This window comes from Larimichthys crocea, chromosome X, assembly GCF_000972845.2.
Source record: "Larimichthys crocea isolate SSNF chromosome X, L_crocea_2.0, whole genome shotgun sequence".
NCBI classification, from domain to species: domain Eukaryota; kingdom Metazoa; phylum Chordata; class Actinopteri; family Sciaenidae; genus Larimichthys; species Larimichthys crocea.
In genome coordinates this window covers 3,680,490-3,824,668 of record NC_040020.1, presented here as the reverse complement: position 1 = coordinate 3,824,668, position 144,179 = coordinate 3,680,490, and the positions used below count along the sequence as shown (strand labels likewise).

General features: G+C 39.5%; 5 protein-coding genes across 6 annotated transcripts; 4 read left to right on the top strand and 1 right to left on the bottom strand.

Moving 5' to 3' along the window:
• The first annotated feature begins 14,878 nt into the window (after nucleotides 1–14,878).
• On the top strand, nucleotides 14,879–27,858 carry dkk2 (dickkopf WNT signaling pathway inhibitor 2). Of its 2 annotated transcripts, none has more exons than XM_010741305.3 (4): nucleotides 14,879–15,477; nucleotides 23,781–23,931; nucleotides 24,476–24,607; nucleotides 25,848–27,858. In XM_010741305.3, the coding sequence occupies exons 1-4, from the start codon at nucleotides 15,274–15,276 to the stop codon at nucleotides 26,096–26,098; spliced, it is 738 nt and encodes a 245-aa protein (XP_010739607.1). In that variant the 5' UTR covers nucleotides 14,879–15,273; the 3' UTR covers nucleotides 26,099–27,858. The 2 variants fall into 2 exon arrangements, with proteins under 2 accessions (XP_010739607.1, XP_019110845.1); XM_019255300.2 differs by having other exon boundaries at nucleotides 23,778–23,931.
• Nucleotides 27,859–53,692: 25,834 nt separating this feature from the next.
• aimp1a (aminoacyl tRNA synthetase complex interacting multifunctional protein 1a) lies at nucleotides 53,693–68,911 on the bottom strand. Its single transcript, XM_010741307.3, has 7 exons — nucleotides 68,739–68,911; nucleotides 63,766–63,896; nucleotides 62,888–63,001; nucleotides 60,562–60,723; nucleotides 58,710–58,918; nucleotides 57,078–57,246; nucleotides 53,693–53,998 (listed from the first exon to the last, which is right to left on the bottom strand). Coding segments are annotated over exons 1-7 (954 nt in total). The 5' UTR covers nucleotides 68,741–68,911; the 3' UTR covers nucleotides 53,693–53,831.
• A 179-nt stretch (nucleotides 68,912–69,090) lies between these two features.
• tbck (TBC1 domain containing kinase) lies at nucleotides 69,091–110,349 on the top strand. The gene is made up of 26 exons (XM_010741308.3): nucleotides 69,091–69,248; nucleotides 69,999–70,211; nucleotides 71,277–71,349; nucleotides 71,659–71,773; nucleotides 71,884–71,957; nucleotides 72,712–72,853; nucleotides 72,963–73,023; nucleotides 73,116–73,177; nucleotides 73,994–74,055; nucleotides 74,363–74,511; nucleotides 75,670–75,808; nucleotides 75,899–75,998; nucleotides 76,189–76,238; nucleotides 76,366–76,495; nucleotides 76,696–76,794; nucleotides 76,883–76,945; nucleotides 77,066–77,192; nucleotides 77,414–77,464; nucleotides 77,562–77,645; nucleotides 78,521–78,606; nucleotides 80,654–80,690; nucleotides 84,320–84,481; nucleotides 91,872–92,044; nucleotides 103,385–103,548; nucleotides 106,059–106,218; nucleotides 109,232–110,349. Exons 2-26 carry the CDS (start codon nucleotides 70,019–70,021, stop codon nucleotides 109,340–109,342), a joined length of 2,667 nt encoding a protein of 888 aa, XP_010739610.3. The 5' UTR covers nucleotides 69,091–69,248; nucleotides 69,999–70,018; the 3' UTR covers nucleotides 109,343–110,349.
• Nucleotides 110,350–110,817: 468 nt separating this feature from the next.
• On the top strand, nucleotides 110,818–117,519 carry LOC109136813 (arachidonate 12-lipoxygenase, 12R-type-like). Its single transcript, XM_027283134.1, has 15 exons — nucleotides 110,818–110,913; nucleotides 111,057–111,222; nucleotides 111,384–111,588; nucleotides 111,737–111,818; nucleotides 112,074–112,196; nucleotides 112,291–112,394; nucleotides 112,861–113,015; nucleotides 113,149–113,292; nucleotides 113,429–113,629; nucleotides 113,767–113,853; nucleotides 113,956–114,125; nucleotides 114,611–114,732; nucleotides 114,881–114,981; nucleotides 115,352–115,510; nucleotides 115,649–117,519. The coding sequence occupies exons 2-15, from the start codon at nucleotides 111,082–111,084 to the stop codon at nucleotides 115,826–115,828; spliced, it is 1,974 nt and encodes a 657-aa protein (XP_027138935.1). The 5' UTR covers nucleotides 110,818–110,913; nucleotides 111,057–111,081; the 3' UTR covers nucleotides 115,829–117,519.
• Nucleotides 117,520–125,464: 7,945 nt separating this feature from the next.
• LOC109137374 (hydroperoxide isomerase ALOXE3) lies at nucleotides 125,465–134,256 on the top strand. The gene is made up of 15 exons (XM_027283135.1): nucleotides 125,465–125,553; nucleotides 126,341–126,518; nucleotides 126,699–126,903; nucleotides 127,055–127,136; nucleotides 127,392–127,514; nucleotides 127,619–127,722; nucleotides 128,228–128,394; nucleotides 129,143–129,286; nucleotides 129,423–129,626; nucleotides 129,763–129,849; nucleotides 129,952–130,121; nucleotides 130,693–130,814; nucleotides 130,963–131,063; nucleotides 132,132–132,290; nucleotides 132,428–134,256. Exons 2-15 carry the CDS (start codon nucleotides 126,366–126,368, stop codon nucleotides 132,605–132,607), a joined length of 2,001 nt encoding a protein of 666 aa, XP_027138936.1. The 5' UTR covers nucleotides 125,465–125,553; nucleotides 126,341–126,365; the 3' UTR covers nucleotides 132,608–134,256.
• The last annotated feature ends 9,923 nt before the right edge of the window (nucleotides 134,257–144,179 follow it).

The following is a 144,179-nucleotide window of genomic DNA, read 5'->3' as shown; positions in this document are numbered from 1 at the left end:
GTGCTTTGGCTTTGACTTTCACAAGTGAAAACAGAACCTCACTGCACACAGACTACACACTGACTCTGTAAGAAACTTAAAGAAATATTCCTGTATTTTTCAACCTAGGTATTAAGTATTCTTCTGCCCCCCATACATCTGTTATATATGTCATATAATAAAAAATAAAAAACCATGAAATATCTTTCCAACTGAAGGAGTCTGTCAAAACAGTGTATATCATGAGAGCAAGCAGCATAAGCCTCCTAAAGCTTTCAAAATAAACTTCCATTTTACATACATAATTCAAAACACTTGAATCCAAGTATGACCTTAAACAGAGGCAGAAATTGGCCCAGTGGATTAGTTATTATAGCAAAATGCATAGGGATTTAACTCTGGGGAACTAATCACAACAATGGCCTATATACTGTATCTGCATGCAGTATTTTATTTCTTTACATGTGTTGGTTACTGTGGATTGGATATATTGGATGTATTATCACTGTAGAAGTAGCAAACACAAATGGAATAACTGGTTATCCAGTTATAAGTATGATTGTTTGTTATTTCCCTTTTTATAAAACCACATTTTTTACTACAATAAATCACTTATTTATGGAGATTATTGTACCAGAGTGATAAAAAGAGGTCAGCACTGAGGTCCAAAAAGCACTTTGGTTAAGGTTATTGACAGATTTATGTTAAGTAAAGATGTTATGTCTCATGCTTCAAGTTACTGCAGAATTTTTATGTATTATACCAACCTGCAACCAGCTGTGAGTGCCTAAACTTGACATAAAAAAATGTAATATTGCTGCAGCCGCTATCAGCGTATATTGTATTGCAAGACTGCATAGATTTGGCATAGAAAACAAAGGAAATCTGTTGTCAGTAAGCGTTCTACTGAAAAGTTCACACTAATCCAAATGTAATTCAGTGGCTTTGGGTTTCCTTCAAAACATATTTACTGCTGCAAATTAAAAGTATTTTCTGTAATTTTTGGAAGAAAAGGTTGATTTTTTTTCCCAAAGCAGTGTAAACACACGAGGAGCTAAATCAAATAGAAGAGGAGAGACAAAGATTGGAGGCAGAAAAGCCCGCAAGACAAAGTAACTAAATAAACTTCCTGTGGTCTCTGCTCTCCACAGCAAACTGAGGAGGTAACTTTGGTGGAAAGACTTTAATATTTTCTAGAAACAGTGGAGCTGTAAATATTGCACAACTGGAAACAAAAAAAAAGAAAAACTTTAAAGTAAACTCTCAACAACAAGCAAACATTATCATTTAAATCAGATTCAATCATTCATAAAAGCTCGTAATTTTCATTCATACCAGCAGTTGACCATCTGAGCCCATTCAAATGTCTGTGAATGTTGTTTGTTGATGCAAAGCTTGTAGTTATTATTGCAAAATTAAGAAAATATTCCACCAGTTGTCGAAGATGACTACTCCTGTTTCCAGGCTATTGTTGCCTCTTAGGTAATAGACGAGCGCTGATTGTTGGATGATGAACAGAAGAAAAGGTTGCAACATATTTAAGACTGTAAACAGCAGCAGTGGTCAGTCCGGCACAAAGGAGCCAGTGATTATTTATTGTAAGCAGAGATGGCGCACCTCGTCACGTGGTCATAAAGCATCATTTCTAAATGATGAGCTCATGTGCTCCCAAGATAAGCCCACAGTCAATTGAATGGGTGGCTCAGAAACAAGACTGCTGTCCCTTATTTTCTTGTTGTCCCGGAAATGTCTTGGAGTGCTTAGTGTACAGTAATTGGCCGAGGACACATGAAAGAAAGCTTTCCTTGAAAGATGCTCTTTCAAAAGTTGCCAGGTTTGACTTATCACCGTTAGCGCATACAAATTGTTTCAGTTTAACACTGCTGTAGAGAAATTGGAAACATACCACAGGAATGTGCTTCATCTTTGCTTAACCTTTAAAGGGTTTTTTATGTGGGACAAAAACAAAACACGTTTTACCAGGTCAAAACTAATACCTAGAGACATCTGGTCCCATCACATCAAACCAATAAAAACACCAAGGACCAGGACAGATGACAGTAATAAAAAACACCCAGACGCTTTCTTTCTCGGTTGTTCCAGGGTTAAGCCCTGCGCCTCCAGGATATTGCTGATGCTCGAAGGGTGAAAGGTTGTGACAATTTGAGAGGCCTGCTGCTGGAGAAAAAAAAAGATTCCAGTAGGATTATTTAATGAAAAGAAATGGGTGTGCAGAGAGATAATAGTCCTTCAGGGGGCCCATTACACATAGCTACGCCACTGCACATACAGTAGCCTATGTGGCTCGATTCGTCAAGCTCAGAAACCCAGAGGCCAAAGTTTTGTCTGCCCCCGTCTCACCTGCACTATCCAGTCACATTCAAAATGAAAACAGAAAAAAGGAGCAGACTTTTCACTTGACATAAGGAGAGAAGAAACCTTTGATTGCAACACCATTCATACACCCAACATTTCACTTTTAAATCAGATTTCTTGCAACTTCTTATGCTCATAGTTTTGTTCATCACTTCTACTGCTAATGATAACACTGTGTATATCTAGTATATCTTAGAACACAGTGATATTAACAGAAAGAAGTGAGGACAAGAAACACAAGCAGTCAGACTATCATAAAGAATTTAAACAAATCCCCAGTTTAGCCACAATTACTTGGAATAAATGTTAATTTTTGGGTTTCCCTCAAAATAAAGTAGTTAAGGCGCCTTGTACATTGTGCTCTAATAATATCTATACATTGCACGTCTTACTATACAAGATAAAGGCATGTCAGATTGTGTGTTAAATGTCATGTACATCGACTGTGGCAATACCACTGGTGCTTTTTATACTTTATTGACATTTTCCATTAATGTGAAATTTCTTTTGTAAATACATTTAAGAATGCTTACAGTGCTGCAGTCTATCTGTGCTATAATTCCACTTGGTCTGTCTATCGACGAGGATCATAGGTGAACATACGTTGTGAGAATTTGGTGGATGTGTCTGATGTCCACTTTTTTTTTTACCTGAACAGCCCAAACTTGCATTAGAAGACCTCAGTGAGTCTTTTAATAATTTATTGTCTTGCTACAAGCTTTATGATCATCTGGCTTCTTCTTTGAAATCCTCATCGGATTTCATTATAAGTGTCGCTTTTGTTCCCAAGCAAAGTTCCCACCATCTGAACTGCCGCCCCAAAACTACATTGTCAGAGTTCCCAAGTTCTAATAAACTGGAATTATCCTTAACCAATGTTTTGGAACAATTACATCTTCCGGCTGCTCGGAGTGGGAATAACAAGATTTTTAAGGTCTGTGTCAGGACTTTGGTGATTGCAACTAAAACATGCATATGCGTGTGTCACGGAGGAAGCAGGACACGGCAGCCAGAATAAATGTGTGTTTAACTATTTTCATCTGCAGATTAATGGTCGTTGGCCTTGAGTGAATGCTGGCAGATAGTTTGTCCATCGCTGACCGAGAATCCTGGATGTCCAGGGAAGAGTGATCTCTTTACGATGGGAAGGTCCAAAAGTTTTTTTTTTTCTGACTGAAGAAGATCCTCACACTTATCCAAACCAAAAATATTCCAACACTGACCAACACATCTGAGTGACCCGTGACTGAATCGGAAACCATTTGAAATGAAAAGGAGAAGTCACAGATGTTTGTGGTAATGTGGTGCACGGTGGTATTGAGAATGTTGATTTGAAATGTGTCTATAGTTGTTTTCTCCTGACACCCTGAGATTCTTTTGGAATGAGTTTTCTACTCTTCACACTGTTCACACTCAAGGAAAGAACTGTGACACAACCCACGCAGGAACTGCTCTGTAAAGAAACATACTGATGGTTTTGCATGTTTTAGCATGTTTAATGCAAATCACAAATACACAACAGCTGAGAAGTGGGCTTATGACTAAAACATTGCAATTTCCCCAAACCCGGCAGCGTAAAATCTGGCACGGTGAAAATTGAAAGAACATTTCATGCCCCTCCCTTATTACCATTGCTGTGGGGCCATTGAGCAATGCTGTGGACCTCCAACAGCATCACGGGAGCTGCTCAGTGGCCAACAGATAGGACTGTTTTTGTACTGGGAAGCCTTCTGGTAGATGAGCATGGATCTCTTTTCCATTGCGAAATAGACCGTGGTAAAGCTCCTCAAAATCCAACTTCATAGTTTAATTCTCATAAAAATATACCTAATCCAGAAGGTATACAAGGACACTCAGACTTGATCTGAATAGACTTGGGAAGCATTAAGGTTGGGGGAAGCTTGAAAAGAAGGAGTTTATATGATGAACAAAGAATATGAGGATAATACTCTGTTCATGTAATGGGGAGGATGGGAAAGATTTCAATGTTAACTTGAGATTGTTCATTGTTTGGTCACAGACTTCACTAGGAATTGACACTAATACTATAACCATTAAATGTTGGTTTAATTACTTTAAACGAGAGACTTTGGCTAATGTAAGGCGTCCATGTACATGTTATTTCCATATTTGTGAGTGCCAAGTCAGATATATAACCGAGCTCTCAGTGAGGTCTGAGTTGCCCAGTCATAATTATGACTTGGAAGTTGACGTGAGTGCTATTTACAAGTCAAAAACTCTTAATCATGACAGGAACATTATGACACGAACACGGCATAACTCTTAAACAGTCTTTCCTGGAAGGCTCTGAGAATGATGCACTCACAGTTGAGCACAAGTGTAAAGAATGGGGGAAAAAAAAGAAAGGTTAAGAGAGAAAACTCTGCTACTCTGCTAATCCTACTTTGATTTGTTGATAGATTTTCTTACTGTGTGGAAGTTGATGGAAAAAAACTGGTCTGGTGGAGCAAAACGCAAATTACATCCAAAAATCTAAAATATGCATGCATTGAAAATGGTCAGAAAAAAATGTAAAGTACATATGATTTGTGGTTAAGGAGCTAATTGCAAACATACTCGTATGGTCCATTAACGTTAAACACCTCTGCCATGAACAGCTATTATCTCCACTAAACAGTGAGTGCATTGAGAGAAAGATTTGGCTTGGAAGAAGTACTCCTTAAGAACTAATATAACACCTCTGTAAGAATAGTTTGCTTTATCTACAAATCTATAATCTATTATAAACAAACCAGGCAGAAAATGCCCTGGATTTCCATGGGTATACAGTGTTGGATGGACTGAGGGCTCACAAATGTGCAGGGATAAAAAGATCTGAGAGGGAATTACGCTGATAGAAGTCTGCGCTTGAAATGTACAAAGAGGTCCACCTCCGTGACTTTCCTGTGCACCGACATCACAGGTTTGGGGACAATGGAGCATTGTGTGGCAGTCATTCAATCCAGTACTACGCAGTAACACTGATAGCGAGTGATCACAGAAAAATGATGTCACCACAGCTGCTTGTAGGAACAACAAAGAAGTACCTTTTAGGATGGGCAGATCTGAAGTCAGATTAAAGCCAGAAGGGAACTCAGAGTCTGAGGAGCCCCAAATAACACACACACAGTGACATTGATTACATAGCACTGTTGGGTGAATTCTCAGAAGATGTGAACTATAACCTGGGTCAATGTTCAAAAGCATTTCTGAGCATTAAACTACTTATTAAATATGAAACCTTCTCATTGAATTGTTTATTCAAGTCATCAGGTTTCACTTCTAAACGTGTTAAGTTAAAGAATACGGTCAAAGAAAAAGACTGGCAGTCAAATAAACAAACTTCAAACCTGCATTAATGAATGTTTTAACCACTTGGGGGCAGTAGAAACAGGCTACAGACACAAAATGTTAATGTCTGAGATAGGAACTTTTTGCCATCTGATGACTAGTTCTTTTAGCTCTGCTTTGGTCTCCACTAACGCCTGAGGAAGAAATCTGTACCTCAAAACTATGAAATGGTCTATAACTATCACCAGCTAGCCACTAACTTTGTCTGGCTGTGGTTTGGTTCTGGGCAGGTAGCGTTCAGTGGATTTATCGGAGATAAATTCTGCGTGCTTAACAAAAATAATTACACAATTGAGAGCACTAGCCATTTTTTTTTTTTACCATTTTGGTTTCAACCAAAATGGTACAAGTAAGAAAACCAAAACAACAATTGGAAAGATGCTAAGAAGCACTGTATAGCTAAGGGGGGCTGCTGAGTTCTCTGGGTTCATCACTACACTATTACTACGTTTAATGTAGTCATTTAAAGCAACATTACACAGTGATTTCCTTTCAGAGTGCTGTCATACATATGGACAGCTGCACAATCAATCACAAACTGGTGAGTTTACAACTTTGCTAACAACTGAAAGCCAGTCCAAGAGTTACCCTTGACTGGTGGACTCTTGCTCGGTCACTCTCTTCTTCTCTTCCTTACTTCCTCTGTTGTCCTCGTTGGTCTCTTCGCCTCATCCTGCTCGGTCATATTTCCTGCTCGCCTGCCATTGGTTTTTGTGCCGATACTGGTGTTGCTCTCCATTTGCCCCTCACTAGGGGAAAATAACCCCTCACTAGGCCAGAAACTCTCATCTTTCGAGCAGTCTCAACCACTTCTGGTACAAACACTAATGCTCACCTAGTGCTCTGAGCTCATAGTACAGGTAGCCCAGCTACCAACAGTTGCATTAGTTTGCAGCAGTTGACTTTACACATTTTCTTTATAAAATATGATTCAGTTTCACCAAAACCAGTGATCATACCTGGAGCACAGAGTTACAGCAGGTGTACAGAGTGCAGAGTGGGAATGACGGAAAGTCAGTGTGGCATCTAAATTATTTAAAATTATTTTATGGTAGAAACGTTGCTTCAGTAGAATATTTAATATTTAATACTTTATGTTTTGTAGTTTACTGGTTGTGTTCCTGTATGGCGCTGAATGACATAACTTAGGTAAAAGAACGTCAAATTATACAGTTTTTTGACTAAATTTGCTCATATTCTAGATTTAGATACCTGGCTATGTCTGTCTACAACTTTCCACTTCATTATCCACCTCCTTATAAAACATGTAAACTTGCTGATACAGCAACAACACTTGAAAACACTGTTACTGGACATTCACAGACATGTCTGCGAGGTACAGGCCAACGTTTGTGTGCTGTTGTAATTACTGCAGACATTCTAAAGCAGCACTTGAGGGTAAACTTGCCGAGTCCATGCGTGAGACAGACATAGAATATATACCACCGGACTCACATGCGTTTGGCCAAGGCTGGCTTCAATTAAAACACTATTACTGTCAAAACTAATCAACACTCCTCGTGGGGATCTCAGCTGGAATAATTAAGCTTACATTTATCTGTGCTGTCCATGCAGTGCTGGGCTCTAAGTATGCTATTAAAATCCCACAGATGGTATTATCTAATTTTCTGGTTTACCATATTGATTCAGTGGAATATTTGGAAAATCACAGTTTATCGTGAGAACATGGTATTTATAGCCTATTATATTGGTCAGGCACATCATAAATCTAATTTGGAGAGTCGGCCACAAGCTGCCAGACTCTGGCCCCAGTGCCTATTGCTCTGCTGAATATATACCTGGTGCCTGTTATTCATGCTTCATGCTAGTCCGAACCACAGGCTCAAATTTTCTTCTCAAATATGTCAACCTCAGCATAGACAACTATATTTAATCCCTCCTCCTCCCATGTAATATTGCAGTGGCCTTGGTGTTAAAGAATGAACAAAAGCCCTGAATGTATGCACACTATTGTTCTGTGTGATACCTGTGCTCTAATGTCTTTTGGGATACGTCTTTGTAACACTTTGCATTTGCCCATGAGACATGATCGTGGAATGTCAACGCTGCTTTTTTTCCCCCCTCATATCAATTGTCTATAGTGAAACTTCAGGAGGACAGGCAGAAGCATCTTTAAAGAAGATTCAAATAACAGGGGAAGCAGTGACAGTGCGCCTCTGTGTGTCGCCATGTCCCACAGCCCAAAGGCAAAGAGGGCATCGTTTGATTTAGAGACAGGAATGGCCTTCTGGGCCCTTGATTACCAGAACCCTGCGTGCTTTCATGTGGTCAGCACTCTGCAAGAGAAGGGTCACTGTTATCGATTAAATAATCTGAGTCAGTTAAAGGCAGAAACAGGGCGCATTCATGCTCACAACCGATGGCCCGGCTCTTCGGAAATGGCCTAATCCATCTTCCTGGGAAATGAGAGGATAGGAACAATTATCTGCCAAGCAACATGTCCTCTTTTAAACAGAGCCATGCTGATGGCTCACTGCAGCCTCCAGTTCATCTTCCTGGAATGTGCGGTCGAAAAAAAAAAAAAAAGTTATGAAAGCAGTGTTGGACTTTCTGATTAAAGTGATGTTGTTAACGATCCAGATCAGAGCTCTAGGACGTGTACTGTATGTAGACCGGGCAATGCTGGAACAATGAACCATTTGATTTCAGAGGAAGTTATTCAGTGGCTTTAGTTCCACTATAGTCACAGGAGTGAACATGTAGAGCTATACTACGCTCCTGTACGCTGGTTTAAGTCTTACAAATGACTTTCATTCATTCTAATGAACATACACATATGGCAGAGATTACCTAATCAGAATTTATACAACACTAATGACAAAATAATTACCTTTGCCCAAGTACCATTGATGTAATTAAGCACTTTGTCATTAAAATTACAACTGTAAGGAAAACATCCATACATTACATGTGCTGTATCGAATGTATATATGTATTCATTCTGCTAATAATCTTTAAAGCACTTAATCGTTTCTCAGTACAGTTCTGCTCCAGTCAGGTTATCATCTACTGTAGATCTGGTGACGATATTTTTCTGCTCTTTTACTTAAAAAAAAAAAAGCTTAATTCCACATATTGTTCTACTTTCTTGGACTCAATATTAGTTATTGTGTGTGTGTTCATGGGCTGCCTTTCGTTCTTCATTTACTTGCATTTTATTTATTATATTCCTCTGCACATGCTACTTGTTGCTGCGCGTGTTTTAATGGTGACTTCATGTGGTATATAAATAAATGTGACTTGACTAATGGCACATGTTTGACTGTACAGTGAAACAGTTATTGGTTGTTCTAATTGTTAGGGCCATTTTACTGCTCTGCTGCAGCTCAGAAATGCAGTCAAAGAAAGACAAATTTCAAACTAAAGTGAGAATAATTTAGGAAGATACATGCCTGATTTGGTAAGCCAGACTTTTAAATGGTCATAATAATAGTTTAGGCTGAGTTTTAAGAAATATACACAGAACTAGGACTGTGTTTTGTCCTCTATTTAATTAAGTAATTGCATTATAAGATCTCTTAAAGGCCAGTATGTTTAATGTTCATATGGCCCTGTGAGTGTTGTTTTATAACCCTTTAAGATACAATAGAGTGTAAAAAAAAGACACAAAGAGACCATTATAAGTGTTTGAACAGTGATGGATTAGTCTCTATGGAGACCATGAGATGTGACAAACTCCAGTAAGAATTTATCTCTGCAAAACACAAGTGTTTGTTTCCTAGAAAAGTTTGAAGTCCCTTTGATCCAAATTTCTTAATTTTTTGGCTAGTTCTTGTATCTGTCAGAAAACTCACCCTTTATTATGAACATATGTATAGGATGCTTTTTTAAAAGTTTATCTGGAAAGTGCTGAAAAGATTTTTGCTGAAGTGTTGAAGGAAAACTGTCCAGATATGTACTCATCTCCACTATTGATTGTTCTTATCTAGCTTTTTGCTGGGAAAAGAAAAAGTGAACCAGTGAACGAAGCAAACCCAAATCCTGTTCGGAAACATTGCTTAATGAGAAGAGATCGCCAGATAATCCATCTCCAATGTCATCCTGAAAATTTCCGGTAATGAAAATAAGGCCGCATTTAAAATCAAAACAACTCCCAGTGAATGTTTTTTTCTTGTGACGTCCAAGTGCTTCATTTTCTGGAACTAGACCTGCTTCCTCTTAGCCCGTCCCACTGATGGTTAGCCACCTGCCATATGACCCGTTTCATCAGGCCACCAGCTCACATCTGCAGGCCACGGAGGTAGAGCAGGGCGAGACAGTCTCTTGGATCATTTGTTTATCATCTAGTATGGGTGTAGCCCATATGCATGTTCTGTGTGAGTCACATCAAAGTCAGCAAGACAGCCTTTCACTGAGCTCCACCGCACTAACAAAGCATGATTTACAGACATGTTGCTGGGTCTCAACTGTGGGGAACCCCATATTCTGCACAGAACATAAACACCCACATTTCTGAACAACCCCCCGAATCAAAGGCACACTCGGGGTGGGCTGACTGATGTGTTGTACTGATGCGTGGCTGCGGGTGGTCAACCAGGAGGGTGAACCAATCCTGGACTGTGTGATCCATTAATAAGAACCAGTCTCGCTGTGCCACAGTGAAACTGGTCTGCACGGTCTTCAGTTACATGAAAGGATCAAGCCACAATCACTTCAACCACAATCCAATAATTTTCATCTGAAAGTGGGACTTCACACAGGATTATTAGGATGTTGTGTCTATAGACTACTGCTTTCATGACTATACATAGTGTCATAGCCATTTAACACACGCTTTATTGCATGTGACATGATCTGACCTCAATGAGCAGCAAACTATGAGCAAGGTGCTTAGAGACAAAGAATTAGAGTTGCTGGTTTAACAGACAATTTGTTTTTAAGTATTGTAATGAATTTCTTATGTAAAGTACTTTGAATTACATTCGTTTGAAAAACACTTTACAAATAAAACTTTCGTCTGTCTCCTTGTGGCTACGCTGACTTGACTGACTTGGCTAGTGTGCAATGCATATTAAGTAAAATCAGACTCAATTAGGGTAAAACAAAAACCAAGAGATTCATCTTTGTGAAACTTCACTTTTTCACACAGAATTTGAGGGTCACTGTGTCAGATTAGGTGATTATAGAGTCATAAATCCTTGCCATGACTTGGCTGAGAGACGTGAAAGACTGAACGTTGGATCCCGATCAATTATAGCTTACTGTATTTTTACAACTTGCCTGACGTCACATGGAAGGAGGTGCTAGGGACTGACGTGGACTGACTGGCAAACTTGGAGGAGGACCACATATCTATACAGGTATATAGATAGTTTTGGTACGGAGGCAGATTGCAAGTTAACTTCTGTTAGTACACTTCTATGTAGTACATTGTGTATACTGTGTACTTCCTGGCCTAGCCGTCCCTTTCTGCTACATAGCCAAAATGAAGACCACTGAAGGGGATACGTGTCCACTCAAATGTTTGACTGTTATGAATAACAATATGCTGCATTTTGTCATAACTGACAATGTGAACAGAAGTATGGAAGTACGTAAACTGAGCTTGTGTTGCATTATATAATTTAAATATTGCTGTGTCTTTACTTTTAAACTCTTTGTGGTTTACAGTAGGTAGAATATATTTTTTTAAAGGATTTGGCTGTCATCTTCTCCAGAAAACCACAGCTTCGTCTCATGATTGCTTAATTCACTTCTTGGGAGAGCGTGTGAAGGAAGACGGGGATGAGTGACAACTGTTGACAATAACAAACATTTCTAATGAGAAATGACTCAAGGTACTGATTGCACTTGAAGCAAGTTTTTTTTTTTTTACATCCAATCAGAGTAATGATGTTAACAGATAAACGAGCAAAAAACGATTCCAAGATGAGACTGCAACCTCCTAAAAGTGGTCTTGAGACCAGTCTCATAACCAAAACTTTTCTTGAGTACTACAACACTGGGATCCCTGGGAACACTGGGTTCCCACACACATTCATTTAGAGATGTGTTTGTGTCTACCTAATTAAGTCCAATCTCAACTCACCTTTTAGCTCTGTTTAGTCTTCACAGGCTCTCTCACTATACTCACAAGCTGGTTGCTTACATCGTCTCTCGGTCATTAGGTGTTGGGCAGGTAACGCACAATGGGACATTGAGATGACAATGATGAAAGCGGTGAGACTAAATCAGAACAAAACCAAAACAATGAGCTGAAAGATGCTAAAGTGCTTTGTGGAGCTCAGGGAAACTGTAGAAAAACATTGTTTAGAGAAGCTTTAACTAAGGCAAAGCAAGAGGGAAGTAAAAGTAAATCAGTTTTGATGTTTATGCAATAAACTCTTGTACTCACTCCAGTCCAACTCTACAATCTAAGACTTTGACCAGTCTTACCCTCTATTTATCCTAAGCGTCGAGCCAACATTCAACCATGTCAGCCAAAGACTGAGGCGCCTGGCAGATGACCAGCATTAACATTACTATTAAAGAAGACCTTTTCCAGTTGTGATTTACCTGCAAGTGATGCCAGAATTATCCAGTCTGGCGTCAAGGGAGTCTACCTGCCATGATATGACTTTAACATCGCCTCAAAACAGACTGCACATCAGCAGTGCGTTGCTTTCTACGTTGTCAGGTGAACTGATATTGATACACTCTCAGATATTATTTCACAGATGGTTTGGATTTTTCGACATCTGAGTCTCGGCAACGGTTGTGTCGTCAGAGCATTAACGCTGCAAAATAGTGGTCAAAATGTGATTACTGTGTGGAGGCCGGGGTGATGATAGCATGTCAGAACACAAGATAATCTCACGGTAAACTCTTTCCAACCGTGTGAGCCAAGAAAACAATCACAGATCTTGGCCCAGGTGCTCCTCTCTGTATTTCTGTGAAAATAAGCTGTGAAAGAAACTCAGCCTGTTTCCTCTTAATTTTTTTGAAGCTCACATTTTTTTACACTAATTGGTGACATCCTCAAAGCTGTTTGTTAATCCGCAGAGTTGGAAAAAAAAAGTGAGAAAGCATCAGGGGCGTATTCACACTGTCGTCCCTAAAGACATCTGCGTACAGTCACCACATGTAGAACCTTTATCTAAGACACCAGAAGCTTTGCTGTCCAAAACATTCACATCACCTTCCCTCTATCGGAATACTTTATCATCTGTTACTCAGGCCTGTCACATCTCATCCGCTGTAGTTCCTCTGAACATCTCCACACTTATCAGCACCAGAGCATCAACATGCTGCTTTTTTGTCCTCTAGAGTTTCAGCAATATGTCAATTTAAGTATCTGCTTTTTTCTGCTTGCATTTATTAAAGTGATGAATGTGTTTGAAATGTACTCCAAAACATCCCCATCCCTCTTTGCTCTGGTCGTCTGGTTCAATTTGAGCCACTTTCACCCTCTCTTCAGGGACTTTTTCTGCTGTTTAATCAGCAGCATTGAAAGCAGACAAAATCCAGCTGGGCATGAACCTGCGTTTATGGAAGAAATCAAAGTGTTTGCTGTGGGGCATTGTTTTTGTTTTGCTTGGTTATTCGAACATAACCTTTCATTTATCCCAAAGAACACATTAATGACATATTCACATTGACAGTGGAAGTTTATCTTCTCGAATCTCTCATTCTTCTCTGATGTACTACGGACACCAAGTGCCAACTTTTCCACTGAAAATGGACGATTCCTTTAAAAAAATGTATTTCTGTGAAAAAGCAACTGTCTGGTGGCAGTCTTTCAAGGTAAATCACTGTGGACTCAGGTGACAAAGGTGGCTAAAATAGTATCACCTCTAAGCATCTACAGTTACATCAAACAAGTCCAATACTTCCTCCCACTCCCCAGTTCAGTTGGTTGTCCATTGTCTTCAACAAAAGAACTTGACACTTTGAATTGGAGCCTGTGATGGATCGCTTTTGAGGTCAGAAGCCTTTACCGGTATACTGGTTTCATCCCAGCCCAGCCGAGCTTCCAGGCTTGAATAGATAGTTCCAACTTGTGTGAAGACTAAAGCATTATTAGGCGTAGAGTCATAGAGCAATTGTGGGAAAGATGGTTTTGATGACTGGCTGCTTGTGTGTGTGTGTTTTTTTTTTTTTTTACACTGATAAGATGTCTTTTTTTGTGTGTGCTTGATTTACATGCACTGTGGTTTGTATTTGTGCATCATATTTTCCATTTCATGGGATTAATTCACTGAGAAGATGATTCGATTTGGATGTTTCTGTTTGACGATTGCAGCAAAACTCAAAAAGAGCACGTAGCACAAAATATACATACACAGGCAAGGCAATAAAAGGCATATGTTTACAAGACGTTTAAAAACTGATAATATCACAAAAATGAGTTATCTCCAGGCAGAACTCATGTCCCTGTACTAAATGCATTATTCTTCCAGAATCATAGGCTTTATCTACCTGGAACTGAAAGAGTTCATTGTACCTCCACATGTATTATCTAACCAACATGAATATAACTTATCCTGATACAAGGCTCTAAGAATCAAACAAAGGAGTCTCTATAATATATCACTAACTTTATCACCATTGGCATTCCTTGCATCATGAGGGATGCCTTTCCCACAGAGGGAAAACAATGGTTATCAGATATTCTAAGTTATTCGGGAATGCTGGTTAAATTGACCCTGAACCGCCTCCTGCTTATTTACATTTCACATTAGTCAGGACATCATTTCAATGACAAACTCAATACCACTTACAAGTGGACATAATGAGGCGTTTTGCTTTTAAGACGGGCTCAGTGTGGATATTAAAGGGTTTACATTTTTACGCACGCAGGTAACAATTTCCTCCAAACTTCACTTCAAATTCATTTTTTGTGATTAATGAAAATGTTTCACGTTACCTACAAACTCTCTTTAGAGCAGCCTAACCCTGACTTTTTTTTTCTTCTTTCCATTTCCTATACGAACCCAACCGCCTCGCAGTAAAAAGGGTCAAGCGACCAGTTAAAATACACAGTGTATAATTTTATAGCTCTCTCCCAACGGGGCTCCTGGTGCCGGTGTCGAGACGACAATGCGCAAGCAGCAGTGCCGCACACAGATCAGTTTCATTCTTTGTCAGTGGTGAATAGGGGCGGAGGAAGCAAACTCATTAGAATCCTATAAAAAGAAAGTATCCGAGATCATAAAACACCCGGCTGCAGGACTAAGTGCTCACTCACAGCCAGACAGAGACAGAGTGGAAACCTCTTGTCAAGTTTCTTTCTGACCCTCAGAGCATCAGCATTTTAACAGATTCACTTCTTCATTGTTTCCCTCCTACACTGGGCTCTCTGTGCTTTTCAGATAACTGTGTCGATGGCAGTCATTCTTCTGAATATCTGATTTTCAGGAACAAAAACTTCACCTCATCACTAGTCTCTGTATTGCAGTCGGGCAAGCGTGACGCATGGACAGTGTCAGGGCGCACACTTCTTATTGAGAAACTTCACTTTTGCGGCACAGAGTTAGGTTTAAACAAGTGATTGAGATTTTTTTTCTTCTTTTTTTCTTTTTTGGGGGCATTTCAGTATTTTTATTTATTTAATTTTTTTAATCAAGGATGCTCGTCCTAACTTGGAATAGATGCTGTGTTGTGATGTTTCTCGTCGCTACACTGAAGACGGGGACATCCCAGGTATCAGAGACGCGCCCAAAGGCGAACTCCATCAAGCCAGCTCTGTTGGGAGAGACACCTACACCCGCTACAAATCGCTCCACCACAGTCCACAGCGGGATCACCAAGAAATATAACGTCCTTGTGCAGGTAATTTTTAAATTATTCAATTATGTAAGGATTCATAAATGGATATAGCAGCCTCGCATTTACGCATAGCCTAAAAATGGGTATGCGGTGGAATAATTTATTATTATAATACTGATTCCAAATGTAATGTTAACTTATTCTAATAATGACAGGAAAGAAGAAGCTCATTTAAATGAAATGAGTGAGCCGTCAATGCAGATAAGTGTGCGTAATTGTGCGGTACGTCTCCAAAACTGTGCCTACGGAGTATCTTGAGGTGTACAAGTAAAATAGCCCTATGCCTTAAAAAGAGTTCACTCACGTGTGAATCGTTATTGGAAATTGCAGGGATTGGACCCCTCATAAACCCTAATTGCCTTTCAGACCTGACGCCACAGTCAGGGTGCTGCGCGCACTTCCACAGTAAATCATTAATGCCAGAAATGTGAGAAAAAGTTAACACTTGAGGTAATTTTCTGTCTGGGTCTTAGTGTCATTAAAGTGGTCCAGACGCTTGCTGGGATTATGAGATTCTAACTGTGGGGCCTCTGAAGGATACTCTTACCAACCACTTAATACCCACTCAAAGAGTTATCAATTCCTGCTGTTTCAACAAAGTGCCATATTACTGTAGTTTGACAGCAAACGTGGGATCAAAAAAAAAAAAAAAAAGATAAAAAAAAATTGGCAGGTTTCATTCTGGCGAACATAAAAAGTTGTGAACATTATGAGTGATTTTTTATCAAGTGAGGAATTAGAGCTGTACATTTATGGCTTGGCCTGGAAAGTTCTCAGTATATTCTACCAAATAATTTCTTATAGGAGGATATTTTAGGTCATGTTTTGTTCATGTTATAAGGACGGTTTGGATATCATTGTGGAAAAGAAACATGAAAAACATCAAACTGACAAAAGCCAACAGGCTGAAAATGTTGCTCTGCTGTAAAAGGTCACCACTACAGTTTCATTAAACATCTAATTATGACTCTGATTACGTTGAACTCTGCTGCTGCTGACGCCTCACAGTATCTTTTTGAGCAGCAGATGGCACTGCCACATCTCCATCACTTCCCCCCACAACATCCAGAGTCTGTACATCAGCTGAGCAGCTGAACATTCTTGTCCTCAAGCAGTTTTTTTTTGGCCTGATGGTCTCACCCTCTCGATTTAACACTATCTTATATTTACATTTGGTTTGTTCAACCGCTGTAATATCACTTACAGTAGTGATAGTGTTGGATATCAGCGGAGAAGCGTAGTGCTGAGAGCAGCTCTCTGACATCCAGCTCAGACAGAAGAAATTATGGAAAAGCCACTTTCTCTCCTCTGTGGAGTGTGGAGATCCAACCTCAAGCAACCCTGCCAGACCTCAATTTGAACGCCTGCTTACATCTTTGCCATTGCAATAATCTGGAGCGGTTTGGAAGAGTGGACTGAGGGGAAACAATATGTGTGCGCAGAGACCACCATACTGTTACCAAAGTAAAATGTGATGGTGCAGGGTGTCGTGTGTCCAAATGAAGATTGCTAATATCATTTATGGCAGGACGGGGGTATATAAATACACATAAATGTAAATGTGTGTGTGTGTGTGTGTGTGTTCTGGCTGCCAGGAGGTTTTCCAGAGTTGTAAAGTAACAGCCACAGCTCAGCCTTGGCCAGATATGCAGCTGAATGCTGGCAAGAAAACTGCACTGACCTTCTGCATCTCATCATACAGTGGTCATTTATGAGCAAAATAAATCAAAGATAACAAGTCTGCTCTCTTCATGAGGCTGTAATGGCAAAGCGTAGTATATATTTTATTTAAGGAGTGATCACAGGGAGGATACAGCTGCAATTACTCTACCTTAGATTTTTTAATTATGATAAATGCCTTGAAATAAGCTCCACAAACCAGCACATTACTGAGTAATTTTCTTTCTAAAGTGGTTCACAGTAGGCACCCCAAAATATTTTCATCTGCGTCTGCATTTGTGAAGTGAATTACTGCTGATTAAGGCTTGGGTGTGAGTTTGGAAAATGGGAATGCATCAACTCTTCTCTTCTCCTCTGGCATATGCATAATGGGAAACCTGCAGTGCCGATATCATACGAGCAGATTTACGGTCAAGCGCTGCTGAGTTTGTTACAAATGTTTAAGGAATAGCTGGCAGGGCTTCACACCTCTGGAGAATTCACAGTGGTGTTTCATGGTGAGAACGATTGTGAGCTCGCCAGTTATGTGAGTGAGACTCTCAATATAATTCACCACCATTGGCTATTTTCTTTGAAAACTCCATAATAGACACATTTTACATGGTGTGAGGCAGCTCTTTGGGGGCCTGAACTTCCACAGTTAAAGCAAATTCAGAAAATTACAAGAAATTTCCCCAGTAATTGCCCTCATTGGCTTCATTTCAAATGTAGCAAATTATCGAGGGGGAGAGAGTCCAGCCACCCTGTGGAGACGAGCCTCTTCAACAGGAAACTAGAGTGTAATTTGGTGTTTTATCCATCAGATTAGAAACGCTGCTCAAAGCTTTTGGTTATAGGAAACATTTGACAGCTTAATGTGCTTTTATTTCCTGAAGCTGCTGACAACAGTTGGCGATAAGAGTTACATTAATCACACACAAAACCAGGGTCAGGTTTTGGCTGTCCTTTGGCCTTGTGTCGAGGCAAACTTGCTGAGTGTTTTCCCGTTGTCTCACCCTTTTCACATCAGCCTGACTCGAGTAAAACCGACAAAACCAAAATGTACGCCTCTCAGACCTTGACAGCCGGTGCTCGTGGGTGGCACTGTTGGCTCCTTGGACGGGAACCAACAGAAATGGATAGCACGGGCAGGCAGTGCTCACCACTGTAACCTCTGATCCCACAAGGGAACCGACAGCGTGGCGGCATTCATGCAGTACGTGTCTGTAAAACATCAGCCGCCGGTCGGTCAGCCTTAACTAGTTGCTTTATTTAATTCAAGACAGAGATTACTTTAACAAGCGATCTCCGAGGGCTCGGCCTATAAAAGTAGAGCCACGTCCCTTTCTCTCTCTCAGCCCTGCCCCACCCCCACTTTAACCTAAAATGACTGTTTAGGGATCCTAATGAGCTGAGAAAAAGAGAGAAAAGTCAGGGAGAGGTGTGAGCGCTTGTTAGTGCTCGGCTCAGTTTGTGCGTCTCTCTCCCGTCCTGTGGCCTTTCCAGCATGTGGGTCCCTTGGGCGCTGTGAGGGCCCTGCACTGGAGTCATTAGGGGCCTCCAGTGGAAACCTCCTTTACTGTAATTGGACCTGTTAATGAGAGAGAGGAGACCCGCGCACCTCTCATTCCACAGGATTACACCTTTTAGAGCAGCACACCTCCTAGATTACCATCAAGAGCTTTCCCCCCTTTCCTTTGATAGTCTTTGAAGAGAGCAGTCATGTATGCTGACAGTGTGCCTCTCTTCGTGTCCGATGAATAAGATCAACTCAGAATGTATACTTAACTTAAGGAGGGTCTAGTTTTTGGAGACATTGGATTCTAGCACTCAAAGGGACATGCCCATAAACACATGTGTTTTGAGTGATGAAAGACGCCAGGCTGTGTTTGAAGAAATGGTTGTACGAGTGACTTGTGCGCAGCCATCCCTATGTTATCTGATACCGGCTGTCTGTGCTTTCAGGGCATATGAAGTTTGTTTATTCAGTGACATCGTTTATTTGACTCTGTAAGGCCCCTGCCACTCATTAACACCATTCACAGTTTCACGTTACGAGGCTTGATCTCTGAAGGTCAAGTGCAATCACGACACGGAGCTCAGCAAGTGTGGATGAGTACTACGAGTGTGTGAAGAAGTCCTTTCTGATGGATCTTTGTGCTTTCGTCTCAGATTAAAACAATGGAAGTACAGCTTGTGCTCAGGCAGTCAGTGAATTGGAGGGTCAAGTCAATGGAAGGGTTCAAAAAGAACGTTAATAACACTCATCCCCCATCTCCATCCCAGTATTTTTCATACCGTCCCTACATTTTATACCCTCACACTCAAACTAAGCAAATAGTACATATGTTATTTTTATGCATTGCACTTCCATCGAATTATATCAGCACTTTGGAATGACTCTACAGAGGTAAATAAGGGATCCAAAGACCAGGGGGGAGGGTTCAAAGACCTGTATATCCTGCAGTAAATCCCTTGTAGATTGTTGCTCCCGCACATTTAAGGTTCCTCTTCAAAGCCACAGTGCTTTAACCAGCACGAGAGCAGCACGAGACAGGGCCGGGGGCTTCCCTTATGGCTCTGTCTGTCTCTTGTTTATCGTCTTACCAGCATACCAAGAGAGGCTGCGGAGTACACAATTTTCAACCCACTTCCTGCGTAGGATCCAAGTCTGTGCTTTTATGTGTGAAGACTATCTAGGGAAAAATAAGGGAGCAGCAAGAAAAAAAGATGTGAGATGAATGAGATGCATCCAAATGAAGCACCGTGTCTCAGAAGTTGCGAATGAGGCGTTTTAAAACATGACAAGATAAGGCAAGATTATCAGCCGTGATTTGGGGGTCAGACTTGTATCATTGGGTTTCAAAGGGCTGTCTTGCGGTCTGAGCTGTGATGGAAGAGGTGAGCCCCGTTCTTCTTTTTCTTCCACCCTCCCTCCCACCAACCCCAGCACCATATGCACTATGCACTGTAATCGATCCAAGCCTGCTGGCCAGAAAGACAGATAGGAATCAGAGCAGGTAGTATGAAGCACTACCGCACGTGGCCGGGCCCATTTGTCTTCATATTTAGATAACAGCACATTTTTCAAGTCAGGGAAAAAACTCCCAGTGCACTTTCTTGAACTTCTCCTCAGACCATATTTCCAGCATATTTCCCTCCTCAGCTGTGATTATATCAATTGTCTATGACGATGTACACAAAACGATGTTGACACAAAAACAGAAAACCGAGGCTGAGAGATGAGGTTGAAAGTTCATTCTTATCCTTGGAACTAGTAGTTTTGAAATAGTAGTTTGCCAAATAAAAGCTTCACATAAATCTTAATGGTCTTTCTCTGTGGAGCAAACTCAGCTGAGGAAGACCATCAGACAAGCTCCGGAAAGCCTATTACATGGACTGTGGGTTTGATTTTCTTGTCTAAACTTAGATGAGTTCGATACTGCTCAAATGTCTTTATGTTAAAAAAACAAAGTCCAAAACTACACCAACCACAGCTCCTCCAAAAAGTTACATTTGTATACAAGAAGAACAGAAATTTAACAATGGACATACGTGGGTTTTAGAGGGAGGGAGCTACATGTTGTAATAATTTCTTGGACTCTTGTAGCATTGAAGTGAAAAGGCTGTGGGCTAGGTTGTGGTAGCTTCACACTCAAAGGAGCTTTTATGTTTAACTGTCAAGACACGCCAAGACACACAAGTTACACTAACTCTCTCTGAAACTTCAGTCTTGTTATGGATTAAACCATTTCTTTATGCTAAGATAGGCTAATTGACTAGGCGTGCTCCATATTCTCAAACATGAGAGTGGTTTCTCGTCTAACACTTTATAAGAAAGACAAAACCTGAAAGTATTCCTGTACATTTTTTGTTGTTTTTTTGTGTGTGAATAAAATAGGACGTCAGATTTTAGGGGCTTTTAAGTTAGAGGGAAAGCTTAAATAAGGAACAGTCATATTTCTGGCTCCTACTCTTCACATAACACAACGCATCATCAGGGTTATTTTCTCAAATTTTTTAGTGAGTCCCTTCAGAACGATATTTTACATCTGTTGAGTAAACTGGCAAGTAAACTGCTCTTACTGGTGGAGTGTCCTTTTATGACGAGGACAGCTCATAACACAGTAGTAATTAAGAAATATTTAGCTACAATCCATTAAACCTCAGGCCTTTGTTACTTTCATCAACACATTAAGCATCTGTATTATGGGAATCTGTCATAATGATTAATGAGCATCCAGTTTAATATTCCTGCTCATTTTTCTATGTCTGTATCATTGCCTCCATGTGTTTCAAGCCTGAGAAAGTCAGCATGGCATCCATCCAACAAGTCCAATCTTGTTCACTTTCTGAAGCACAGGCACATCAAGTAACAGCTTCTAATGTGCTGAAATACTGATATTGTTGAGAGTTGATTTCAACATGTGGTGTACAGTCATGTTTGCCTGATCTTATGGGCATGGCAGCCCCTCTTAGCTGACCTTTATACCCCAAATGGAGTTTGCTATTTATTGTGGCTATAATGATTTTACTCTGATTTAAAACTCGTCCTTGTTCATTCTCATGTTTATTGTTCCATGTTTGTCAGTGGTAAGCCACACTAAATCAGATCTGTCAGTGCTGTGCCAGCTAAATGTGGTTGTGGTGCCGGTGGTGGTGTGCCAGCCAAACATGTTGTTCTAATGTCAGCGTACACTGGACAGGATTTACAAAGTCAGATCACATATCCTGTTAAATTTTACTGATCTGCATAGTTGAATAGGTGTTGGGTTGTGCAAACACACTCAGTCCATCCACTGTAATGGAAATCAAGCCTGGAATCAAACTGAATGCCTCAGAATAAAATAAAGATGTGTTGCAATTGTGGAAACAGTGGCCTGACCTTCTTTGTGTCATGAGCCAGAGAATTGATGTTTCTCCGCAGCTGTTCAAAATGTCCTCCTCGCTTGATGAGTTCAGTTTGAATGTGTGACATTATTCCATTTGTCTGAGGAGGTCATTTGATTTGTGGTACATTTCATGTCAAACTCCTTTGCTCGTGCTCCAAGTCTAACAGAGACAGGATTTGCATGTGTAAGGAATTATATCAAGACAGTGGTTCCAGTAAAACTTCCCATTGGTGCGCTGGAAAAAGAGAGCTTAGCTTTAATTGTACTTGCTGCTGTGGACAGTGGATGATATGTTTGTTAAGGTGGAAGTTTTTCTAGCGTGGTGCACTTATTGAAAAGGCAAAAGGCAAAAGCAAAAACAATGCCAAATTGACTATAAAGGAGTATGATTAGCTTCAGTAATTACCCCTTCAATTATGTCTGTACACTCGTTAAGCCTCTGAACACTCTGAGAGAAACTGAAGTGGTTTTTCTTGGTTTGGAAATTCTAATAGCTCTATTGTCTGGGACCTGAAAAAATGACCACACCAGTGAGAGACATGTTAATCCCTACAACATGTTGTCCACTGAAATTGGGTGCAGAGGGACCACAGTCTGTAGTCAGTTCCCCCAAAACAAACAACCAACATATTTTACCACTTACCCCCAATAGTATCTAGCCATGCAGAGAGTTTTGGATTTATTTGCAGAGGCTTTAGATCTCTGCATGTTGCCGAGACTTCTGCCACCACCTCAATACAGTGAGGGCAAATGGCATTTGGTTTTGATGTCCCAAACATCAAAAAATACATTTGTAAAACTTTCTTTACAGTTGTAGTTCTGTTAGCAATGAGTAACCAGCCAGGAAATCTTTGCTTAAATACAAAGTGACTCTTACAATAACCAGAACATAGGGTTCCCTCGGCACAGGATCTAACAATTCCCTTCTCAAATAGTGACATTTATTTATATAAATCTCTGTAGCACTGATGCACATTAAGAACACACAAATACAAGATAAACAGTTTATGACTAGACATGCCTGGATTGACTGCTTCCTTGGCAATTCTGTTATTTGTAAAACGTGAAATTTTCTAACATGACAAATTGCATTTAAGTTGGGCTTTAGTTGAGTTTTCCTCAGGTCCTGGTTTTGGTCCACCTCAAAATCTTGTGCAGCAGTTCAACACAGCAATGCTTTCTGATTTTCCGGTCTCCGAAGACCCCTAACCTGAACAAAAAAAGGGTTTTATATTGCTACAGTTAAAAAGCATTTTACAGTGCATAGAATGGAATTAGAAGGAATGCAGTTATTGTTTTAAGTCTGAGTAAGTCTGAGGGGTTTACTCAGCTGTGACCAACAAAATCCAGTATGTTCCCTTCCCTCCCCTTTATGGACATAGCTGGAGACCTTGTTCAGGAGATACAGAGTAACCACCAACAAATTTATGTCCCAAGGTGATGACACACATGGTTAATCACCCCAAGAAGATCCAGTGTGTGAATAAAAGGGGACTGTTTCATAACATTAGATGTTGAACACTATATGTCAGGATCAATGTGACTATTGGAGGGATGTGTCCTCAAGCCAACCCATGACATGAAGAAACGCCAACCTTGCACCTACTACATGATCCACATAGTCAAATGTATGGAAAGACTTGATTTAGTCAATATCACTGAAATGATGCACTTTAACCACCATAGATATATTAAGATAAACCCAGTTAATACTGTTTTTTACAGACTGAGTAAATGCATCTTTTTCCTCAGCAGGTGTATCCATGCAGCAATGATAAGGAGTGCAGCGTGGGAAGCTACTGCCACAGCCCTCAACAGGCGCCTTCACGCTGCCTCACCTGCCGCAGGAGGAAGAAGCGCTGCCATCGAGATGCCATGTGCTGTCCTGGGAATCGCTGCAGTAACTGTGAGTACCTGACACGCAAGCACAATTTCAGTGCATGTCAGCTTCACTTATTCTATGACTGCAGGGTACGAGTCATAAATTTAATTTCTTGTCTTATGCAGATATCCTGGAAAAAAACAACTTGTTCCAAGTCACTGAACAAACAGTACCACAGTATCTAGCCCAAAGACTTAGTGAAGGAGCCAGTACATTTAAATAATGTTGAACACATGCTTTCAGACTATAGCTGGACTGTATTTAATTGATGCCCAGAGGTTAGGAATCAGTGGTCATGATTTAGGTGTTGTTTCATCAATAAATAGTGTGAACAGCATGAATGTGTGTTAATGCAAAAGCTGAATTTATTGTTTGTTTTTAATTAACATTCACAGCTGCAGTTAGTACTCCAGAAAAGTTGCAAACACTAACATGTGCTATTAACATATTGATCTGATATTGTAACTAGCCAAGTTTACCATTAGTTTAAATGATCTGTTATGTTCTTTTTTGGCAAAGTAAGCAGAGTTGGTTTTGTGTTTAAACCCTTCTATATTTCTCTCTGCAGATATTTGTGTCCCTATCTCTGAGAGCGTGCTCTCACCTCACCTCTCAGCTTTAGATGAGCCTAACAAACTCTCCACCAAAGACCACAACTGGAGGAAGAGTGGGAAGGCACATGCTAAGCATTCCCTTAAAGGTAAGATTGGATCTCTGATGTTATGTTTAAAACATGTTCGCTGGAAACGATGCCATCTCTGGCATCTCGTCACTGTTGTTGTTGCCTTTTCTGCTGCTGCGCTCGCTCAATCTGGTCTGGGTGGCTTAATCTTTCTGTTGTTCACTGTCTACATGTCCTACAGAGTTCATGGGCGACGCCAGTCCGCAAACTATGTTGATAATTACCCCTCTGCTCATATGTCACTGTCTGTAAGCCCAAAGCACAGCATGGGGAGCCTAGAGGAAACCACAATGCCCCTGCTGTTTCTGCACCTACATAAAGCCATACAAACACTTTCATTGACAGCACACATTGTATGATATACAAGTGAAAACCGCAGAATGCAGGTTTGGCATGATTATATATATAATAGCTCTCTGAGCCCCCTGCTTAGTGTTCCTGTCACCGTATTTAAGTTAACGTAAAGGCCTATCCATAAAGCAATACATTTAATGAGACTAAAATTACTCAACTCTAAATGCACCCTAAAGACAGCAGGCTGCAAGGCTAAAAATCAATGTGAAAATAGCAGAACCACTCAAAGTTGCCATAAATAAATAAGTCCATTTACCCTTTATTTGTGCTTGACTCCCTCTCTCTCCTTAAACATTATTACATCATAATGGCCTTATGCAAGTCGCTGCTTGAGAAAAATCCACCGAGAAAATCAGGCAGTCCATCACGCTGATGGGTGAAACTTCATATTGAAATAACTAATCAGCAAGGTGTGACTCTGTTTTAAATGGTGGAGCAGCTTTTGGCAAGAGGTGATACACATTTAAAAGAAATTATTATATGTACTAATTATGAATTTATAATGCTAACCTCCTGCCAACTATCAGACCTAGACCAGATGGGACAATATGGTTAATATACAGAATAAGCAACTTGTTGATTTATGTTGAGGGCTCCATACATTTCTTTGGTCTTTGACACGGCCACACATAATGCAGTCTGAACTGAAACATGAAGAAAGGGTTGCATGAACTTATCCGTATGGAAAACATAACAGCTTAATGAACAATAATGATACATTTCCTTTGCTTTACTTAAGTGGAGCACTATAACTCCAAGATGCTGGTTGGTTTATAATTTCATGCAGGTCTTTTATGTCTCTGATGAAGCATTTGTTTCTGTTTTTCTAGGCAGACATATGCCAACTTGATGCATTGTTAAGAGATGTATTGTCTGCTCCACTGATCTTGTCTACCTCTGTTAGGGCACGAGGGCGACCCTTGCCTGCGTTCGTCTGATTGCTCGGAGGGCTACTGCTGTGCCCGCCATTTCTGGACCAAAATCTGCAAGCCGGTGCTGAGGCAGGGAGAGGTGTGCACCAAGCAGAGGAAGAAAGGCTCTCACGGCTTGGAAATCTTCCAGCGCTGTGACTGTGCCAAGGGCCTTTCCTGCAAGGTGTGGAAAGACGCCACCTCCTCATCCAAGTCCAGGCTTCACATGTGCCAGAAGATCTGAAGTGGAGGCAGCTGCTGTCGGCGTAGAGGCCTCTGTCTCCATCTGCCAGGGAAAGTTTTTTAAAGGATGGGTTGTGGCTGTATTGAAAGGAGTAAAAGACAGAGACTAACAAGAGACAGAACAGACTGTGTGGGTTCAAGCTCGCTATTCGGCAAGCGGAGAGCGACCGGGATTGCTTTAATGTTTGCTGTGAGTGGTCCATCCCTGCACCCACACACAAGCACGCACCCTCACATACACAAGCACACACACACACCTCATGGGTTTGTGAGATTAATGAGCTCATGGTGTGCTTGCTCACAAATACAACAAACTCTTTTACACATTCTCACGACATTCAGGGAGCCACAAAGTTAGCCAGTAGATGCTGTGATAGGTGTGGACCTTTTCTAGATGGAGGCAACAGACGTAGCATGTCTTTCATCAGGCTTCAACTTATAATAATAAGACAGATAGACTATATAGAGACAAGCCATATTTTTATTGTACAGTACAGTCTTTACCAAACTCCAAAGTCAAATATCAGATTTGTGATATCATGTGTTTCATTACAGCATCTGAATGTTGCCATGATGTGTTGTCTGTGTTGTCAAATTCCAGTATCTCCCTCTTCATGTAACTACAATCAGTAACAATGTCCAGACTCACCAAATACCAGTCATATCATATGAGGAACTAATTGTATACACTGTTTACTCCAGAGCTTGACTTGTGTACTGTAACAGCATCCTGAGACTTCAACGTGACGCATAATACTCTTAAACCAAAGAATGCAAGAACATTTACATCAGAGTGATGAGTTTCATCTGGGACATTAGCTCCTCGCCCGGGTTTTTAGCCACAAGAAGAGAGATAAAGTAGTGTGTCCGTTGTGGAAACCTCGTTTGATCTGTCAGATACAGCTGCAGTCTATTGTGATACAAATGTGTGGGTTAAAACAGTTTGCACTGAGGTAGTGCTCTGCTGCAGACTTAGTGGTTCCGATACCAGACCGAGAATGGTTCTGCTTTTCCAATCACATGAACAGGATTCAAGGATACGATGGAAGTGCAATTTTTTCCGTTTACAAAGCCAGTAGGAACTGAGACGTGAGAAGATTGATTAAAGTTCCAAAAATGCTCCATTACCTGATGTTTTCAAAGAGGATCACAGTTTGAATCAATGTTTGCCCTGTTTAGTTTCCTGTTTTTATACAACTGCATACTTTCTTCTCGTGGAATACTGTGCAGTTACGTTGTGCCGGAGGAGAAGCAATGCTTTTTATTTTTTCAGTTTCAGTTCACAGCTTCTTTAAACAACCACTTGTTACTTACATAGTCAATATAATATCACATTTGACTCTTTTTGCTTTAATGTTTTTAGAGCATCAACTACACATATTTTGTAACCATTTAAAATATCAATAAGCTCTTATATTGTAAATAGATTGGAAACAATGAAAATGTATTTAAGAATCAATGTATATCATGTACATATAATAAAAATATGAATCTTAAACGTTACAGCAAAATGATCTAGGTGAGAAGAGTACTGAGGGATGAAATAGGACGAGCACAGTTGGACAGATTCGAATTAGGCAAAAGGGGGGAAAGGCATAGATAGCTTTGGCTGATGTTGCAGACTGGATTCCAAAAGGAGAGACGAGTACATTCATTTCCAAAATAGTCTGTGTAAATGGTGTGTAAATGGTGTCAAGATTTATATCCCACTAAATATTGTTTGTGTTAATACTTTGCATTGATTTGTTTTGTGTATTTACAATGTTGAATGAATAAAAAAATGTATTTTGTATCACTGGTTACACAAGACTGGTTATTACTTCCTGCATGCTATGTTATGTTGTGTTTACAATAATGTACAATGGGAAGTAAAACCAAGGTACATTCTTGCATTATGTTATCATTTAGGATAATAAAATAAATTTGCTCAACAAGCTGCAAGATTAAAACGAATCAAACTTGGTTTCAGATCTTTGAGGTGCCCTGTGAGATCTTTCTCGTGAACAAACAAAGTTATGTTTGTGGTCAGTGTTAACAGAGATCTCAAAAGTGAAAATACAAATGAGATCATGAGCTACCATGTCAGCTGACCATGTAAAATAAGCTAAAATGATCATAACTTAACAAAGTGTTTTGGAGACGCCCTGATGCATTAAATCCTGAAACAGTTTGAGGGTCACTAAAACCACCGACCAGCACGGTCTGCATTTAGGACTTTTTCATGAGTACAAATAAGACTCCATCTAAGAGCCATTATAGGCTGATGCTTTGCAGATGTGATCTATAGACAATATGCTTTCCTATGCTCCTCTTATGGTAGAAATATTCAGGATATGTTTAGATAGGCTAGGTTAGGTAGAGACAACCTATTGCATGTAAGAACACGATTAAATTTTGGAATTCATAATGACATCTTTGAGCGTGATCACTCTACTCACCACTTCAGACAATGTGCTGAAAGCTTCTACAAGAGACCACTTTGTAGACAAAGCTCACAATTTTCAGAACATTATTGTACAACCTCACTGGGTCCTGTTTTGACTGTTCCCAAGAGGGTGACATATTTTTTCAATAATCTCTAACAGGAGACGTACAATACGCAAAAACATCAAATGCAGCAGCGTTGTCGTGGGGCTGCTATTGTTCTTCTCTGCACGCCTCATTATGTTCCGAAATACGTTTTTATTTTTTGCCCAGAAGTTCTTTCATATTTCATATTTCATCTTCGCTTTTCATGCTGCATATGACAAAAATGTTACATAAAATAAAAGCTGTTGAAAACTGTCTTTGCGGTGATGCCATGCCGCTACTTTGAGGCTTTCGTTCAGGTTGTTGTAAATGGACTTTAAACCAGATGTTAGGTTTACGTGGCTCTGGAAACTACTACAGCACTGCAAAATATCTACTACAATATCATTTTTGATTTACAAGCATTGTGTGGTAAATCTTCCATCCTTACTGTCAGTATGCATTTACATTACAGTATAACCAGTAGGCCAGGATGAGCTCTACAGTAAAGATTGTTTAGCTTAAACATCTGATACTTCTAAAATAAGCACAAATATTATATAATATTGTACACGCGTTTCCTTGTGAAATAGCTGCAGGGTTTGATTTGTTGTCTCTCTGTAAGTCCTCTGTAAATTATTTAATAATACATATTCAATTTTTCCTCAGCAGTCATTAGCTTATTTTACAGACTGTGTGGAAAAGTCCGGGAGTGACCTCTTATGTAAATGTGTTCACCAGATGTTCAATATTTGTATTTCAGAAAAGGTACAGACTCCTAAAGGTATACCCATTTACACCATTATCTCGCTCTTCTGTTTATCTCTTTGTCTTCTACTTAGAATAACAACATAGGCAATGTCATCGAAAAGAAATTTGCCAACGTGCGCGCTCAGCTTTGATGGATATTTTATTACCTTTCTTCAATTTAGGGTGGTGAGAAAGACAATAAATCACTTTCTCACATTCCTTGACAGTAAAAAACCTGCAATAATTATTCAGCACCAAACTCTGCGCTCTGCACTTTACAAGGTTGTGTTTTCAATCCAGCAAGTGTCCAGTCAGTTTTTTTTCACATGTGCTTTTGATTGAAAGTAATGACTCTACCCTACCTTTGTTTGGATAAGGTTTCTATTTGCTGAAATATTGGATGCCTTTTTATCTCCACAGACACTGGAAAGGGTACATTCAGGGTGAATGGAGCCTGCAGGTCTCCATGGAAAGAAGAGGTAGATACAGACAGAAAGTGCATTTCTCCAGCTCCAGGCCACCCACAGGCATTGGAGTCTCCACCAGAAACCTGCTAATGAGAGAGTGACTGTCACTGGTTCTGCACTTTCCAGCGTATGTCAGCAGAAAATACAAATGAAGGAGTTCACACAGACAGGTTTGACTGCCCATGAAGTTGCCAACTAAATAAATATGCTAAATGATTCAGTGGAAGGCTTTGATTTCGTGCCCGTGTTGGCACTGCGCAAATCATAAATGTAATTTGGGTTTGTATGGCTCATATCATTCACTGTGGCAGAGAAGGAAAGTCTTCTCAAGCAAGCAGGCCTCATGACTTTATCACATGGACTTTTGCATCTGTGTGTGATGCAGCCTGTCAAGCTTACGCATATTGTAAGCTGGTGAAAATGATGACAGGCATTACTTTTATGATGTTCATGGCACAAAGATGACTTCTATTTATCTTGTGCTTTTATCAGTCTGCATGCCTTTATTTAGCAGGCAAACAAATTCTCTTCCTGAGCAAAGCCAGACTTATAGAACGTCCTGAGGAAAAATTCTTAAACATATGAGAAAAGTTGGGTTGACCACAGGAAACATGTGGTTGGATGCCTGGCGACATTTTACCCTTCTGTCACAGGGTCTGTTTGGTTTACGCTCAATTTTTTTTATCCTGAATGGGACCCAAAGGTCAGGAATGCACTTCTGCCCTGCGATTATAAGGGAATTACGGCAGTAATAATGTTCAGAAGGAAGTGGTTTAAGATATAATTATTTATACACTGTCATACTGCATCAAAATGTGTCCTACTGTGCAGATTGTGTTGATGAGCTCACATTTTAATGAATCACATCCATTTTATTTTCCAGTGGTGGAAGAACTTAACTTAACTAGGGCAACAGTACTTCATTCAAGTCCAGAAGTATCATGCCCAAAATCTACTGAAGTTAAAGTCTTCAATAGAAGAATGGACCCCATCTATGTCATCTTTTTCGTAAATTACAATATTGTTGTTAATGATGATGCATCCAGTGTAAAAATTTTATAGTAGCTGGTTGCGGTGCATCTAAATTTAACTACTTTATTATTATAGGTATTTTATTTTTAATGCTTTAGTGCAGTGCTTCAGTCAGGCCTCCGTATAAGTCCTAAGGGTAATGAGATGATTAATGGGGTTGGAAAGAAGAAAAAACAAAGTTCTGCTACATAAATTTGTAATTGTAGTTTGAACGTCATGTGAAATAATGGATGTTTTTTTTTTCTCTTGGGCCTCAAAATGTTCTTTAAATGAAAGCATCTGAGAGCTCTAGAGGGGAGGAGATGAAAATGCAAAGAGCACATTGACATCTGAAATGTGACAAGGGCACCCAGGGGTGGACAAAATAATTGGGAACCAGTGATTTAATCTTTAGCATTTTATTGTATTTTCTAAGTCCATCATATGTTTTGATGTAAAATCTTCATCTGAAAAGTAACTTGTAACTATACCTGTCAAACAAAAGTAGTGGAGGTTAAGCATAAAGTAGCAATCAAAGGATAAAAGTGTTAGAATAAGGATAAATGAAATGTGAGGGAGAAAAGGCTCCATTAAAATGGAAATATTTTAGTACAAGTCAATTCTTGAGAGAGAAAAAAGACATCCACTTATGTTTCTTTCCTAGAAGCCTTTTAGGATCATGACCCATTATCTTCAAGAGAGAGCATACGTTCAACAAGGGGTATTATAAATACATAGAATCTGCCAAAGCTACATCAGATATAGAATAACATCTCAGCCTAGAGGCTTTTCTTGTTGTACGCTTATCTCCTCTATCTAAATCTGCAGTCTGTTCTGATTGAAGCAATCATCAAACTGGCAAAGTTTTGGTTTTATCATAGCAGAAAGGTTCACGGTTATTATTTTCCATGACCTCTCTTTGCAGGAGCATGTGGTCCAAGAAAGGAACCATTTTTACATCAGAGGTTATCCAAATAGAAGACATCTCTCTGCCAGTTCTCAATCCCTGGACCCCTGCCTGGTCAACCACTGCTTTTTGTCAGTTCTCAGTATCTCTGCTCCACTGTTATTAAACAGTTGCATTAGTCCTTAATGGAAATACCACAGTGTGTGTAACAGCAGTCCAGTAACCATAAGAGACACTGTACTAAGTGTCTCACAGAGATACTGTGGTGTGTCATGACAGATTAAATATGATTGAAAAGCGAATCATGTCTTATCTTCTGTGATGCTCCTTCCATGTATTTGTGCTTGAATCCTCCCTATTCCCCTCTGTGACGTTCTTTCTCTCTCTTTTAACCCACATCCTAACTCAGTCAGTCTGTTCATCCTCATCCCCATCACAGGTTGCAACATGAACACGATCATGTTCGATCTATGAGTCACTCGCAAACGTAGATGATCATGCCGGGATGCTTTTCACTGTTGCCTCGGTTACAGCAATCATTTATAGGACTGTTTCTTTCTTTCTTTCCTGGTGGTTCAACATGATGGACTGTGGTGACTAAAGACCAATCCTCTGTTGGCTCATTTTAAGGTAACAAAAACATAACAAGTCTAATTTTCAGGTGATTATACGTTAATGAAAACATATTTATGCATGTTATATTCCACTTTGGCCATAGTCTGTAGACAGAGGGCACTAAATCTAACACACTGGACACACTGGAGAAAAGCAGTTTTTCAGTCTCAATAAGGGCAACTTAATCACATTTAAGCATGAACCACATCTGAATCCTGTAGTATCTTACAGCATCGGTTCTCTGTATTGGATTTAAGGGAATTTAGTTTGGAATTATACCAACAAACACTGAAGTAATAAAACTGAAACTTTCTAATCACTGATCATTCTAATCCTGTCATCTGCAAAATGATTTCTCATTGTACTGCTTTACATGTCCTGATGAATGATTACAGAAGGGGGACAGTGACAGAAATGTTATTTTTTCTGGGGCACAGCTTCCACATGGGCCGCTTTCATCTTATTGTCTTATATTTAGAATAATCACATTGTCTAAAGTAGACAGAATGATGGAAACATTAGATGACATTACAAGGACTTTAAAGATCCCATCCTGACATGTTTTAAGACAATAAAAGAATTCTGCTTCGAATCTGTGTATGATTAATCGAAAAACAAACACACACATTCTTGAAAGCACATCTAGTCCATCTCCCAAAAGTCAAAAATCTCTATGCAAATGTATTTTGCTTTTAAAAGTTCAACCGCCAGATGTACAATGTCTCCTCCTTCACTGTAAAGTCAATGCTCGGCTTATGTGCATGAAAGGTTTCAAGTTTCCACATCATACTTATATAAGATGTACTGGACAATAAGAGCTTCCCAACTACACAAACCATGCCTGTATGTGCACTTATTAAACTCAGATTTTAAGTGAAAAACTTTCCTCCTCCTGCAGATTCATGTGAAAACAGCCTTCTAGTGTCAAACTCTGCACATGCACCATTCAAACTCAAACATCCTTGACAAGTAACACACATTTTGGATTTGTAGCTGCATTTTAAATTCTGAGCAAATAAACTGGCATTGCCAATAATTCCATAAAGGTGAGTCATGTTAGGTTAGATGCCAGTTTAATTTAATATTTTAACCTCAACCCTCAAGTCAGTATGTCTATCTGGGTTGTCTACTGCTGTTCTTCTGATGCAGTTTGGCTGCGTCTGTGTGTTTGACACATGTTCTCGTAATTCTCCAGACTGTTCCCCATGACTGACCAAATAATTTTGGAATTTGGTCACACACAATTTCACATCTTTGAAGCTGTATTATTTGTCTCATGTTGTTTTAAAAATGTTCATATTAAAGTGCTAATTTCCGGATGTCTTTTACGGCTAAAAAAAAAATCTGTCAAGTGGCATTCAATTTTATATGACCCAACTTTGTTGTAGTGTTTGTCAATTCTATTAAGGAACTTCAAAGTTGGAGCCATTTTGAAAGTAGTTTTTTTTATTTAACATGATTTTATCCGCCACCTGTGTTTATCTGGGAGGACATGCTGAGTACCAGTCAACATCAAGGGAGAGGAAGAGAATTTTCCGTCATTGGCAGGTTGAGATGTAGCGAGAAAAGGAATGCTCGCTGTCATGCCAAACCTCAAGCATTTCCTTTCATATTGTCTGTATTTCTATTTATTGATTTCTGTTTTTATACTTGTGAAGTTTAGATTTTAAACAACAGGGCAGGAAAACATTAGAAGACAATCCAAAACAAGTGAACAATTCCACGTGGCGGGCTGCCAAAGAGTTTTGTCCGTATACTTCTCCTGAGAAGTTTCAGATGGACGGTTCATCTGGACATTAAGCAGGACATCTAAATAATAGATCCAATTACTTCATGCAAAAGTTATGAATCAGACAACATGTGCTCAAACTATTTCTGTTTTTTCCAAGGCCACACATCTGCATAACAGCCTACATACTGTATTTGACCTCTGGTGGGTGATGTCTGTATTTGTATAAACTCAAATATGTACATAACCTCAAATATGTGTATAACCCTTAATGGTCTATAATAAGCTGATATAAATGACTGATTGTAAATAGGCTGTTAATCCAGCAGCACAGAAGAGTTCTTGAGTTGATACTGCACCTCATGACAACATTTTCATCATTATAATACACCCATTTACACCTGCCCGAGGCTGCTCTCCAACACTCTTTGGGGGTCATGACTCTTTTCTAGCTTTTTCAATCTTGGAACATCTGTTTTGGCTTCTTTGAGCTTCGCCTCTGCCAGACTATGGAGTGTTAAAATTTATGGGAACTCCAGAGGGAACTCGCTGTTTGTTGGTATACACATTGAATTTCTTTTCAGGAAACAGCGTCGGGACTAAAGCCAAACGAAAAGAGTGAGTAATTACGAGAGAAAGGCCACCCTGCAAACTGCAGACCTGAACACTGGAAATTAAGTAAGACAAAAGTAAAAAGCATGTCAGGTCAGTTTGATTTAGGTACAACAAAACTAACATTAGAACGCTCTCCCTAGCATGATGTCTGTTGTTAGTTAGTAATCATGGCTAAATTTGATGCCAAAGATATGTTTATGCGTGACCAATTGGGTTTCTGTTACATTTCGCAATAAGGCACAACAAGCTTTTATGAGCTAACAACAGAATGCTATTACTGCTATTACTCTCTCAGCTTCATTACGTCGTTACTGAAAACCAAATAAACCTGACGCATAAATTTAGATTTTGTAATCTGGTGTCGTGCTGCCTGAAAGGTAAATTGACTGGAGCCACGCTATACCAAAAGTGGGCTTGACTCTGTTCCTCAATTAAATCTCTCTTTATGAATAAAAATGAGGCATTTTCCTCAAGTTTACTTTCCATACTCTCAGACAAATCTGTAGCCACTGCAGAGCACTGGATTATAACAATGATTGCTTTGCGAGCACAGAAAGGACAAAGAAAAAAGCGCAGCAGTTTGCGTCTCATAAAACTCATAAAGGCTCTCTTCTAAAGTCATTAATTCAATCTTCTAGCTCTAATTGTTGCTGCTTAAAAGCTTTTGTTAGTCTCTGTGCTGCTGTTATTACAGACGTGTCTCTCAGCTAGCTGTGACTCACTCATTGACTTCTGTAGAGTCATGACGATTAGCCCACTCTGACTTATGGGAAATGCTGTTACATGAAGGTTGCTTATAACCTAGAAATTGACAATATTAACGGTATTACTGGATATTTTTAAAATCATATAAAGCAAACCAGAAATATCAGTGGGATTTCGAATAAGCTGGTCTTACTGGGCTCTGGTTTTGCCTCTGCGGTCCACAGTATACTTATACTTGTGGAGGAATGAATGTGTGCTATGCCTAATTATGGTTGCTATGCTATGAGTACGTTAATTTAGTTATTTGTAACTGTGTTTGGTAATACCTGAAACGATAAAGGCCATAAGGTGAGTCCTGCTTACCTGATGGGTAGACTTGATGACCGCGGGCTTCAAATTCAGAGTTGGTAATAGAAGAAGTCTCCAGGAGTGGTCTTTTATTTGCTCATATGAATGACCCCAGTGCCACAAATGTTTGAATTTAGCTGCTGTTGGTCAGCTTCGTCTAAACTGTTGTCCCAGCAAGCGACGGTAAAAAAACAAAATCTGCTAACAAACACGCACAGTATCAAAAATTCTGACATAGTGTGACCGGTCGGTCTTCCTGTTTGTGCTGAGAACAAGCTTCACGCTGTTTTCAGATCCTACTCGAGGGAACGGTCAGATGAATTCGGCTTCAAATAAAATGAACGTTCACTGCTGGAAATGGATATGGGGTCAACAAACAAGTGCTATGCTTTTGAGTGCAGCATGTGAATGTGTTTAGCGTGGAATGCAGGATATGCCATGTAAGATTCACAGCCCCGCTTTGATCAGCGCTCACCCTGATTTACAGGGCCTGGATCGAAGATTTGTGTGTGGGTTTTATTGGCAAGAGTAAGTCGAGGACAGCAGCCTCTCAGTTCAAAGGCTGCTTTTCCGTACATAGGTGAGTGCTAGACTGACTTCATGGCCAGATATGTCAAAACAGGTTAGGTATTAGGTATGAAAATATGTGCCTGTGTGTGGCGAGGGCCTGTCTTGTAGTCATGCTCAGAAACAGTTTGTTGATGTTGACCTCCTTAAATCACTCTTTAGTGCCTGCGTGTGTTTCTTATCACTTGCACACAGAATAGAAACTGAAGCAAACACAATGTGAGGTCTAATGTGAGCGAGTGTGCGACCCGTCACAGCAGGCATTGGTGGGTCGCAGGTGAAGACGTCAAAGAGATCATTTTGTTTAAGAATACATCTAGATTACCCATTTAAAAAGCATTTAAATGACTTTATCTCAGCATATAGCAGGTTTATTTTGGACCTTTTTCATCACCACTGTTATAGGACATGTTAGACCTGCTAAAAAGTGAGATTTTTCTGATACCCATTCAAAACCAGAGCTTACTGGGCATTTGCATAATGGAGCAATTAATTTGGGCGATTGCTTGTGTTCCCATCTTGGCTGCCGTCACCACTTTTTTTCGTCACATTGTGTGTGACTAACAAACACAGCCTGTGTTTACTTTGCCACGGCCGCTTGGAAGTCAAGAGTAATGAGGATTTGGTTTTTTTGAGGGTTAGTTGTTTTGTTACTAGATCAACATTGCCATAGAGGGGTGGATGGTTTATGTGGTAGCACCTCTGTGCAGCTAACTTCTTCAGGCCCTATGAAATTGGATGACTCTGCACATAATATGTCAAAGTATAATGAGGGACAACTGTTGCGTTTTGCGATGAAGGTTTCATTAAAAGATTTTTACAACTTGACTGGCAGCGTTATTCGAACTCCAACATAAGCTCTTTTTCCGTTTCCAACTTCATATGCTGTAAGATTGTGTTTATACGTTTGCTTGTAAACATTTAATAGGATGCTCTATGTGCATCTCCATCCTCTGTTGTTGTTAACAGATAGGGGCTCTTGCACTCGCCACGATCACAGCAGGAGATCCATTTGTCAAACAGGCAAACCCGATACCGGGCGTCATTGTGCTCCTTTCAACAGCTCCAAACGGTGACACTGCCCCTCCTACTCCCGGGGGACAAGCTTTAACCCCCACCCCGTCCCCATCTCACTGTCATCCCTCATCTCTAAAAGGAGGCTTTGTCACAACGTCTCACTTTGGCAGTTTAACTTGATAGTTACCATTGAGTGCTTGTGGGTGGCAAAGGGTACAATTTCCTCTGGCTAGATAATAAACTCCAACAATTACTTGGAACCTTCCCATGGTGGATCCGCAGATCCTTTCTCTATTTGCCTGTCCTTCTGTCCTTGATCTCTTGGTTCTCTGTCCATCTATCTTTCTATTATTCAAAACCTATAGCAATCAATCTTTGGTTCCCTCCCACAGCTCAGTGGTGCAGATAGTGGAATATTCCAAGCAGGCCTACCAGCAATGAATTAGCTCTACAGCTCTGCAGCAAGCGGGAGCCAACTGACTCTGTAAGCAATCAAGACAATGAGACAAACACATGCAGAGTCCCAGAGTCATGCAAGCTCATTCTTGCTATTTATTTACACCATGAGATGCCATGGCCTTTGCTAAATGTCTTCTTCACGCCATGTACCCCTAATTGAGCAGACTGTTGATATTACTTTCCAGTCCCTGCTGTAAGGCAGTAATGGACGCTTCCCTAAGGTCATTTCTGTTGCACAAATTGGATAGAGCAGATGAGAATGTTGCTGAATGTAACAGAAATTGTTTCGGATTCCTCCTGGAGAACTTGTCCTGTAGCGGCCAAGGCTGCGCTGCATTTACTGAAGGTTGCTTGATGGGTGGTTTGGATCCCAATAAGTTATTTTGCTCACTCTGTTCCTGGCTGGTCTAAATTCATTTAAAAAAGCATGACTTCATATACCACGGGGAGATTCAAATCCACACTTGCGTCTGATCATGTTTTACAGCTAAATGAGTGTATTAATAGAGCTGAACTTTCGCTTTAAGCGGCGTTTCACTCAGGTGTTTCTGCACACGTAGTCGATGTGTTTGGATTCAATTTAAATTGTTGCTGCACCATTAATCAAGCTTGGAAGTTTCTTGTAAAATAACAGCAAGCTGTGGGTGTTTATAAGCGAGGAAATGGCAGAGCATGAACGGTAAGCACCAGCAGGGTAAGACCACACAACTATATAATAAAATCCATTAATTATGTCCTTGTAAAATGTCATAATGTTCAGTGCTGGTTAAGAAAGTCAAAAAGCTAATGGTTCCATAAATATGATGTGTGAAAAAATGGTCTCACACCTTGTGTGTAAAATTAAACTTTGGATGTGATGGAGTGCTTAAATTATAGTGATTTAACCAATTTAAGTAATGACTCATCAATCTTAAATTAGTGAGTTTGAAAAAAAGAATGACCACTTAACTCCGTCAAATGTTTTTTTGGAGTTGAGAAATTACGTTCAGGTATTTCTTTTTATGTATGAATGAAAGCCACAGCAAGTCTGCAAGTTGGTTAAGACAGTTTCTGGACTTTCTGGTTATAAATGATAAGAAAATAGAAACCAGAGATACTGGACATAACAGTTCTTATGATGGACTGAGCAAGGTAACCAAATGTACATTACTGCTTTGTAACCTTCCTCACACCACATGTGTGATTCGAATTCAAGCTGTGTCTTCATGGGAAAAGACCAAAGGCCAGACAAGACCATGAACCTGACGTGCTTAAAGTGAGTGTGCCATTTATATCATAGTTTTCTTTCAACAATCGTACGCCTCCTCTCTCTCCCCTCCACACCACCTGCGATTTTCCCGCCTCCCTCCCCCCCAAAAGCACACACACAAACACACACCCAAACTCACACACTCTCCCTCGAGGGCGATCCCTTACCAGGCTTCCCTCACTCTCTCTGAGCAGCGCGCTCAGTAGGGACCGGGGCATGAATGAACGACCTGGAAATCTCACTGTTTCAAATGACAGGTGTGCGGAAGTGGAGCCGCGAGCCTGGGCCATTATGCTTCTCAAGAGTCATTCACTAAAAATAAAGAAAAAAGAGAGAGAGAGACACACACATGGAGAGAGGGAGGATAGAGGTATGGCCACACCCAGCCTGCTCGTCCTCCCACCCCCACACCAGGGACTCCACTAACGTGACATCATGTCTCTGTCACAGAGCAGACTGCATTGTTGTCAGTGACTGGCTCTAACTTTCTGCTTTCCCTCTCCCGCCCTCTGTCCCTCCCTCCTCTCTTCCGCTCCCTCATGCTCCTTTTTTTTCTCTCTCTCTCTCCCTCTCTCCCCTTGTCCTCCCATCTTTTTGTTTTGTTTTCACGAACAACAAAGGGACGCCAGAGTCAAGGCTGGAGACATCCTTCCTCTCTCTGGCCATTTAAAAAGACAGCTCCCCCTCTCACCCATCCCCTCCGCTTGAATAGCCAACACACACACACACACACACATATATACACACACTCAAACCTGTACACACACACACACACACAGGACCTTTGGCTGCGCCCACAGCTTTACATTGGCCTCTAATTTCCTTTTACAGCGGTGCCCATGTGCACACCGTGAACCAACCCGCCATTATTCCCCTTCTCTCTCTCTCTCTCTCACACACACACACAAACACACACACACACACACACACACACACACACATGCACTATAACACACACACACACACATACAGACACCCTCACAACCACAAAACTGGCTGCCAACCCATCATTTATCAACGGCTTGCTGGGAGGTTTTTTTTTTTTTTTTTCACAGACACTCGAGGTGACGTCCCACTCGCTTCTTGATTAACTGCTACCACCCAGATTCATTTACCATAACTGATAGGGAGCGAGGTCCTGTGTGGGCTAGTTGACTTGTGGAAAACTTCACCTAAAATGTTCAGATTACAATTTTTATGTTACATTACATAGCATTTGGTTTTTATTTATCATTGCCGCAGTGGTTTCAACAGCCAATAACCTCCAGAAAAGAAGAAAAAATTAACCATCAAAGGTAATATGTAGCTAAGATTAATAGCAGGACATGTATGTATAACTGTACCAAAGGCCCCATGCTGTATTTATGATTTGGAGCATTATGCATATTTCATTACATTACATTTCATCACTCTCCTTGGTGCTTTTCATGTGCTGTATGTTCTTCTTTTGTTCTTTATCTGTCTGGAGTCACAGTAAGTGTGGTCATGTATCATGAGAGGTCATGACTCTTGTCATGAGGGAGTGATTTATAAAAATCTGAAATGCTTTTCCCAGTAGGGACTCGTCTGTGTTTGAACTCAGTACAAATGCATAGTTAGTCGCCCCGATATTCCTGTGTGATTGCATAAAAGGAAGTCTGAAGAATGTAGGCTTCATTTCCAGTTTGACATATTGCTTCAATCAGCGGCAGTGCGTGATCACTACGCGCCTCTTAATCGAGTAGCCGAAATTAGTGATTCTCTACTTTCACACGGTTTTTCTCACTCAAGAATGCTTTCGCCTCTGTTTTCGGTTTTGGAAATACTGTTGAGAGATGTTAAGTGGGCTGATTATGACTCTTGAGTTCGTACGGGTCATTTACTCTCTTATTGAAATCCACCTTTTTCAGTTTCACAATAAATAAAGGTCCATTTAGAGGTATTACTTGACACCTCGTGGTACAGGCCCAGAAATAATAAATAAATAATCTGTTTATCCAGCAAAGCCAAGCAAGAGATCTGTGTTCTGCTGCAGGAATGTAGTCCTTGGCAGGTAAACTGATCTTTTATCAGAAACTATATCCTACACTGTCATAACAAATTAACAACTTTCCCCCTCAAGACATGTTATGGGATATGGTAGAAAAAACGTGTTATCCATAAATGTTAATGATACTCCATGTTGAGTATCTATGGTGACTGAAGTGAGATTTTCTGAAACAAATGGAAGCATAAGCAGAGCTGTGTATCTTCTGGGTCATTAGGAATACTCCTCATACGTGACATTAAAGAGATTCACAGGCATAACACTTTGCCATGCGCTGGACTTGAATGAGTAATGAGACCTGAATCATTCGTATGATGGACTCCTTAAATGTTATGTTTGGAAAAAAGGTGCAATGAAGTGTTTTTCATACGCACGGATCTCTGCATATTATTAATGAGCTTTGGTGTTTTCCTCTAGTAACTCTACCCATGCATAACCATGCAGAATGATTGCTTTCCTTTCCTTTGGCACAGTATACCTGACAGACTTGATTACTCTTGAGTCAGATGTTGCAAGATTATACTGTACATGTGTTCAGATATCTGTTTCACAGCGCCCTGATAAAGGCCCGATGGGGATTAAAAGTCAGCCTTCATGTTAAATGAATTCATGTTTGGTACAGTTAAAAGAACTCCAGTGTACAACAAATGTCTTGGCTTTCGAGTGGTTTTGGTACACTAAAGAGAAAATGAGCACTGACAAATCACACTGTGTCAGAATGTGTGCATATTCAGGCTTTTTTTCATTGTCATCATCGGCACTCATCAATAATCAATCCATGTTTGAGTTCCAGGGTTTTTCATTTGTTTTGTTTGGGGTTTTTTAAAAACTGGATCACACTAAATTCCACGTATAATAAATTGTTAAACACCATATGATTAATACATATGATCTTCAGCAACTACTTACTTATAATGTAAATCAATTTAAGTACCTCATATAGTATATCCGTGATGGATCTTGGAGTTGTGAAAAAATGTGGTATCGAGTCAAAAATCGGTCTGTTCCAAACAGCCTGATGTAATACCATACTTTGCTTGTTGTTTTTTCCACCATGCTCATCACACAAGGGTGAATATCAAAAGAATCATTTCTATCAAAGTGTTGACCTTTAGTGCGTACATTGTTTCAGTGTCACATATTACTTGATTGGGAACCAAAACATCTGCATGAAAAAAAAAACCCTGTAATCACACTTGTATATTTGCGTTATGAGTTACTGCTTTGATTATATTTGTGCTCTCGATTTTTGCTTCCCCAATGATATCACAAACATCTCTGGTAGAGAATAAAAAGGAAATAAATCTTTAATGACAGCCAGAATAGTTTTGAGGTTCAAAAGGATAAAACGTACATGTCCACCCCACCAAAACCCTTTGACGAAGTTATTGGTAGCTTAGCTCTGGTTTCAAAATACCAGCGGGTGATTCATAAGGGGAATTTTACTTCAGGCCTGGGTGTTTTCAAAAAGGCTTTAATACATAAGGTGGAGCAAAATCAAAACCATTTTACATCTTCCCACTTCTGTCTTGTTTAACAACTCAAAAAAACAATAGATAATTTGTGGGTAAATCAAAGTCTGCGTGGCAGTTACTTGGCAGTCAGCTAAAAAAACACAGCCCAGATGTAAAATTTTGCAAAGCGAAGCTGCTCAGTGATTCAAACAGTGATTCAACCATCAGTCAGTGGTAGTCTCACCATCCACTCAGTCCTCAGGTGAAATGGGTAATGCTGAGTGATGACAGTTGTTGTAAGTGACCCCTAACTTTTCATAGTTTCTTTTTCATGTCACGACCCCAGTGACCACCAACTGATACACTTGGCCAAAGGCCACATCCAAAAGCTTCCTCCGTCCATCTGTCTCCTCAGGCCATGACTGACTCCTGAGACAAACCCACTATACTCACCCAACTCCAATTATTATATCAGGTCTCCAGGCTTTTGTTTTGAGGCTTTGAAGGATGTTTTTTTGTGTTTGTTTGAGAAATTATGGGTGTCCGGTCTGCAAAGGGGAAAAAAAAAAATTACCTGGGATAGAAAATAGAGCGACCACAATGCTTTCACAATGCTTTTTGCTGCTCCTTTCTCTTACCAATACCTCATGGTGCAACCTGACTCCCCTTCTATTTTAGCTGTGTGTTTATCTAAGCGTCTCCATGGGACAGGCTGATGTGATTCTTTAGTGGACATCCTTTCAGTGTTCCACTATGAGAAAAAAGCAGGATTCCCATGCAATCTATTCTTCTCACACGGCCAACAACTGGCCTATACACACATAGTACACTTACTCACACACACAAAAATGTATACAGACAACACCTACGTCCTAGAATAAACAGACCTTTTAAACGAAAGAGCAATGTAGCAATTGAATAGGTGAAAATGTGATTATACAAACAGACACACAACTAAAGGAATCAAATACATAAATACTTGACAAAACAGCCTGCTCAGGAGAGTTGGACATAAATGCAACCTATAATTATTTTTCTTTATTTTCATAAAAGTTATGTGATGGCATTTTTCGTCCCCTGAATCATCTTTCTCTTGGGATTCAGCACATTGGACAGCTCAGTTTTTAAGTGCCTGGCTTTGCCTCAGTGATATAATCCTAAACATTTGTTCACACGTGCACACGCCTTACATCATATGCAAATAATTTCCCTTCAAAGTGCCATGAATTCTTGTCTTTAAATGTCCTTTAAAAAGCACTGAAGGATAACAACCATGAACGGTTTCCGATTCTCTCTGCAGGCAAATAAGTTACAACTCTAGTGTAACTGGCTCAGAATTGATTTTATAGGCATATTTATTCCACGGCTGATGAAAGGAGCCTGTAATAGTCTGTTTAAACGGGGGAAATGATTTGCATGTCTTTGTCATTATGTGGAGGAATGAGCTCCATTTATCCCTGTGACTTTTTTTGTTTTGTTGTTTACTCCTGTAACATAATCTGAGGCCTCCTGTGAGATAAGATCAGTGAAGGGATGGCTTTATACTCCTACGTGACACCGAGCATATCTCTCAATCTGCTAAATGATAAGGCGGACCTGACTGACAGGGTTTAAACCGAGGGTCACTATACTGGATTCAGGGCCTTGAGATTTATCATGGTGAACCTTAAATTACACGGTTGCACTTTAGACTGTGAGGTTGCGACACTGTGGTAGTTTGGCATGCCACTTATGGGCTTCGTAGTGGAGAGACAAGACTTAAAATCTGCAGCTATGCTCTGTGAGGCTGAGCTACATGCTAACATGCAGATGTTTTAGCATGCTATCATTTGTTAATTAACACCAGCACAGCAGAGGATCATGGGAACATGTGTTTGGCAGACTGGACAGATAAAAAGTTCATCAAAATTATTTCACTTCATCCTGAGGGGCGCACCAAATTGCCTGAAAATCAATCTAAAAGTTGCAGAAAGAAAAACCATAAATGTCAACCTCACGGTGACCGTAGAGGAAATGTCAGGGGATAACCAAAGTCATTACAATTCATCCTCTGGGGAAGATGGATGCCTGTGCAAAATTTCATGGCAATCCATTACACAGCTGCTGAGATATTTCAATTTGAAAGTGGTGGACTGACTGACAGACGGTCGACATTACTGTCCCGTAGTGTGGCTCAAAACAAACAAATAAGACACTCATGGCACTGAACATCCAACAGATGTAACTGTAACTTTATATGAGTGATAAAAGGACAAGGCAGCAAGTAATGAGATTATCCCTAAAAAGTGTTGCTTCACCAGAGATCTGTCAGACGTAGTCATAGCTTATGTGTTTTTCCACTCAGGGGTGTCATCAGAGCGCACCATGCCCCTCTTGGCTGCAACCGGGACACGCACGCAGAGCGGTGAGTCAGCGGCATGTATCAGGTGTGTTTTTTTGGGGGTCTGGAGTTCAGCCCTTTGGTCTGACTATTAGGAGACACTGAGGTCATTACACTCAGTACACACAGTATTTCCATTGTCTGATGTTGTGTTATTGGAGTGATACAGAGTTTATGTGAGTGGTCCCCCAAATACTTTGGCAAGAGCCCGTTTGCATTAGTCACAGCTGCTGAGCTGTACGGCGTTGAAAAACAACAATATTTAAAATGGAATCACCTGCTCCACATCTGAACAGATTAATGGTGTAATAATATTAATAATGAAACACCATATGGGCCGTTCAATCTGTAATTTTCACATGACAATTTGAACCCATGTCCTCTTCTCAATGTCAGAAGTACTCAGTTTGTTGAACATGCCAGCATAGTTTTAGGACATAAAAGGTTAGCCCGGTCTTAGTCTAGTTTACGGTTTGATTGTGTGCATATGTGGTTATTTAGTGAATCAGTGCCAGGATGTCAAAACCCTGCATCAGCACTTCCCCCTCCTGTCCATGAACGAGGGGTTTTTCCCCCCAAAAGCTATGGGCAAATAAACCAAATCAACAAGCATTAAAACAGGAACATTATATCCAATGTGGCAACTACAGTAAGGACTGTGGGCACCAATAATGCCTGTCTTGGTTGTTTATACCTAAAACAGCTGCTCCGCTGAGTGCACCGCATGTTATTCAAGACAAAGCTGGATTACATGGCGCTTTTCACTAATATCACAATATCGCTTGTCCGCATATGGTAATTGACTGCATCTACACTCCATCTGCTTTCATGTGAGTTGGACTTTGTCCTCAAACAAAATCCCTGACAGAGCTTAGCAAGGTAAACTGATCTCATTCTCTGAATAATAATACATTATAAGACAACAACCACAGCGAAACAAGAGCTCCTTGTCCAACTCTCACTCTGTAAATCAAATAATTGTGTTCGCCAGTTCACTAGGTATAAAATTACCCTTACCCTACACTTCTGACTGTCATCCTCCATCATACCCAAGAACCCATCACCCAAACTGGTGGCATACAAATCAAACATGATGTTATAAATAGGCCCTTTAACGGGCAAGAAGGCATAAACCAAAACAGTAAATGGTCTCAACTTCAAGCCTTCATTTGTCCAAAAAAGCTCCCATTCACATCTCCCTTCCTTGTTATCTTGGGTTTCACCTGTGGATGCAAGGGACAGTGGTGTCCTTGTTTGATTCTAATCATGGTCCTCACCTCAAAAGTTTCCCCCTGGGAACTTCCCTCCTCCCCCCTCCAAGGGGCCTAAAGACACACTCAGACTGACTCATTAAGTGTCAAGGAAAATTAAGACAAGCCAGAGCTGTCTGAGAGGGCAAAGCTCCACTGGAGTCTCACTGGAGACTCTCTCTGTCAATTGTCTTATCTTCTTTGGCATGTGGAAGTGTCTCCGCAGGCATGTTGACTGCTGAAAGATGAATGAGCTCATCAAGAGGATAGGACCTGAGCAGAGTTTTAATGTTTGCTGCCCCAGACATTAGTCTAGGGTCATTTTTAGTGTGAAGTGTTTTATTTTGAGCCTAGAATCCATTACTAAGCTAATCTATGATCTGTGCTGACAAATATAGCCCATACAAAATGTTTTGAGTTATACTGTTTCTCAGCCATCTCCTAAGACAAATGAGGTTATAAGAGTGAAGGTTGCAACTCAAAACACATGTCTCAGCAGCCTTTTCCTTTTCATTCTTTGGCATCAGGTCCAGTAATTAGAGGGGCTAACCACATCCTTATTTACTCTGTTCTGATAGAAATTTTTAAAACTCAGATTTCTGTTTCCAATATAGCCTTTCATCACTTTGCTCATTGATAAGAAATGGATGGCTGTACCAGCCCGCTATGGATCAGTATCACAAATGGATCAGATAAGCACAAACAAAGCATTTTGCTCAGAAGGATAATTATACAGTCATATAATACTTCCTCCTCCTCTGCATCCTCTTACACATTGCTGCAGCAATGAATGATTCTGCATGAGTAGGACTTTCCTTCTGCCACTTCAAATTGGCTTAAATGTCAACAGAGGGAAAAAAAGGCAATTCACTATACTAAAGGTCAGCTCAATCAAGCACGTTTAACTCTTCAATAAAATGCACAAAGCCTATTCTTTGTGTACTGATGATGGTAATTTAGTGGTGGGGTTCTGCCCTCCTGTGGTCAGCACAGTAACTCTCAAGGTGTCTCAGAGGTACAATGAATTTTCCTGTTCAGCGGTTTCTGTTCTTGTACACTGTGACAATTATCTCCGGAGACAAAGACCCTTTTAGTTGGATTTGGTTTAAAAGTGTCCCTTTGTTTTGAGTTACTCAGCTTGTCAGCACAAAAAATATATATAGGCCTTTTTCACAGAAGACATTTTGTCAGAGTAGGGAAAACACAGGTGCAAATAATGCAATTAATGATGGCTGGATTATATTTGGCTGCTTCGGTTTTATTGTCCCGGTGTTGTTGCTGCTGGCTCAATGTCACTCTGTCATGGGTTACAGAGATAGAGCCATTGTTAATGTTAACACCTGTGTTTAGTTAGAGACACTGTTTGTTAAAATGTCTGCTGTGTTGCAGTGGAATAAACACACGGACAGTATGTTTGACATTGAACAGCTGAGAAGGACAGAAAATATACATGACATATTTACAATGTTATTTTTTTGTATTTATATTGTTTTGGACCCACAGATGCCAATCAGTGCGCCAACAAATGTAAAAATGTTGCATGGTCTTTTACAATAAAGCTGAAGAGCTATTTATCTGTAGCAAATTAGATATTACAACATATCAAATGCAGCATTACTTGATTTGTATATATGGCTCTGTAGTTTATCTGAGTGTGGAAGTTTATTCTTGAACACTGGGAGAAGTACAGTATATATATAACAAAACAACCCAATCTCAAACATTCCCTTACTGCCTTTCTGAGCTTTCACCTACATCTCATGGTCTTCATTTAGAAAATGGACTAAGAGTAAGTGCCATAACTTGAGCTGAATGTGGAACTTTTGATTACCATTCTTTTATCGCGACATTCACAACATCGATATCATATTAACATCTTAATTTTCATGACAAATAAGCAACTCAGTGAGGATTTGCTGAGGAAGACCACGTGATGTGATTAAAAGCAGCTACCGAGTGAAATTATTTCATTACAAATGGTGTTGACAAGATCAAAGATTGACTTTAAATCTCAACATTGCTTCTGGTTTTGTGATGTGAAAAACCTTTAATCATTATCAACACATCAAACTATTACAACACAAACGGTAAAACTCGTACACATGGACACGTGCATACAGCACATTCGCTTAGATATATAGGCTACAGTATGTCCAGCGCCATACAGAATCATGGCACCAGACAGGCAGCAGACAATGTGTGTGTGTGTTACTCAGGAACATGAACAAGGTCGACATCTTATCTTTACCTCAGGGCACCAAAGTCTCTTAACATAAAGTATGCCAAGTGAAAAGGCCAAGGAGGCCTTATAGGTTAACTGCCATGTCAGTGCATACATTAAACATTCCTTTGTATCCATAAATTTCTACCACACATCTCTTTTTTTAACGTACTGTATCACATTATTTAGAGGACTGCTGTATTTTTATACCAAGTGACTTTGATACATTATTTTCTTTTACGGTAATCTGTTTGACCATTCATTTTCCTCTCTTGCTTTTTATCGGTTTGCTGTGTTTACAGAATAACTGGTATAGATTTCCTGCCTCGAGTTGGAGCTGTCAGACAACATGACACAGGCTGAGGATAGCCTACAGCTGTTTCCTTTGGAATAAAGTATTATATTAGCGTGTGCTGCTCCCCAGGAATTCATATATTCTGCGATTCCTGTGGTTGTCTCATTGTTGCCTGATAAATTAAGGCGCAATGACAGAAAAGTCACAGCAATTAGGTAACAAGTGAAGACAATCTGCAGGAGTTCGTCCACTAATACAACCAGCTGAAATTGAATTGGCTCTTCAGATTTCTATCAAAATACTCACTTCACTCAGACGAGATACAGAAATGTTGGCTTCTAAGTAAACAGTGCTTTTAAATGCCCATCGCGGCCTGTAATATGGATAATAGATTTCCTCCAGCTGAAAGAGAAGCTTGGATAATTTTGTTCATTGTGAACGTTGGCGAAGCATGAAACCACACACAGAGGAGCATGCAAGAGTTGCTCTTTCAACTACAGCCAAAATATGTCCATGGAGGTTTGTCTTTCCCTCAGTACTCTGTACAGTCCCCCCCTCCCCTCCATCCAAAACATGTTTCTGCACATCTAGTGCTATTATTGAAACAAAGCTGTTGATTATTTTAATTTGTAGGTTGGTGATTTGATCCAAATTCTGTTTGGTCACATTTAGCACATTTTCCATTATGCAATAACTATCTAGAGCATGATGTGGAGTGTGGAAAGATTTCTATCTATCACAGAAAAGTTTATTTGCCATTACTTTACTTTATAAACGCCATCTTTATGAATAATAAAACTATAAGCTTTGTATTAATAAAACTATGTTGCATCACAATCGATAAAATATTAATTAATTCTGTGGTTAATGATTGTTCACTGAGTCCTGGATCTCAAAGAGGCTTTTACCCAGATGTATAAGTAAGTGGCTTTTAGGATGGAGATGTAATATATATATGTATCGACTGATGCAGAATGCTGAACAACAAATCACAATGGACACATAAGGTCACAGACTGGTCAAGTAGCACAGAATGCTCCATCTCAGCCACTAAGAGTTTTTTTTAATAAACAAAAAATGACGAAACCACAGCAACATGCACTCTGCAGATCTACTTAGATTTTCAGTCTATCTTAGCTCGTTGTTTTGGTTCTACTTAAGCGGCAACATCCGTGGCTGCAGTACCTCGAATGGCCACAGGAGACTGGCCAGGCTTTCCACATAACTCAACTATTCAAATTATATTAAAACCTAAATGTATGCATAATTAACAGTGTGGCCGCTTTGATTGGCAGGTGGGTGCCACCTCAGGCCCGCTGATGATCCATGTCTTTGCCGAGACAGGACTGCCAAGATGGCGCTGGATGGAGCCACCACACTCTGAGCTTCACAACGGCTCTTCAGGAACATATGGGTGACGTCACAGATAGGGTGTTCATATTCTATACTGTCTATGATTTTACTATCTAAATTTACTGTTAGTCTCACCTGCCTTCATGTTTACAAAAAAAGTCTGTTGGTATAATTGGGAGGGTGAGTAATTAAGACAAACTCTTGTTAGTTTGCACTCACTTTATGTAGTCATATTATTCTATGTTTTATGTCGCTCCATCTACCAATTATCAATACACAGATACTTTTCCACTATATGTGTAGAGCAACTGTTTTCTAACAATTTAACTGTAACAACATATAATGCCATAATATATCAGAGCTTTGTGTCTGTCAGTATCAGTATTAAAATGTACTTTGAAAACCGAGAGACGGAATCATCATTCATGCATATAAAAATTGATTTTAGCCATGACCTTGGCTTGGAAGATATTTATAAGGATTTGGAAATATCACATCATCACTAAACATGATGTGACATGATACTTGATACTAACACGATCAATCAGCCAGAAAGACTTCTACAGTAAAGGACTAAAGAAGAAGAAAAATACTCTCTTAGTTCCCTTAACAGTGATGAATTATACAATATAATATCAAGTTTTTATTTTTATTATTATAGTCTGAAATCTATCTAAACAGCTACTGTACAACATTAAATAAACGTAAACTAAAACAGTGTCTTTGTTATTGTGTTGCATATACTTGACATGAGGCCAGTGTCGATCCAACAGTTCAAGTAAACTCGCATGGGGGATTTTATTGCTACAGAACAAACACAATGAAATGAATCAGCAGCTAATACATCATTCTTGAAAAAAAAGGTTGGGGAAAACGTAAAAAAAACAATAACACATTCATCAATCTGACAGGACTCTACACACATCCAAAGAGTCTTGAAGCAATCAAGAAACACACAATGTCTTGATTCACACCAAATCAGATCTCGCAATATTGAAATGCAGATCTTACTGGTCACTATGAATCATGACTTTCATCCCAGAGGTTTGCATTCCTTCATAAAGACCTGTCATAGATTGACTTTCACGCCTTGCAGCAAACTGACATACTTGGCTTCAGAAATGAGAAATATATTCCTCGTGGCCCCCGCTGTTTCATGATGTTTTGGCTGTTTGGTCGAAACCCAACATTTAGAGAAAAATATTACATTTGCCTGTTTCTGTTAGTCATACTTACCAATACACCAAATCTTGTTTTCAGATGGGTGAGTTAAGCTCCATCACATTAAAAGATGGCTGTTTGGGTTTTTCCAAATTTCTTTTTTCCCTTTTTGTCATATTCAGTCATGTCTGAAGGTGTTGCATTTCTTTATATCCACCTCTAAAAAGGCTCTGCTGGAAGACTTATTTTTCTTAGCTGGGTTCATGTTTAGGACATAATAATGTGGGGGATAAAGAATGAGGTGGCAACAATGAAGCAGCAACATCTACAGGTCTTCTTATTTTAGTTTTTGGCACTCTGCAATGTCTGGAGCGTAGAGGAGTTGTCATGAAAAGTCCAAAGGCAATGTTTTGATGTATGACCTATCATGGACGATATGTACGTGAACCAACCATTTGTCAGTGATTACAGCACCAACCACAGTACTGCCTCACTTTACTGACCTCAAGACCTGACTTGGTCCAAGCCCTACACTTGTGATACTGGGTCCTACTACACAAACACAGATGTATTGATCAGGATTAAAACTCTACAGTCAGATATAGGACAACATATGGGCAGATATTGTATTCAGATGAGTAGGTAACTGCTTCACATAGTGCTCACCAGTTGCAGCTGAAAATTCAATTAGGAAACGTGTGGTCTGCAAACATCTGACTCAAAATATCCTGGAGTGACTTCTCTCTCAGGTTGCAACACTCCTTGTGGTCACAGAAAACCCAGAAAGAACACTGTGGTTTAGGTGAGAATACGCTTCAGAGGAGGTCACTCATTTAAAAGCATAGTACGACCACAGGACACTGTTCTATGGACTATCAGGCAGGTGCTCAAGCACCAGGTTCATGTCCTCGAGAGAGTCATGACACAGCATCACTGATGTGAAGCACAAACCAGACAATATTTATACATATTCTTTTTGCAGATTGGTGATACTGGCAGGTTCTGAACCTCAAACTGATAATTTTCCATTCAATTGCAATTCTGAAACTTGTGCCACCTACAGACAATGAGCGTTACAACTGTTTCTAAATGTAAGATTATTTATTATAACTGTAGCCTCTTTTTTTTCTTGTCAAAATACTCAGAGTTCTGCTATTGTATAAGGGTAGGTAGCAGAGACCAAAAGAAAATAAGCAATAGTGGTCTAAAGAATAGTTATGCATCTCTCCAGAGAAATGCACCCCTTGTTTTCCTATGTAAGCCCACACACTTGCTGACCTGACATGCATCATCATGGGTTCATGGTGCCCATATTGACGAGTGGCAGAGGTGTGATGACAAACTCTGGAATAACTTTTGAGGGTCAGCAGTGGCGTGTATTCGTAATAGCCTCTCATGCTGCCGTTGGACAGATCACAGCTGCCTCCGAAGCCACTCTGGAGGGGCGTCTTTGCGAAGACGAGTCATGGTGAGAAGGACCAAAGTCCTCCTTGGAAGCGAGCCCTACTGGGGACGAGGTTTTGCAGGGCCACTGACTCCTCCTGCTTCAGCTACAGAGCCACTTATTGACTACTTGTTTCAATTTGAATTTTCTATTTTGAGGATTTAAATTGCACTTTACAATGTTCCAGAGTTCTTATATGTTTTGTTACCAAATGTTATAGGTGTTAAACATTTGATGCCGTTTCTTTACTGTCCTGTACAGTAGGTGTCACAGTTTGGAACATTTAAAACTGGTTTGATAATGAACGTACAGGTCCCTCCTGTCCCATGAAGCAAACACATTAACACGAGTCAATCCTCCATCATATTTGGTAACCTCAGCAAAACCGATCTACGAAAAATGCACAGTTAAATATAAGCACTAGAGAATGCACTAAAATGTCTGTCTTCTTAAGAGTAAGACTTGAACAGTAAGCACAAGTTGTGCCAGTGGTCGGATTTGACCCATGACAGATGTTTTTGTAGTGGATTTTGAGTGGATGGCCTTAATTACTGTTTCAGTAACATTAGAGGCTCTGGTGCACAGCTCTCTGTCTGTTTCGCCTGTGTAGTCTGATACTTCCGGAGGTGGGTAGAACTTTTTCTTTCAAGGGAACAATAAAATAAAGCACATGGCACTGGCATCACAGGGCCAAGACCGAGAGACTGACAGTGGGCCAGGAGATTGGTGAGCTGTGCCTGAGCACCATCCAAATAGCTCCTGCAAAGAGCCCGAGAACCCGATCTGTTTTTGTTAGGCTTTGTAGTATAACATCCGTTTCATCTCCTGCTCATTAAAATGCCCAAGACTAGATGAAGTGGAAACCAATGGTGCCCGCTCAAGTCCAGTAAGTCCTTTAGACTTCAAAATCAAAGCACAATCAAGCTAATGTGCCTCAGGAGAAGACAAAGTTGGTGCATTAAAACAGAAACACAGTTGTATTGATTAAATTCACTTTATAGAGCATGACTGTATATTTTAGACGTTAAAAAAAGAACAAATTGGAAGGATTCTTAGGACACGTATTATTTTCAAATCCCTTTATTGAACATCTTCAAAGCATTTTCTTTCATTCATCACCTTCCTGTTTCTCAACACTATCATTGCCATCAATATAGATGATTGCCAAGTAAACACTGAGCTATTTCAAGCAGCTCTGTTATTTTATTTGATTCCACTGTTGCTCATGGTTTGGGCTTTGCACACTCCCTTGCCGGCGACTTCAAAGGCAGCTCCCTTGTAGGTTGCAATACACTGGCCGTCTGTGCGAAGGTCTGGCTGAACCTGCTCCCACACCTTCTTTTTGGGGTTCAGCTCTTTGTCTGGTTCACCTGCAATCAAAAAGTCAGTTTGATATATAAGAAAATCCCCTCATGCTCATCCATCACACACACACACAGGATTTATGGATCCAGGACTGATACATGATGAACTTCTTGTGATGTCATGTCCTTGCATAACCCGTTGAAACACTTAATATATTCATGCACATTGACAGATGACTTTTAGCTTTCTTTCTTTCTTTCTTACTTTTCATATTCAGCTTACACGGATGCCATGTGTATATATCGAACTGTAGCCAAAGCAAATTGTGAGCAAATGACCCGAGCATTATATTCATGATTATTGAGCCATATCTAATTTCATTTGTCCCACTTGAATTGTGAATCGTCTGACTGGTCTATCATGTTCTATTAGAGCATCGGCTTTTTAAAAACTGCCAGTTGTCTTTCACCATAATTCAAAACATCTAAACTGGATTTTCTCAGAAGCAAAATATGCACCCAGGGAAGACAATTAAAGGAAGTTCTCATTTCACAATGCTTTTGTTGTTGATGTTGCTTGGCGTTTCTGAAGAAATCATAGCTGGCTGGCTTCTGTCTGGTGTCAACGTTTCCCTTTTCCACACAACCATCTCAGGGTAAAGGGACACAAATGTGTTTCATTTCCCAAAGCTGCCATTTCTTCCAATTTACAACCCGAGAGTGGCAACAATCAGTTTTGATCAGAAGCGTGAAAGACGTTTTGATGAACAACTTGCGCACAGTGTTAACTTTAACTTCAAGCAGAAGTACTGGGCCCCATTAGCTGGGGAAATGTGGGCAATTACAGCCATGTACTCACACCAGCAGTGGATTGGTGGTGACTGAATCTTTACTACGGCACATTTTGGTGGGAGGGACGAGGGAAACTTCTATCACCTCTTATTTTTCCATTGCTTGCACAGCCTCAGTTTTTACTGTATTGTTTTAAACAAACAAACAAACTCGACGCTACAACAAACCATCTACCAATCCCGCCTTTGCTGCATGCTCCTCTCCTTCTGTTCTCTGGTGAACCATGTTTTCAGAGGATGGGTTGAATAGGACTCTTTTTTTTTTTTAAATGTCGTATCCATAAAAATGATTCTGGCCAAAGGGATCCCTCATAAATCAAACAGCTTTTAGGAGTGGCTGGGACATGTGTATTGCAGGGATGAAAGCCTCGGCTGACGCAGCTGGGCTGCGGATACATGGACCACAGATCCACCTACATCACATCCTCTTCTTCATTTTTCTTTTTTTCACAGGGAACTCCCCTTTTAGTTATTGTTCTCAAAAGAATAGATGAATAAAGAAGACCAATGCTCTTCTCACCACCGATATTCAGCTTTGCAAACAGTGACGTTGCTAGGTGTGTGCCCTGTGACAGTAAATCTGAAAGGACTGATTGTCCCCTTTCTTTCTCCTGATGATGCTTCATCGTCAACAACAAATCTGTGTTGACATATAATGTGTGTTTATGTGCACTCTTTTCTTTTCAGCTCAGAGTCTCCATTTTGCTGTTGCCTTTGCCACACTTTGGTGATTGTTAAGAGTGGTACCCATTAGACGCAGGCTCGGTAGTGAACGACACACCACCATGTGCTGACGCCGCATGTGTTTTTAAAGCGGAGTTTGACCTGAGAATATTCAGTTAAAATAGATCTGTGTTGGTGTTTTGCCCTCATTGTTCTCCGTGAAGTTTTCCTAAAGTGATGTAAAGTGGTCCTGGCGTGTTATGTGGTGTGAGAATTTTACAAATAACCTTTTGAATGCTACATTGTTTGTCAGCAACCGGGCATATGGTAATTTAGGAGGCAATCTGGCCTTGCGTGCTCTGATTAATTTGGCACGCGGTTAATGCATCAGTCATATTTAATTTTACAAGATTTTAATGAAAACTCAACTCCTTCCTTCTGGTGTTCTTCACTATTTTGGAAGAAGTAAATAATGTGACTAACAGATGACCCAGCTTTAAAAGTGCATGTGGTGGATCTAATTTATAGGAATAATGATTCAGCTGGATTTCAAAAAGCAACTGATAAATATTCTTTCAGGTGAGTGCATGTTATTGGCACAGATACTTTTAAGTATTAAATTTGAAAAAGGAATTTGGCGTGTCGGTAGAACGGGAACGTTTTAACAGTGCAAGATCTGGATCTCTTCACTCAGACTTTCATTCATGTAAAAATGGAAAATTACTCAAAAACAGCCTGTCCTGAGTCCAAGAGGAGAAAGACAGCTGTAGAATAATGAATGTAGATAACTTTATTTAGACGATTGTTTTGAATGGATCACTGGGGAATAAAATAAAATATACTTTTAAATGACTTATTTAACTGTTCAGGTCCAAACGTGCTGCAATATTTCAATCAATTATCAACATACATAATTATAGCCATATATCGTAAAAAAACCAAGTTACTACAGTTTGTTGAAATACTCAAATTCCACTTAAATGACCACCTGTGAGCACCGGACACTCACTATATCAACATCACTGTGCAAAGTTGAGTTTTAGAACTGGGGAGACTTAAATTGCAACAGACCTGGCCTGTTGGTGGCTTTCTCTGATTTTAGGCTACGTTCATTAGGAGACTGTGTTTGGAATACTTCACAGGAGAGACCTCGACTCTGATACAGTCTAGCTGATGTGTTAATTAATAGAAAATAGAGTTCATATGTTCCTCATTTACATTAGTTGAACTTAACAGGACAGTTAAGGCACTTATCTTTCCGACTGACAAAAGTTACATTCCTAGCAATGAGCGTTGATTAGTCTGTCAAATCAGCAGTCACAGGCCATTTAGCAACCACCAAACAGAACCGAGGAGTCCTCTAATGAGAGAGCTTTGAGTGGGGTCCGAGAACGCATCGTGACGGGTGTCTTCAGAGGAATGAATGTGGAAACTGCCGTGTTGTTTCTGGCAATGAGAGGGTTCAACGACACCCTTCATTTCCTCAAGTCAGGCGTTTTTGTAGAAACTAGGCTGGGAAATTCTTTCTGTAGGCTTCACTCAATTAAGTGATGAAGAGGCATCCCTAGTGTCTGGTTGGATGTGACTGGTGCAGTTAAGCTTTATGTTAACGATTAATCAGTTTTGAGTACCTGGGAATCCCTGGAAAGTGACTCTGTCTCCTGGTACTGCTCCGTTCGGAGGGTCAAGGATTTCGACCTTGTCTGGTGAGCTGGCGCACATGACCATAGCCTGGGACACCACTCCTCTCATCTTGGCTGGCTTCAGGTTACACATCAGGACTGCCATGCGGTTTTGCATCTGCACAGTTGGGGGGAGCACGGAAGAGTAAATACATTTTCACAGCCCATATGCTCTGCACAATAGAGAAGAAAAACTAATTGTCCCCAATTTCCTTCAGTAAAAAAACAAAACAAACAAACAAAAAAAACACCTTCACATGGTGCGGACTGTTTGGGTACAGGACAGATTGCTTCAGACTTCAGTACAAACACTATTGCCCTTTCCAATCAATTCATTTAAAATGACTGTGTCCAAGGTTTATGGTTTGTTTGCCTCATTTTATAAACCAAAGAGACCAAACAGGAAAACTTTAAAGTGAAGCGTAGAGACCTCGGCGGCTTACCAACATTTTAAAGACGACTACAAGTTTCTGCCAAAAGCTGAGAAAAAGAGAAATCCTGCACCCCATAAGATGATGTATACCAGATCTCAGAAAACAACCATACCTTTTATTTAGGGCCATCCTTTAAGCAACTGTGGTATAAATCTAACATCACTCACGGTGCTTTGACAGAATGTTGGTGGTAGTTTTCAGTTTTGGGGGATAGTATGTGAACGTTCTGTCACAGTATTTACAAAACAAAACGGTTTGACTCGAGCAATATTTTATGTGCAATACAGTTAATTTATGATTAGCCTGTCTCAAGCTCATATATCTGAACGGCGCCCATTATTTATCCTAACAGACGCTGCAGAGTATTGCCATAAAACCCATAATGCATTTCCTCAGACATGTCATCCCTGCTACTTAACAGAAACAGATAATGGCTCATATAAATAAGACGGTTAACAAGAAGGTAAAGTAAAAAAAACTGATTTCAGATTTACAGCCTTTGTGAGTAATGGGCTGATACAGACACAGAGAGCAGCGGTAGTTTGTCCGTTCCAGCTGCAGTCAGACAGCACCGAAGGCCGTGCCACATAATTCTGTCCTAAGCTAAAGTCTAATATGTCTGTGAGCATGGAAAAACTGTTGTCATATCCAAGTATTCTGTCTTTATATAATAGCTTCTTTTTGGACAGTGTTTGTTAAATATTTCTTTAGCAAGCATATGGTTTAAATATATATACATTGTACACATACAGTAGAATGCAGAAGTGTAATGCACAAAGGCTCTCTGGTCTAACGACGGCTGTAAAATTCACTTTCACTTAGATTAAAGTTGACTGGTGTTGGTTCTGACATTTGCAGGCCTGTAATTAGTAGGCCGATGAGACATTCAGTGACCGTTTTTATTTTCCACCTAATAATCACAAGCCTAAATCAGTAAATGTGTGTAAATCCATACATATAGTCTGTGGGACGATTGTGAGGTGGCAAGCTCCCTGACCCAACCTCTGTTAATTACACCATTACCACTTGAGCACATAGCTCTCAGTATAAGCCGACTGAAACTTTATGAAGGTAGGATTTATATTTGTATTAGACTGTTTTTTTGCTAATAAACTAGCAACTGAAGTGTATATAAGTTGTACTGTACCTGGTCCAGAGGTATGTGCTTGACCAGCCCGCTGACCACTGTCCTTGGTGAGGCCTCTCCCACATCGACCTGCTCCACATAAAGACTGTCGGCATCTGGGTGCTTCTCAGCTGTGATTATACGTCCGATACGCAGGTCCAGACGAGACACATCCACCTTGACATCTTCTTGGCTGGGGGCTGCCTGCTTCTTCTCCACTTTCTCCGATCCTGGCATTCAAGACAAATACTGTTCTTCTTAATTTGTGCTACTTCAATGATAGTTTGCGTCAGACAGTAGCTATCGATCATGTGTGAATGTATGTATTTGCTCAAGAAAGGCATTTTTGACATCTTTAAGAGTGTTCATACTATTATACCAAATGTGCATGATATTATAGAAAATGTTTGCCTAAAAGAACCGGGAATATTTCATCCAGCTGGTATCTTGCCAAAGGAAATTATAAAAAACAAATCATAGTTGAAACAATACTGGGCATCTGTCTGGAATCTGATTTAATTTCCTCCCATAAATGAAAACAAAGGCCACCAATGACAGGCCTCGGGGGTTGCATGCGGGGGCATGCGTTCCAAGTGATCCATAAGCAAATGAAAAATTAAGGGGAAAAAATTACTTCTTTTACCTCTTCCCAGAAATGTGGGGTAGATACTTTGATGAAATGACAATACCAATACTTGGCTGAAGGTGAGTTCTACATGATTCAGTAACGAAGCAGAATAGCAGATGCTTCCTCCCGAGAGACAAAGTACCTTTCACTCGCCTGGTTTTCCTACACACATTCATTTCAGCGGATTGCACTGATCAAATGATCACACAGTCTTTAATCATCCCTCTGAGGCCACACCAGCTCTGAAAAATATGAATTCCAACCGCTGCCTTTGATATTCAACATTTCTCCCCCGCGTAATCAATGCTCTGCAGTGATGACAGCACAGCGACGGAACATTACCAGGGCTACGCTAAGGTTACACATGGGTCTGAGAGCTAACAAGTGATGACTGTTTGGATGAGGTGAGAATGCAGCTACATTAAAGCTTGAAGTAACAAAGAATTTAACATGCACAACAGCTCATCAAGACGAAGAAGCATGTATCATTAAGAGCTCCCTAACATCTGGATGTCTCCCTTGTTCTAAGTTATAACCCCAACACGGCCACTAATAATCATTCCTCGTCAACGCCTGACAGTTCTTTTGATTCGCCCAGATAGCCTATTGCTATAAAAAACTAGAATATGAGTGATTTACTGCAAATTAATTCAAGTTCTGTGGCAGGGATTTTCCTGTTTTGTATTCTAAACTGTTTAACGCCATTATATTTAATATAGGAGATTTGTAACGGGTTCCTAAAATCTAAAAAACAGCTAAAAAACATTAAATCATTCTCAAATTGGATTTAAATTACTGGTGACATTAGAAAAAGGATCCCTTGTCCCAAATGTAGCTTATAAATCACACACAAGTCCACAAAAAAAAAACTAACTTCAAACTGAGGCCCAGATATCTTGGATCCATTAAGGGGCCAATACTGCTGCCTGACATCCATTATCACCTGATATTAAAAATTCAAATGGAAAAAACATGTTTGGAGCAGGTCAAGTGACTTTTGAAATACAGAATGATGCATCTATCCAACTGTTATTGGAAAATGGGATCTAAAGCAATAATGTAATGATAAAATAATGTTGATGAAGATCAAAGTGAGTGGTGAAATGAAATGACACACATATTGCTATATGACACCTCTAAACAGGCTTAATTTCAACTTCAAACTGTTTTATGGGATGTGAAAACTTCAAAGAATTCCTAATAAAATCCTGTAACACGCCATACTTTTCTATCTTCAGCTGTTACCTTTCTTCTCTGGCTTCTTCTTTTTGTTCTCTTCTTTAGGAGGGGGGCTCTGGACAGCAGCAGCAGGGGCGTCAGATGGTGCCGGAGCAGAGGGTTTGGTAGGTGTGGGTTTCGAAACGCACTCAGCACTGGCGTCACATGATGGCATGGCTACATCGCGCACTAAAGGAGGGACACAGAACGAGAGAAATAAATGATCATAGAGTGGATCAGAGTTACTATCTGAAAGGTAATATCTGCACACTGTTTTCCCGAATGTTGTGGGAGTATGAGAAGAGTGTGGCTGAACTGCTGTGAAAGAGCAAATTTACATTACACATACACAGAGCCACACTACTTCTCACAACAGTGGTCCCCTTTTCACACACAGAGCAGGTTGCATCAACATAACACAGTCAAATGATACAGAGCGAGCTTTATTTACACACCCAGTGGGAGGACGGCTCTCCTGATGCAAACAGTTTTGATGGGAAAATGACACAGTGTCCAAGTGAATGGAAACATGGAAATTGAGCCATAAAGCAGGGAACAATGTCCTACAAAAACTCTCCAGAAAAAAAATAACCCCTCATTTAAGGCGCCTGATGTTTGAATTCCTACAAAAGTGCCTGTGTCTGACAAACATCGGTCTGCAGGCACACCACTGTCGCCATAATGCTTTTAATTACCTTAATTCTATGTTATGTTAGGACCTGAGCTCAGGACCTTTCCGGTTTACCTTGGAATTACGGGCAATAACCTCTTAAACTCTCATCTACGTCCCCTTAAGTTTACTTTTAAGGTTTTCGACAATGAGAACCAGCTTTCTACACACGATATGACACTATCACATTCTGCATGAGGTTTTCTAGTCGCACCTATATTTCAAATTACATTTTTGGAGACGGTTTATGCACACGTTATGCATGCCTCTCTGGAAACATCGGGGTCTCGATTAGAATTTGAAATGAAATCTGCATGAATTAATATTGTTATATTAAAGCCGCTGGAAATGTGGCTTGAAATAGTAAAAATGCAAATATGATGTCAACGTTGAACGTCTCATTAGTCATCCACCATAATAACCGTATATATATATATATACGGTTATTATGGTTTAAATAGTAGAAACACAAACCAAGATTTGGTGAGTTTTATTTTGTTTCTCTTGCATTTGAATGTAAGTGTGTTCTTCTAGAGACTCATTTTATTTTGAATGGTTCACAACCAAACCCAGTTCAAACCCAATTTCAGGAAAGTTTACGACAATATTTTGAATCTTGATTGAAATAAATTCCTAATAGTTTTTAGATGCTTACTAATTTGTATAGAAATGAAATCCTTAAATCCTTTTGTGGATTTGGTGTCCCACAAACCCACACAGAGTTATCACCTGTTGAATACAGTGCATTTAGCAGCTAAGATATTTTAATCAGAGGTCGGTACAGACTGAAATAGAGCTTAAAGAAGAGTGAATATTGAACGATGGGGACAGAAACATAATACCAAATACCAACTATTTGCAATCATGTTTGCCATGATATCTTGATGAATGGACCTAACAAATAAATGCAGCGCTAAGTGAGTTTACACAATACGATTCTACTTTAAATGGCATTGAAGTAGACTTTTTCTTGTGGCAGTATTAAAGTCGTGTCTGATAGTTTGTTTTTCTCAACTCGACAACAAATCAGCAAAGACGATTGAAACTCCGTTCAAAAAGCTTCATATTTATCTGTGTTTTGATTAAGCCATTTCATGCCACCTTAAAGCCATTGAAAAGAAACCCCAAAAATAAACACCACAATTAGATACAATGTGTGGAAAAACATAGTCTCGGGTGTGTTGGAACGCATTCCTTCAACGTTCCAACACTAACACATTGAGTTATTTTGAATAAGGTTAAATTGCTTATTTCTTCCAGTCCCCCTTTATTCCTGCAGCTTCTTTCTGGAAAACATTAAATGTGTGTTAATGATCTGAGCAGTTTGCTCTTTATTGTCGACGTATATGAGACGCACAATAGCTGAAAGACATGTTGTCCCCATCACTCTAATGGGAATTCTTGAAGCACTATGGTTGCTTATATTAAAAAAAAACCCCAAAAGACAAAAAAATCTGGTTATAATGGGCTGAGGCGAGAATGCACAAGATGTTATCATTGATAGTAGAAACCAAACAATGCTCTAATGAGCAACAACTGACATCAAATGTTCAAAAGTCAGGCAAACACAACCGCTCCTATAAGTAAATCTAAAGGATAACAACATCAAGGTCTTTTGGAAAAGACAAACAAACATCTGATCTGCGATGTGGAAGTCTTTGCTGGGAACCAAACTCAACATACCTCCCCTCTTCTTCTCTTTTTCCAGCAGCTGTTTTTTTAGTTCCTCGATGTCATTCTTCAACTTGGCGTTCTCCACCATCAGTTTCTTCTCTTCTCTGACACTGGCCTGGACGACTGCAGCAAAGCAAATTCTTGTTATGTTTCAACACTGGAATGAAATTTCACTATCCCAAAGGAGATTTTAAGAAATGCTTCTGAACTACTGCAAATATACTATCGTCTAATATACGGCGATTATTTAAAATCTAGCCATGAAACTGTCCACTAATCTAGTTCAAGCTGTCTTAAATTAGAGTAAAACACATTTTGGAATAATTCAGATTTCTTTTTGTATTGTGCAGGTGACGCATGTGGAGTATATTATCCTACACATTAATGGAGATCATTCAGAGTGGAGCTCTATTATTCACGCAATCACTCGTTACATTTTACAGCACTAATGTGAGACAGAACTCTACCCAGAGATCTCTATTAAGATTCTTAACAATAACTGAGAAAAAATAAAAAAACTTTTATAGAGCATTTATAGTGTATTCATTCTCAAGTCAGTCACAATATTTGACACATCTGGTCAAACTTGAAAGATACCGTGGGAAACATACACTTCCCCACAACGGAGGGCTGAGGTTTCCTATCAGTGCTGCAAGGATTTAACTCTTTACATTGCGGGACTGTGAATCACGTATGTATGCAGCTTTCCAGGGAAAAGTCATGCCATATATTATACCTGAACATAGAATAAGAACCATTTGATTTGAGATATAGTCTATCAAACGAATTTGGAATTCATAAAAGTGTACAAACCTAACCTATAAAACCCAAGTGTACTTTTTGTGAGGTTGTGTGTAATTGTTTTAATGTCTGGGTGTGTATCTTACTGGCTTTCTCCTTTAGCAGCTGGACTTGTTGCTTCAGGTACTCGATTATCTGGTCAGCTTCGGCCGCCCGCTGCTCCAGCCTCAACAAAGGATTGTGATTTGACATCTTGAACACGGAGCGAACTAAAAACCTGACAGACAAAAATGACATACAGCAATCAATATACAAGACTGATTATATTCCAACATCATAAATTAAAATCTGCACTGGGCTGGACTTCAAGTTCTGCAATATCTCCCTTTAAATGCAGACAAAGGCTCATGGATCCAAGTTGCGTGCACAGTTACTTATAAAGTAACCCTATTCCATGTTATTTCAAGTTTACTCAATTGACACTGACAATATAAAAAGAGATGGTATTCTAAAGTACAATGCTGGACATCTACAAAGATAGATGTTTGGAGTTACAAGGTTTGCATTCCAGTATAAAGTCACCACAAACTGCAGCCTCCAAAATGACCGCACAGTTAAGTCAACTCCTCTCTGGCTCGCATAAAAAAACTTTACATTTCCACAAAAAGGTGGGAATGTGTTGCAGAGCTGCTCTGTGCGACTGCATTGTACATATCATCACATAGTGTAGCTGCAGTGTAAGCACATCAGTATGTGATGACAGGACAATCGTAACCTGACAGGTTTTCCATCATGCGCGCCCCAGTATGTAATGAATTTTCAAGGCAGATGTATTTTGTCTGGTTGCCCAAAGTGACAAAAATCTGACCACCGTCCATAAAGCATGTTGAGAGATAATCAGAAGAACGTGTGTTGATTTTCATAAAAATGGAACAATAAATCAGTAAATCTTGAAACATTTCAGAGTAAAAACCATAAATGGCCTTGACAACTTCCAAGCAGGCTTTGGCAAGCCAAATTCTTGGATGAATTCGTATCTGTCTTTCATAGTAACAAGTGGTAAGAAGTGACATGTAGATAGTTTTAAACCATACTACAACATTATGTACATTCCTTTTGGGAGAACAAAAGGATCAGCCACTCTTAGGGAGCTCAACCAAAATACAACCGGACACCAGTTTGGGTTTGGGGTATTGTTTCTTTATCATGTTGAGCTTGGCAAATTACTTTTTGAAGAAAGAGGAAAAGAAGGATTTTTACAAGGCTGAGGCATGGGGAAGAAAACTTCTTACACATATTACAGGGAGGCGCTGGAAAACAACAGCTGGCCCGAGATGAAAACAAAATGTTGGGGGATGAGGAAATTAGAAACACAAAAGAGCTGGAGTTGATAAAATCAAGGATCAAAGCATTGTTTTTAGAGAAACTGAATTGATTTAAACAGGACCAGTGGTGGAGTAATAGCAAGAGCCACAAAAAGGCTGATCTCATTTGGATAACCTCTTAAAATGGTTCCTGGGGCCGAGGTATGGTCCGCAGCATAATGACATGAAGGGGTCATTTCAGCTTTCAATTTCAGAGGGAAATGTGTTAACAATGTTAATGTGAGGTGGACTTTCACCGGCCACTAGGATGTCTAATTTAACAGTCTTCACTGTATGGAAATCAAAATATCTGCGATTCATCTCCTAATATTCTGCGAACTGTGCCATGCTGGGGACAGCTGGAGGAGGCATCTGACAACACCCAGTGTTATCAATCTCCTAAAAATAGACATGCCTGGGTTGCTCAGTCATAGTTATCAATAGTCCTCACAAACATTTTATATCTACATTAAATTTCAAATTAAAATATCAAAGATAAGACTGCCAGGCTACGCAGGTGGTTTGAATCAAATCTTTAAATCTGTTGCATTTAACCACCAGTGCTCTGGTGGTGGTGTGTGAGCAGACCCACCAGGATACAAGTGCTTCCTCTTTTCATGCTTCATTCCCACAGTAAAATACACTGTAGGAGGCTAGATCCCCACCTGACTGCCAACCAGCCCATTATAATTAAAAAGGGAGTGCAGTATGTCAGCACCACCCGAAGGCATTAAAGGGACCTACACACTTTAGGTTAAAAAGGAGGAGGAGACATGTAGCCATGTAGCCTTTTAGACTGCACATGCAAAAGAAATATACATGTAACAGAGAGATAAAAACGACAATAACAAAAAAAACACAACAACAAATGAGTGTTAAACAATGGGGTGGAAAATTTGATTAGAAATCTAACATGCAGGCAACTTTTACTAAACGGCACTAATGTGATAATTCATGAAATTAGTTTACATGTGATACATTGTCATGAATAAATGAGGTTCAGAAGCAACAACAATATAAACCTCAAAACACCAATTACTCTCTGTGTCTGCATGGAAAACAGCTGGGAGCATGACAAAGCTGTAAAATAGCGAGACTCTCTCATGATCAGGGCTGCATCGATCATTTGTTTTCATCATCTGTTCAATCAATTATTAAATGTTTAGAAGCTAAAATGTCGTAATGTCAAATGCTCGTCTCATGTAGATGAAGGGACATTGTGCTGACATGATTAGATTGGATCACAGGCAGCAAATTAATTATGTTAATTTTAAAAAATTGAAAGATTAGTTGAAAAATTAGTAATTAGGCATGGGTTCCCAGACTTTTTAATGCCAAGTATCCCCCCCCAGTAGATGAATTAGACTACAGACAGAGGATTTTTCTTCAGGGAATCTCTAAAGTGATTTTTATTTTAAGGTTTTAAGAGAAAAAAAAGTCAATCAATGATCAAACTGTCTCAATCCAAATGACCAACTGTATTTCTTTCCCTGTTGTTCCAAGTTCCAAAAATGTTTTATAAAAATTTAAAATATTCCTCCTGTTATTTATTTATTGTTATACATTTCCTCTTTTAGCTGGGGACACCCCAGAACCCAGAGCAGAACCCCAGTTTGAAAACTACTGCGTTAAGGTACCATACAGGTGTATATGGTACCACATATACACATCCCAAACAGGTAGATTACAGTACTGTTTGGTGTATTTATGTATCATGACTTGCCCCTCAAATGTGAGGATGTTAACTGATTTGCCACATTATACCACAAATTATTTGTTTGGCGGGATGCCGGCAACACAAAATACATATTCATCAATAACTATTGTGACATGCTCGGCAAATGAATCAATAATTAACTAATCAATAAGGAAACTGATTGTTGGCTGCAGCTCACACTGAAGCTAGACAATAAAAACAAATCGAGGAATCACCTGTAGCTCACAGTAATCAAACAAATGCTTCATATTGGGACAGTAAACATCTCTCTCTCTCTCTCTGTAAACATACGTCTCATTAATGCATGTTACTGACTAAACTTCTTCCCTGGAGTTTCTGTGCTCTCTCATCCAGCAGGTTCTCGTGGATCATGGATGATGCTGTGGTCCTGCATGACGTCCACTACACATATTACTACTGTCATTACTGCTACCATATCTCCATTACAGTTTAAAGTTAGTTGATGATTTGCTGCCGCTGTGCATTTGTGTCTCTTTATCTCTATCACAGGTTCCACTGCTACTGTAATCATATTTATCAGTCATTGTAATTGTACAGTATGTTTGTGTTGATTTGTTCTGTACACGTGACATCTATTGCACGTCTGTCCGTCCTGGGAGAGGGATCCCTCCTCTGTGGCTCTTCCTGAGGTTTCTTCCACCTTTTTTCCCTGTTAAAAGTTTTTCCTCACTCGAACCAAGGGTCTAAGGACAGAGGGTGTCACTCCCTGTACAGATTGTAAAGCCCTCCGAGGCAAAATGTACTTTGTGACTTTGGGCTATACAAATAAAATCTGATTTGATTTGATTTGATTTGATTGCAGTTCGTAAAAATAATAATAATTTTTAAAAAAGGCTGCACTATCGCGATAATACCCGGAACCGCGATACTTTGTCTGGTATAGTATCGTGGTTATTATCGTGACAACTCAAGTTTAATCTATTTATGTATCATGACTTGCCCCTTAAATGTGAGAACTTGACCGTGATTCGCCACATTATACCACAAATGATTTGTTTGGGGGGATGCCGGCAACACAAAATACATATTCACCAATAACTATTGTGACATGCTCGGCGAATGAATCAATAATTAACTAATCAATAATGAAACTGATTGTTGGCTGCAGCTCACACTGAAGCTAGACAACGAAAGGAATCATTTGTAGCTCACGGTAATCAAACAAATGTTTCATATTTATCATTCATTGTAATTGTACAACATGTTTGTGTTGATTTGTTCTGTACACGTGACATCTATTGCACGTCTATCCGTCCTGGGAGAGGGATCCCTCCTCTGTGGCTCTTCCTGAGGTTTCTTCCACCTTTTTTCCCTGTTAAAGGGTTTTTTGTGGGCAAGTTTTTCCTCACTCGAACCGAGGGTCTAAGGACAGAGGGTGTCACTCCCTGTACAGATTGTAAAGCCCTCAGAGGCAAATGTACTTAGTGACTTTGGGCTATAGAAATACATTTTGATTTGATTTGATTTGATTGCAGTTCATAAAAATAATAATAATTTTTAAAAAAAGCCTGCAGTATCGCGATAATACCTGGAACCGTGATACTTTGTCTGGTATAGTATCGTGGTTATTATCGTGACAACTCTAGTTTGATCTATTTGTGTGTCACGACTTGCCCCTTAAATGTGAGGATGTGACAGTGATTTGCCACATTATACCACAAACTATTTGTTTGGGGGGATGCCAGCAACACAAAATACATATTCACCAACAACTATTGTGACATGCTCGGCGAATGAATCAATAATGAAACTGATTGTTGGCTGCAGCTCACACTGAAGCTAGACAACGAAAGGAATCATTCGTAGCTCATAGTAATCAAACAAATGCTTCATATCGGGACAGTAAACACAAATATCGAGTAACGATATAACGCTATATCGTGATATATCGTGAATCAGAGAGCTGTATTAGCCGGTTCGTGCAGCTCGGCACTGCTAACCTATTAGCTCGACGGTCGGTTAGATTATATCGATTAGTTAGTTAAAGGAGTTAAATAAAACGACTTTGGAAACTTACATAGACTCTGAGCAGCAGCCCCGACACGTTTCAGAGAGCGCTGAGGGGGCCTGACAGGTGCTAAGTCCTTCAGAGTTACATCAGCTACAGCCCGACAGGCAGCTAACAGTTAGCCGCGGAGAAGCGGCTTCAGGACCCCCCGGTGACTAGATCTCCGCACCATGCGGATGTGACGCAGCGCTGCAGATTTCACCATCCACATGTTCTATAGATCTGACACGGATGGCTAGCGACGGATAGTGCCTGTGTGTAATGACTATAAAGAGAAACAAACTCCTAAAAACGAAACAAAAAAAAATGCATCCAAGCACAACTTTGATGAGGATTTTAAAATAATAAGTTTGAATTGAAAGTAAAAATTGTTTCCTGTGCAACTGCTTTCGTCGCACACAAACAACGTGGTGGGTCACGTTCACTCAGCTGTTCCGCAGAGGCAGGAAAAGAAATTCATTTAAAAAAACAAAACAAAACAATATCTTCAACTTTCATTCAGCAGCCTTCCTTTTAAACGTGAGTAGACACATTATTCGGATGCAATGCACACACCACGTCATTGGTTTCCTCACCCGATCCTTAAAATAAGCCAGTTATTTATCATAGCAACAACAAACACAGAGTGGGTTTACCTGCAGCATCACTGTGTCACATTGTTTCCCAAGTTAATGTAGCTACAACCATATGGTGTAAATATATTGCATGTATTGCATAATTAATATAGTGTAAATCTGTTACTTCCTCTAATGGTACTCTTTCCCGCAGTTTACTTCATGTTTTTACCCATCAGATTGTTCCATTCACTCATATTAAAACATATTAATATATATATTGTCATGAAAATTAGGATTAGGATACTGTGGTTCAGGTGTTTTAATTCATATAGTGTGTGTGTATCCTGTCTTTTGCATGTCCCGTGCACTTCCCTAATTTGTCCTGTGATGTACTGAGGCTGGCAGGGAGAGATAATTATAAATCAATAGTACAATGTTTTGGAGAGACAGGCTAAAGGGGAGTACTATTTGGATATGAATCATAAGCAGAAAACCAAAAAAAGGATGTTATGATATTATCTGTTTCAGTGGGGAGGTGTCCGAGACAGCCCATTTTTTTAAAAATGTGTAAGAACCAACTGTTAGAGCTCCTCAAGGAGCCTTTTCTCTGTAACCCCTTTTGTGTGTTGCACTGTTAAACGCTCCAGTAAATCCTTATTCAAGGGGTTTTTCTTTAGAAATGTCCATAACATATATATTCCTGATATTGTAGTGCTTCTGACCAGAGGCAGGATGAGGCCCCTCAAAGATGCCCAGCTGGGAGCTTTCACCTTCTTTGCCTCAGCTCTCCCTCATGATGTCTGTGGGAGCAATGGTCTCCCTCTCACCCCCAACTCTATCAAAATCCTGGGACGTTTCCAGATCCTCAAGACCGTCACTCACCCCAGACTCTGCCAATATGTGGACATCTCCAGAGGGAAACATGGTATGATCGCATTTTTATCATGTGTCCTTGATGTTTGCTCTCACTGAGCTTATGAAAAACATACATGGTGTTTTATTTGGCCAATCCATATAGTCCTTCATTCCTGGATATTTATTAACTTTTTTATTGACATCTTGTTTCATCCTGTTGTTCTGTGTGGAATGCATTGTTGCTGTGATTTTATATGGATGTTATTCATAGATTATACATAGCTTTGTATTTACATGTGGGAAAACACAATAATAATTGTGTAGGATTACATTTACAGCCTTCAGTCAGTGAGGGTCAGCACTACACTCCACCACTAAAGTTTATGAACGATCAAAAAGGACTACGGGAGTAAAGAATGTTTTTTTTTGCCACCTGGAACTATTAAACAGTTAAATTTAGTAGCTGGTTCCTTCAGGTTAAAATGCAGATTTAGTTCCCTAGTTCCTCAAAAGCTTTTTGTTTTTTTTCCGCAGTGGAAATCGCCATAATATATCAGTTAGTTAGTTAGTTAGTTAGTTAGTTAGTTTCAGGTGATTTTGAAAACATGTGTGAGTAACACAACAAAGTAAACTGAAAAACAAACAAATCCATCATGTCTGAAAAGGAATAGGATGAAGCATATGCTTATTTAAACCTACCCCTTCTCCACTACTTAATTAACAATCTATACATAACATATATATTTACATTTAAAAAAAGAAAAGAAATAGATTAAATAAACAAATACATAAATCATTTATCATTTATGAAAACACCTGATTGTTAAAGCCCTACTTCCTCCATGTACCTCGTGAAAACCACGTGATTGTACCCCTCTTTAAACTATTCTAATCTACTACTATGACACACAAAACTTTTAAAATCTTAAAATAAATTCATCAAAGCATGCAGCTTGACCTTCATTAATGTTGTTAGATTTCGATTAGAACCAGGCATGCCTTTTCACTTCACTTTCTGTTGTGCAGGTGTAGCATCCATTCATGCGTACTCATTATAAATAAACAGAAATCAGTGGTTGCTAACTTAGTTGCATAATTTAAATGTTGGTTTCTTCTTCTCCTTGTTGCTTTATAGAACGGCTGATTGTTGTAGCTGAACACTATGAAAGCAGTTTAAGTGACTTCCAAAAACAGGGGAAAACAGCCAGGTGGGCTCATCATTCATAATCTGCCTAAACTATTCTAGAAGTGATTAAAATATATGTGATTAAGTCATTGATGTTTTTCCATACACGTTGAACTGCTGAGAAATGATATTGCACGATAGGAAGGAAATTTGTATGCATTAATCTTGCCATCTACTGGCTGATGTTAGGTTTGCATAATAATTACAACAAATTTTATATTTTTAACAATTACATGTTGAAAATGTAGATCTGTTTTTTTATCATGTCTTTTCTCTGACTCAGCTTAACCCTCAAAATAGTTTGACACTGTTGTACTTTTGTTTGTGGTAGCCCAGAGAAGGTGCTGCAGATAGCTTATGAGGTCCTTGAAGGTCTGGAGTTTATGAACAAACATGGTATGGTGCACAGAGCCCTCAGCGCACACAATGTGCTCATGGACTGCAAGGTAAAATTGAGCCGTGTATGCATGCTTATCTTTTGCTGATTGAAATGGTCTTATTAAAAGATGGTAATGTAATGGTCATGTCAATCTAAGACAGATTATTGTTTTTGCAGGGGAATGTCAAGCTGGCAAAGTTTGGCCTTTATCACATGACTGATCATGGGGCCGATGTAGATTTTCCCATTGGGTACGTCTTTTCCTCCTCATTCATCACAGAGAAAAGTCCATTAGGGCTTCTCTGGAACTCTTCAACTGGTGGGACTGAGCTATGTGAGATGTCTGTTCAGGGTCAAAGGTTCTCTTGTATCTGTTTGCTGTTAGTCAAAGCACAAAAAAGGCAATTGACCATAGCATTGATGCATAATGGGCCATTCCTTTTCATAGAAACCAGGTTTTGGAGCATTCAAATAGCTTCCTGGTTCAGGAACTATAACAGATCATTGGACTTTTATCCTAATCCAAAGGCCTTTGTGTTCTACCGAGTATCTCCGTGTAATATCCTTTTGCAGATTGAAAAGAGGAATGATGGCACGTAACCATCTCTTTGAATAAAACATCTGGATGAAAAATGTAATAAATATATCTGTCAAACAGCTTTTTTGGCCTTTATCTGATAGAGACAGCTGAAGAGTGACAGGAATGTGGGGAGAGATATGGGGAATGACATGCGGGAAAGAGCCACAGGTCGGATTCGAACCCTGAGGTTGTCGCGGCAAGGACTGAGCCTTTGTACATGGGGCGGTTGCTCTACCAACTGAGCTACACGAGACCCCATTAATTTCTCCTTTTAAAAATAATATGAAAAGGACATAGTTTAACAGAATGCTCACTAGGGAATGAAAAACTACAATGGTGTGTTTCTGCACTGAGCTGTTAAACACCAGAAGATGTTAGAGGCTGAAAAAGTAATGGTCTTATCTGCTCTGTGTTCATCGCCTCAGGTACCCATCATACCTTGCTCCAGAGGTAATCGCTCAGGGGTCTTTCCACCCCAGTGATTCTTCACATGACGAAGCGCCTCTGCCCTCAGGACCCAAGACTGATGTCTGGTCACTGGGGGTTTTGCTCTTTGAATTGTGTGCGGTAAGAATCCTTCATAAACCTCTTCATGCAATAATTCAAGTGTTTTGTCTGAATTCATGCTGTATGGATTATCCTCAACTTAAATTCAAACGCTGTGAATCGATTACAGGGCAGACGACTGCTGCACAATATCGATATAAGTGAGAGACTGAAATTCATTCTGACCTTGGGTAAGTGAAAAGGACGTAATTATCTGAAGTACTGAGCTATATACTCTTGAGCTCAGTGAGGCTAATGCTGTAATACTGTTTGTCATTCTCAGGTTGCATGGACGACATCGTCACTGTCCTTGCTGAGGAACACGGTTGCCTGGATACCATTAAGGTAAAGTCAATATCATTGGTTGGCTTGATAATAGATTTTAAGACTTTATGTACAAAGATATTTTTAATTTATAGTCATGTTGTTTGGCAATTACTGGGAGATGAGGTCACATTATTTGCTTCACAATATTGAAGCACAAGGGCTTTGTATATTTTAGAAAGGGTTCGAGTCTAAGGAACTGTAACATTCTTTTTTTCAGTATCTATAATTGGGAAATATTTTATGTTTTCATTCACCAAGCTGCTCAGTGCATCAAGGCTGAATAAACATTTTCCTAAATTAAATGAATGTTTTTCTTTGCTACTGTCTCCAAGTGCTTGCTCATGGAGGGAATAGTTGTGCGTTAGTTGAGATGATCTCCTGATATCGATCAGGAAATATCCGATAAAAATATATAAGTATATATAATATATAATATAAGTAAAAGTAAGTGCTACTGTCGGTACACAAATGTGTTGATGTCCAGTCCTGTGAAGAGTTTGTCGTTGTTCTGTAAAAGCTGAAGGCTTATTTATATGTAAGCACCATCTGCGTCACTCACCAATCCCCAGAAATTATTCTATATACAAAATGAATATTATCCAATAAGTTCAAATTACACAATTTTAACTTTGTATGTGTTGAAATGTATCAAGTCACAAGGATCTAGTCCTACTAGTAGTTCTGTGTTAGCACATTCTAATCTTTCTTTAGTCCTACTAGTAGTTCTGTGTTAGCACATTCTAATCTTTCTTGACGTTTTTGTGAGATTATTGTTTTAACTGGGTTCTGTCTGTATTCTGTGTACTTTAGCTAATATAGTCATCTTTTTTACAGGAACTGCCTGAGAATGTTCTGGAGTTATTGAGGAAATGCTTGACTTTTCTTCCATCCAAAAGGTAAACACAGTCTCCGTTGGTGATCATGTCTTGTTGGAGGACATTGGCCATTTAGTTTCCAAACCACTTCACTTGGTCACGCCGGTTATGAAATACTTGTACGCTGCTTGTACGTCAGAGAGGATTCGAACATGCCAGAGCGAACAAGTGAAATGAGACCAAAATAAACAGAAGCAAGTTATTGCCTGACACTGGGATAAAGCTGAGAACAGATTTTATGAGTTTATATAACTAAATCTTTATTATAATAAGTTCTCCGTTCTAAAGGGACTCATTGTGTTTGTGGATATTTTGTTGTGTCCTCCAGGCCGACCCCTACAGAGCTGCTGGGAGACTCGGTGTTTAATGGCGTCTCCTGCCTTTACACGCCCTTCCAGAAGCCTGTGAGCCTGTTCTCTTCTTCCCTGCGCTGCGCACATCTGGAGCTCCCAGAGGACATCAGTGACCTTTGCAAAGGTCTGGCCCAACTACACACAACTGTCCACGCAACCTTAAACTCACACCAAACACTCGTTCCAACCTTTTTCTTCTGGAGTAAAAACTTTATAATACAAAGTCTTAAAGTTGAATTGATTTGTCTTGATGTTGCTTTATTAAATCAATATTAATAATAGAAGCAGATAGATAAAAGTATTTAGAGTAAAAGATCTAATTGGGCAGCCAAGTTCTACATGTGATATCTCAAATAACCTTTTATGTATTCATCTTTTTATCTTCATGAAGGTAATAGTTGTGTTCTCTTTTTGTTCCAAGCCAGGAGTCAGTGTCTGACTGCAGTCTAATTGATTTTGTTGTACATTTGCTCCTATCTATTATTTCCAGACATTGTACACAGTTTAATTTGTTCGATTTTAAATTCTGTGAGACATAATATACATATCTAAAACCCACCTGATAATAAACACAAGTAAATGAAAAAGGTGGCTGTGGGGAACTTATTTGTGGGTAAGGATACATTTAAATTAATTAAATTCAATTAAATTGAATTGTATTTATATAGCGCCAAATCATAACAAAAGTTATCTCATGACACTTTCCATTCAAAGCAGGTCTAGACCGTACTCTTTATAATATTATCGTCAGAGACCCAAGAATTCCACCATGAGTAAGCACTTGGCGACGGCGAGGAAGAACTTCCTTTTAACAGGCAGAAACCTCGAGCAGAACCAAGCTCATTGGTGGAAGGTCATCCGCCACGACCGGTTGAGTTACATATAAATACATATTTTTCAGTTCAAGATTATTTAGATTTCACATAACATCCTTTATTCCAAAAACTTCAGTGAGAGCTCCACACTTGATGTTGACAGCACTAATTAGGCTGTTTCCTCTGTGCTAATTAATTTTGGAAGAGATTTCTCTTGTTTTGTTTTTGCTGTTGTAGGCCAGATGAAATCACATATGTGATATTTATAGTATTAGTGCTTTGAATGTTTTATCCAAATAATATTCCACTGCCACATGAGTAAACATATCTTGATGTTGGGAGATGATATCGAACTTCCTAATAAAGTAATCTCAAATCGACTGCACATGCTGCAGTGCCACCTGTGTATATCACAGTGTGTGTGTGTGTGTGTGTGTGTGTGTGTGTGCGCGCTTCTGTGTTATTAGACGATGATGAAAACTACCTGTCAGAGAGGGCCATAGATGAGGTGTACCATCTGTGGTGTCTGGCGGGGGGAGATCTGGAAAAAGAGCTGACCAACAAGGAGATCATACAATCCAAACCTCCAATCTGCACACTGCCTAAGTATATTGCACACATGCACATACACAGATTAAGACATTTGCTCATTGTAGGTGATATTCAGACTTTGTTTCTCTCTCTGTCTTTCCCTAGTTTTGTCCTGGAAGACGGGGAGTCATTTGGCCAGGGAAGGGACAGGAGTTTCTTGCTTGACGACACTACAGTGACACTGTCTCTGTGCCAGCTCCGAAATGTAAGACAACAAGCTTGCCAGCAGACATGTAAAGTACTGCGTGAATAGATTTATTGTGCATAAGGTTTGAGGGTACTTTCTCATATGTGTTTCTAGTATTAAAACTAATTATCAAACCTAATTCTTTCTATTAACTATAACTTTTAGTTTTATTGTTATAACTATTTTACCACCAAATGATGGTTTTCAGAGACTGAAGGATGTAGCAGGAGAAGCCTATTACCCTCTACTGGAAGACGAGTAAGCAATCTCCATCTTGAACTTGCCACTTTCGTCCTCCCCTCCTGTCACTACGTTTCGTATCACCCCATCATTTATTTTGGCTTGGGTAATGATGTCATATTCTCTTTGCTTCCCCCTCCTTCAGACAGTCAAGTCTGCCCCAGTCCAACAGCAGCAATGAGCTGTCGGCCACCGTCACGCTGCCGCTCATCATCCGCGAGAGAGACACCGAGTACCAACTCATCCGCATCATCCTCTTTGACAGGCTGCTCAAGGTCTGGGCTTCATACAAACTCTTATATATGCACAAACTTTGCAGTCAGACACATGGGAACACACTCCTAAATATATCAGACCCTGCTGATTGTTTAGCTCAAATATTATTTCCTCTATTTGTAATAATTATTATTTAAATGGGTTATTGTTTTCAGTTAAAGCTGGGTAATATATAATCTCTTTAACGTTTTGTCTTCAGGCCTATCCTTACAAGAAGACCCTCGTGTGGAAAGAAGCCAGAGTGGATATTCCCCCTCTTGTTCGAGGCCTTGCATGGGCAGCACTGCTGGCCATTGAGGTACAAGAGAAATTATATTCTTTTGTTTAGAAAAAAGTGGCAGATTTAACTTTATTTTAGACACTTACCTTTTGTTTTTTTTTAACAGGGAGACATTCAAGCCAAATATGAGAGCACTGACAAAGATACTCCCATACCGACTGACAGACAGGTAACTCATTTGTTTTAAACTAGACAACAATAAAAACGCTGAGTCACTCATAACTTTTTAAAATGAATTTAGCTTCATTCTTTTGATGGGTGTTTTTTTTTTTTTTGTGCATGTTTACAGATTGAGGTCGACATCCCACGCTGTCACCAGTACGACGAGCTGCTGTCATCTCCTCAGGGCCACATCAAGTTCAGGCGTGTGTTGAAAGCTTGGGTGGTCTCTCACCCTGACCTGGTCTACTGGCAGGGTCAGTCACCCCTTCATGTTGATTTCTTTTTCTGTCTCACTCCATGTTTCTGCTATGCTTCACGTTTTTCTCTCTCTCTCTACTTCATTCAATTCTTCACTGTACTAATCATGAGTGGACACTAGATGGTGCTCATTTCACATCTTGTCGACTCCCTTTAACTGCGTGACCATAAACAGTAAAATTTTATTATGAACTGTTTTAAATTTCCTTCTCATCAGGTTTGGATTCACTTTGTGCCCCTTTTCTCTACTTGAATTTCAATAACGAAGGTAAGAATGTAACCTCTTAAATAACTTGTCGAGTGATTTATTCCTACCTTTCTTTTGTTCTTTTTTTGGCTTCCTTTAATACTTCTACTCTTCACAGCCCTGGCATATGCCTGCATGTCTGCCTTCATCCCCAAATACCTGTACAACTTTTTCCTGAAGGACAACTCCCATGTCATCCAAGGTGAGATTGACTAGAATATCAACATCTCAAATCTTTTTTGTTTCTCCCAACTGATATTAATTACACTCTGGGCCTCAGTTTTCTATTTCTATTACCTGTTTCCATTTCAGCCATCCCGTGTTTTTGAGATAATGTAGTCAACTGCCATCACACGTTAAGTAATAAGTATTAAACATGGTCAGAGCATTCGGTTAAGTTGAAAAACAAATTATTATCGGCTGGCACAGAGCATCAGGCCGTCAGCTCAATGTTGATTAAATTCTGGCTCCATGTTGTTCCTAAGCTGTGAAAACTAATTTCGGTCTGTCTTAATGGAGTTTGCAGCTGAGCCACATCATTTAGAGATAGGGAAACAAATGAAACTGCAAAAACCTGCAGAGAAATGTCATAAGCAATTCTTACGTGCCTGATAAACAGCCGCACTATACACCTCTTGAACTCTGTGGGGAATGTGACTATTATCCTTTCTCTCCACTGCTCGATGCCCTGGAGAGCTCCCTAATGTTTGTCTGTCTGGTCAGACCTCCTTTGTTGTCTTACAGTGTGAATTATGGTGGTAGCTTAGCATTGCCTCGCATATGTTTCCATTAGACATGTACAGAAGGTATGTGCAGTGGATCCGCAGTCTCTCTGCAACACGTCTGGCTTTTTATCTATTTTTGATCACTCAAAACAGAAAAGAAATCAATTTTTCCACCTCTTGTTATAAAAAGTATCTGATCTCTGGGATCTCATTGCTAGATGACGGATTTATTAAATCCCTCATCAGTGTGTTTATGTTTTGCTTTCTCATTGTTGACCGTAAAGTTTTGTTCAGCACTCAAGCTGCACAATAGATCACATCTAGACCTTTTGTCCCTTTGCTTGTGTTTCAGAGTATTTGACCGTCTTCTCCCAAATGATTGCCTTCCATGACCCAGAGCTAAGCAACCATCTAAATGAGATTGGCTTCATCCCAGATGTAAGTCACCAAGAGTGCAAGTTCCCTGACACATTAACGACCATAGACAGCAGTACTGGGATCAAAACGTTGTCTTCTGTTGCAGGTTTACCTTTAGTGGGAAGTCAAAAATAGTGAGAAATGATTCCAGTTTCTGGCTCCACACCAGGGGCAAAGGAACTGACCGTCCATAGATCACTGTGGATATCTTTTCATTGTCATTGACATTTTTTTTGTTCCACATCCTGCTTTCCAGAACTTGTGGCGGAGGGTCAAGTTCTCCCCATAGTCCACTGGTGATGATTTATACAGCCACTAATGTCTGCTAGGCGCACTTAATGATTGTCCTCTGCCAGGCTTACCTTATTTCTCTTACTCTGTGCCACCTCTTCCTGCCCTTCCCTTTTACTCTTTACAGCTCTGCTCAGACAGTGACAAGGTTAAAGTCTCCACCGTCTCTCTGGGGTTTCAGTTAGTGTGCTGATGAATGTGTGTCACCCATGGACTGACCTCTGGGACATTACCCAATGAAAAGTGGGGTCTTTATCATAGACGAGTCATGGATTTGAGCGTCCTTCTCCTCCTTGCAGTTTCGGATGCTGCAGCTCCATTTGTAACACGGTGAAAGTGAAGCACGAAACTGAGCTTGCTGATTGTTTGTCATAATTTGAAGTGTGTGCCTGTGAGAGATACTATTTGCACGAATGTTGCCTGTAGGTGTTGGTGCTGTTTTTTGTTATTTTTTGAACAAAGCTTTACCTTGAGCTTCTTTCAGTATCTTGATCGTCTGTTGTTCAAACCTGGCTCTTCAAAGAAAAATCATGCTCTTATGATGTTGATTTGATACAGTACAGTGCATGTAAAGCACTACCAGCATTGACTTGCCTTTCAAAGGAGACTTTGTATGCCTGTTTTCATTGTGAGGCCAGGCCAACATTGGAACAAACTTTGTTGATACAGCTTTCATACTTGATGTCAATCCCGGTAATTAGACTTTACGGACCATAAATCCCTCTTTTCTCTGTGAACTTCACAGAACACTCTGAACTGTTGTTTTACACTGGTAATAAATCCATCGGCCCTAAAAGACCAAATGTCACTGCAGTTTTGAATGGATTCGATTTTCCCATACAGTATATGAATACCAAAACATGGCAAGCTTAATGCAGTTTGTCTTCCAGAAAAAGACTAATCTTGTGCAAACATGTAGAAAACCACAAGTAATCTTTGGAAACGCTGTGGTGTTCGAGGACTCCATTCCAGTAATGCCTAAAGCCATCAGCAGAGAGTCAGATTGCATGTGGCCAGTGGTTTAATTCAGGCCATTCTCAATTTGGCCACATCTACCCTCCTGGGTTCACCATTTACACCTACACTAATCCAATCTGGCTGGACTCGCAGTCCTGCTGCCGAGCTGTTGAAATTGAGGCTGAGACTTGGAGTGCAGTGGCTCTCTCTCTCTCTCTCGAGCTCATCACTCCTGGGCACAGAAGAGGTTTGCTGAACAGTCACCAGCTCCCCCGCAATTAGCTATCAATTAACTTGCTGAGATAAGCTCCAGTATTCCTGCACTCTCTGCTCGAGACCCTTTCGCTGCCGAATATCACAGAGCCCCAGTGGCCAGTGATTGGCAGGCGTTATAACAAGTGGGAAATGGTGCGCACGTGTGAGTCAGTATGCAAGTGTGTGTGCGCGGGCTTTAATTTCAGTTTTATGCATTTCCTCCAGGGAAAGTGTGGAACAGAGAGAGTGAAGTAAGAGAGAAAAGAAGGCTGGATGACAAGATTGGGATAATGAGATTCATTGTTTGCTTTTCTCCCCATTGACTAATAACCAAACTCAGCAGTTTGCTCTTTATTGCTGTTTCTGTTTCTCAGAGGCCGTGGAGATGTGACGCCATGTGTGCTGCTTTTTCTTAAAGATAGAAATCTCTATAGCGAGGAAACCGTTCATTCATTTCATTTGAGCTCTCAGCAATTTGTTTTGATGGACGAAATGTTTCATACAAATGAAGGCTACATAAATATGCTAATATCTTGTGTTTCTTTTTTTTCCCCTTACCTCACAGCTTTATGCTATTCCATGGTTCCTGACTATGTTTACACGTAAGTAGCTTTTTCTTTGTACTCACAATGTGGACATGATGTGGCACTGTGCATAATCCAAAACTTTCAGAGGGTATTTTTGTCTGTTTCAATTAGAGTATCAATAAAAGGAAGAAAAGGTCAGTGGCTCCAGTATGGACAAGTTCTGTAGCATTTATGTGTTTTTTTTCTCCCAGTGACCTTTATTCCAGCTCCCGGAGGGAAAGAGTTCGACCGCTCAGACTCACACTACAGCAGATTGTCACCAGCACATCTTTTATTTATCTTTATTTTGTGTTTATCTGATTTTTTTTTTTTTAAATCCCACATTAAGATGAGACAGCTGCTCGCAGAAATGATTCAAGGGTCACCTACAAACATCACAAACATAAAAAAGTTCTAGTTTTCAACTAGTATAACTTCCAGTGGATGGAGCTCTGCTGTCATTGATACTTGACATATTAAATATCTTTAATATATCTATATCTATAATATCTAATAACTTCCATGGATGGAGCTCTGCTGTCATGAAATGACATTATATATATTAATATATATATATATATATATATATATATATATATATATAAATTGTACTACAGTTTTGAGTGTACTCGACTTAACTGCACTACATTTCCATCTTTAACTGGAGTACTAGTTACGTTCAAAACATATATTCATTTTATTATATATAATGCATTGGTATCAACTACCTAAAAGTACTGTATACAAATATAGTATTTTTACATTTTAATGAATCACTAATCTATTCACTAACTAAGATCTAATAATAAAAGCCAGCAGAGCGTGATATTTCTGGCAAATGAAGCCTCGATTTATGAAACTTACAGCCTAAATGAATGCACCTCCAACGCAAACCCAACTCCTACTGTAGTTACTTAGTTAGTTAGTTTGTGTGAAGCAATAACATTACTCACTATACTCAACTATATTACTATGCATTCCACACCATTATAATAACCATTGCTTGTTCTGCCATCAAAATTCAATATAAAAGTGTGGCTATTTCGACTTACCTCTTCAGTGACGGTGCTTCTTTCTTCTCTCTCTCTTGTTTCCAAAGAAGTTGTAGCGATCACTTCTTCACGGAGCTAGTTTCTGAGGAAAGCGATCTCTAACTAAACACTTGGAAATACTTGGGGAAAACTCCTCATTAACATGTGTTTTTGGTAAAAACTTTAAAATAAATGAAGTGAAGCAATTCCTATTTAATGTGACGCACCTCTGATTTTTTTTGATCAAGAGATTTTTTTCTCAAAATCCAGAAATTCAGCCAGAAATGAATGGAGGACAGTAGTAGTTAGTAAGTAGTGACTCACCAAAACTATTAATGCACCTAAACTAATAATATAATACCCCACTGTGCCTGAGATATTTTATGAAATTCAATATATAAACCATTGTGGTTGTTATCACACAAATATTTCAAGAATATTGATTACATTGTGATTTTATAGTCAGCTGAAAACAGACATTTAATGTATTCTAACCTGCAGTTCATGAGAAAATTTTTGAAGTAAGAAATATTACAGTATGTTTAGATCCATTGGTAGGATGTGGCAGACAAAATCAATTCCAGACGCTCGATACCAGGATGGTAAAAATAAAAAGCTTTTGATTTATATGGATTAAATACATTATAAAAATGCAACACTTATCTTCAAGCTTGCTTTCCTCAAGGGACCCTTGAGAAGGAGTATGATGTATTCTTATAACTTGTTATACCCATATTTATTAGAGGCTACTTTATTTTTAATATATTGTGTGTCCTAAATTTAATGGGACCTGTGGATGTAAGGGGTCATGATAAACACCTCTGCTGCTAGCTTTAAAAAAAAAAAGATCTATTGACTATGAGAATATTTTGCCCTTTTTGTACTCAGGCTGTACACAATAAGCAAAAAGCACCTCTCTAAGTATCTGCGGTATCTGCTGCCTTTGTGGAGCTTGTAATGTTCAGCTTCTGAGACTTACAAGCTTGTATTGTGAGAGTTGTTAAAAAGTGTTGAGTCAATTTGGGACATTTTTACAGTGCAGTAACGATGTGAAATTGGACTGCGCTATATTGTGTTTCTAATGTTTTGTCAGCCTCCATTATGCACAGGAAATTAAAGAGCATAGTTTCATCAAGTTAGCATAGTGTTTTTTTCCTGTGTACCGGCTGAGATTCATTAACTATTTGATTAAGTTTGACAGCTGTGAGTCTTTAGCCAAAACTAAAGTTTTAGCCAAACTAATGAAGAAATGCCTCAACAAAAAAAAAGTTTTTCTCTACAGAGAAATGTTGTAGATTCCAGCAATAATTGCTTAACAGTAAAAATCTAAATGTTTGTTGATTCCAGTTAGCGTAATGTACGTATCATTTCACCTTCTGTGCAGTAGCAGAGGTACATAAAGACATTCTGGCTGGTTCTCAACGTGCAGTTTGTCAGATGATGGCAGCATTACGCTTTTATCTTTCCACAGAGAACCGCTGGGACTATGAAATATGAGCCTGTTAGCAGAGGTCACAGATTATTGTTAGAAATTAAATGATATGCAGTTAACCTTTATGTCTTCTAGGTACAGTCCCATCATACAGTCCAACTGTTTGGATAACTTTTTGCCATCTTGATATAATTTTGAATAGTTTTATTAGGCTGCAGATGTTACAGAGAGAACACAACCTGTGATTTACAGGAGTAGGAGCCGAGTTGATCTGAGGCCTGCACTTTGCTGTGGGAAAGCACACATACGAGAACACACGCATACTGTAGAGGCCACTCTTGGGTAGGAGAGTGTGTGGTGTGACCCTTTTACCCCTTATCCTCCCCCCGAGGCAGTGTGTGAGTCCAGTATTCAGGAGATGTGCCCCTCTGACTGCTAATGTCCCCAATCCAATATGAGACAAGGTTGGAGGGTCATCTTCCATTCACACACAGTCACACAGACACACACACACACTCTCTCTTAGACACACTGCCTGTCACTCTCATGCGCCAGTCTGCTCAGCTGCCTGCTAATGTGGCGCGGACCCTCCGAGGTATTTTCTCACCACTCTTGCTCTCTCAACACTCACACTGCCCACACACACGTCTACTTCCGCGCAACCCCCGTAATAAACCCCGAGATGATATAAACAGGTGGACAGTAGTGGTTCTCATGCATAAATCTCAACAGGAAGGAAGCATTAAATTTTCAGATACCAAAAGTAATATGACATGAAATAATAACTGCAGTGGGACACATTATCAGGATGTGGTTTTATTTGGCTTGAAACAACCTGTGCAGGTTCTTTGCTCTAAAGCTTCCCAGCCCCCTGATGTTCTTCCTGTCATTTTTCCACAACAACACCCACCTAAAAACATTTTCCCAGCTGCCTCCCCCACATCAAATATCGCTCCAGGCAACCTTTGCCAATGTACGATATTGCTTAGTGATTTTCCCATTTTAAAGCCATAGAGCCATTTTAAGTAAATGTGCTATGCACATGCAAATCATACTCATTATATCCGAACCGATTCCCTGTTTCTCGCCGTGGGCACATTGCGTACTATTGTCCTGCTTGTGCCTCCCTCGAGGGATTTTGTTTTTTCAGGCGTTGAGTCATTTTATGAAATCTCTCCTTTGTTGTGTTTATTTGTGTACAGATGTGTTTCCGCTGCACAAAATCTTCCATCTGTGGGACACACTGCTGCTGGGTAACTCCTCTTTCCCCTTCTGCATCGGCGTGGCCATATTGCAGCAACTCAGGGACCGTCTCTTGGCTAATGGCTTCAATGAGTGCATCCTACTCTTCTCTGACCTGCCAGGTGAGAATATGAGCTTGTATTTACATCACTGTTAACGTATTCCTTTTTTCGAGTGCATTCCATACCAGGACCAGGACCAAGTGTTATTTGATAATAAACAGCAGTATAATAGCATATTTTATGTTCATTCGTACCCCTGCACTTATAGGTGAAAATCACACAGAAATACTGTTTTCTGGCTTCCATGAACCTGACGCAAAGGTTGTCCGTCTCTCTCAGCAACTGGCATTTGCAGTAGGCTCTATTTTTTCCCTCAGTGTACTAATGTGTTCTGATGTGTTTGCGTTAATGATATCCTCAAAGCAGGCAGCTCTGCACTCCTACACAGACATAGTCCCTCCCCGATGTGCTCCAGGCATGGCACGCTCTGCACTGCATCAGTCAACCCACTGCACCTTGGGAATTGTATGCCACAACCGCAATCACAACCTCTGTGGTTCTCCAGCATACCAATCACTTATCATCTTTATTCAGAGCTTTAAGTCCATCTTTAGTCTGCGTGGACTGTTTAGCCACTCAATGATATCATTAAAATAAGTTGTTGCTGTTGGGTTGTTCTGAGCTATCTGATATGAGCCAGAGAGATTAAGTGGTACTTTGAACCTCAAATGCAGGATTATGCATGCAAGAAAAGAAGATAGACATAAATAAATAAAGCCAAGAGTTAGCACGGGACTGTGAGGCAAGCAGGCTGCCTGAAGCAATCTGCTTTGCTAATACAAAGATGCTGAGATTTGTAGGTGGTGATGGAAATTGGCCCTGGCAGTCCAAAAAAAAAAGGATAGGAAATGGGTGTACATCACATGCGATACACCTGCATCTGTTTTATTTAATTTATTCCCACACTCATTACAAATAATGAGGAACATTACAAATTACAGTCCTTTAAGCTCTCATTACACCACCTTGGTGACACATCACTGTAGTGCGAAATGAGGTGTGGGAGTGGGGTGGCAAATATTAAAATATTGTCTTTTAACTCCGCGATATGTCTGTTAATCCCTCCAGGTTTTGGTTCATTACAGGCAAGAAAAGTAATCCTACCTTCTTTCTTAAATAAGACATAGCAGGAGGGCTGAGAAATCAAAGAGCAATTCAGTGGCTTGATTTTAATCACACAAGCTTGATGGGAATGCATACTTATTAGCGTTGCTCTGTTGGTTACATGTATTTGTTGAGCACTTTTAACAGACTGACTCCCAGTTCCAGGAGCTTTTAACGTGATATAGGCACTGACACATTGCCCTGGGGACTTTGTCGACTGCATATGCCACCCAAAGTGAAGACTCCTAACATTGTCTCTTAATGTGCACCCTCTTTTCTGCTCCTTTTCAGTTGCACAAAGCGATTACATCAGCAAAAGTATCAGTGACATAAAATCCAAGAGCAGCATTCATAATGTATTTCTTCAGAATGTACCTTTCGCCTGAGGGATAGCTCAAAGAATTTCACTTTAAAACTCTATTTCCAAATGCTGCTTAGTCCTCTCTTTTTCTAGCTGAAAGGCAGAATGACATTGGGGTTTGAAAACCAACAGCGACAGGGACGATTTGTCCAAAGGGGATGCTGGAGCACTCTGTAAGCTAAGGCCAGCACCCTCCCCTTCTCCTCAAATTCAGTGTTGCCATACTTCACTGTGCTTTACTACCCAAGTCCAACAGATTCATGTGATGAGGCGGAAGGGAAGAGGAGAGCCAGTTCTCCTTATAAAGGTAAAATATGTTGGCCTAGAGCTGCAGTCAGCTTCTTTGGCATGATTTCCTGAGAATGGCTATTGCTGCCAGCTCGATTCTGTATATCACTGCCAGCCTCATTATCGCAGCTTGTGTATACCTGGGTAGTATCTGGCACTCGCTCTAAACTATATTAGGAATGAATTCTGGGCTGTAGACTGACCTCAAACAGTACTTGTTTACTTTAGCTCCCAGCCATGTTCTGGTCCACACTCAAGATAGTTTTACTTGTTACAGAAAACGACTGCTAAATCCAGTTCAATACCAAACAGTTCAGTACAACATTTATCACCTCTACTTAATAACATCAGAGGTATTACTACTGTGGGCTTATTGGCCTGGAGTGTGCAGGCTTTGGTTTTTAGCCATGTTAGAGGAATGGCTCTAACATGACAAAGTCAGTCTGTGGTCCAGACTGTAATATCCCAACAGCTAATAAATGGATTGCCATGAAATTTCGCTCAGACATGTACGGTCCCTTAAGAAGGAAGATGTTTATAATTGGTGATCTATTGACTTTTCTACTAGCACCCCCATTAGTTCAAAATTTGGTTTGGTTCTTTACCAAATTAGTCTATTGCATGGTGCAAGTGAATCTAGTGTTTACTTATTTAAATCACATAATCTGGGTGCAAAGTAAGATTAGTACTAGTATTACCAGGAGATCTGCGTTTCATGCAGTGTATTTATAAAAGTTAAGTCTCTTAAGTACTACTCAGATTTACTAAGATTATCCATCAGTTTGGCCATGTAGGTGCCTCCCACAATACTGTGATATTGACTTTAGATCAGCTTGTGTCCGCAGTGTGCCTGGCCACACCTCATTTTAAGACCAACGTGCCCATGGGAATACAGATACATTTACACAACGTAGGTCCTAGATGTGAACGACTGCATGGGTCAGAAATTGGCAATGACCCTTGTGCTGTCCTGCACAAGGTGTAAGCTAGGGCCCTTAACCTTGTTCCTTATCTAATCAGTCTTAACAGTTATATGCTAAATATTTCTGGTGAGTAAATAATTCATAAACCCACAGTGCCATGTGATGCCATGCATAGGATCTGAAAGTAAACATGGGTTTGGGCTTGTTAAGTTATGCAATTTTCTAATATGCATTGAAAGGTTTTGAAGGTCGGTCTGTATGTGCTCTGCCTCCGTACGCACACACACATACACAAGGTTAAAGAAAATTCACCAGAGGGTTTTAGACCTGGTTTTAGCATGATTTAAAGCATGTCCAACAGGGGACCCCAAAAATGTTCCCCTTGGCTTGACGGTCCCCTGTCTGACACCTAACATGCACATATTCACAAAGTCCACTGTTGGATAGGTGTGGAAGTGCACACACATATACACGTGGACTTGAGTTATGGCGGATATCCTGTGATTTGTGGTGTGCACCTGCTCCTTTCTGCCATCAGCCGTGCAAGACTCCACATGCTCCACATGCTTGTAACAACAAGAGCGGCATGTAGGAAGCTAGAAAAACATACCCTGTTTCTGGCTGGACATCATAAAAAGAATAGACTCAATATGCAAGGAAAAGAAAGACAAACACAAAGTTTTAGAATAACAATTCTGTTTTTTAAAAGGGTATTGAATATGGGTGATTGTGTTGTTTTTATTTGCACGCATGGTTACACTTTACATTAGTACCTGCTTTAAGCGCCACATTTCCCAGTTTACACCATTCATCTCAGGTACACGTCAACATTGACATTTTTGTTCAATTCAGCCGGTGCATGATGGAAGCTTGTATTTAGTGGTGATTGCGGTGTCAGTAGTAAAACGGTAAAGGACTCATTTCAACTTAATTTATGATTCAGAGAAATAGATGAACTTTGAAAGACCCATAAGCAGGCTTGACATTTAGTTGTTAAATTAAAAAAAAAAAGTCTGCTCTCTTTCTATTCCTGTCTGCAACTGTCGGAATAAAAGTTAACGGTCAAGATAACGTTACAGGACGGTGGCTCTTAAATGATTCAGACACACACACTCTCTTTCTCTCCTTCTAGGCAGTAAATGGGGCCAGTGACAATAATTCTCAGTGACAAGCCTATTACACATAACACTGTGAAGTCTACAGTTGCCAATATTCCTTCGAAGAGGAGAGGCCCAGATTTAGGGCAAGTGATACAGACTATGAGGTCATGTTCAACCACTGGCTCTCCAGTCAGTATGACTGTTGTGTTACATGTACTCTTCACACACACACGTGTTGCTTAAGTCTTTCCAGACCATATATTATATTGATATGTCTCACTTCTTTTCATTTAGTTTTTTTTTTAATGATATCACAATCGGTATATTTTAGAGCTGTGAAATAAAATTAAATGTGAACCAGGTAAGACCTGTGCTGCAACATTTTGCCTCGGAGCCAGCAATACATCTCAGCCTGCCATTTGTTAGCAATTAATCTCATTTTGTGATTCCCATTTGCTTAGTCTTGTAGCCTCGGGTGATCTATAACTTTCTCTTGTTTGGAGACTTCATTGATTCACAATGGACCAGGGAGGCTCTCTGGCTGACAGGAACCGTGTGTTTACTGATGATGCAGCGGCATTTGCCTTCACGGGACATTAGCATCTGTCTCAGTGAGCAGAGCTGGGCACAGAACTGATGAGCTCTAGTTAGAAACGTTCACTTCTGAGAAAAACAAGCACGAGCTGCAGAAAGTGCTTGAGGCAACGCTGCACACGGGGATACCTAGAGAAAACGAGCAGAAGGGGGAAGTAGAACATTTATGTTGAAGGTTTGGTGTTGGGAGTGCATGACAAATTTGCATTTACATTTAGGGATTTGGCGGATAGTCTGGTCCAGAGCATTTAAAAACGAAAGTGCAAATAAAATAAACTTTTTATTCTATTATAGGCAGTCTGGATCATATCCATCCATATATCCTGACATATTGATCTGGGGACGCATTTAAAAGTTAAACTTTGTCTAGAAGTACTCAGATCTTAGAGTACTTTCTACAGTACTTGGCTTTCTACACACTCTTAGCATAGAGTAGAAGTTCTTATTGGAGAATGATTGACACAGAGCGTGTAATGAGATTGAGAACCGTAAAATTAAATTAATAATGCCAAAGTGGTTCCACATTCACATTCAGATTGACAGATTATTTACAGTTCCATGCAAGAAAAAAATAAAAACAGGTTCTGCAGGTGTGCATTTCCCTTTATCAAACAGAAACATAAAACCATGCACCTGTATTAAACTAACACTAGCTTAATTGCAGTGTTAACTCATTGTTGCAACAATCACCAACTCTGGTTTGGTCAAAACACTTAATTCACAGAGTTAGATGGGAAAAGTTTAAAGCTCTACACCTGTTGTTTCTCTCACTCGTTGAATGAGTCTTTGGAGATGCACTATTGAATTAGCTAAATTAGATGACAGAAATCACCCCAAGATAGATGGATCATTATACAATCGCTGTTGTGGTTTTCTGAGGCATTTGTCTTTGTTGTTCAGATAAGTCTCAGTTTCTTGAACTAACGCCAACGTAAACCTTAATCCTGAGGCACAATTTATTTAGACTATTATCTTGGACAAAGTCAGCCCCAAAAAGCTTTGTGGGTTTATGTATATATATATTTTAATACTTCCTGGTTTAGGCATGCAAGTTTGTGTTAAGGTATTATTGTCCATACAAGATTGCTACAAGATTTAGAAAGGAGAGGAAATGTTTTTAAACTTCAAATTAGGACCAGAAACCATCTCAGTGGCAACCTCGTGTCAAATAGGACTGTGTATAAATGAGACTCCTGAACATTGATTGATCACTGAAATTAGAGCAGCACTAAGTTAAGACAGAATTATAGCAACTTTAGTGTTGTCTTCCAAGAATGATACATGCACCCCATAAAGTCATCCATCTAAGTTTTATCAAAACAAAGAACTATTGGAATACCCTCACAACACCATGCATCATTCCTTCAAGTTTTGTTGAAACATAATCAGTGGTATACAGTATTATTATGTTTGAGAAATGGATGGACAAAACCTCGGGACAATACAAAGCCACTTTGCACACTCCTGCCTCATTATCAGTGCCATCATGGTTTGGAATTAAAATGCTATTCAAAAGGGGAGAAGGGAATACACGAGTCACAAGTGGGCTTTGAAATCTATGAATTAATGATCAAGAGGTAATTTTCATGGTGTGTCTGTCATAATATCAAGGGTTGGAACTATTATTATACAACAGATTTAAATATTTTAATTCACTAAATTCTCTCATATCCATTATTTTCGAGTCTATCTTCCTCTGTGCCATAATTGCACAAATCCCCTGAATTGCTCTTAACTAATCATGCTATTCTACTTTGTGGCAACAAGTCACACAATCAACGCCTATGCATAATTACTAAAATGTAATTTTGTTTGACTAAATAGAAAATTTGCTCCCTAACACAATTTGCTGCCTTGGAATGCCCAGCTGAGCCCAGGGCTTGTTAAAACCGCCATCAATCTCCTCTTCCTCATTCCTGCTTCTTTTAGCAGGAGGAGTGATTGTGTGCAGCATTCGTCGCCCTAGGGAGGGAAAATGTGTTTCCCTGAACGGCCTGTGAGCCTGTCGGGGAGGAATCTCAGACCACCAGTGTGTTTTTCACTGGAATGAACCTTGTAACTGAGTCTGTGGGGTCCCAGCCCATGAGAGCTGACAACCCCCCCAACCTTGACGTCGCAGTGGGACAGAGTGGGGGAAAGATGCATCTTCTGTATAATTTCCCTCGAGCTTGGGCAGGTGCAGGTCATTCCAAGGAGCACTCATTAGCCATACTTGCTTATTATCCATGAAAAAGGGGAGAGAAAGAGAGAAGAGGCTATCTGTGTTAAAGAGTGTGAAGGAAAGAATTCCTAATTTACCCAAATCCTCGGTTAATCCAGTGAGTCCCCGTTCCCTAATCCTCTCTGTTTTCGATGCGAGAAGCACGAGAAGGATGAATATATTCGGAGAGGCATTAGGGGAAAGAGAAGAAATGTTGTTTTGGACCAAAATCCTATTTTGGGTCAAGAGCTCAGATGAAGGACAGCAGCTAAATGATGGGCATTATTATCGTAAAGAGCCACTGGCACTGCTAGAACACTATTTAAGACCGTTAATGGCAGCGAAATGGCAAGGTCAAGCTGCTCACTTCTGCAACTAAACCTCCCACACAACATTTACATAATCTCTTATGATTTATGTCTGTTGTTGGAGGGAATCTAATTCTTTTCTTCTCATGCTCTGGACTTAATAATTCTTACAGCGGATAAATAATTTGTCAAAGTAAAATGTTCTCAGTGGTAATTGAAAATTCAGTGATTAGCAGAATACTCCCCTTGGCTTTTTAAGTTAATTGTCTTGACAGATATTAAATGTCCATTATAGTTTAATTTGTCTTTACTCACCTGAAATGAAGAATTATTCTTTTTTTGTTACCTTAAAATGCTCGCTTCATATCTAAATAGGGAGCCAGACACTCTCTCTCATTTGTTATTGTGTGTTACTGTACAAGTCAAAATGTCTGCTGTGCAACCAGTCCCTTGCCTACTTTAAAAAGTTAATGAAAAAAACAGTATGAGGGCTACTTTTGTTCATGACTCCCAAACTCCAACATTGGCGAGTAGCGATGTCATATTATGCCCCGTTGCTTTTTCTATCACAGAAATTGACATTGAGCGCTGTGTTCGTGAATCCATCAACCTCTTCTGCTGGACTCCGAAGAGCGCTACATATCGACAACATGCTCAGCCGCCAAAGGCCGTTGGTGACAACGGCTATGGGAAAACAGCAACTTACTACTCATCTGACTACCAGGACATGCCCAAAACTGACCTGGTGAGTCACATCTCAGACACACACACACACACACATATGAAGGGAAGTGAAATTTAAATTGAAATTCCCAAAGAGTACTGATTTTCAATGATCAAGAAGAAACCCTTCTTTTGTTTTTTCTTTATTTTTTTTAATGTATCTTTATTCAGTACATTAAAAGACTGTGCTTCTGGCAAATTGTATCTGAGGTAATGAGGTATCTTATTCAATAGACTCAGACTGTCTGGTCTCAGTATGGCACAATGCAGGTTTCAATTAAAATGGTGTACATTAGAGACAGAGTGAGACAGGGAGTACATTTACCAGAAACTACTGTGCATGTCTTCTAATATGCTTGAGGAAAATACTACACTTTGGGTAAAATTTGGGTATTATCTTGGCAAGAACAATGAGTATAATTTATGGCTTAATTTTTGTAATATAAACTTAAGAATAGGGGGGTTTATCTTCACAATCACATGGAATCACCATCAAAAATCATTTCAAAATAATGAAGCTTTCATTTGAAAAATCAACTAGATTTAAAAATATGAATATCAGCCAATAAGTAACTGGCCTAATAGGTGCTTTTTGATTCCTTTACAGTAATACATTTAAAGTATGTATATTTTGTTTACATATTAAGCTTATTAGGTATAATCAGGTACTATACTGTACATACATGATACTTTATTAAAGGTTTATTAAATGTGAACTTTAGCAGCCAAACTATGGAGGACTAAAAGTGCCAAAATTGAGTAAATAAATACACCATTTAATAATTACTTGTATATGTCATTAATTATGGTATGGGATTAAATACATAAATGTGTTATTAAATGTGTCATTAATTAATTAAAATACAGATTCATTTTTATGTAAAAAACATATATAATTATTTCACTATTTAATTAATTATTAGTATATGTAGTAGTGGTCCTGTGTTGCAGTGCTTCATGAATTTATTTTATCTGTCAACCTCGCCCATCAAAGTTGGTAGGCGGATCCTAACACCTGATTAGTTACCCACTTGATTATCAAGTCAAGGCAAATCAATTCTAGATAATGGATTGATGCAGAGCTAGTGAACACATTCCAATACACTGGGTGGTGCTATTCACCTCTACGTTGGATTAGATACTCTAAACAAAACTTTTTTTGCAACAGCTAAAAATCAACGGGCAGACTTGGTCCTGCTAGCCCCAATGTTGAGGCAGCATGCAGGACAAAATGTCTAAAACATTGCTTTATAAATAATAAGTCAGATAATTATATATGTTTTATATTATATATGTTTGTTTATTTTTTTTACATAATTTTAATAAATTATTGACACATTTATGTATGTATTTATTTTTAAAGATATTTTTTGGCCTTTTTGAGCTTTATTTGATAGAGACAGCTGAAGAGTGACAGGAATGTGGGGAGAGAGACAGGGCATGACATACAGCAAAGGGCCACAGGTCGGATTTGAACCATGGGCTGCTGCGGCAAGGACTGAACCGACACAGTTAACACATTTAACTAATTATTTAATGATGTATTTAATTATTTACTCCTCCATACCAATCAGCTTTCACACAAATAATTCCCAAACTTGAAAATTTGCTTTCCGTTTTTCTCTGTTGGACAGAGATTATAAATTACACCATCTTTCTCATTTGCACGGATTGAGTCACTGCACATTACCTAACACCTGTTCTTCTCACTAATCAAAACCTGATTGTAGAGCAGCGGCGTAATTCCAGAAGGCCTGTTGAGCTGTATTGATTTTTCATGTTAGAATAAGTTCCTCACATTAATGCTCTGCACAGTATATGGCAAACTGTTTTAATCCCCAAAGTGGAGTAAGTATTGATTTGTTTTTGGATATATTGTCTTTACAAATATAAACAGTCACCCATTTCTAAAGTAAAACTTTGTCTAACAATGTAAAATACATTAAATTAGTGATTATTTTTCCACAATAGCAAGTATGAGATGTCCATTCTCCAAAGATGCAGAAATGTATGAAATACACACGTTCAAACACCCAGCATAAAAAGTGTTAATACTTCATTTTGAGAGGTGTTTATTGATGTGATGCTGTCTTTCACACAGTCCTTTTGTCTTTGTTTAGTTTTTCGTGGCGCAGTCCTGTTTGCCTTTCACACCTGAATGCATCATGTCCAGAAAGCTCACAAACACTCTCGTCAGCCCTATCTGCTGTGTGCCCAAGTGATTGCTGTAATCTTTCTCATTCAGCCGAAGCTGAATGAGAAATGGGTGGGTGGTGTCATTGATCCATGGCCGTATCTATCTGTACCCCACCTCTTCTTCAGAAAACATTCTGGCATGATAGCAGGGCCTAAAAAAACACTGTCATCACTGGACTGACAACAGACACGCACGCTTCTTGTACAGTCTTAAAGACGTGGAAAGGAAGTTTAAGAAATTGAAATAATTTTTTTTAATATTGATCGAAAATTCTTACCTCATTACTCAAAATTACACGTTGGCACAAATTATCGTGTGACACAAAGAACGCTGACTCAATGATTTTCACACATTTGGCTTTCTCCGCCAAAGACTGGCAGCGCCAAATGAAGGGTGATGGAAAGTAACCTCTGAAAACATGCACTCTCATACAAAATCACTTTGTAGTAGACCCTGTAACTTCAAACAGAAAATAACTTATGTTATGTTTGAAAGGGCTGATTTAAGGCTTTCACTATCTTTTCACCAGATTTAAATGTGCCATGTATATAAATACTGCAAATTTACACTTAAGGAGGTTTTTTGACATTCATGCACTCGCTTCACCATCTTTATATCTTTGAACACCTGTTTTTTCTCTCACTCGTTGAACGAGTCTTTGGAGATGCACTATTGAATTAGCTAAATTAGATGACAGAAATCACACCAAGATAGATGGATCATTATACAATCGCTGTTGTGGTTTTCTGAGGCATTTGTCTTTGTTTGATAAGTCTCAGTTTAGGTTTCTTGAACTAACGCCAACGTAAACCTTAATCCTGAGGCACAATTTATTTAGACTATTATCTTGGACAAAGTCAGCCCCAAAAAGCTTTGTGGGTTTATGTATATATATATTTTAAACTTCCTGGTTTTAGGCATGCACGTTTGGTGTGTAAGGTATTATTGTCCATACAAGCTTACTACCAAGATTAAGAAAGGAGAGAAATGTTTTTTAAACTTCAAATTAGGACCAAAAACATCCTAGTGGCAACCTCGTGTCAAATAGACTGTGTATAATGAGACTCCTGAACATTGATTGATCACTGAAATTAGAGCAGCACTAAGTTAAGACAGAATTATAGCAACTGAATGAGAAATGGGTGGGTGGTGTCATTGATCCATGGCCGTATCTATCTGTACCCCACCTCTTCTTCAGAAAACATTCTGACATGATAGCAGGGCCTAAAAAAAAATACTGTCATCACTGGACTGACAACAGACACGCACGCTTCTTGTACAGTCTTAAAGACGTGGAAAGGAAGTTTAAGAAATGAAATAATTTTTTTTAATATTGATGAAAATTCTTACTCATTACTCAAAATTACACGTTGGCACAAATTATCGTGTCACACAAAGACCGCTGACTCAATGATTTTCACACATTTGGCTTTCTCCGCAAAGACTGGCAGGCCAAATGAAGGGTGATGGAAAGAACCTCTGAAAACATGCACCTCATACAAAATCACTTTGTAGTAGACCCTGTAACTTCAAACAGAAAATAACTTATGTTAGTTTGAAAGGGCTGATTTAAGGCTTTCACTATCTTTTCACCAGATTTAAATGTGCCATGTATATAAATACTGCTTTACACTTAGGAGGTTTTTTGACATTCATGCACTCGCTTCACCATCTTTCATCTTTGAACAGGAGTAAAAAAAAAAAAAAAAAAAAAAAAAAAAGTCTCACTTAACCAGAGCCAGTCTGATGGTGTCACTTGAAAAACACTGTAATACAAATTTACACAAGAAATGTCCTTTTGCAGTTAACTCTTATGTGCCAAGCAGTGTTTTTTTAATGACGTAATAACAATGTTGCAAGAGTGTTGCCACTTGTGGGTCCATTTGTGACATCTCTCTAAACAGGGTAAGGCCGAGTTTATTTGTAAAGCACCTTTCAGCGTCAAGGCGGTTCAAAATGATGTGCATAAAGCTTTAAGGGCAACGCAATCAGAAAATACACAGGTACATTTTCACCAAGTCCTTCAGATAAATATAATTGATAAAAGAGATTTTTATAAATCTGAGTCTGAAATGTAATCTAATAAAAGGCAGTGGCGAACAGAACAGTTTGAATCCTTGAATTACAAGTGACTAATTTTCAAAAAGAAAATCCTAAAAACAAGAGTTTTATCTACTTTGTGTAGTCTTGGCTTGGCTTGGGAACCAGTGGGTGGACAGTATAGAGTGTGGACTGGGAGCTGGAGAGATACCGGTTCACCTTCTGGACACTGGTGCCTCTTAGCAAGGTACTGAACCCCTAACTGCTCCTTAGGTGCCGTTGTGTGGCTGCCCCTCACGCCACCATCTCTCCACATTTGCATGTCTATAAGCCCTTTGTGTCCGCAGGGATATATTTTGCCTATATATGCTAAATCCACAGCACTTCTTGCTGCAGTAATATGTCCTTGTCGCACTGTACCTTGATTGTTTCCCCTTTTTTTTTGTAAGTTTCTTTGGATAAAAGATAAATGATGTGATGTAAATGTAAAACTTAAAAAAAAAAGAGTTCCCTCTTTGAGGGATCGATAAACTAATCTTCTTCTTCAATACTCACTATTGCTGTAGACGTGTAGAACCACATACAGTCAGCTTTTTCATTCACTGTGGTTGTCCACATGTTCTTGACTCAAAAACACTGCAAAAAGTGGCATGGCTGATACTGAACTGACGTACTGTATGTTTGCGTTACATGCCTGTCTCTCTGGTAACAGAGCAGGAAGCTCTGTCAGCAGATTCTTGGCCCTCGTAGTGAACAGACATCCATCTCACTGGACAGCTGCTGTCCACTCAGCTTGGTCTGAGTGAGTGAATAGGAGAAAACAAGCTCTCCTTCTGAGCCACTAATAAGACAATCTAAACATAGCATAAAAACAAATAAAAAATGCTCTACACTTGCAACATCAATTAAATTGCCTCTGCGTTTTATCAATCTTCGACATGAATTTAGTTCGTCTCCAGTTCGTTAATCAAGATAAATGTTCGACCTCTTTCTTAAATTGCTTATTGGCAACGATGTTCACATGAAAATCTGTGTGCACAACTGCTAATGAGTGATAGACCTTGGTGTCTGCCATAGTAGTTTTTTTGGCAACATTAGTTGTAAACCGCTAAATGTGTTCCCAGATAAGTTGACCATCATAACACAACTGAACACACATGATATATCTGTCTGTTTGCAAGTCGCTGTAATGTGGTGTACATAAAGAGGACGGTGTCAGTTTTGGATAGAGAGTTATATCCTTAAAACTGTTAGCATCGAGAAGTGAAAACAAACCAAATGCAGTACTGTGCATGTGAGATAGTGCCATTCCCAGTGGACGAGCAGATGTTTTACTGACTGTCATCTACAGTAACAGCTGGCACAGCTCGGATTTCAATAATTGAGCAAATGGTTGTCCATGAGTAAACAGGAATGCTTCCTGGTTCCAAATTCAGCGCCTGTGCACCACATGCACCCATGATCATGTAGGCTTGTGGGCGAATGGATCATTCTCAATTTGGTAGGGTGATGTATGCAAGATTTGTGGTGAATGCGTAATACTGGCCTATTAAGTCCTCACTCACCAAGGTATTGCACAGGGCTCAGACCTAATCACTAAAGTTTATAATATACAACATATGACGCAATCGAATACAGATCCTCTGCAATAAATTGTAGCATTTTGAAACGTATTATATGCAGTTTTGTTGACAATAGGACGCATTTTATTCAACTATTAAAAACATATGTAATCCAACATTCATACTGACCACGGCCTCAAAAAGGGCTGTTGTAAGGTTTTGTGGTTGTGTTACTGTGTCCACACCATGTATGTTTTATTTCTAGTTTAATCTAACTTTAATCATATGTAAAAATCTATAACATATTCCAGTGATAGATCGGGTAGTTAAAATTCAGCTAGAGTACTGTACATACTGTACAATTTGGAAAATGTCTTTTAGCAGGTTGCTTATGCAACACTAAAGCAGCATTCTGTTCCAGCCACTGTAATTCAGTTGTCAAAGCGCACAGCTGGACTCAAGTTCTGCCTTTTGTCAGCAAAAATAGAGATGAATTTTCATTAGAGAAGGCTGCTTTTTCTGCCCTCCCTTCCAAGAAAAAAAACAAAAAAACATTCATGTTACAGCAATATTTGTAACTGCTGTGTGGCCAGAATGAAAATGGGAAATATATGAAAAGCGGGGAAGATTTTTGGCTTTAAAATCCTCCTCTATGTGCAGATTGGTGTGTGTATTTTTATTTTTATTTTTTTTTATGTGTGTGTGTGGCCTCAGCGAGGGGTATTTGTTGTCAGCATTTTTCTCAGATCATGGCCTCAATTATGCTCTTCTTCTCTTTGTTTGACTGCAGACTTGGCAGATAAAATATGTTTTTGTTTTAGAAATTGTGGCTCAAACACCAAACAGTGTTGTTTTATATGTGAAAATCTCAGCGCAGTTACAATCACGCAGCATGAAGGCACTTTAAGTGAGTCATTGACCTTGTCATCAAGCTTTATTCAGCACCGTTGTTCCCCAGTTCAATATGTAAAGTGAATGGCTGGCTGTGTACCCTGAGCGTTGGTGCATAGACACACACACACACAAACAAACCGCTGCAGAGGATTTGTGTCTGCTTATCAGCGGCTCCAGTTTAGCCTCATCACTGTCAGGCCAGTGAAACGCAAAAGTGTCATTATGCCATTCTCAGCTGGCACACACTGCTCATCATGACATTTAAGTCACCACACAGTGCTCCATCAGCCCCAGGCAATGACAGGCTGCATATTTTGCCTATTTCTGTCAGTATATTGTATGTGTATGGATACATTTGTGTCCATTTGTAGAAGGAGACACTGAAGTAGATCTATAGGTGTTCACACTACACTACATATGCTTATACTGTGCATGAACTGAGCCAAGCAAATGAATCTGTTCAACGCTACGGAGATGTCCTCGTCCACTTTCCTTCGGAGCTTAGCAATCTCAGTTGCGTAAAACCCAAAACAGACCACATCACTGTGTCACCAGGTATTTTAACCGTCACATTGTGAAAGCTCTGGATGTCAGAGTGTAACCTACATGTCGAATGAGCTAAGTGCCCCTAGCCTGCTGTCAAATTATTATAATCCCTGGTTGTTTTTTTTATAATGAGTCAGGATGACCTTGCACAGAACACCCCTCTATCTCAGTTATATTTAATGATGTGTATGGAAAAGATTAGCATCGGTTGGTTGACATAACAACTGCTTATCCATCATCTTCTTTTAAGTGTATACCCTGGGCTTGAAAGACGTTTTTTTGTTTTTTTCTCCAGTCACTAATCTTTTAAAAGCATTGCTTGAAAGCAGACTGATTAAACCACTCTGCCATTTCCACCATGTTTGATGTTATTTATTTATCAGTAAATTTCCTATTCTTCATTTCTTCTTTCTTATATTTTCTCCCCACATTAACTTTACTAACTCCCTGCCTTACACCTTGTATATTTACCCGTATCTTTACATCTACACGGTGTATGTGACTGAACTGATTTATGTGTAGAAATATGAAAACAGTTGCATGCACCATCGCTTCAGTGATAAACTGTCGTGCAAAAAATAGTTACAACGACTTTTTGTGATCGTTGCTCATCTCTGTGAAAAGCAGTGCCAGCTCAGGAGGTTAATATCCAGCTGAACACACACACACACACACACACACACACACACACACACACACACACACACACACACACACACACACACACACACACACACACACACACACACACACACACACACACTATATCTGATCCAAAACCCCCCCAAAAAAAATTCAACAACTTTGGATTTGATTTAATCTTTTTATTTCAACTATTAATAACTGAATACAAGTTTTATTTGAAATGAATAAACTCTTCATCGTCAGTAAGGTTATTTCAGTAATAATGTTTTAGTGCTATCTGGGAAGGGAGCTCAGCTGTTCCCGTGTTATTGGACCATAATCTTTTCATCTCCAGGTTTGTGCAGCAAAAATGTAAAACTACTACTGAAATAGTGCAAGGCCAAGATGAGAGAATATTCAGATAGTGCTTTAAAACTATAAGTTAAAGCTGGTGACAGTAGTCTCAGTGAGGGGTGTATTATGAAAAGCTGTTCATCTGTATGTTCATTTAGAGCTACAAAATGAAATAAAAAAAAACAAAACAATAATAACTTTACTGTATTTGTAACCTATTTTTTAACAGTTAATTTAGCTCTTGACCTTAGCTCATCGAGTTAAAGACACTTAACATGTCAAGACAAAATACTGTCATTGAACCTGTCTATCACAACATGAGCGTATGTGTTCGGTGACGCTCTGGCTTACTCTGTTTGAACTGAAAATGAAGTCAGTGTCACATCAGCACATCAAGCTGTATTGGTCTCTGCATGGCTGAAATCTGGGTTTCAAAATGTACTCTGTCCTATTTGAAACATGTTGCTATTGTGACACAGAGGTGCTGACTTAACCGCATGGTAATGTTGTGGCTGTAGTCTGTTGAATTGCATGATATTCAGAGTTTCTTGTTGTGTTTCATAGCGGAGGTACACTTGAAATCAAACCACTGATGTTTTGGAAGAGTAATGCATTTTAATAAAGGACAACATCAGTATTCAGGGAAAGAGAGAAATTGTACTATTACCAACAGCAAACGTCATATCTTTTATGAACGTGGCTCTTGTTTTGGCCCCTTATCTACTAACAAAACTGCTCATGAGACAAGAGATATCAGGATATAAGTGGCTTATCTCCAATTTCCCGGTGAAAACGTCTTTCTATTCCGACAAAAACAAAGTTATAAAACACACCACAGTACCGACTCAAAAGAAAAATCTTAAAACTTAAATGGAAGAATCAACAGATCTGAATATTAGGTTTACACGGTGAACATTTATTTCTCAGTGTTTGTTAGACATCAGATTGAAAGCTTTACAAGAAATCCGAGAGGTTAGAAGAAACCAAATTGACGGTCATGGCAGTAAGACATCATGAATATGTAGATCCTCCTTCTGCTTGTGCTCTCTCATGTGGCCTAGAGTAGCTTTTGTTAAGCGCTCTGTTGATAACTCAAAAGAGCAGAATGGTTGTTTTTTTGAAAACAATGCACCGCTTCCCTTTTCCCACTCTGACCCTTTGTTGATGCAGCAGAGTGAAGCTTCACCCTTTAGACATATCTATTCAAATTATGACTTGGGAGAACTGAGACAGATATTTTGCAAGAATCACAGTTGAAATATCTATTGAAATAATCAGGCTATGAATATTTATTAGAAACAGAAAACAAAAACAATTGTTGGAGAAAGCAAAATCACAGCCTCTAGTCAAGTTTAACAGGGAAAGACATGTTTTGGACATACATAGTCAGAATTTGGTCTTAAAGTAAAAGCCTGCAGTCAGAATACGCAAGACTCATTCTGGGTATAAGGAGGAAAACTTCATGCTTGGTTACTCTTTATTGAATGGTATGGTTGCCAAGAAGTAATAACATTTTGCTATGATAAACTAGACGGTGCTACTTGTCAACTATATGTCTCAGCGTTTTGCTCAAGTAATATTACACATGAGAATAAAAAGAGTTAGTCCCAATGTGTGTAATTTATTCCTGAAAGATATGTAGAGTCAGTGAAAGACAAAGTGTTCAGTTAATTTAAACAAAAGTAGCAGTATCATACTATAAAACAATACTCCTGCTTCTCCTGCATTCCAATGTTACAGAAGTATTCATTTTACATTGTTATAGTATTGGATCATTATTAATCATTCAACAGTGTAACTGCTTTATACACTGTTTAATATTGACCACAATACACCGTAGTTTATGAACTGATCTTGTTCTGTAACAGTAGCGATAGTTAAAAGTCAAACATCAGTCTGGAAAGTAGTGAGAGTAGAAGTATGAAGTAGTGTGAAATTGTACTTGTCAAAGTACTTCAAAATTGTCCATAGATGAGGAGCTGCTCCCGTTATAGATATAAACGACTCATCCTAAGGCAGCAAAAACATAACAGGTCTTATTTTCAGTTGATTATCTACCAATGAAAACAATCATATCAATATTATATTACATTTCTGCTAAATTCTGCCAATAGATCCCTCTAAATATTACACACTGGACCTTTTTAAGGCAGATTAAAAACATGTGATTTAAAGTACGAGCTCAGGTGGACAGTGCACAGGGTTGTTACTTTCCAAAAAAAAAAAGAATTCTGTAAAAATCTGGACTCCAAGAAGTCACTGACTTCTTCTCTGCTGGGTGGGCGGAAGACTGTTCAGCTAGCCAATGAAGTTAGCTGCTTTCAAACGTTTTATTTCATGGGTGGCAGAGTTTTGGCACTTAACCTTCTCGCCGTGCAGCTGGCCCTTCTCTGCTCTGTAAATGGCTTTCACACAGTGTGCTGAAATTCATAGAAAACGCTGTTAGTATTTCTCTTATTTTATTTGCGCACAAATGGATAAAATGTACCAGACTGCTTAATGACCACTCATTATCACAATATACATACTGTACACATTTGTTTGTTACTTGTTTATTTAAGAGACTTGTGGGTGGAGAACTGTGATTATCCACTGTTATTTCTTTTTTTTAATTTTATTATTATTCTTTTTTTGTGTGCTTTACAAATTTTATGCTTAAAATAATAACATTGCATCTGGAAATTGTCTAGGTATTTCACATGTTTACCTCTGCAGGGACCAGGTTCAGTCCCCTGCAGCCATGCCTATGGCTCTGTGCTTTAATGAACCCATTTGGCAGTGCACATGGAAACTGGCAAAGGACCATGTTCCGGTCACTGCAGCTGCTCGTCTGCTGTAATACTGTTTTTTTATGGTAATACATAATGAAATTCTATTCTTGAGTTAGCGGGTTTAAAAGGATGGTGTAAAGTATTTCATTAATACAGAGGAGTTTTAGTTAACACAGAAGACATTCAGGCCTAATCAGTGTTTCCTGGGTTTAAAGAAACAATAATATCCAACCTGACACTATATTTCTGTCTCTCTTGTATCATTTTACAAGATCCAAGTTCCATTATTTAAATTATATTCAGATATTCTCTGAAAGCCCACACTGCAGTTTTCTCCCTCTTCATTTGATCTCCTGTGACTTCTTTTCTTGTAGTCTCGGGAGCCTCTCGCACTGTGTGACCTGAAAGCAGAAGTATCCCCCAGGATCTCGGCTGAGGACTTAATCGACCTCTGTGAATTGTCATTGGCCGGGCCCACCAAAAGGACCAAAGCTGGCAAGCCCAAAATCATTGCTGTTGACATCCGCAGTGTAGAGGAGTATCCTTACCACTTGTATGTGTCAGGCCCTCACCTGTTTTAACAGTAACTTCATAGTAATAGAATTTTATGATGCACATACGCTTGGATTGTGTCCAACAAAACAAACAAAATGACAGATCAGTTCTGTTGAATCATATAATTTACAAACCTGCTTCAACTTGAATCGTTCTTTCACTTCATCAATCTTGTGTTTTATGCTTCAACAACGTGGATAGTGAATGTGTGAAATACCTCCTTTTCTAATTGATTCCCATGAAGGGGGAATTGGTTTGGGGAGGGGTTTTCTTTCATTGGTTCTGCCTTAGTTATAAATGTTATTTGAAGTGATGCCAACTAGAAAAGAAGTTAGAAATCAATCCAAACAGCCACACAGTAAGGTTGAATGACAAGCCGGCTGTCATAGAGATGAGGGAGATGCAATATTGCTTCAATATAGAGATCATGGGTTGACACTTTCAGGTCATCTTGGAAAGTGTTGGCTGATTGTGTCTCTGTTCAGTCTCACAGGTGAACCAAACTGGTTCTTACAGTTATTTTATCTGCAATTGTTTGGCATGAATATGACATTCCCACGCCATCTCTATGATTTGTTATGGGTGAAACTGCTGATTAAGACTGATGTTTATCATGGTTTCCCAGAGAAATTGAACCACAGGCACAGAGAAAAAAACAACTTGGTTCTCGTCAAAGGCAAGCAGGGGTAGATACAAGGTGGATGATCTGCTGCCAGATCCCTTAACATACAGTTAGTCCTTTCATATCCACCCAGGCTGCCCCACCATATCCTGCAGTCTGAGAGAGATGATTAGCTTGTGGATCTGACCTTTTGGCTCTTTTCATGCTATATTTGATACATTTTTTTTCTTCATGAGATAACTTTTGATCTGGTTGTCAGCTAACTATCATGATCAGTGCATCTTTTACAGTTATTTCGTGAAGCTAAACGGTACAACACTGGAGTATATCAAGCAAAGAGTTTCTCTGCGACATCGGCCTACCACTGGCATTGTGAGTGGGTATGCATTAGTGTGTTTTTCTGTTTAAAGAAAACCATGTATTTCCAAATAACACTTTTAATCTGTCAGATGAAGATTAAGCATTCCTTTATGGATTAAGCTTTGTAAACTAGATACACAACATAAAATCTGATTTAAATACAGTAGTTTAAAAAAAAAAATGCTGTTCATGTCGTGGAGAGTTGACATTTTGGAGATACATGGTTTTTACAAGACAGCAGAAATACTCGTGGGTTGATGCATTCTAGGTCTCTCGTATAAACGCATTCCCTGCGAGTCCCTTACATTACTGCGTGCCACATTTAATAGCCTCTTTATCTGTCTTTTTTTGTAGCTCCACACAGTTACAATATTCCATAAAGAAATCAATTTTGCTTTTGCAGATGGGTCATGTTTATTTATCTCTAGGAGTATAGTGGCCCAGAAAACTCTGCCTATAAGAAATGCAGAGGACTCGAAGGAGTAAGCCTTACCCTTCAGATCATAAGTGGAATGGTAATTGTCTAGGAGGCCATTAATCAATAAGGATTAGTGAATAGACCAAGGATTTTGAAATGGCAGTTCCTCTCCCCAAATTCCTACCCTGATAGACAGGCTCCTCAGGCTGACTCACGTGGACAAAAGGGATTTGACCACTTTCACAGGATTTGGCAACCCTTGCTCACCTAATTGTGGTCTTAGGCAAAGCTCTGTTGTGGGTGTCTGCGGTGACACACAAAGTGGATTATATTAAGACTTCTGTGGGGTAAACCAGGACAATCTAGATTTGGCTGACTGGATATCTGTTGGCTAATCTCTGCTGCAAAACAACTTGCATGTCCCTCTTGCAATTCCAAGGCTAAATGTACAACAATAGGATTTGCCAGCTCGTGGATTATAAACTGCATTATATAACATACTGACTTCTCGTGTTCTTGTGGCAGCTAGTATGATTTAGTGAACAAAGTACTTTGACCAAAAGAGGAGTTGAGCACCACTTGTGTTAAAATATGTAGCAGTAATGTCGATAGCTATGCTCTCAGAAATAGGACAGTCTCCTTTTCTCTAGAGTTATCATTTAGTTATATACCACTCTGGGGTTGTTCACTGTCCCTGTGCTCTGTTTTTCCAGCAAATCCCTCACTAAGACCTATTCCTTTTGTTTGCTTTTCTCCCGCTGAGTTCCTTATTGTACCTCCTGTATGTCTTATCCTCCCTTCTCCTTCCCTGTCTTCAGTGAAAACAGCTATATTTCCTGCTATCTTGAAGCATGTCTTAACATACTTTTAGTACTATAAGTCAGTCTGATGAGCAGTATAACATGCACTTGAACTACCTTGTCATTGTCTCCTATTGTCTGTTGTATCCATGTCATCCAAGGTTATTATGGTTCCAATGGAAATCTCGGTGTAACTGTATGAATAAAACAAGGTTCAGCTCGTTCTTTGGCCTTAGACCCAGGCAGTTGCCACGCCTGTTCAAAGCTGTACTCCTTAACCTCGCTGTCTCCAGCTTTGGCAGAGGCCATATTTCTGGCAGCATCAACATTCCCTTCAGCACAGCGTTCAGTTCTGACGGCGAGCTGATGCAGTGTCCTGCAACAGGACCCCTCCAGAACTACAAAGGACGTGTCATTGTGGTTATTAGCCACGCCATGAAGAGTGCTGCTATGGTGAGAAAGCAGTCACACACGCGCACACACACAGAGCAAACATGCAATGTTGAAAACTGGGACAGAACCCATGACTCACAGGATTGATGGATCCCAGAATTCGATGTCTCCCTTACAAACAGGCAGCATAACAAGTTATAACACTATATTATCATTATTATTATAATTGTAACAGTGTGTGTGACATCTACAGGGCTTTAATTACCTGAAGGGGGAGACTCCATTCATTGAATTTGGAAGATGATTTAAACCCATCTACTAGCTGGAGAGTGTTTAATTCAAATAGTATGTTTACATTTTAAGTATCATTGCATCACCTCTGTCCATTTGCTCCAAGTATTTCGTTTGGGAGCTGACTGACATCGCTTTAGAAACAAACATGGTTCTTGAATGTCTATTTTTTTAGTACTAAGTCTACTGCAATACCAACAACTTGCTGTGCCCTGTCTCATTTGAATGAAACTCCCACCTGTTTGCACCTCTCCCCCCACCTGTGCCCTGTGCACCGCATGCTCAGGACTGGGCACCAAAACACCACACAGACGGGCAAAGCAGGTTTCAAGGTCAAGAAAATACCACTTGCTTGCACTGGTTGTGGTGCTGGCACTAAAATAACCCTAACCCCTTGTCTTGTTAACATAAAATATTTTGTTAAGACACTAATCCCCCATATCCAGACCTCTGTCTTGTCAAATCCTCAGCAATCTGGAGAAATCCTGAAGTGCCCAGACCTCTGTGTATTTGAAAAGACTTGCCTCAAGAAACCGCTACTGTGGTTTAGTGACTGTGTTTTGTTTTTTTACAACAGTTGCAAGTTCTCAGCATTGTACCTTAATCAGTCTAGCATACAAAGAAAAAACCTATACTGTATCTTTACCTCTTTTTTAAAAGATGCTAGGACAGTAGCCGAGGCTGAAACCATATTTTACATAAATCATTGTCTTTGACATTTCGGTGCACAAAAATAACTTTGCTCGCTTCAGCATAACTGAACAGAGAACTATATTGATCATTATAAATTCTCCTTTTTTGCTCTCTTTAGAATAAATTAGCCAAACTTGGATTTAAAAACTCAGCAGGGATATTGCTTCTGGCAACATCCCAATTTAGCAAAGATGTCCTCCTTCCATATGTTTCAGGAAAGTAAAAGAGTAAAATAAGAGTTCTCCTTAATTGAAGAGGCAATCCTGCATTTTTTAGGAAGCTGCAGCAGGATCTCAGTGAAATAACCGTTCCTGAGTAATGGAAGAATTCATCTGCAGCGAGACTAGAGTGGAAAAAGAGCAATTTGTGATCTGTTAATGGGTCATGTAATCAGCGTGTGGTCATTGATCTACTACGAATTGCAGCTTCTGTGCTTCTGGTATTTTGCTCAGTTATCATGATGTACTTTCAGAAATAAGTGTTGTTACATTGGCATTAGTATATGAATATCATATACTGTACCTATTAAATTTGACGGTTGATCATCATCTTCATCATCACATAGCAACTATTCTTCATTGGGAGGTTTTAAAGGTCCAGTGTGTAAGATTTAGGGGCCTGTGTTTATGGAATATAGCAGTAGAAATATATGAATATATATATGCATAACTATGTTTTCATTAGTGTATAATCAACTGAAAATATACATTTCTCACCCACTGAAACCAAATGAATACTCTGTAATCCGTAATAAGCTGTTTTGAAGCACAAAATCTGTGGCTCTGGCCACATGTTTGTGCTCCTGCCTCTTCTACCCTCCAGCTAATCTAAAAATCTGTAAAGATAAGGATCATTGGCAGACCTGAGGTGGGTTGAATGATGCCTTCATGCAAGTTGAGAACAACAATTGTGACATTTTAACTTGAGGGCATCTGGCATTTTTGGCACTTCTGCATAGGCTTCATTTCCCAGCCACAGAGGTTGGCGCTTGATCTAGAACCCTTCTGGGCTACTACAGAAATGTGGCGATATAAAACACTCATTCTAAGTTAATGAAAACACAATGGTATTTATTTTCAGGTGATTTTACACTAATGAAAACATAGTTATGAATATTGGATTCAATTTCTGCAATATAAATCCCCCTAAATCTCACACACTGAATCTTTTTAAAGATGTCGTGTTTTGGAAGGAGCTTATCGGTTGATTTAAGGTAAGGGACCCCCACCATATGCCACCGTGACCAATCCTGCACTTGAAATTTTGTTTCCTCAGACCTTTCAGTCACACAGGTCATGAAATTAAAGGTCGATAAAAGGACTCAATTGTGCTTAAATGCCATTCACATCTCTGTGCACTGCACTGGTGGCATTATCATTTGCTTTGGGGCAAAGCAGCGGGTCCACTCACTGTGTGGTCAGGCTTTACTGTAAACCTTTAACATTTAAACCTTATTGGCATTCAGAGGTAAGCCTGATTCTTTTATGGGGACATTTCAGTAGATTGAATCAGAATTTTACTCCAGTGAGCTCTGTGTCCACTGTGACTGTGACCAACAACGATAGCAAATTTCTATGTTCTAAATTATTCAAGTTTTATTTATTTTGTTGTTTGAAGTTTTGACAGAAATTCTAAATTCTTAAACTTGATTGATTCTTTTATTGATTTTATTATATATACATATTTATACAGTTTTATACATTTTTAATTACAGCTTGCATGGAATCGTTTGAACAACATAACTCTGTAACATGATCACATCATAATTAAATTCCAGCGTTAATGTTGAATATCTGTAGGAAGGTAAACCTTTGAGTCTGTAGTTAGTGGTGTTTTGGATTGCAGTGTGTTGTATTGGACAGCAAGTTCTTTTTCTTTTATTCAAAATTATTTGCTCTCTCTCTCAAAGGTGTTTCCTAATTGTTGAAGGGCTGTTATTGTGTAAGGTTTGATTTCTTAACTAGGGCAACTGCAGGAGTATTACAAGGAAACCACAAATGTTCTATGCAGTATATGCAAATTCCGGAGGGGAAAAAAGTACCTGTAATAACCTGTCTTTTTGTTGTTGTTTTTTTCCTGTTCTTTCCAGTTTGCAGCACACCTGGTGAAGGTAAATTTCCAGCGGGTTTGTATCCTGGATGGAGGGATCAACAAGCTGAAGCCGACTGGCCTCCTGACTGTCCCCTCACCACAGATCTGACCACTTACCTCAGCTTTACATTATCAAAAAGGGATGTGTGGAAAGATTGTATATTGCATTTTGAGCTGAAAAAAAAGAAAAGAAATAAATCTTCAGACTTATTTGCACATTCAAACTGACTGTGATGCAAAATAAAAAAACAGCATTGAAATAATCCCCTTCTTAACCCAGTTTGATGTCATTACAGGCAATTGTTTTATTATTTTCTGTCTCCAAACGAGTGATAGAATTAAATTTTTCTTTTTCTGGAACAACTGCTATGTGTTGTCGTAGCTTTGCACTGATAAGCGAGCTGTCTGTGACCAATATAACTATCTTAATGTATGTCAGCCTTTCTTTTCTGAGCCAGTTGATGTAAGGAACTCGTGGTGTTTTATTAGCTACGCCTGCATGATCTAAAACAATCCAATACAACTGCTCTGCCATCAAGTCTACTTTTTGACACTGTTAGAGAGATGGTAATTTATTTATATGTTTAAACATCTGACATAGTTACATTAGTGGTGGTGTTTCTAATATTCAGCCTCTCTCAGGTACGTAAAATAAGAAACATCACCTTTAATTCTGACCTTGGTAAACATCCAATTCAATTTACACAAAGTTCAGTTCAATTCAATTTTATTTAAATAGCGCCAAATCATAATAAAAGTTCTCTCATGACACTTTCCATACAGAGCTGGTCTAGACTGTGCTCTTTATAATATTATCTACAGAGACTGAACAATACCACAAGTCAACAGAACTGAGCATAATAAACTTTGTAAAGTTTGAACCTTTGGCTGTTGTATTGAATTACAATGATTGTACAGGTATGCCATAAAAGAGTGCACTGATTGTTTGTGTGTATGGGAAACATTAAAAATAACACATTTGATTTGTGTCTTTTGTGATTACATAACTGTTATTTGCATTCGTTTAACATGAATTGTCTGTACTGTATGTATTTGCTATGTTATAGAAATCAGTTACTATCATGTTATAGTTGATTAAATGAATAATAAAAATGATTAATCTGAATGTTCATTTGTTAATGACATGTCTTTTCTATGAGAAATGTTCTAAATAAAATATTTATAAAAGATTTAGACAAACTGTGCAGGTGAACACTTTTGTTGTTTAACATTTACATTCATTACATATATCAAACAACAGTAATATGTATTGTTGTTTAATGTTGTTTATGTGTTACAATGTGTCCTCACCAGGACTAACCGTCAGGCACACGCTGAAACAGGGAGGGAGCCTCAAATGGTTAATAACTGGGTAGTTGTGTCCTTAGACTAACCTTTAGAAAAACAAAGTCATATCACGACTGTAGTACAACTGAATGTTAATGAAAACTGAATAACGCCTATTGATTCCACCCCTATTACTTGGAATCCTTGCCAAGGTATTGGCATCATGATCTCTTATGACATCATCACAGAAATACTGTAACATATAAATTAAGTTGCTGACAGAAGAACGAGTCCAGACCTACACCAGCTTGCTGAACTGCACCCAAAGGAGTTCATCAAAGAACCTTGATCACATTAATACAGGTGACAGAGATTCTATATAAAATTTATTAGGTAAGCAAAACATTTTATCTGGTTTTTGTTAAGTAAGAAAATACCTTTTCATTATGATACTGTACTTGTATATACTTTTTTGCACTCATTTAGTGACTGTTGATCAGTGCTGAGAATGATTATTATTATTTTATCCCCTCCAGGATTCTCCAACTTTCCAAAGAGAAAATGGTGGATTATAAAGTGACTGTGTTCACTGGCACCCGTGTCACTGCCACAACTTTAGACCGTGTCCTCATTAAGCTGGTGGGCACGGATGGTGAGAGTGATTGTGAGAAGCTCATCAAAAGGACTACAGTGATAGGAGCAGTAAGTCTGTATAATACATTTCCTCAACTTAGTTTATATATGATTGTTAAAATGCAGTTTAGTTATACATTGACTAATTGTGTGCTAATTACTAGGATGTAACAGCATAGTTCTGGGCGATAAAATACACTTTTCTACTTTTTGTCTTATCATTACTCCAGGTGTCTGATTTTACCATATCCTGCCCTGTCTCCATCGGAGAGCTGCTCCTCATAGAAATACAGAAACAGTCATTTCTATGGATAACACACGATGACTGGTTTCCTGCCAAGGTGGAAGTGCAATCACCTGAGGGAAAAACTTATACCTTCCCCATCTACCGCTGGATCACTGATAGAGAGGTGCACCGCTTCAGAGAGGGAAAAGGTTTGTGCTGTTCACTGACCACAGAATATAAAGCAACATAAAAAGAAATAAAAGAAAGACGAGCTACAAGGAGGACTGAGTAAATTCATTCTAACATACTGTATACATCAACAACTATATATGTTCTTGTGGTTCTTCTTCTTTTAAGCTCTGAGAGTCTTTGATGAAACACATCAGCTTTGCAAGTTAGATCGAGAGCAGGAGTTGAAGAACCGAGCGAAAGAATATTGGTGAGAGCTCAGAGGTTATACACATTTAGGCTTCCTGCAACTTCAAAACTAACATGCACCAAACCTCCTCCACCTTTGGTTGATTATATTCATGATATATAATGATAATGTAACCACCATATGGCCAGTAACAACAGAATTTTGAATACGTGTAAACATTATTACATTATACATTTAAGTTTTGCTTGCATTCCCTTAATTAAAGCCATACAAACACTGGTATCTCACCATTGTGCTCTTCTCTGTCTTTTCCAGCTGGGATGAATATGCAGAGGGAATACCCCACACAATAAAGGCAGACAACACTTCTTCTCTGCCCCCTGAGGTCCGCTTTTCCTTCAACAAGAAAATGGAATTTGGCTTTAATCTTTTGACACGGTGAGGTCTTCAAATTCTGTCAGATGCCTGTCTGTCTATGTAACTATCAAAAAGATTGAAGGAATCATAATAAAGCTGCTCTTTTGTTTTTTAGATTGGCTGAGCTGAATCTGCAGGGGTACTATTACAAAAAGAAGAACTGGGATGATATTGATGACATCGATCATGTGTTCTGGAGCAAACGGACTGCGATATCAGGTACTGTGCTGTCACAATAGTTACGGAATGGAATATTTGATACTTTATGCATAATAGTACATATTCAACTGTGTTCATTCAATCAATCAATATTCAATTGTATTTCATTATGCTACTTAAAAAAATGTTTGTACAGCTGAGATAAGATAAATCTTTAGATTTTAGAACACTTGTCAATTGGCTTCTTACTCATTAAACAGGAAAAATGTGACTGAAGGAAATGTTTGTGTATCATCAACATGCAGAAGTTTCCTAATTTTAAGCGTTGAGAAAACTGTATTTAATTGTATTGAAAACACTGACTGACAGATGACTTTGAAACAATGTCCAATTGTGTCTGTGCTTCTTTTGTATAATACATTTCCCATTTTTCTGTTTCACATGCAGGATACAGTGAAGCCAACAACAGTGACAAAGATTTTCTTGATTAAAGTTTTTTAATTAAGTACAATTGTTCTTTTTTCAGACTATGTCCAGGAACATTGGAAGGAGGATGCTTTTTTCGGCTACCAGTTCTTAAATGGTGTCAACCCCATGCTGATCCGACGTTGTACAGCCCTGCCCGGGAATTTCCCTGTCACTGATGAAATGGTCCAGTTTAGCTTGGAGGACGAAATGAAGGTGATAGTCTTGACTTAGATTTGTCTTTGTATTAGAATCATGTAAATTTGGAATTTCATGTTGCACTTAGATGTTCACCTATATGTAATTTCCACACTGTATGCTGTAAAATCATTTCATAAATCTCACACAGGAAGGCAACATATTCCTGTGTGACTACAAGCGTTTGGATGGAGTGGAACCAAACGCCATCAATAATAAGATTCAGTACTTGATGGCTCCCCTTGTCCTTCTCCACAAAATACCTGACAATAAGCTGATGCCAATTGCCATTCAGGTAAGGAGAAGAACCTGTGGACTGACCTCTACATAGAATGGATGTAATATAAATACAAATTTCAATGGATTTCAATAAATTCTTATTGACCAGTACTGGTAATGGATTGAATGATCTCTCTTGTCTTCATCTGCAGCTGAAGCAGACTCCAGCCGACGACAATCCCATCTTTCTTCCTACTGATGAGTGCGACTGGTTGATGGCCAAGATGTTTGTGAGAAGTGCAGATTTTCATGAGCATGAGTACAATGTTCACCTGCTGCGCACTCATCTGCTGGCTGAAGTCTTTGCAGTGTCACTACTGCGCAATGTGCCCATGGTGCATCCACTGTACAAGGTAACTGTGAGGCAGAATACTGAACTTGCTGTAGTTGTAGTTTTTTTCATAGAAAGACAATGGTATAGAAGCATCAAGATTTCTGACTTTGTTAACAAGTAATAGTTTTACTAAGAGAGTTCCCTCTTTACCCTCAGCTCCTCAAACTTCACACTCGCTACACTATGCATATCAACGTCTTGGCTCGACTTACACTGATATCCAAGGAGGGAATTTTACCACAGGTACGAAAAGATCAACACACTCACATATAACCTAAACAATATTTCTTTTATTTTAATGTCATCTACAATCTCTAACTATATACATATTTGACTGTTCCCTAGATTTCAGCGTGCAGTAGAGAGGGTATGATCACAATCCTGAAGAAATCACTGTCCACCATGACCTACAGCTCCCTCTGTATACGAGACGACATCACTGAGCGTGGGGTGGAGGATGTGCCGAACTTCTACTACAAAGATGACGGACTCTGGCTTTGGGATATCATCCACAGGTTTTATAGGCAGTCTCCATTTTTCATTAAGTTTATAATGTATATGATATTGTTACAAAATGATGGATGTTTCAGTGGTATGTACAGTAATTGACATGCTAATGTCTTGAAATAATTAGTTACGAACATCCCCAAGGTGTCAAACTTTCAAAAAAAATCTTGACAAGCTCTGACAGGTGATATCAGAGTATAATAATTTGTGTTAATGCAAAGATGATTGCATTGGAAAGAGAGAATCTTAAATAAAAGGTTCAACATACAGATATATTATCATCAAACTCTCAGCAGGAATAAGCATGTGTCCAAAAATGTGAAACTATCCCTTTAATGCTGTGTGATCACTGTGCTAAATATTGCACTAAATCTTAAAAAGAACAGAGCTGATCATTCAAAAGATATGTCCAATAAATTGTAAAAAAAAATTTTAAAAAAAAGTAAAATTGTGTAAGGAATGTATTTCAATGAACTGAATTTATTTCTCAAAGGTTTGTGCATAAAGTGCTCAGCTACTACTACAAGAATGACGATGAGGTCCAACGAGACACTGAACTGCAGAAGTGGATTTTGGACATTTTTGAACATGGATTCCTTTCCCAAGCAGGCACAGGTTGGCTGTAAAGAGAAGTTTGATCATAATTATGATAAATGTGCAAGTTTATGTACCGTCATATTAACATAGCACATGAATCAAACTTTATTTGTGTCATCTAAACATCTTGAAGTAATGCAGTTTATTTATTTGTTCTCATTCTTAGGAATTCCAGAAAAGCTTTCCACCGTGGATGACTTGGTCAAGTATGTCACCATGGTGATCTTCACCTGCTCAGCACAGCACGCTGCAGTGAATGCTGGACAGGTAAATCCTTTTATGCTGTTTTAATGCAATTTTTGTGGAATGGATTGGATGGCTTTGCAGTTCAGTTTTCTGTATCACAAGTTTAGTTTACTATGTTAGTGTGCAAGTCTTTGTGAATTAGCACGAAACACAAAGTCCAGGTATTTGCAAGTATTTTGATCAAAACCATTTATGTGCACCAGTAGGTATTTGGATTCATTCTCTGGGGGGACCATGAATGTTCTCAAATGTTTTTGTTACAATCTAAATTTTCATGGCAATACATTCAATAATAAAAATATTTGGACCAAAGTAGCTGACCGACTGACCAACAGACTGGCATTTCATGATTTCATGTATTAATCAGTCATCTGTTATTTTTTCACTGCAGTATGACTATAGTTCCTGGATGCCCAACACTCCCACCTCCATGCAACACCGTCCACCAACCACAAAAGGGACAACGATGGTGGAGACAATCCCTAACATTAGCACAACAGTGAAGGGAATGGCAACCATGTGGCTACTCAGCCAGCCACCTTCTGACTTTGTAAGTGGCCAAGATTTTATGAAACACTACCTAAATCTGATTAATGTTCAAGTTGTGTAAAGTATATTAACATGTCATCAGATGTCTAAATGTTTGTGGGGGGAAAAATGTTTTTTATTGTTTGGTTGATCTCATCAGGTCGCTCTCGGTGATTATCCGGAGGAACATTTCAATGAGGAAGTTCCCTGCGAGGCGATAAAGGATTTCCGACATGAGCTTAAAGTGTTAAGTGCAAGAATCAGAGTAAGAAACACGAGCCTGGAAATCCCGTACACATACATGGATCCAACAGAGATAGAAAACAGTGTGTCCATTTGAATGGTGAGACCTTCTGAGCTGCCAAATTCAGCTTCATATTGACAAAAGTGAAAAAAGGAAGAACTGCATGTTTTTAACTGATCTGTGATTTTAAGCAGTCTACTTGATTTAACTGTGGTTAATACATTGAAATGCATAATAAATTGACTGCTTTAAATTATAATCCACATCTTAAATCTTTTTGGGTCATTAGTGAATTTCCAGGGCATCTCATTAAAAAAACATTATGAATGTAAAATCCAAAATGTGCAGCTGCTACATTGAGAAGTTTCCTATAAACACAAGTGTTACAGCCACCGCTTTGTCGCCCATGTATATTGCAATTTGTTCTATTATTCAATGTAAATACAGGTGTGGGATCACCAGGCTCCGATTGGTCCCCACCTGAGGGGAGGGGCCCAATTCCCGGCATCTGGTCATTTAAACTCGAACCGCCAAAGCATCAGGGCGGCTTGTTTTCTTTGTGTTGAACTAGCTTCGTTAGTTGCAACATTTGTGAATGTTAACAGTGGTTAAATTGTTTGTGGAGGTTATTTCCATTTGTTTCTGGGACTGGGCAGGGTTTAGTTTAATACCGTAGAATATTTCTGAGAGACCCATTAGTTTAGGGGTGCTGTTTTTTTGTTATTAAGTGTTCGATTTAGATAAAGATAGGGATGGTAGGGTTTTTCTTTCTCATTTTGTTTAATCTAGATAGCGTAGGCTCTGGTAAGAGTTTTCTTTTTGTTATATATATATAGTAGTCTGCAGTGTCGGACAATTTCATGTCACCACTGAGCGCAGCTCACATATCCCATGCCCCTATTGGTTGTGGGCGACTGAGGTGTGGTAGCAACAACCTGAGCAGACTGATACATGGTCACAGCTGCAAATCTAATTTACTGTAAAGTGTAACTCATTTCTGTTGCGCAATTCTCTTAAGACACGATCTCCACCATGAGTCAAGGTTGTTTCTGCTACAAAAAAAAATAGTTACACAGTGGTAAAAACTCTCTTGGTGGACCCGGCCCTCTCAAACTTATCGTGTTCCTAGAACACTAATTAGTTATGACCATATAATAATGGCAAAACAGTACGAGGTACTTAATCTAGACATATTCTTGTCTCCAAATTATATTAGGTAGAGGCTGGAAATTTTCTTTGAGGATGATCAGTCACCATCCGTCATAAATCCGATCAACCAAGGGATGCCACTTCTGATTTGTTTAATTTGTGAAGTCTGAAGTAATGACTTTTGGTAGCTTTATTCTTTGCAAAGAAGGTCAAAAACTTGAGTTCACACTTGTGATGAAACAACTGAACTGAGTCAAACCAGTTCTGTGGTTAGACATAGCAGCATCCCAAGCATTAGAATAACAGGCTGCACTAAACTTTCCCATTACACAGGTGTACCGCAGGTGGACAGTGTCAGTCATTTGTCATTGTTTTAATTAAACTGTCTGTATTAAATTTTAGAGATTCGAATTAACTTTATGTTAACCTTTGAGTCTGCAGTTAGTGGTGTTTTGGATTGCAGTGTGTTGTATTGGAAAATGTATCTACAGTAATTACAGCGAGTATGACCATATACACAAAAAAGGTAGCACTCTTATTGTACTAACAGTGAGAGATAAACGTATAGTGTTAGGCCCTTATGACAGAGGAAAGTCTCTGCATTACCTGGAGGCAAGTTCTTTTTCTTTTATGCAAAATAATTTGCTCTCTCTCTCAAAGTCACATTTCATATTTGTCTTTTGTCTTCTCTGACATTGACGACTTGCCTGACACACTTTTTGTAATGCATTATACATATTACATCAAGGTGTTTCTTAATTGTTGAAGGGCTGTTATTGTGTAAGGTTTGATTTCTTAACTAGGGCAACTGCAGGAGTATTACAAGGAAACCACAAACGTTACATGCAGTATAACGAATATATGCAAATCCCGGAGAAAAGTTCTGTACTGTACATGGTTGATTGATTGATAATTGATGTCTTCATTAGAGAACATGGTTATGTGTGGAGTGGCGCTGAATTCTTATGCACTGTGTCATTTCTTTAGCAGATGTCAAGTAGCGTAACTTAAATTATGTAGTTGGATCTATCTACAGTGTTCAGTTGACTGACAACTTGATGGGAGAGCAGCCATTAATATCAAATTTCTGTGCTGCTAATATGCCCAGTACACTGCTCCAACCAAGTCCCACCACCAGTCAAACATCCACTGCAGCCATCGCATCTTCTTTGATAGTCGCTACTACTAATACTATCATGTTATAGTTGTTTAAATAAATAATACTACTAATACTATCATGTTATAGTTGTTTAAATAAATAATAAAAATGATTTATCTGAATGTTCATTTGTTAATGACATGTCTTTTCTATGAAAAATGTTATAAATAAAATATTTTTAAAAAAGATACATTTAGACGAACTGTACAGGTGACAGGTTAACATTTACATTCATTACATATGTCAAACAACAGTAATATGTATTGTTGTTTAATGTTGTTTATGTGTTACAATGTGTCCTCACTAGGACTAACCGTCAGGTACACGCTGAAACAGAGAGGGAGCCTCAAATGGTTAATAACTGGGTAGTTTTGTCCTTAGACTAACCTTTAGCAAAACAAAAGTCATATCACGACTGTAGTACAGCTGAATGTAAATGATAACAGAATAACTGTCACCGATCAGGAAGACCCAAACGCAGTACAATCTTACTGAGTGTTCCTTATTACACTTCAGGTAAGAGATGACTGCACTTGACATAGGCAGGAACACATTCTTTCTGTAAAAGTCTTTAGACGGAGCTGCAGTTCAGAAGTCCGAGGCACAAGCTCCGAAGGCAGCCGATGAGAAATCTCCCACGGCGAAATTGGAGTGGCAAGACGCCAAACAGATGCAGAAGAAATAGCACCAGGAAACTCACAGGCTGGGTTCGGAGTCGGGGACAGTAAGCAGTCAGGTTTACCAGGGCAGACTAACTGTGGTTAATAATAATAATCCACATCTGACCCAAAAATATTTAATTTTTGGGTCATTAGTGAATTTCCAGGGCATCTCATTAAAAAAGATTATGAATGTAAAATCCAAAATGTGCAGCTGCTACATTGAGAAGTTTCCTATAAACACATCTATCTTTCATGACCAAAATTTCACCAACATTTTTTTTTTTCTGGGACAATTATACGTTATTATACATTATATTATTATGTATACATTATATCAGGTATGTCCAAAGTACGGCCCAGGGGCCAATCACGGCCTGTGGTCATATTTCATGGGGCCCGCGGCCCGCGTCTGACTGTTTTTAGATTTGTTCATGTCTGATTGGTTTAGATTTGGTTACATTGTCTTTTTTTTTTTAATGAGAGAATCGTAACAATGAAAATATAATTGTTACAGAACATTTAACATAATAGTTTAATAATTATTAAAATATTATATATTTAACAATAATTAAAATATTAGTTTGGCCCCCAGGCATCTTCACATTGTCAAATCTGTCCCTCTTTAAAACCCCTGCATCATATTATATTATGTATATGTGTGTTTCATAGCAGCCTTGCATTAATAAACTGAGCTACAGCTTGATCTATATTTGAGCCTGCTCAAAAAAATTAAAGGAACACTTTTTAATCATTCAGTATAGCGTCAAGTCAATTAAACTTCTGGGATATTGATCTGGTCAGGTAAGTAGTTGGGGGGATTGTTAATCATTTTCATCTGTTTTGGTGTTAATGAAAATAACAACAAAGGGGCAACAATGAGACGCCCCCGAAAATAGGATTGGTTTTACAGGTGGAGGCTGCTGACATTTTTTACCTGGTCATCTTTTCTGACCAGTTTCTCATTAGTTTTGCATTTGGTTAGGATCAGTGTCACTACTGGTTGCATGGTGCAGTACCTGGACCCTACAGAGGTTGCACAGGTAGTCCAACTCCTCCAGGGTGGCACATCAGTATGTGCCATTGCCAGAAGGTTTGCTGTGTCTCCCAGCACAGTCTCAAGAGCATGGAGGAGATTCCAGGAGACAGGCAGTTACTCTAGGAATGCTGGACAGGGCCGTAGATGGTCCTTAACCCACCAGCAGGACTGGTTTCTGCTCCTTTGAGGAACAGGATGCCTGCCAGAGCCCTACAAAATGACCTCCAGGAGGCCACTGACTGTCCCTGACCAAACAATCTCTGACACATCTCTGACTTCATGAGGGTGGCCTAAGGGCCCGACGTCCTGTAGGGGACCCTGTGCTCACTGTCCGGCACCGTGGAGCTCGACTGGCATTTACCACAGATAACCAGAATTGACAGGTCTGCCACTGGCGCCCTGTGATTTCACAGATGACAACAGGTTCAACCTGTACACGTGATGGACATGAACGGGTCTGGAAAAGCCGTGGAGAATGTTAACATCATTCAGCATGACCGGTTTGGTGGTGGGTCAGTGATGGTCTGGGGAGGCATATCTCTGGAAGGACATTTAGACCTCTGCAGGTTAGACAATGAAACCCTGACTGCTATTAGGTATCACCATGAAATCTTTGGACCCATTGTCAGACCCTACGCTGGTGCGGTGGGTCCTGGGTTCCTCCTGGTGCACGACAATGCCCAGCCTCATATGGCGAGAGTATGCAGGCAGTTCCTAGAGGATGAAGGAATTGATACCATTGACTGGCCCCTATGCTCAACTGACCTAAATCCAGTAGAAAACCTCTTGGACATTATGTTTCCGTCCATCCTATGCCGTCAGGTTGCACCTCTGACTGCCCAGGAGCTCAGTGATGCCCTGGTCCAGATCTGGGAGGAGATCCCCCAGGACACCATCCGTCATCTCATTAGAAGCATGCCCTGACATTGTCAGGCATGCATACATGCACATGGAGGCCATACAAACTACTGAGTACCATTATGAGTTGCTACAAAGACATTTTTGGCAAAATGGACTAGCCTGCTGCATCATTTTTTTGCTTTGATTTTGGAGATGTCTTTAAATTCAGCCCTCTGTAGGTTGATCATTTTCTTTTCTATTAATGATGTGGCATCCTTTAGTTTCTAGTTTATCTCTTTTGGAAAAAATCTCAATTTTCATGACCTTAAGTGTTTTTTGTGATGTTTCCTTTTTTATTATTAAATAGTTAAAACCCAGCACAGAATTAGGACAAAGGTTATAATTAAATAGAAAATGCTTTATTATAATTTTTTTTTTTCAGTAAAACCTTGAATAAAAAGTGCTTGCAAACCAGTAAACAAATTAAAACAAACAAGTACAGTTGAGAAACTACTCTCTTCATTTTTGTAGCTCCATGTTTTCTTTTGGGTGTTTTTTTATGTTTATATAAATTGGTAGTGTTTCAACTATACCTGACAAGCTTTTTACAAATCCCACATTTTGCTGTTGTCTCATTTTCGGCTTGAAAATACAGCCACATACAGCCTCCTCTTCCTCTCTGGCATTCTTCTGTTGTATTTTCTCTGTGCGTCACGCCCTGTGCATGTGCTGCAAAAAATGCTGATGAACCTGAGCCGGCAACTACCGTCCTATTACGCAGTATTACAAGGAAACCACAGATGTGATATGCAGTATAACAGGTATATGCATTTTCTGGGGGGAAGAAAAGTACCTGTTTGTTTCCTGTTCTTCAGTTTGCAGCACACCTGGTCAAGGCAAATTTCCAGCAGGTTTGTATCCTGGATGGAGGGAAATCCTCTGTCAAAACTCAAATAAAACAAAAGTAGTATGTGAACACAATATCTTCCCAAAAATGTAAGAAGACAAGATATGAAACCTCAAAACACACTGCTTTTACTCCTATTTACTTCCTCATTCCCTCTCGTTTTTAACTTTTTTTAAACCTAGGTTACACTTGTGTCACCATCTAAGAACACACAAGGGAAAGTAAGAATCCAACACTGTATCCCTGCTACAACCGGTATCTACACTGGTCCTTTGTTTTAGCTTACAGTATTTTATTTCAGTTTGATGTTTCATTTTGTTCAGAATGTGTCAGAGATTCGAATTAACTTTATGTTAATCTTTGAGTCTGTAGTTAGTGGTGTTTTGGATTGCAGTGTGTTGTATTGGAAAGTGTATCTACAGTACAGTAATTACAGAGAGTATGACCATATACACAAAAGGTAGCACTCTTATTATACTAACAGTGAGTGTTAGTACAATAAGAGTAGTGAGGGTGTTAGGCCCTTATGACAAAGTAAAAATCTCTGCATTACCTGGAGGCAAGTTCTTTTTCTTTTATGCAAATCATTTGGTCTCTCTCTCAAAGGTGTTTCCTAATTGTTGAAGGGCTGTTATTGTGTAAGGTTTGATTTGATTGGAGTATAACAAGGAAACCACAAACATGATATGCAGTGATATGCATTTCCTGGAGGGAAGAAAAGTACCAATCTTTTGTTTGTTTGTTTCCTGTTCTTCAGTTTGCAGCACACCTGGTCAAGGTAAATTCCCAGCAGGTTTGTATCCTGGATGGATGGATAAACAAGCTGAAGCCGACTGTCTCAAAACGAGTGATTTAATCAATTTTTCTTTTTCTGGAACAACTGCTATGTGTTGTCATAGCTTTACACTGATAAACTGAGCTGTCTGTGACCAATATAACTATCTTAATGCATGTCAGCCTGTCTTCTCTGAGCCAGTTGATGTAAGGAACTCGTGGTGTTTTATTAGCTACGCCTGCATGATCTAAAGCAATCCAATACAACTGCTCTGTCATCAAGTCTACTTTTTGACACTGTTAGAGAGATGGTAATTCAATTATATGTTTAAACATAGTTACATTAGTGGTGGTGTTTCTAATATTCAGCCTCTCTCAGGTACGTAAAATAAGAAACATCACCTTTAATTCTGACCTTGGTAAACATCCAATTCAATTTACACAAAGTTCAGTTCAATTCAATTTTATTGAAATAGCGCCAAATCATAATAAAAGTTATCTCATGACACTTTCCATACAGAGCTGGTCTAGACCGGGCTCTTTAGAATATTATCTACAGAGACTCAACAATCCCACAAGTCAACAGAACTGAGCATAATAAACTTTGTATAGTTTGAACTTATGGCTGTTGTATTGAATTACAATAAAAGAGGGTACTGAGTGCTTGTATGTATGGGAAATTATGATACTACTACTACTACTAATACTATAATGTTATAGTTGTTTAAATAAATAATAAAAATGATTAATCTGAAAGTTCTTTTGTTAATGAAAAATTTTCTATGAAAAATGTTATATATTTTTTTTAAACATACATTTAGACAAACTGTGCAGGTGAACACTTGTGTTGTTTAACATTTACATCCATTACATATATCAAACAACAGTAATATGTATTGTTGTTTAATGTTGTTCATGTGTTACAATACTACTGCAATGTGTCCTCACTAGGACTAACCGTCAGGCACACGCTGAAACAGGGAGGGAGCCTCAAATGGTTAATAACTGGGTAGTTTTGTCCTTAGACTAACCTTTAGAAAAACAAAAGTCATATCACGACTGTAGTACAGCTGAATGTAAATGATAACAGAATAACTGTCACCGATCAGGAAGACCCAAACACAGTACAATCTTACTGAGTGTTCCTTATTACACTTCAGGTAAGAGATGACTGCACTTGACATAGGCAGGAACACATTCTTTCTGTAAAAGTCTTTAGACGGAGCTGCAGTTCAGGAGTCCGAGGCACAAGCTCTGAAGGCGGCCGATTAGAAATCTCCCACGGCAAAGTTGGAGTGGCAAGACGCCAAATAGATGCAGAAGAAATAGCACCAGGAAACTCACAGGATGGGTTCGGAGTCTGGAACAGAAAGCAAAGACGAAGAGTCCGGGTCAAGAACAAGCGGGGTAGGAATCGGGAAATCAAGCCGAAGATGAGTGCTGGAAAGTTCTGCATAATACAAAGACAATCTGGCGACATAATGCTGGGCTGGTGTTGCTTAAATAGTGGCTAGAGACTGATGAGGAGCACCTGACTGCCGGAGCCAACGGACTCTCATGGGCCGGCTTGATCCTTGAGACATGGAAGGTCGGTTGGATACGCATGGAGCGTGGGACTTGGAGTCTCACTGCAGCAGGATTAATTATTTGAATGGCCCGACAAATCTGGGAGCCAGCTTCTTTAACTCCACCCGCAGAGGCAGGTCCCGGGTGAAGAGCCAAACCCTCTGACCGACCTTGTCGTCAGAGGCCGTGGACCACTGCCTGTTGGCTGCCCCAGAGTGACGCCTGGACCGTGCCTGGACCCAGGTTCTGTGACAGCGACGGATGAAGGCTTGGACAGAGGGACAGGAGACCTCCCTTTCCAGGGCCAGAAAGAGAGGGGGCTGGTACCCATACACACACTGGAACAGGGAAAGGCTGGTAGCAGAACTGATTAGCGAATTGTGGGCGTATTCCACCCACAGGAGTTGCTGGGACCAGGCCGATGGATTCCGAGAAACCAGACAATGCAGAGCTGTTTCCATCTCAGCTGGTTCATCCGTTCACTCTGTCAATTGGTCTGTGGGTGGAACCCCGAGGACAGACTGGCTGTGGCCCCCACAAGGCTGCAGAACTTCCTCCAGAAGACCGAGGTAAACTGGGGACCCCGGTTGGACACCACATCGGCTGGGAGTCCATGCACGGAACACGTGTAGGAGCACCAACTGGGTAGTCTCTTTGGCTGACGGCAACTTAGGCAGGGGCACAAAATGTGCCATTTTACTGAACCTATCCACAACAGTAGGGATGACCGTGTGGCCCTGGGAAGGAGGAAGACTGGTGACAAAATTCAACGAGATGTGGGACCAGGGACGATGTGGAACCAAAGGAACCAAAGCCGAAGGAGCCCCGCAGGTGCCTGATGTGAGGCCTTGTGCTGATTACAGATGAGAGAGTCACTTGGATCCTTAGCCAGCGTGGGCCACCAGAAGTCTCGTGTCCGCTGGGATCCGGGATGGCAGGTGAGCTTGCTGGAGTGGGCCCACTGCAGGACTTCCGACCTTAAGGCCTCCGGAACGTAGAGCCTGCCACCCTGTAGCCGCCCTTTCCCCCATGTCCCAGGTAAAAGTAGCCACCACACAGGGAGGTGGAAGAATGTTGGTTGGCTCCTCCCCCGAATCCCCTTCCTTCTGGAACTGGCAAGACAAAGTGTCCGGCTTAGTGTTGTGGGAACCCGGCCGATAGGAGAGGGTGAAGGGCCCATCGGGCTTGGCGAGAGTTTGGAGAACTGAGTGCACAGGTGAACCGAGTTGGCTGTTTGTTTATGTATGGGATCCGGGGGGGGGGGGGGGGGGCACAAATGTCACTTTATCTTGTCACTTTGCACTTTAAGGGTACTGGAGAGGGGGGACCTGGCACCTTTAACTCTTAACCAACTACCTAACTACTGCTCTGTGTTGTGCTCCACACACAATTTCGTTGCCTGTGGACAATGACAATAAACTCTTGAATTGAATTGAATTGATGAGAGGGAAGTAGCTGGCAGGGAGAGAGAGCAGAAGGAAGGAGAGTGAAAATTACTGGCAGAGCAGCAGAGGAATGGATTATGACAATAATGCCTATTGATTCCGCCCAGATTCCTTGGATACTTGCCAAGGCATTCGTTTGATGCCCCTTTATCACCTCATCACGGAAATACTGTAACATATAAATGGAGTTGCTGACAGAAGAGCGACTCACAAACTTCCTACACCACCTTGCTGAACGGCACCCAAAGGAGTTCATCAAAGAACCCTGATCGCATTAATACAGGTAAAAGAGATGCTATATAAAATATATATAATTTTTTGCACTCTGATTCATTTAGTGACTGTTAATCAGTGCTGAGAATAGGGCTGCACGATATAGCCTATAACCAATATCTCGATATTTTTAAGCTATATTGCTGGTCATGATGTAACGTTGATGTGAAGTTGTAAAAAGCTACATGAACTGCGTTGAGGTTTAGCAGCGGCTCATGTCAAAAATAGAAATGCTATAGAATGCTCGCACCGTGGCGCGGGGAGACGCTTCTGAGACGCTCCGCGGCGTGCCCTGTGTGAGTGCTCTCATTGATTAGACTGGCAGCTATCAGCTCCGGTGACCGCGGTGCTGCCACTCCGGGGCCAGTGGGCCTTGTCTCTCCTCACTTGATACAGAAAGTACGCATGCGCGCAGGGGATTTTTCTGGGTGGGCGGGGAAATGCGTGCTGTGAGCAGCACCAGGAGTGAGTGACAGGCAAAACTCCGGAGAATTAAATACCTATGGCTTAAAACATTTACATGACAAGTACTCCATGGTTGCGATATAGTCATTTCATACATCTCACGTAGAACAAGCCGCGATATATCGAGTATATTCGATATATTGCCCACCCCTAAATCACCCTTTAAGTCAAATAAAATTAAAATGCAGACGGCTTTTACGTGAGAAGTACTCGATGGTCGCGATATAGTCATTTTATACATCTCACGGAGAACAAGCCGCGATATATCGAGTATATTCGATATATCGCCCACCCCTAGCTGAGAATGATTATTATTATTTTATCCCCTCCAGGATTCTCCGGCTTTCCAAAGAGAAAATGGTGGATTATAAAGTGACTGTGTTCACTACAGAGCAAATCTCTGCCGGCACTTTTAACAACGTCTTCATTAAGCTGGTGGGCACAGATGGTGAGAGTGAAAGCGAGAAGCTCAAAGACACCTCATTCTTAGGACATATACCAGCAGGATCAGTAAGTCTGAAATATCATTTTCTAAATGCATAATACATTTCCTCAACTTAGTTTATATAAGATTGTTAAAATGCAGTTTAGTTATACATTGACTAATTGTGTGCTAATTACTCGGATGTTACAGCATAGTTCTGGGTGATAAAATACACTTTTCTACTTTTTGTCTTATCATTACTCCAGGTGTGTAATTTTACCATATCCTGCCCTGTCTCCATTGGAGAGCTGCTCCTCATAGAAATACAGAAACAGAACTTTCTGTGGTTAATACGCAATGCCTGGCTTCCTGCCAAGGTGAAAGTGCAATCCCCTGAGGGAAAAACTTATACCTTTCCCATCTACCGCTGGATCACTGATGACAAGGTGCACCGCTTCAGAGAGGGAAAAGGTTTGTGCTGTTCACTGACCACAGAATATAAAGCAACATAAAAAGAAATAAAAGAAAGACGAGCTAGAGCTACAAGGAGGACTGAGTAAATTCATTCTAACATACTGTATACATCAACAACTATAGATGTTCTTGTGGTTCTTCTTTTAAGCTCTGAGAGTCTTTGATGAAACACATCATCTTGGCAAATTCAATCGAAAGAAGGAGCTGAGGATGCGAGAAGAAGTCTACTGGTGAGAGCTCAGAGGTTATACACATTTAGGCTTCCTGCAACTTCAAAACTAACATGCACCAAAACTCCTACACCTTTTGTTGATTATATTCATAATATATAATGATAATGTAACCACCATATGGCCAGTAACAACAGGATTTTGAATACACGTATACATTATTACATTTTACTTTTAGGTTTTGTTTGCATTCCCTTAATTAAAGCCATACAAACACTGGTATCTCACCATTGTGCTCTTTTCTGTCTTTTCCAGCTGGGACGTATATGCAGAGGGAATACCCCACACAATAAAGGCAGACAACACTTCTTCTCTGCCCCCTGAGGTCCACTTCTCCTTCACCAAGGATATAGTATTTCGCTGGAATATTTTGACCAGGTGAGGTCCTCAAATTCTGTCAGGTGACAGTCTGCCTATGTAATTATGTACCTGCCTATCAAAAAGATTAAAGGAATCATAATAAAGCTTCTTTTATTTTTTAGGGGGGTGCAGATGAGGCTGCGGGGGTACTATGGCAACAAGAAGAACTGGAATGATATTGATGACATCAATCATGTGTTCTGGAGCAAACGGACTGCAATATCAGGTATAGTGCTGTCACGATAGTTACAGAATGGAATATTTGATACTTAATGCATAATAGTACACGTCCAACTGTGTTCATTTAATATTGAATCAATATTCAATTGTATTTCATTATGCTACTTAAAAAAATGTTTGTACAGCTAAGATAAGATAAATCTTTAGATTTTAGAACACTTAATTGTCAATTGGCTTCTTACTCATTAAACAGGAAAAATGTGACAGAAGGAAATGTTTGTGTATCATCAACATGCAGAAGTTTCCTAATTTTAAGCGTTGCTCATGAGAAAACTGTATTTAATTGCATTTAATCAAAACACTGACTGACAAATGACTTTGAAACAATGTCCAATTGTGTCTGTAATTCTTTTGTATAATACATTTCCCATTTTTTTGTTTCACACGCAGGATACAGTGAAGCTAACAACAGTGGTAGCCAAAAGCCTCTTGATCAAAGTTTGAAAGTTTTTTTTTTTTTTTAATGAAGTACAACTGTTCTGTTTTTTCAGACTATGTCCAGAAACATTGGAAGGAGGATGCTTTTTTCGGCTACCAGTTCTTAAACGGTGTCAACCCCATGCTGATCCGACGTTGTACAGCCCTGCCCGAGAACTTCCGTGTCACTGATGAAATGGTCTCCCTCCATGGTCAGTGTAGCTTGGAGGATGAAATGAAGGTGATTGTCTTGACTTAGATTTGTCTTTGTATTAGAATCATGTAAATTTGGAATTTCATGTTGCACTTAGATGTTCACCTATATGTAATTTCCACACTGTATGCCAGGGTTCGGCAACTAAGTTTGGACGCGGGCCAATTTTTTTCCTGACAATTCCATCGCGGTCCATGACCATGCGCGTGGGGGGGGGGTTTCTGCGTCCTGATTGGCTGAGTGAGAACCGCACGTGTGTTCTGCGTCCTGATTAATTAAGGGAGTACTGTACAAAATGCGTGTAATAAGGTGTATAAAAGTGTGTGGTTAGGGGTTTTACGGCCTTAAAACATAATTGTTAAACTTAAAAGATATATTTAAATATATATATATATATAAATAAATCAACGTCATCTAGCGGGCCAGATATAATTGATGGCGGGCCAGTTTTGTCGTCGTACAGAGACTCACTCGTAGCACCTCGCTCTGAATTCAAGGTGGCGATTTCATTGGCTAGATAGAATCACATGGGTAGTATGACTCTCACACGATTGGTTGGTACCTTCCAATGCTTGCTCAGTGCAGTGCTTGGATAGGGAAAAGTAATGTTACGGCATGAAATAGACTCGCCTGTCAAAAAAAAAAAAAAAAAAAATTCTACAATTAATCTCGGGTCCGGATGATATGGCGATCCGGTCCGGATCCGGACCCCGGTCCGCGGGTTGGGAACCCCGGCTGTATGCTGTAAAATAATTTCTCATTTCATAAATTTCAGGAAGGCAACATATTCCTGTGTAACTATAAGTGTTTGGATGAAGTGGAACTACAGGAAATCGATGGGAAGAAGCAGTACTTGATGGCTCCCCTTGTCCTTCTCCACAAAATACCTGACAATAAGCTGATGCCAATTGCCATTCGGGTAAGAAGAAGGACCTGTTGACTGACATCCATGTAGAATGGATGTAATATAAATAGAAATTTCAATGGATTTCAATAAATTCTTATTGACCAGTACTGGTGATGGATCGAATGATCTCTCTTGTCTTCATCTACAGCTGAAGCAGACTCCAGCCGACGACAATCCCATCTTTCTTCCTACTGATTCAGAGTACGACTGGTTGATGGCCAAGATGTTTGTGAGAAGTGCAAATTTTCACGAGCATGAGTACAGTGTTCACTTGTTGCGCACTCATCTGCTGGCTGAAGTCTTTGCAGTGTCACTACTACGCAATGTGCCCATGGTGCATCCACTGTACAAGGTAACTGCGAGGCAGGATACTGAACTTGCTGTAGTTGTATTTTTTTGAGAGAAAGACAATGGTATAAAAGCATCAAGATTTCTGACTTTGTTAACAAGTAATAGTTTTATTAAGAGAGTTCCCTCTTTACCCATAGCTCCTCAAACTTCACACTCGCTACACTCTGCAGATCAACGTCTTGGCTCGACTTCATCTAATATCTGAGGGGGGAGTTTTATCAGAGGTACAAAAAGATCAACACACTCACATATAACCGAAACAGTATTTCTTTTTTGTCAATGTCATTTACAATGTCTAACTATATACATATTTGACTGTTCCCTAGAATTCAGCGTGCAATAGAGAGGGTATGATCACAATCCTGAAGAGATCAATGTCTACCATGACCTACAGCTCCCTCTGTATACCAGATGACATCGCTGAGCGTGGGTTGGGAGCTGTGCCGAACTTCTACTACAGAGATGACGGACTCAGGCTTTGGGATATCATCCACAGGTTTTATAGGCAGTCTCCATTTTTCATTAAGTTTATAATGTATATGATATTGTTACAAAATTATGGATGTTTCAGTGGTATGTACAGTAATTGACATGCTAATGTCTTGAAATAATTAGTTACGGGCAAACTTACACATGGAAGGTGTCAAAGTTTCAAAGAAAAGCCTTAACAAAGTCTGACAGGTGATATCAGAGTATAATAATTTGTGTTAATGCAAACATGATTGCATTTGGTTGAGTGTAGAATATGCATTTCTTTAGGGGGTAAATAAAGGTTCAACCCTTAGAGACATACAATTATACACTTTCTTGCCTAGAGTTAGCTGTTGAGCTAATCCTCCAGCAATATTTCCATACTTAACATACAGAGATGTTCTATGTTATCATCAAACTCGCAGCAGGAGAGCTAAGCTCTCAGCTAAATATTGCACTAAATCTTAAAAAGAACAGAGCTGATCATTCTAAAGATATGTTCATTAAATTGTCTTACAATAGTCTGTTACTACTGCAGTGTGTATGGAAACTGTGTAAGGAATGTATTTTAATGAACTCATCCATATTTGTCAAAGCTTTGTGCAGCGAGTGCTCAGCTACTACTACAAGAATGACGATGAGGTCCAACGAGACACTGAACTGCAGAAGTGGATTTTGGACATTTTTGAACATGGATTCCTTTCCCAAGCAGGCACAGGTTGGCTGTAAAGAGAAGCTTGATCATAATTATGATAAATGTGCAAGTTTATGTACCATCATATTAACATAGCACATGAATCGAACTTTATTTGTGTCATCTAAACATCTTGAAGTAATGCAGTTTATTTATTTGTTCACATTCTCAGGAATTCCAGAAAAGCTTTCCACCATCCATGAGTTGGTCAAGTATGTCACCATGGTGATCTTCACCTGCTCAGCACAGCACGCTGCAGTGAATGATGGACAGGTAAATCCTTTTATGCTGTTTTAATGCAATTTTTGTGAAAGGGATTGATGAGGCAGTTTTCTGTAAAATAGAGGAAGCTGGACAAAACAAAATGACATTTGACTTTCTGTGGCCCTGTTTACACGTACACGGGTATTTTTAAAAACGGAGACATTTCCCTTCGTTTGTACCTATCTTTTACACGCAAACGGTGAATTCGCCTCTGAAAACGAATCTTTCTAAAAACTCCGGCGAGAGTGGAGATTCTGGAAAACTCCGGTTTTGCGTTTGCGTGTAAACTGAGATAAACGGAGTTTTAGGCAGCGGATGCGCCAAAAGTGCGACCAATGTTTACTTGTTGCTATGACGATGCTCATGGAAGCATTATTCTGATTGGCTTGCAGAGGATTCGCCTTCTTCCTACACTGCCACCCACAGGCTTGGCGTAGTTATGACGGCGCTCGATGGCGTATTTATGCGGGTTGATTTTTTTGAAAACGATGCTATGTGCACAATGTTATTTTGGAAAACGGAGGGAGGGAAATATTCGTTTCTCAACATACCCGGCTACGTGTAAACGTAGCCTGTATTGCTACTGAGCCTTTAATGTATGTAAGAGTCTACAGTAATACTAGCTGCTACAGAGCTAAATGTTCAGATTTTAAAATGCTGACTTTTAGGTCACAAAAATTTTTTTAGTTTAGTTTACTATGTTAGTGTGCAAATGTTTGAATTAGCACAAAACGCAAAGGTACAGCTGAGGCTAGTGTGATGAGTTTTGCAAGTATTTTGATCATAAACCAAAGTGCTGGACAAAACATTTTGCTGGGTATGGCAAATTTAATAGAAATCTATCAGAAAGTTTAGACATTTCTCTCAAAACCATTTATGTGAACCAATCCTAAGGTATTAGGATTCATTCTCTGGGGACCATGAATGGCCTCAAATGTTTTTGTTCCACTCTAAATTTTTATGGCAATACATTCAATAGTTTAAATATTTGGACCAAAGTAGCTGACCGACTGACCAACAGACTGGCATTTCATGGCTTCAAGTATTTATCAGTCATCTGTTATTTTTTCACTGCAGTATGACTATGGTGCCTGGATGCCCAACACTCCCACCACCATGCAACTCCCTCCACCAACCACAAAAGGGACAACGATGGTGGAGACAATCCCTAACATTAGCACAACAGTTAAGGGAATGGTGGCCATGTGGCTACTCAGCCAGCCACCTTCTGACTTTGTAAGTGGCCAAGATTTCATGAAACACTACCTAAATCTAATTAATGTTCAAGTTGTGTAAAGTATATTAACATGTTATCAGATGTCTAAATGTTTGTGGGGTGAAAATGTTTTTTATTGTTTGATTGATCTGATCAGGTCGCTCTCGGTGATTACCCGGAGGAACATTTCAATGAGAAAGATCCCTGCGAGGCGATAAAGGATTTCCAACATGAGCTTAAAAAGTTAAGTGCAGAAATCAGAGTAAGAAACACGAGCCTGGAAATCCCGTACACATACATGGATCCAACAGAGATGGAAAACAGTGTGACCATTTGAATGGTGAGACCTTCTGAGCTGCCAAATTCAGCTTCATATTAACAAAAGTGAAAAAAGAATGAACTCCATGTTTTTAACTGATCTGTGATTTTAAGCAGTATACTTGATTTAACTGTGGTTAATAAATTGAAATACATAATAAATTGACTGCTTTAAATTATAATCCACATATTAAATATTTTTGGGTCATAAGTAAATTTCCAGGGCATCTCATTAAAAAAAGATTATGAATGTAAAATACAAAGTTGCTACATTGAGAAGTTTCCTATAAACACAAGTGTTACAGCCACTGCTGTGTCGCCCGTGTATATTGCGATGTGTTGTATTATTCAATGTAAATACAGGTGTGGGATCACCAGGCTCCGATTGGTCCCCACCTGAGGGGAGGGGCCCAATTCCCGGCATCTGGTCATTTAAACTCGAACTGCCAAAGCATCAGGGCGGTTTGTTTTCTTTGTGTTGAGCTAACTTCGTTAGTTGCAACATTTGTGAACGTTAACAGTGGTTAACTTGTTTGTGGAGGTTATTTCCATTTGTTTTTGGGACTGGGCAGGGTTTAGTTTAATAACGTAGAATATTTCTGTTAGACCCATTAGTTTAGGGGTGCTGTTTTTGTTATTAAGTGTTCGATTTAGATAAAGATAGGGATGGTAGGGTTTTTCTTTCTCATTTTGTTTAATCTAGATAGCATAGGCTCTGGTAAGAGTTTTCTTTTTGTTATATATATATATGTCTGTTCTTTTAAACAGCATCTGCTCGCCCTTTGTTCCTTTTACCACCTCACCTCCCCTTTGTTTAAAACAATTTGAATTGTAATAAATACCTTAAAATGGTCATAATCTTTCATGACCATCAATTATTTTTTTCAGGGACAATTATACGTTATTATACATTATATCATTATGTATACATTATATTATATGTGTGTTTCATAGCAGCCTTGCATTGATAAACTGAGCTACAGCTTGATCTATATTTGAGCCTGCTGTGTGCTAGGGCACAGCAGATTATATATTTGTGTGAGAAACTAATATTTGCATTGTTTTCTTGTTGTTTTAATTTTCTTGACATACTGATACTGTTCATGTGCTTGATATATTTGGTTCATGTGAACATTGTCATTTAATAATCACTGCAAAACCCTGATTGGTTTGAATTAAACATCTCAATGATTTGTCACTATATTCTGTGCATTCTTTTTATTCTAGAAATGTGTTATTGTTGTAGTGTGTAGGTGTTCCAGTGTGAATTTCTGTATTCAGTACTTTCTCTGTGCTAATTTTCTATGACTTCTGTAAACTGTGACCACATTTCCTCCCATCAGTCACTGTCAAGCTTTGACAGTAACACATGTAAGGCAGAGTTCACCACATCAAATTATGTGTATCATTATGAATGTTCCTAACTGAGTGAAATGACGTAATTACGTAGCTGCCATGATAAGAGCTGTTCAAATTCTCTAAATGTTAATTAAAGGAACTTTAATGCTTCCTCTCTTATCTCCATTAGTAAGCACAACCACTTTATCTCGCAGTGAAAACTGTCCCAACCTAGATCCTTTTTATTGTACAGGCACTGTTGACGTCCTTGGGCCTGTAACAATGGTACAGGTGGTCTCTGACCTTCTTCCTAACCTTAAAATGAGCAGGTCAACCAGGTCAATCAAAAGCCGCTGGAAACCAACAGCTGGGTAAATTCTTAATTTGTCTCAGTGTTATAACTAACCCTGTAAAACCTGTCCCTAAGCAATGAAAAAAGACAAGAAAAGAAAAGAGGACAATCTTCCTTAAAGTTGTCTGCAGTGTCGGACAATTTCATGTCACCACTGAGCGCAGCTTACATATCCCATGCCCCTATTGGTTGTGAGCGACTGAGGTGTGGTAGCAACACCCTGAGCAGACTGACACATGGTCACAGCTGCAAAGGTAATTTACTGTAAAGTGTAACTCATTTTTGTTGCGCAATTCTCTTAAGACACGATCTCCACCATGAGTCAAGGTTGTTTCTGTCACACAATGTTAAAAACTCTCTTGGTGGACCCGGCCCTCTCAAACTTATCGTGTTCCTAGAACACTAATTACTCATGACCATTTGATAATGGAATCATATGACCACCATATGATAATGGAAAAACAGTACAAGGTACTTAATCTAGACCTATTCTTGTCTCCAAATTCTCGTTAGGTAGAGGCTGGAAATTTTCTTTGTGGATGATCAATCACCATCCGTCATAGGCTCTAAATCCCTTATGACAGAGGAAAGTCTCTGCATTAACTGAAGGCAAGTTATTTTTCTTTAATGCAAAATCATTTGCTCTCTCTCTCAAAGTCACATTTCACATTTGTCTTTTGTCTTCTCTGACACTGATGACTTGCCTGACACACTTTTTGTAATGCATTATACATATTACATCAAGGTGTTTCTTAATTGTTGAAGGGCTGTTATTGTGTAAGGTTTGATTTGTTAACTAGGGCAACTGCAGGAGTATTACAAGGAAACCACAAACGTTACATGCAGTATAACGAATATATGCAAATCCCGGAGAAAAGTTCTGTACATGGTTGATTGCTGGAGTAAAACTTAAACAAGCTTTGCACAAAAAAAGTTTGATTTTATCGACTGAAAATTACATTTAAAAGACAAAATAAAAATAGAACAGCTGTTCGTAAGCATCTTCCTGTAAAACACTGTTGGTCAAGTATACTTGATGTCTTCATTAGAGAACATGGTTATGTGTGGAGTGGTGCTGAATTCTTATGCATTGTGTCATTTCTTTAGCAGATGTCAAGTAGCGTAAGTAAAATTATGTAGTTGGATCTATCTACAGTGTTCAGTTGACTGACAACTTGATGGGAGAGCAGCCATTAATATCAAATTAATTTCTGTGCTGCTAATATGCCCAGTACACTGCTCCAACCAAGTCCCACCACCAGTCAAACTTCCACTGCAGCCATCGCATCTTCTTTGAAAGTCGCTTTGGATAAAAGCGTCAGCTAAATGACTAAATGTAAATGTAAATAACTAAGGGATTGACAGTAACAGTGTGTGTGACCTGTCATTTATCAATCCTGTTTTTGCTATATGACTAAAAGGTTTATGTGAGATTACAACCTCCCATGCATACCTGTAACACACCATAGCCCTACCAACATCACATTATTCAAGCATAAATAAACATTTCGACTGCAAATATACTGTGCAACAACATGGATGTTTATTAACAAAAACGCAATCACCCTTTAAGTCAAATAAAATTAAAATAATAATACCCGGGGTTTTGTAAACTCAGTTATGGTACCATGTAGAGTTGCACGATACCCACGGTATACACGGTACCCCGCGGTGCCAAATCATAACCGTCGCTACTATGCTAGAAATTTTACACGACGGTACTACCATGGATTACTATACTACCGGTGCCAGTCTCCGCTACATAGCGGCCGCCTCTACTCTCCTCCCGGCTTCTCACTGCATGCTACTCCTTTGTAAACAAACCAACATGGAACCGCAACCGAACTACACAGCTGCTGAATGATTGGCTGTTTGCCCGTTACTGGTGACGTCCAGGGATATGGCTGTTTCCGCACGCTGGGTCCGCCCGTCTGTTCGCTGATTGGCTGTTCGTGTGTTTCTGCCGGCAAGAACGAACTCCACGAAGACAGCTCCGCTTTGATAGAAACTCGCTTAAAAAAAAAATAACAAGCTAAAGTTCTGTCTCGCCCAGACACGAGACAACACACTCACCGTGGCAGAAGCACCGGGCCCGAGCAGCGAGTCTGCTGTGGCGTCTTCGTCAGTGGCAACACTAATTTTGCTTAAAAAACAAACGTTGTTGTTTCAAACTAACTTGTACAAATACATTGCAGTTTATAAAAATAATAATAAAAAAAGGCCGCAGTATCGCGATAATATCCGGAACCGCGATACTTTGTCTGGTATAGTATCGTGGTTACTCATTTTAGTATCGTGACAACTCTATTACCTTGATAGCATTGTAATTGCTCAGAATCAATGTAGAACAGTAGATTTACACTTGCTGTATGAGACACCTCTTTTCATAGCATTTTAACACTTATACACATTTTTTATGAATTTTTAATACATTTCATAATGTAAATATGAGCTTTAAAGCAGTGCAGGATCATACTTGGCTTATGAGACACTTTTTTAAATCAAAATTTAACCATTTTTCATATTTTATAAATAAACGTTTAATACATTTAACACCCACGTCTTATTTTGAGAACTGGAAGTGTCCACACGCTGCAGTAAGCTCGCGCTGACTTTCCCAGTTTTCTCAAAGTTTTAGCCATAAGGGCGCACTTGAAAATATTGGAGCAGCTGACGTGACCACGCGAAAACGAGAGACGACTGGCGTGACCGCAGTTGTTTTTCTTCGGAACCAATTCGTCCGTCTCCATCTTCAATTAACTCGCTTGGGCTCTTCACTTCACTTCTCTCCTCACTTGATACAGAAAGTACGCATGCGCGCAGGGGATTTTTCTGGGTGGGCGGGGAAGTGTGCTGCGTGCTGTGAGGAACACCAGGAGTGAGTGACAGGCAAAACTCCGGAGAATTAAATACCTATGGCTTAAAACATTTACGTGACAAGTACTCGATGGTTGCGATATAGTCATTTCATACATCTCACGTAGAACAAGCCGCGATATATCGAGTATATTCGATATATCGCCCACCCCTAAATCACCCTTTAAGTCAAATAAAATTAAAATAATAATACCCGGGGTTTTGTAAACTCAGTTATGGTACCATGTGTTGGCGCGCATGTTGGAGCTCATTTGAATCCTCGTGAAAACGTGTTCCTCAGTACTCACTGATCCTTGAAGGTTCGGGAAACACTAGTCCGTTGTCATCAACCTTCTGTTCAATGAGGAAACGTGATGCGAGATGAAGAAACTGGTCCGTGCATCAGCAGGTTCCCCTAGCGACAGCGAAGTCCTGAGCACCCTCTACAGCAGCAGCATGCGTGGCGGCATGTAGGCTTGAGGCACACTATGCAGAAATTCACAACACTAATAAACTCACTATTCATTCCCATACACTTTATCACTGTCTTAGTTCACGTAATGTCCATACTCACTCGGCGCATAATATTCTCCCACACCACACTCCTTTTCCTTCCAGCTACGCAGGGGCTAACTAAATAGCATAATACCCAACAGAAATGGCGTCATCGACATTATATAATTTCCGGCTAACACATCTCCAAACATGGCTCACATTACATTTTATACCTCCGGATTTAAGTTCCACAACCTGTAACTTAACACAACTAACTCTTTCGTCGCGTTGCTATTTTTTTTCCTCCCCTCGTGTCTCTAGCCTCAGCGTTTTCCGCTCGTTTTGTTAGTCCCACCCCCTTCTCAGTATCGATAGGTGACCCTCATTCTTGACAGGCCGGATTGGCTAATGACAGATTGACAACCTGTCTACTCAAATAAACAACGTCATGAGGCATTCACAGCCGTTAGGAACATGGGACATTTTAGGACTTCCCAAAATAAAGTACAAATACAACTTTCTCCATATCAGTGAAGCTACTTAACAACAGCAGCAACTTAAAACCGTTTACAAAGAACAAACCGTTATCATTTGTAGCAGGGCGCTGACACTTTCCATACAGAGCTGGTCTAGATCGTGCTCTTTATAATATTATCTACAGAGACTCAAAACAATCCCACAGTCAACAGAACTGAGCATAATAAAACTTTGCAAAGTTTTAACTCATGGCTGTTGATTGAATTACAAAAGATTGTACAGGTTATGCCATAAAAGAGGGCACTGTGTTTGTGTGTATGGGAACATTAGAAATAACACATTTGCTTGTGTCTTTTGGGATTACATAACTGTTTTCATAATTCGTTTTTACATGAATGTCTGTACTGTTATGTATTTGCTATGTTATAGAAATCACGTTACTATCATGTTTAGTTGTTTAAATAAAATAATAAAAATGATTATCTAATGTTCATTTGTTGAATGGATTTTTATGGAGAAATGTTTTAAATAAAAATATTATAAAAGATTTAGACAAACTGTGCAGGTGAAACTTTTTGTTGTTTTAACATTTACAATCCATTTACATATATCAACCAAACAGTACTATGTATTTTGTTTTAATGTTGTTTATGTGTTACAATGTGTCCTCAGCAGGACTAACCGTCAGGCACACGTGATAAACAGGGAGGGAGGCCTCAAATGGTTAATACTGGGTAGTTTGTGTCCGTAGACTAAACTTTTAAAAAAAACAACTTCATTATCCTGACTGTAGTACAACTGAATGTTAAATGATAACAGCATAAACACCTGTGATTCCACCCTTATTCTTGGATCCCTTGCCAAGGTATGGTTGTCCTGGCCTCTTACCTTACATCATTGCAAGAAATACCTGTAAGCTCTAAATTAAGTTGCTGACAGAAGAACGCGTCGCAGACTTTCTACACCAGTTTCTGAACTGCACCCAAAGGAGTTCATCAAGAACCTCGATCGCATTAATTACGGTGATAGAGATTCTTATATAAAATTTTAGGTTAGAAAAAAATGTTTATTTTGTCTTTGAAAGTAGAAGACCTTTCATCATGCTACTGTACTTGTATATACTTTTTGCCACTCATTTAGTGACTTTAATCAGTGCTGAGAATGATTTTATTATTTATCCCATCCAGGATTCTCCAGCTTTACAAAGCGAAAATGTGGATTCATAAAGTGACTGTGTTCACTGGCACCCGTGTCACTGCACAACACTTAAACAGTGTTCCTTTCATTAAGCTGGTGGGACGGATGGTAGAAGAGTATGATAGCGAAGAAAGCTCATTCCAAGGGAACCGTGATAGGGCGCAGTACGTCTGAAATAATTTAACTTTAAATTATAACTTTTCTAAATGTATATACATTTCCTCACTTAGTTTATATAAGATTGTTTTTAAAATGCAGTTTAGTTATACAGACTTAATTGTGTGCTAATTTACTGGGGATGTACCGTGACTTTGGGCGATTTAAAATACACACTTTTTCTACTTTGTTTGTCTTATCATTTACTTCAGTGGTTCTATTTTACCCTTCTCATGCCCTGTCTCATCTGGAGCGGCTGGTTCCTCATAGAACATACCGAAAACAGCGACTCACAGTGTTAACAGGGCGATGGACTGGTTTCCTGCCAAGGTTGGAAGTGCAATCCCCTAGGAAATGCTTATACCTTTTCCCCATCTACCGCTGGATCACTGATCGTGAGGTGCCACCGCTTCAGAGAGGGAAAAGGTTTGTTGTGCTTGTTCACTGACCACAGAATATATAAAGCCAACATAAAAAAGAATTAAAAGAAGACGAGCTAGAGCTACAAGGAGGACTGAGAAATTCATGCTAACATACTGTATACATCAAACAACTATAGATGTCCTTTTGGTTCTTTCTCTTTTCAAGCTCTGAGGATTCTTCGGCTGAAAAACCACTATTCATCTGCACGTACCGATCGAGAGCAGTAGTTGAGGAAGCGAGGAAGAAGTCTTACTGGTGAGAGCTCAGCGGTTATTACACATTTAGGCTTCCTGCAACTTCAAAATAACATGCACCAAACCTCCTCCACCTTGGTTGATTAATTCATGATATATACTGATAATTTAACCACCATATGGCCAGTAACCAACAGAATTTGAATACAGTAAACATTATACATTATACATTTAGGTTTTGCTTGACATTCCCTTAATACAGCATCATACCAAAAACACTGGTATCTCACCCATTTGCTCTTCTCTGTCTTTTCCAGCTGGTGATTGCTATGGCAGAGGGAAGAGGGAATACCCACCAATAACGGCAGAGCCCTCTTCTCTGCCCCCTGAGGTTCCGCTTTCTCCTTCAACAAGAAAAAGCATTTCGCTTGGAATCTTTCGACAGGTTGAGGTCTTCAAATTCTGTCTGTCTATGTAACTATCAAAAAGGATTGAAGGAATCAAATACAGCTGTTCTTTTGTTTTTTAGTGTGGGACTGAGCTGAGTCTGCAGGGTCGGCGGGTGGTACTATGACACACAAGAAGACCTGGATGATATTGATGACATCGATCATGTGTTCTGGAGCCAACGGACTGCGTATCAGGTACTTGTGCTGTCACATAGTTAAGAATGGAATACTGGATACATATTCAACTGTGTTCATTCAATATTATTGAAACATATTTCCATTGTATTTCATTATGCTACTTAAAAAAAAATGTACAGCGAGACGGATAAGATTAAATCTTTAGATTTTAGAACCAAATTTAATTGTCAATTGGCTTCTTTATTCATTAAAGCACAAATGGACTGAAGGAAATGTTTGTGTATCATCCACATGCAGAAGAGAAGTTTCCCTAATTTTAGCGTTTGCACATGAAAAAAATTTTATTTTAATTGCATTTAATCAAAACCACTGCCTGTTACAAATGATTTGAAACAATGTCAATTGTGTCTGTGATTTCTTTTGTATAATACATTCCCATTTTTCTGTTTCACACGCAAGATACAGTGAAGCCAACAACCAGTGTAGCCAAGAAAGACTTTCTGACGTTGAATTTTTTTTTAATTGGACAGTCACACTGTTCTTTTCAGACTATTGTCCAGACACATTGGAAAGGAGGGATGCTTTTTTCGGCTACCCAGTTCTTAAATGGTGTCACCCTATTTTGATCCGCCTTTTGTAACGCTCTGCCCGGGAAACTTCCCTGTCACTGATGGAAATGTCTCCCTCCATGGTCAGTGTAGCCTTGGAGGACGACATGACGGTGATTGTCTTGACTTAGATTTGTCTTTGTGTATTAGAATCATGTAGATTGGAATTGCATGTTGCACTTACATGTTCATCTCTATGTAATTTCATATGTCTACTGATAAAATCATTTCTTATTTCATAAATCACACAGGAAGGCAACATATTCCTGTGTGACTACACGCGTTTGGATGGCGGGACCCAAATTCATCGATGCGAGCAAGAAAGAAGGCAGTACTTGATGGCTCCCCTTGTCCTTCTCCACAAAACACCTACGATAAAGCTGATGCCAATTGCCTATTCAGGTAAGGAGTTAGCAACATAAACTATTTCTAACACTAATATCGTAGTATTAATATTCAAAGTGGAAGATTCACCTGCCCAACAGGAAGATTCTTACTACCCAAAATGCTAATCATTCATTTTCTCTGCTAGTAAAGGCAGTTCATTGTTCCTACATGAAATGAGAGTACAGCCTTACTCACCGCCTACCTATCTAGGTTTGACAGGCTCACCGTTTAGTCTGCAAAACTCAAGTGATATTATTTTATTTTATCAACCTGTACAATATAAGACACTTACGTCTTTCAGACAAGGCGTGATCCCTTCCCAAGGACACGGACCAAACATACAATTTTACTATAGATGTACAGAGAAGGACAAAAATATAGGAAGTTAAAACATCGTGCCAAGATTTTTTGCATAACACTGAGGAGCTCGTGAACTGACCTCCACATTGAATGGATATAATATAAATGCAAATTTCAATGGCTTTCAATAAATTCTTATTGACCAGTACTGGTAATGGATTGAATGATCCTCTCTTGTCCTCTTCTACCAGCTGAAGCAGACTCCAGCCGACGACAATCCCATCTTTCTTCCTTACTGACTGAGTGCAACTGTGGTTATGGCCAAGCTGTTTGTGAGAAGTGCGATTTTCATGAGATCAGCTACAATGTCACCTGCCTGCGCACTCATCTGCTGGCTGAAGTGTTTGCAGTAATCACTACTGCCGCAATGTGCCCATGGTGCATCACTGTACAAGGTAATGCGAGGCAGAATACTGAATTGCTGTTTAGTTGTTATTTTTCATTAGAAAGGACAATGGTTATATAGACGCTCCATATTTCTGACCGTTGTAACAAGTAATAGTTTTACTAAGAGAGTTCCCTCTTTACCCTCAGCTCCTCAAACTTCCACACTCGCTTACACTATGCATATCACAACGTCTTGGCTCGGACTTCGTCTAATATTTCTGAGGGGGGGACTTTATCAGAGGTAACCTAAAGTTATTCTTTTATTTTAATCGTCATCTACAATGTCTAAACTATCTACATATTTGACCTGTTCCTAGATTTCAGCGTGCAGTAGAGAGGGTATTGTCGCCATCATTCCTGAAAGAATCACTGTCCACCCATGACCTACAGCTCCCTCGTATACCCGAAGACATCGCTGAGCGTGGGGGGCTGGAGGGCGGCGTGCCGAACTTCTATACAGAGATGACGGACTCAGGCTTTGGTCTATCATCCACAGGTATTATAGGACAGTTCCCATTTTTCATTAAGTTTATAATGTATATGAATATTGTTACAAAATGCATGGATTGTTTCAGTGGTATGTTACAGTAACTGGACATGTAACTGTCCTTAAATAATTATTATGGGCATCCCCAAACTTACAAATGGGAATGGTTGTCAAAGTTTCAAAGAACAACTTGGACAAAGCCGAAGGTGGATATCAGAGCATAATAATTTGTGTTAATGCAAAGATGATTGCATTGGAAGCGAGATCTTAAATAACAGGTTCAACATAGCGTTATTGTATCATCAAATCTTAGAAGGAAACGCTGTGCCAAACAAAATGTGAAACTATCCCCACTATGTCTGTGTGATCACTGTGATAAATATTTGCACTAAATCTTAAAAAAACAGAGGCTGATCATTCTAAAGATAGTCCATAATTGTTTGACAATAGATCGTTTACTACTGCAGTTGTGTTAAGAAACTGTGTAAGGAATGTGATTTTAATAGATCTCATCCATATTGTGGCAAACGTTCGTGCGAAGTATGCTAGCTACTACTTACAGAATGACGTGAGGTCCACAAGACACTGAACTCCAGAAGTGGATTTTGGGGCATTTTTGAACAAGGATTCCTTTCCGCAAGCAGCACAGGTTGGCTTGTAAAGAGAAGCTGCATCATTAATTATGATAAATGTTGCAAGTTAGTGAATCCATCAATTACCATAGCACATGAATCGAACTTATTTGTGTCATCTGAACCATCTTAAAGTATGCAGTTTATGTTATTGTTCACATTCTCAGGAATTCCAGAAAACTTTCCACGAGTCCATGAGTTGGTCAAGTATGTCACCATGTGTGATCTTACCCTGCTCGCACAGCACGCTGCAGGAATGTGTGGGACATGTAAATCCTTGTATGCTGTTTTAATGCATATTTTGTTAAAGGAGTTATGCAGGTTCTGAGATCAGTTCGCATACAACAATGTTTAGTTTGTTTTACTGTTAGTGTTGCAATTCCTCTTGTAAAATTAGCACAAAACGCAAAAGTCTTGAGTACTGTTGTGATGCAGTTTATTCAGGTATTTTGATCATTTACAAACCAAAGTGCGGACAAAACATTTTGCTGGGATGGCCAAATTTAATAGAATCTTCAGAAAGTTTAGACATTTTCCAAAACCATTTATGTGAACCCACCTAAGGTATTAGGTTCCTTCTCTGGGACCATTGATGTCCTCAATGTTTTGTTCCAATCTAAAATTTTATGGCCATACATTCATAGTTATTAAATAT

Excerpts from the sequence above, each read along its gene's own strand:
- LOC109136813 (XM_027283134.1), top strand. The coding sequence starts at position 111,082 with ATGGTGGATTATAAAGTGACTGTGTTCACTGGCACCCGTGTCACTGCC. Across the intron at positions 113,630-113,766 it reads TGGTGCATCCACTGTACAAG|CTCCTCAAACTTCACACTCG; the intron begins GTAACTGTGAGG and ends CTTTACCCTCAG. Across the intron at positions 115,511-115,648 it reads GCCAGCCACCTTCTGACTTT|GTCGCTCTCGGTGATTATCC; the intron begins GTAAGTGGCCAA and ends TGATCTCATCAG.
- dkk2 (XM_019255300.2), top strand. The coding sequence starts at position 15,274 with ATGCTCGTCCTAACTTGGAATAGATGCTGTGTTGTGATGTTTCTCGTC. Across the intron at positions 23,932-24,475 it reads TGGGAATCGCTGCAGTAACT|ATATTTGTGTCCCTATCTCT; the intron begins GTGAGTACCTGA and ends TTCTCTCTGCAG. Across the intron at positions 24,608-25,847 it reads TGCTAAGCATTCCCTTAAAG|GGCACGAGGGCGACCCTTGC; the intron begins GTAAGATTGGAT and ends TACCTCTGTTAG.
- aimp1a (XM_010741307.3), bottom strand. Across the intron at positions 63,002-63,765 it reads GCTGCTAAAGGAGAAAGCCA|TCGTCCAGGCCAGTGTCAGA; the intron begins GTAAGATACACA and ends GCTTTGCTGCAG. Across the intron at positions 60,724-62,887 it reads AAAAGAGAAGAAGAGGGGAG|TGCGCGATGTAGCCATGCCA; the intron begins GTATGTTGAGTT and ends TCCCTCCTTTAG.
- LOC109137374 (XM_027283135.1), top strand. The coding sequence starts at position 126,366 with ATGGTGGATTATAAAGTGACTGTGTTCACTACAGAGCAAATCTCTGCC. Across the intron at positions 126,904-127,054 it reads CCGCTTCAGAGAGGGAAAAG|CTCTGAGAGTCTTTGATGAA; the intron begins GTTTGTGCTGTT and ends TCTTCTTTTAAG. Across the intron at positions 131,064-132,131 it reads CTGCAGTGAATGATGGACAG|TATGACTATGGTGCCTGGAT; the intron begins GTAAATCCTTTT and ends TTTTCACTGCAG.
- tbck (XM_010741308.3), top strand. The coding sequence starts at position 70,019 with ATGAGGCCCCTCAAAGATGCCCAGCTGGGAGCTTTCACCTTCTTTGCC. Across the intron at positions 76,946-77,065 it reads CCATACCGACTGACAGACAG|ATTGAGGTCGACATCCCACG; the intron begins GTAACTCATTTG and ends GCATGTTTACAG. Across the intron at positions 77,193-77,413 it reads TGACCTGGTCTACTGGCAGG|GTTTGGATTCACTTTGTGCC; the intron begins GTCAGTCACCCC and ends CCTTCTCATCAG.